Here is a 144,179-nt window from a genome sequence, read left to right as displayed (position 1 = left end):
TCTATTTCTCCTTCCACCCCATGTATCTTCCCCCCATGCATGATTTGTTGGTCTTCAGGTTAAGATGCAAAACTATTTCATCCTCCTAGCCTTTTCCCAGAGGAGGAAAGTAGGGGTAAAAGTGGGAGGGAGAGAATTGATTTGGTGGCTGATGCTGGAAAAGTTCTCATTGTGGATAAATCCAGGAGTTTGAAAAAGTTCTATTTGCTGGACATTGGTCCAATAAGTTGATTTTTCTAATGAGCACACATGTACATGCTCTAAGCATTGAACAAGCACATTTCTATAAATTGAAATTATATACATATCCCACTTCCCACTATTCTTGTCCATTATTTCACTATCTTCCACCCTCTCTCTTTTAAATGCATTTCCCCCCGCCCCCAACCCCTCTTATCTTTCCTCTTCAAAGATCTCAAAACCACTAACTGGCCCACTGTGAATCACTATGTCCCTTTTCTCTATACCTATCCATGCCTCTATTTCCAACCCATACATATTATTTCAAACAACACATTTATTTCCTGTACATGTAGAGTGGTCAGGAAATGCCTCTCCCATGTTCCCCTGACCATCTGAAAATATGGCATAGCCTCTATGTTCTGAGAGTATCATCTCAAAGCCTAGTTTTTCTGCCTGGTTTCTGTCAATGGCTCTTGATAACACAATAGTGATAAGCCTACATGCCAGTAACACAGTTGTATTCTCCAAGAGCTGAATTGATGAGCTGTTAAACATAATTTTGTTAACAAGAAAGGTGTTTTATAGATGAATTATACAGCCATAATTTCTAAAATGCATGATACTTTTTTCAGTACTGCCACAGCACCTGCTGCTAAGCATAAAGATGATTAGCCACAAACTAACCCACTATAGAATTATTATCAGTATATATTTGTGCAATGAAGAACTAATGGGAATTATGCAGATTGCATTTTCTTCCCTGCTGAAGGCAACCAACCTTCACCACCAATAGCAAAATGAAACCAGAGCTCAGCTGTGGAACAATAACACAGGAGTAGATTTTATTTTATTTTCAGATATGTATTGCTTATTTTTTCAAGACTTTAAGACACGTTTCTTTTCCATGTAACTGTGTGACAAGTAGTCCAAGTAACATTTTTTCAAAGCTTAGAAAATTTCCTGTGCAGTTTCATAGCTTGAAATATGTAATAACCTATATGTAGCATCCATTTAACATACATCAAATGAACTTTTAAGAATTCTAACATAACAGTATATAGTGCAAACCAGTAGCAACTGGCTTCCATAATCAGATTAGTAGTGCTGCATTAAATGTAGTAGTGCTGCATTTCTCTGTAGTTAATGCATTAAAGCCTGCTCCCAGACCCACTTTATTGAGTGGAAGTTTCTTCCCTCTTTTAGATTATAGCTACTCTGGGCTGTTCCAGCATATGTTTCAACAAGTCTGAACATCTGAACCTACTGTGCTTTGTTCTGTGACTGACTTTTGATAAAGGAGCCACACAAGGGATGATATTTTGGGGGCAGGGTCTTTCTCTTACTCTGTGCTTGTACAGTGCCTAACACAAAAGGGTTTTGATCTTGGTTGGTCTCTAGCAGCTGCCATAATACAAGTAAATAATAATAATGGTTCATTTGTTATGCCTTTCTGAATATTATTTGATTATTTTAATACATTACAATAAAACTGGTAAGAAATACTCTGTGCCTCAAATTGAAAATATACAGGTACTATAAATATTCACACACACACACACACACACACACACACACACACACACACACACACACAGAGCGAAGAGGTTTCCTGCTGTTTTATGCTAAAGTTGACTGGAATTTCAGATGAATTCTCTCTCTCCATTCCAACCTCCCCCATATATTTTGTTTCAGAATTAAAATCAATAAATAGAAATATCACATGGCAATTTCTTAAGGAAACTGAGTTAAAATATAATATTTTCTATCTACGGTATAAATAGCCACACTAATATAGTTAATTTTTTCTTAAAGAATCCCAGAGGAATTCAGAAAGAAAGAAACATTTTTTATTCACATGAAAAGATATGTAATCACTGCTTTTCTTTTGTACTATAATTGATGCTTCACAAAATACATTTACTTGAGTACCAGTATTTAAGTTTCAGACTGGAAAAACAAATAGAAACAAACAAAAACAAACACAGAGAAACACAAATCTTGAAATTCTCAGTTGATCAGCTTGTTGCATAGCATGGCTATGGTTCACTTGAGTCAAACTAAATGCTTGAATAACTTTTTAATTCTAAAACGCTTCATTCCAGTAATCAGAAGCTTTATACTCATTGTATAGGGCAAGGATATATTATTTAAATATATCCTTAATGAAGGTTGACTCAGGATTCCTTTAAATGGTTTTTTACAAAACAGCATATTTAAAAGTAGCTGAGAATAATTTAGTCTATAGCAGTCAATGCATCAGTTCATTATACTGTATGTTCCTCTTAAATTCTTTAAAATAAAAATATTCTTTAGTTTAGACTAAACTATTTATGTATGTACAAAGGCTAGGGATCCCTTTGCATATTCTGAAAATACAGACCGCTTACTGGAAAGGGAATCAACTGTGCATTTGATTAATTGATTTAGTCATATATTAAAAACTTTTGCTTCTTATCCCATTAAAAGTAACACTAATGAGCAATGGCTGTGACCTTCAAGTGGAAAGCCACATGTGCCTCAACCCCTCAATATTTACCACCCAAATTTAATCTCTATAATGGACACCTTAAAAGGAATCTGATAGAAAATATTAAGAGCCACTCCAAAACTAAAACACTTAAGGAAGATTTTGATTAATGCCTCATGATTAATCAATTGATTAATATAGTTTTCAATACAGATGTTAGGACACTGTCTACTTTAATCAACCATTCTGAAAACAGTGAAGACAAATGATCTATTTTTGTGCCGATTAAAAAAAAAGCCTATTTTAGCAGTTATGTAAATTATAACACAAACCTTAGTTAGCATGCCCAAATTTTCCCTTACAGTAAAGTATTTAAACATTGGAACGGTTAATTAGGTAAGTGTCATCCTCTTTGTAGGACCTTAGTTTAAAACTAAATAATAATAATAGTAATAAAAATCATGCATTCAGCCAAATGTGTGCATTTTACTTTTTAAAGAAATTGTTTTAGAATTATACTATAATCCATATTTAAACACCACTTTTTTTTATTCTGAGACTGTTTCTAATTTGTGATTGTGCTTTCCACCATACTAAAACTGAAATCTTTATTCCAGTCAAAAATAATCACCCTGTAATTACTGTGACAAACTGCCCAAGCTGTATCATTGTGGCCATTTCAACTAATGATATTGTATTAGAATGCCTAGCAATAGACTTCAAATGGAAAATATAATTATGTGCATTAGTTTGTCTAAGCATTTATAAGATCACATATCCATCAGTTATCGGGTCTCATAAAAAAAACCATACATCACTGTCACTGCTAGTTTTGTTATTGGAAATGTGGGCCTTTATGAACTCAGCTTAAGATATGTCTAAAATTTCACTTTTTCTGTAGTCCAGTGAATCCATGCAAGTTGAACTACTATAAAATGAGCAGAATTTTTAGCTGATGACAGAGGAACAAATTCTTTCACAGTCTAACCAAACATGAATTAAATGTTTAAGGGTATTGATTAAGGACTAAGGCCCCAATCTTCCAAACACTGATGTACATGCTTAACTTTATGCACTGTCAACGGGACTACTCACAGGGCATAAAGTTTACTACCTGAGTATGTCTCTGCAGAACAGAGTCCTAAATTCTATCCTACTGTAAACTGGTGCGAGCAAAGGTGAAATTAGGACCAGCCATGTGCACTCTAAGAAGACTGGAATTCTGAGCACATTCTCTCCTTTCAGAAATGAAGATCTGCAGTAGCAACTACTCATGGAGGTACTGGGAAGAGTCTCACTTCCTTATGTATGTGAATCAGAGTTGGTAGAAAAAACAAACATTTTCACAGCACAAGGTTCCTTTTTTGGAAATTCTCAAAATGAAAACTTTAATTTCAGTTCCAAAAATCCAGACACTGAAAAAGGGAAACCAAGATTTTTGGTTTCCAAAATTCTAAATAGTAATATATTCTAAATTCATTTTAAGTCAAAATGAAACAAAAAGTTTTGGTTCATTTCAAAATGTTGATTTGAAAATAAATTTTGATTTTGAATTTTTCTAGTTAAAAAAAAAATCTAATAATTTTGACCAGCTCTGTGTTTTTGTCCCACCAATCACTAGCTACAGATGTATTCTTAACTTTAAGGTAGTGTGGTCTAGCAAACTAAATATGGGACTAGGAAGCCAGGGACTGCTCAATTCCCATCTCTGACATTCCAACTCCCTCAGCTGCCATGGGCCAATCACAACTTGTCTGCCTTTGTTTCCCCATTTACAAAACATGTGTAACACTTATTTGCCTGCCTGCCTGCCAAATTACTGTAGGATAGCGTCTGGATTAGCTAGTTAATAGTTTACAACACTCAAATTGTAAAGGAAGGGTGTTTAGGACACTAGCCTAGGACTTGCGAAATATAGGTTCACAGTTCTCTGCTCTACCACAGACTTTCTCTGTGAGCTTGGGCAAGTCACTTAGGAAATGTTTATGTTGCAATATAAGCCCAGGGTCTGTGGGACTTGAGTCCACAGGCTCAGTGTTCATAAGCCAAGATTTGAGTGCCCATGCTGACCCTAGGTTGAGAATTCCTGGACCTGGATCTCACAATTGTGCTTAAGCATCTGCACTGTACTATGCAGACCCGAGTCAAACTAACCTCTTCCAGGATTCCTAGTGCCCTCTCCAGCTGTAGCTCCTTTAACCTACCTTTTCTGGTGCATTGTAGGAAAACTTAACTGTCCATCCCACAGCATTTTACAGGCCCACCAATATGTCTTGCCAAGTCATCTTGGGTCTACATGCTCCCAGTAACGCAGAGGAGTCACCATTTGAAGAACTTGCCCTGCTTGGGCTTTCACTTCTGTTTCAGAAAACGAGTGGAGCATCTGTGAGATTCTGGTGGACATTTTGGTGGTGTTTTCTGATCTACCAAAGGCACCTGTCAGAGATGGAGTATGATACAGACATGGGAGACTCAGACTGCCTGATGCTACTCATGACTATCAGTATAGCCAATGATGTCCCCCTACCTACACCAGTGCTTCTGGAACAGACTGGTGTGATCACATCGCCATGCAGTGCTGGGATGACCAGCAGTGGCTTCAGAACTTTTGCATGAAACAAGCTAAGTTTTGGAACCTTTATGAGCAGCTTACACCAACCTTCCAGGGTCACAACACACACATGAGGGCAGCCATACTAATCCAGAAGTTGGTAGGTACAACCATCTGGAAGCTGGCTACTTCAGACTGCTACATGTCTATTGCTAACCAGTTCAAAAATCAACTGTCAGTAAAGTACTGGTGGAGGTTTCTGAAGCAATCAGGCATGTGTTTTAGCCAAAGGTGGTGGGCAGAAACAATATCCATGAAGTAACTGCTGGTTTTGAGTGAATGGGGTTTCCAAACTGCACTGGGGCCATTGATGGGTCTGATGTGCTCATAGTTTGCCCTTCTCAAGGAGCATCAGTACATAAACTTCAGGCCCTTGTAGACCATAGAGGCTGATTTATGGATGCCATCATGGGCTGCACTGGAAAAGTTCATGATACCAGAGTATTCCACTGATTAGGAGTCTACCATCATGCAGAGGCCCACCACCATTCCATCAAATGACTATCAATAGAGTAACTGACCCTGTGTTATTCTAGGAGACCGCACATATCCCCTTTTGCCTTTGCTTATGAAACCATACCTGGATCTCAGAGGACCTGGCAAATGAAGGTTTAATTGAACTCTCAGTAGATGTAGAATAGTGGTTAAATGTGTGTTTGGCAGATTAAAATCCCACTGACAATGTCTACAGACCCATATGGATTCCAGTATCATCAATGCTGTCCGTATTATTGTCTCTTGCTATGTTCTTCACAATCTTCATGAATCCAAAAGTGAGCCATTTGACCCTGAATGGAGCTATGACAGTAATGGATTGCTGAACCAGTACACTCAGCCAGAATGTGCACCTGTTGCAGGATGCATACAGACAACAGAAATCAGGGTTGCTTTATGCACCCACATAACAGACTTGCATGGGCAATGGGATAGGGAGAATAGTGCATCTCTGGATGTATTTGTAGAGCACTTTCTACAGTAAATAAAGTACTCGCTGTATGCTAAGAATGGGGGCAGGGGCTTGTAATGAATTGTTAATTGTGGAAAAGATGACTACTTATAAAATGGGGGGATGGGTGTGTGTGTGACATGAATGTGTGTTTTCATTATGGATTGATCTGAATAGATGTATTGAGAAATTGTAATTGGTACAACTTCCCAGGTATGCTTTATATGATGTTTCTCTGTAAAACAGGGATAATAATACTTCCCTACCTCATGGGAATTGTGAGGATAAATATCTTAAAAAGGCACTCAGACACTATGGTGACAGGGAAATAGAAGCAGACCAAGTGCTAAATACATACGTCAATTTTTTTCTGGGGTTTTTTTTTTTTGAAAGTTAGCTTTGTTATGTAAAATATGATACAGTTTATACAAATAGATTTCCAAAAGTTGCAGATTAAACCTAAATAAAAAATAGAATGAAATTACACTAACTTGTTAGCATTTTTTGAATTAAAAAAAATAGAGTGTGAGTACAGTACTATATATTCTATATATACTAAAATATTTAACTTCTGTCCTGAGGAGAAAAGCTTCCGTTCTTTTTAAATATAATGAAACATACAGAAATTAAAAATCTCTTTCAAATATCTGAAGCCCATACAATCCATTTTTTATTAAATTGTCGTGTATTTTTTTAAGTAATTTTTTCTAAGAGATGGAGAAAATTCTCCATTGGAGTCTTTAAATCAAATTTGGAGGTCTTTCTAAAAGCTATTTTTTAGTTCAGCCATAAGTTCCTGGGCTGGATGCCAAAATTACCTGGGTGAAATCTATGGCCTATGCTGTGCAAAATGTCAGACTAGATGATCCCTTCATTTTTTTTTTTAACTATACAGTAAGATTTTTTTTAATGAATTAACAGCTTTTTACAACAACGATAGTTAAGGCTCTGTATTTGTCACAGAGGTTGGGGAAATCACAAATTCCTTGACTTTCCATGACCACCGTGACTTCTGCAGCCATCAGCATGGCTGACCCCAGGGCTGCCCAAGCAACTAACCTCGGGGACAGCTACTCAGGAGGCCCGGGGACAGCTACTCAGGAGGCCCGGGGACTGCTGCTGGAGTGGCCCCGGGACAGGGCCGCAGGGACAACCCGAGTAGCGACCAGTGCAGCTGGCCCCAGGGACATGCCTGAGCAGAGGTTCCGGGGGCAGCTGGAGCAGCAACCCTGGACCAGCGACCCTGGGGCAGCCAGAGCAGCTGCTACTAAGTGACCCCCAGCAGCTGGCCCCAGGGTCCACCTGAGCAGGAACCCCAGGTTCAGCCATACCAGCCACTGCTGGAGCCGCCCCACAGCCAGCCGCTTGGGCAGCCCTGCAGCCAGCAGCACGGATCACTGCTGGAGCAGCCCCACAGCCAGGCACCATCTGAGCAGCAGCCCTGGGGACAGCCACAGCAGGCGAATGGCCTGAGCAGTGGCACTACAAAGGCCCTAGAGAGCAGCGGCACCCTGGAGCCCCCCAGCTACCATTTCATTAGGGGTATTTATAGTAAAGATCATAGGCCACAGGCCATGATTTTTGCTTATTGCCTGTGACCTGTCCATGACTTTTACTAAAAATACTCATGACTAAATCATAGCCTTAACTATAGCATGGGATTAATGTATCCTGAAAAGATAACTATGAACTGCATTACAAGTCTGATCATTTAAGACTACTTTAGCCAATGGACAATGCAGAATTACTTTGAATAGACATAATGTAATTGTCCAAGTTAAAATTTGACTAGAAAGCCCCCCACACTTGCTAAGTGTTCCTAGTGTCCTTTAGTGGCAATGCATGGACAGGACTTCAGTTTTGCAGCTTACCTAAAATACAGCACATCAGTACAACCAGACACCATTCTGGAGCACTAAAATACTACTGACCCTCCACCCCAAAAAGTACACCATGAAATGTTACCAACAAGAAACAGCATGAATTTTCTTATTTCCATTTCTGGCACTTTATACCTATGTCTATGCTTTCAGCTCTACAGTTGAGCAATACTGCTTGCTGTATTTTGGTGCCAGTAAAGATTTAAGCCATCCAAACAAGACTGTGAATTTGAACTGACAGAGAGTAAATTATTTGCATCTGGCATAACTGATGGTTGTGTCAAAACCTTGGCATATAATTCATTGGTAAACATATTCTTATGAATGCCTATTCACTCATGCCTGATTTATCATCAAGGGATATGGCCAGATTCTTGCCAGAACAGGACAAGATATTTTATACCCATCATTTTAAGAATATTCCTCTCTGATAGGGGATTAAGCAAAGCACCAATACTCCTGTTAGGTAATAAAGCAGAACTCAATTTCCTTTTCTTTGATAATACTAAATGTCACACAAAAACATAGCCCTTAGAATGAGGAGCATAGGAGCCTTTTTGTTTTACAAATCTAAATAAAATTAATTTAAGTAAATGGTATAATGAACTAGTAGGAAATTAAAAAGACAAATGGCCGAAAACATGGTTCTAAAATTGTTCTGAATCTGTGTTAGTAATGTACTTTGGTTTTTTATTCTGCCCTCTACATCTAGTTGCTTTACAGTACACCTGTGGTCTAATGACAGTGTCATAATCATATAGGGTTGCTGGCCTTGCTCACCTGGATCTCTCATGCACCCTTATGGAAACACTCCAAAAAGAATCTCCATAAAAACTGACCTTATAGAGACTTCTTACTAGAGATTAACCTTTATCTTCTGACCCTCTCTTTCAGCAAAGAAAGCACATGAGCTTTGTGTTAGTAGAAGCTGGGGGAAATCTTGTTATTCCTGTGGGTTAGATGGTAACTTTGAGAAGGGTGGTACATAGCTGTACCAACATAGCTGAGTAGGGTATGTGATAATCTAGCCCTGTGAAACTAAGTATGTTTGTTAACAGGAAAGTGTCTTCCAATCAGGGGCGGCTCTAGGCACCAGCAAAACAAGCTGGTGCCTAGGGCGGCCAAATCTAGGGGGCGTCCCCGCCCGAGGCGGCAGGCTGCGAGGTGAGGTCCGCCCGGGACCGGGATGACCGGACCTGCGCGACGACGGCGGGCGGAGCGCATCTCGCTCTCTGTCTGACCTCTCGCAGGAGCCACGCGAGCAGCGGCGACCAGCGGGCCCGCCCTCCGGCATGCCGGCGGCCGCTCCGCGCCCGCGCTCCCGCGCCGCCCGCATGCGGCTTTGGGGCGCTAAAAAACCAAGAGCTTCCAATTGAGGTTTTTCTTAGTTATTCATTTTGTGTGCTTCTAAAGAAAATCCAGAAAAATCTAACTTAGAAAATTGTAAGATGTTTGTTTTTCTAGATAAATACTTTATTGAAAATAATTGTTTGCAATGGCTAGGTTTTATGTTATCTGCTGTTGTGTATTCATGTTGTGCATTGCCTTGCTATCTACAGCAGGGAAAATTCTTGCTTGTATCCTCTTAAACTGATTACTTCTCCTTGCTAAGAAAATATTGCCAGATTCTCAGTGTGGTTTTAGACCATCCCACGGGACAACCGACACAGTCTTCGTTGCCCACCAAATTCAAGAAAACCCCCAGGAGCAAAATTAGAACCTGTACATGGCCTTCATCAATTTGATAAAGGTCTTTGACACTAAGGAGTCCAGTGGCACCTTAAAGACTAACAGATATATTTGGGCATAAGCTTTCATGGGTAAAAACCCCACTTCTTCAGATGCATGGAGTGAAAATTACAGATGCAGGTATTAAATAATGACACATGAAGAGAAGGGAGTTGCCTCACAAGTGGAGAACCAGTGTTGCTAGGGCCAATTCGATCAGGGTGGATGTAGTCCACTCCCAATAATAGATGAGGAGGTGTCAATCCCAGGAGAGGTAATGCTGCTTTTGTAATGAGCCAGCCAATCCCAGTCCCTATTCAAGCCCAAATTAATGATGTTAATTTTGCAAATGAATTTTAGTTCTGCTGTTTCTCTTTGAAGTCTGTTTCTGAAGGTTTTTTTTGTTCAAGTATAGCTACTTTTAAATCTGCTATAGAATGCCCAGGGAGATGGAAGTGTTCTCCTACTGGCTTTTGTATGTTACCATTCGTGATGTCCGATTTGTGTCCATTTATTCTCTTAGGCAGGGACTGTCCGATTTGGCCAATATATATGGCAGAGGGGCATTGCTGGCACATGATGGCATATAAAACATTAGTAGACGTGCAGGTGAATGAGCCCTTGACGGTGTGGCTGGGTCCTCTGATGGTGTTGCTAGAGTAGATATGAGGACAAAGTAGGCAACAACGTTTGCTAAAGGGATTGGTTCCTGCGTTAGTGTTTCTATGGTGTGGTGTGTAGTTGCTGGTATTTGCTTCAGGTTGGGGGGCTGTCTATATGGCCTGCCTCCTAAGGTCTGTGAGAGTGAGGGATCGTTTTCCAGGATAGGTTGTAGATCATTGATAATGTGTTTAAGAGGTTTTAGCTGGGTGGGGGCTGTACGTGATGGCCAGTGGTGATCTGTTATTTTCCTTGTTGGGCCTGTCCTGTAGTAGGTGATTTCTGGGTATCCCCATCTCACTCTGTCAATCTGTTAACTGCCTTTAACTCTGTTAATCGCAAAGCCCTGTGGAAGGTGCAGTCCAGATTTGGGTGCCTCCAAAATTTATTAAGGCCCTAAGGCTTCTTCATGTCAAATGGCTGCCCTGGTTGTCTGTAATGGCCTTGAGACAGAACCTTTCATCATCAAAACTGGGCTTAAGCAAGGATGCGTTGTTGCCCCAACCCTGTTCTCCATCAATTTAGCAGTTATTTTGGTCCTTTGAAAGATCACCTCCCCAATGGAGTTGACATTCAATACAGAATGGAAGGGCAGCTCTTTAATCTTCAATGTCTCTGCTAGAAGTCTAAAGTCTTCAGTATGCTGATGACTGTGTCATCCTTGCATACACTGAGAATGACCTGGATTTTCTCGCACAAGCTTACCAAAGCCTAGGACTCTCACTCAATACTGAGAAGACTAAAGTGCTCTATCGACCTGCTTCAGGCCTTGCACATGATCCACCACAAACCACCATTGAGAGTCAGACTTTGGAGACAGTTGATCACTTTTGCTACCTCAGTAGCCACCTTTCTCAAAATGTAAAATTCAACATTGAGATCCAGCACAGGACCCAGTGCTCAAGTGCTTCCTTTGGGAAATGGCTCCAACATGTTTTCACAGACCGTGACCTATGGCATGACACCAAGATCCAGGTCTATAAGACAATTGTTGATCCTACATTTCTCTGTGGATACAAAACCTGGGTGACCTATCAAGAGCACCTCAAGAGTCTGGAGAGGTAACACTAACGATACCTCCGGAAGATCCTTCACATAGTGGCAAGATCGCCACACTAACGCCAGCATCCTCGCTGAAGCCAGTGTCACCAGCACTGAAGCAATGATCCTCATGGACCAACTTCGCTGGGCTGGATGCTATGTGTATATGCCAGACTCTAACCTCCCAAAACAAGTCCTCTACTCTCAGCTCAACCATGGTCAGAGATCCCATGGTGGTCAGAGGAAATGCTACAAAGAGACTGAAAGTGTATCTTAAGAAAACTGATGTGGACATCGCAGGCTGGGAGGAGCAAGCCACCAATCAACCCCAATGGCACCATATCTTCCATCCTCCGCTTGGAGGAGAAGTGCCTTGCCCTCTAAGCTGAAAAGAGAGAGAGGAGGAAAGAAAAAGAAAGAACTTTCTCCCAGCAGGCAGATGGCCTGCCATGAAATGTCTGTACCTACTTAGGGTGGATTTGCAGTTCCAGGATTGGACTTCTGAGTCATCTCAGGACCCATATATAAATCAGTGGTAGAGATCATCCTCGAATCTAGGAATCGCCAATCAATCAATCAATTAATTTTAGATTGGGAAGAGTAATTCATTCTACTTGAGATTCTATTACGAAATTGAGGGTGAATGAAGTCTAGGCCTTCAGTGGCAATCTATAAGAATCTATTGCACAAGCCCAGTAGAGAGTTTGGGGCCGAAGTCTGAATGTGCAACAGGATGTACTATTTCTGTCTTCTCAAACAGAATTAATTTTAATATGGTGATATGCATCCTAGAAAATTTGTTTCATATTTAGAAGTCCAGATGTTTTTGGTCTCTTTCTATGACATTCCCACAATCAGAATAAATTATATCTAGAGACTAATGTAACAGATAGAGATGCTGAATAAATCTCATATAGTTCAAATGATAAAATTAACATGCTGATGATATTTTAATGTTTCAGTATAATCGGGGGGGAATGATCATGCCTCCACCAGTTCCAATATAATTCTGTTCTTTAATCTTTTTTCAAGGAAAAAAATAGAACATTAGAAAGGAATATAAAGAAAATAGAATGTGTTTCAGTCTTAAGGCAAGTTGTTTATGATATATTTGAATTGCTTTGCCCAAAGGTGTTGCGGCAAATCAACTAATACATTGGAGACTTGAGGTCAGAACCAGTGTTTCTTGTAGTACAAGTGTGTCACTTACACACTATAGCTTCTGGTACAGAAGATCCACTGATGCGGAGAATAGTATTAACATATTAGAACCACTCATCATCCATGTGACCTCACATGGGGAGGAGGGAACAAGTCATGCTTGCCTTACACACTATTAATCCCATTGACTTGAAACCTAAGGCAATCAGAATTTGGCCCAAGATGCATGGTGTGCTACAAGGAGATATGCAAATGTGAAAGCTTGAGATGTAATTTTATCGCATGACAAATTAAAGACAAATAATACTAAAGTGAAAAGGAAAAAAAATGAAATAATGGGCCAAAGCTTCTTAGGTAGGCAGAACTTTTCAGTTGGAATTTTCAGAAGGAGCCAAGGGAGATAGACTCCCAATTCCATCTGAATTTCAATGGGAGATGGGTGTCTAACTGCCTTACATAGCTTGGAAATTTCCAGACTTACTAGTTTTAATGGGAGATTTGTCTGAGTAAGGAGTAGTTCCCACTAAGTATTTCAAATGAACCAATGAATACTTTAGCCTAACCAGTGCACTTTGAAGAGACTGATTACAGCACGGATTTCTGTCTCTCTAGAGGTCCAGTTTTAATCTCTTAACTAAGTAAGATTGGGAATCATTTCTATTAAAGCTAGGCACAGTAGAAAGGGAGGGCACACAAAATCTGAATCTCAAATCAAGGAATGTGATAGAATTGTATTGATGGAGAAATACAAGGTAAATACAAGGTAAGGATATACAGTTGTAAACACTATAATAAAGACTGCAATAAAAGACAAGTGAACAACCTTAAGAGACCTGTTCGACCCCAGTTTACTGGCTTATGGACATTTACAATTATTAACCTCGTTGCATTTTTTATTTTCATATTAAATCGACACGACCTATTTACTGTCATTTCCACACCATATTGTACATACTTCTTTGAAAGAGACTTAATAGTTGAATATTGTAACTTTTTTGGTCTGGAAACTAGTGTATAATTGGTCCAATAAAAATGTAATGAGGGCAAAAATTGAGCCTAAGGGAGATAGTCTCAAAATATGTGAAACCCTTCTGCCACTGTTGTAAGTCGCAAGAGCCATATTCAAATGGCTATGAGTCCCTCTCAAAACTAACACACATCACCAGCTAAAATCCACATCCAAAATTTCTGGGATCACTAAATACCTTCCCTGGACACACTTAATGGGCTACAGCTCTTTACTTGCAAGACAAACAAGGTAAACTTTACTGGAGGAAAGGGAACACAGCATAAGCTTGCGAAAACATAAGAAAAGTGTATCTAAATTAATAAGTAAACTTCCCCCCTCAGTAACGTTTGCAGTCATCTGTTTACTTAGCTCCCTACTCACTGATGTGAGCATCAAATAGGCAAATGTCCCTCTACCATCTCATTTCCCCATTCTCCAAACTCCACTCATGGTTTGGTGTCTGGGAGTTATATAGTCCCAGAGTTTGGAAGTGCTCTCAAGCAGGCCTGTCGCTAGTCCTTTGAAAAGTGAAGTCCAGTCCTGAAACTTTGCCACCTAACCCAGATATAGTGATTTCAATTATTTAGTGTCTGTGCACTGACTTGCAAAGCCCTCAGTCTGTGTTGTCTGACCACAAAGTCCTCTGAACAGAGCAGGATCCTGAAGGGGGAGGAACCAGCAGCATGTAGGACCCTTGAGAGAAGTCCTTGCAACCCGGGAACTCCTTGGCACTAGAGAGGAGCCCTTCTCCCCTCTTACTCCTCTCTCAGTTCAGTTCTACTAACCAATTCTGATTCTGTGTACAGTTATGCTGGCTCCCAATGAGGAATTCTGGGTAGAAAGCCTATGCAAATGAAGCTATAGCTGTATTTCCCCTGTTCACCAATAGATAGGAGCAAATAGTTCCTTCCTCTCCAGAGCTTTGGTCCATTTGGAGTACTGGATAAATAGTGTATGCAGATGAAACACCTCTCCAGCCATTCTTCCCCCCTGTTCACCAACAGATAGGCGCAGAGAGCTCCTTACCCCTAGAGCTTCAGGCTACAGAGCTTACATACATAAGAAATGTTATACTGAGATTGGATAATTGAGGGAGTTCAGTTACCTAGTTGAGCGCTGAAGATTTTTTTTTTAACCCCAGGGAGAACAGGGGAGAATTTGCCTTTTGAGGGGCAAAAACACAGCTAGTCATTGTCCATAAGACTGACACTAGCTGTAGGTCTTTCTCTGTGAAAGTGACACAAGCTATCACCTTGTTCTGAAGCCTGCTACAGTAAAAATGTAGCAAAGTCAGTATATAACTGGAAATAACATCTGGATGAATGCAATACTTATTGCTTTGTACCAGGGAGCATAGTTAAGAAACATTAGTCGATTCCTCTAGGAGAAGTGATACTTTGATACATGAAATGGCACCAGTTTTGTGAGATTTTTTACTGTTACTTTTTAAAGAATGAAGAGATGTTTTATAGCTGTAAATCAAGAAAGGACATTTAAAGTTTTACAGAATGAATCCTTTTCCTCCGTGAATCCAGTAACAAATCAGGAACAATGATCACAATATCCCCAAATCATCTCTCCAAGGTAGACGTTCTCACCCAATGTGTGTTGACGAGACTAGAGGCAATGATAATTTGTATATTAGGAAGCTATTTGAGATAGCATATTTTTGAAAGTGCTACCAAAACTGAGTGTTTCATCCTACTTTATCAAGAAAATATTCCACGCAAGCAATTTGAGTATTCCGTGTTCCAAAGGGAACCACGTATGTCTAAAATATATACTAGATGTTAAGGAACATAGGATACTAATGGTGTTAGGGAATGGTTAATGTAGATATTGATAGTGAAATAGTAACCTGCACTTACTCCTGTGAAAAGCTGAGCATCCTGCCATCAGGAGTAAGGGTCCTCGTCTCTTGCCAGCACTAGACCCATAGTAAGCTTATATTGCATAAGCAGCTACATAAAACCCTCAACAACACTGCATTTACATCAGACTAAGGAGAAAATTGAAAGTGGCAAAACAAAACATAAGAAACCCCACAAAAACAAAAATAGACTCAACATTTAAAGACACTGAGTTTTGTCTATATTCTGCAAATTCTACATTTTTTAAAATGTATTCCCATTTTTCAACTGAGCAGAAATAAGCTTGCACATTAAACCTGCATTCTGACATTTCCTAGCTTGCAAGTGCTTGATTTTGCAACTTAAATTTTAATGCAAGTTTTTGTATGCTATATGTGTACATTATAAACATGCACAATATTCCTGAACATAAACATAAGGTACTGAGGAAACACAGAAAACTCAGGTCATTTTGTTTATAAGCCATCTTTTCCAAAGCCCTCTGAGCATATTAAACCCTGATAGCAGTACAACACATTTTAGACAATACAAAAGCACCCTGAGCTGTCAGCATATTTTCAGCAGACTGATCACTGTGAAGACCTCCAGCGTAGTGTGTAGTATTAAGGATCTGCAGTTAGTCAGCTGAAGTTGGGATGAGAGATGCCTTCTATCCAATCTGTGTTATTGAATTTGAAACCCCTCATAGGTTTTTCTGTCAAAGGAGTTGCTTAAAATAGACTGTTATAGGAATGAGTTAAAAAGGAAAGATTGGAAAAAGCCAAAAGGAAAATTAACCTATATCTTCACTGTCTCTTTTAGGTCAATACAACGACAAAAATAAAATAGAGTTTCACATAAAAGTTAAAGATAATAATTGTATTAAATTCTAGCCATAGAATAGCTTTTCTTACACTAGAACATTCCTTAATGTGGATCACATTGCAATGCCAATTCTCTCTCTCTCTCTTTTTTTGGGGGAGGGCAGAGGCTGGTTATAAGTAGGGGGTTCACGACAACTGGAAATGCAACATGGTCATTGTAATAATTTACTACTTCATTCTGTTTCACAGTAAACAGAAACTCTACCAGTACCAGACAAAAATATTTAACATATTTATTCATAATCTAAATTCTAAGTAATTTAAAGCAACATTAGAAACTGTACTTCTAAAAATCCCTACACATTTAAAAAGTAGTAAATTTGAGATTAAGGCCTGAAAAACAAGTTGAATTCTAACTCTTCACTTTCTCTGCAGATCTGTTCTTTCACCTCAGTCAGTGATTCTACCAAACATGCCCATTCCCAACCCCTCTTATTCCTTCTCTTAACCTATAAACCCATTGCACTATTTAGGTCACTTCTGAATTTGTCCCTAGTTGTAACTCACATTCACATTGCAGAGGGTAACTTAGAGTAATCAGTACTCTCAGTTACTTCTGTCAGAAAGTAATTAGTGTAAAAGGGAATTGGAACAGATGATAAATGCTGGAGCTGTGGAGCAGCCAACATGAATTTCACGCATATGCTGTGGAATTGGCCATATGTCTGTAAGTTTTGAGGAAATGTATATGAAATAATATGATACTGAATATGGATCTCTCTGGGGAGCTATTTTATTGCAATAGAAAACTACAGATTTGTTAAAGGTAAGTAAATAACAAGCACATTTTTATTAAGAGTAAGTCAAGCCACCAAAAGAAGCTATTATTGATGTAGAAAGTTTCACGCTCAAAGGAATGATCTGAAGCTCTTCTTCCCTCAAACCTTCATCTTCTTCTAAAATTGAAAGCTTCAGATATCTACCCTTATTTGAACAAAAAGTGGACACCTAATTTTAGATGATCAGTCTGACTTGACAAAAGTTTGGTTCTGGTTAAATCTGACTCTTTTCCATTAAAAAATGGCATTTTAGAATGAGCTCTTTCAAAGTGGGCCTCACGAGGAAGTCCCATCCAGGTTCATTGTTCAAAATGCACCCTAATAAGAAATCTGTTTCTCTCTCACTTTTTTTTAAAAATAAGCTATTATTTTGCTTTCTACTTTTTTTACCTAGGGAATGAGGAAAAGAAAGCCAAGGGGGGGGGGGAAGATATGTCAAATGGAATAGGCAGATGAGAGAAAGATGGGAGAAAGTGTTTTTTGGAAAACGGTGATTTACATTTCAAGTCAAATAGGAAGTAAGTTATATAGTACATGAACTGTAGTGCAGTGCAACAGACAATGAATTAGCAGCAGTCTGGACGGTACACCAAAATACTACAGAACCTTCACAGAAATTACATGTCTCTTCTTGTGCCTTATCTTTATTCATTGTTTTTAAAAGTTTTTTAAATTATTATGGTCAGGAAACCGTTGCTGCAAAATCATCACCATCTTTACTATTGCAGAACCAATGCAGCTACAGAACATGAAGCTGATTCTTATTCTGCTCATGTATCGTTATTGAAACTGTCATATGAGTTTAAATGCCGAATCTTATAGTGACTCTAAAAAGTAGAAAACGCATCTAGAGTTTTGCAAAACTCTAGATGAGTTTACAACATTGGCAATAAAAAAAAAAATCAAGTGACTACTGATTTTGGATGTCCAATCTGAGACACCTTGCAGAGTCTAAAGTCAGGCCCTGCAAGATGTCTCAAGTAGGGCACTAAAAATGGAGAAACCCAAAATTAGTCATTATTGAAAAATTAGGCCATTGTCCTTTGATGTGTACATTGACTGGGAAATCACTTAGAGAAAAAATATGGAAGAACAAAAGTGCTATTCTTACTGAATCAATGTTTAGTGCTTAACCACAATTAGGAACACGTAAAAAGATAAAGGAGATAATACAACATAACACAGCAACTCTGGTTAAGTAAGAAGCTGTGCCTGGATAGAATATAGGCCTGACCATTTAAACACTTACAAATCTGCTTAATTTTACTAACCATAGAATCATAGAATCTCAGGGTTGGAAGGGACCTCAGGAGGTCATCTAGTCCAACCCCCTGCTCAAAGCAGGACCAAACCCAACTAAATCATCCAACTAACATGAGTAGTCCCAATGATTTCAATATTTGAAGAGCCCGTATAAAAAAATTGTCAACAGTAGTCAAGAAATAAATTAAGCAAACCCAAGATATCAGGCATCAAAATGAAATGACTTTGAAAAGAAAATTGTAGGTTTTGCATGAATTCCATACAATTACCTATGCTTATAGAAAAGTTTGGTGTGTCAGGTATTCTAGGATAAAAAATTCATCTTGGTAAGAAAATCATTCTCAAGCCACAAAAATATTTTGCTCATGATGCAAACATTTTATGGAAAAATCTTCCTTTTCTGGAAAAATAGAATAATATTTTTCTCTGATGACAAATCATGAATTTGTGACTCCAAATGGAATTTGTCACATTTGCAGGAAGAATTTTTTCCCCTTCTTCATCAAAATATTATGTATTCATACAGTACCTAGCACAATGTGGCCCAAGCTCAGTTGATGCCTGTACATTCTATTGTAATACAAATAAATAATTCTTAATATAGTTAGATGCATGAGAGAAGAACGCCATCTGACGCCTATCCTAGGAATAATGACTTGCACTCTCAGTATTTCCTAATGAGCACGTGATGCCCACATTGCAAAAACTACCACCACAACTGAAACTCTTGCTGGTGATTTAATAAAAGATGTCTAGGATCCATTAGGGACAGAGAGTTAAAATATATTTTTTCTCTCATAGAGGTGGCTTCTAACAGATAAGGATGTGGAGTATTGTCTGGGTACACCACAAAAAGGACAGGAGACTTGATATGGGTTCTAATCAGGCCACAACTTTATTATATAGATGTCTGGGACTACCCGGCAGATAAAATGTGCAGTGCAGGCAAATCCATGCTTATTCAAATCAATTATCCGGGGCTTCCATGAGCCTCCCATCCAGGTCCCCCAGCCAACCCATGGCTTGGACCTTACCATCCACCAGCCTTGTAAGAGGGTTAAGGTGGGCTATGAGAACAGGGGAGGTTGGCTTTCTGCCATACCAGTCATAGGCGTCCCCAACCCCCCTTCCCCGTTCTGTTCCTTTATCCAGTAACTCATTTTAAGTCCCTTACCAGACCATTTATCTGGTCACTGGCTGCCCTCCCTATAGAGCACCTGCACTGAACATCCACCACAAGGAGGCCCAGCAATTTGCTTGGCTGCCTCCCCGCCCCCCAACCCTACCGAAGGTTAAGCATTATAGAACAAATGCCCTTACCAACTTCATAACCCTGTGCGATCTGGAAGTTTGGCGATTGGTAACCTGTAATACTGCCACATTGTCGCATCAGAAGCACACCCTTTTATTAGCCAGCTCCAGTCTCCAAATCACCACTGCAACTAAAATGGGGAAAAATTCCAAGAAGGTCATGTCACGCATAACCCTGTTTTGTGTCCAGGCGGCGGGTCATTTTTGTGCACACCATCTGCCTTGATAAAACACCCCAAAACATGCACCCCCTGCCGCATCTGAATGGATCTTTAACCCCCTTTGTAAAAACCATTCCTCCCTCCAGAATGATACCCCATTAAATCGACTCCGAAAACTTTCCCACACCCCCAAGTGTTTCTTCATCTCTCTAGTGACTCGTATGTAATGGTTTGGCCTGGCTATGCCAGCTGTTGCTGCTGCCAGCCAGGCACAAAATGCCCATCCTGGGGCAACAACCCTGCAATCAAAGTTCAGGTGCCCCAAAATAGATTGCAGTTCCTGCAGCCTGAGTTTTTTAGCTCCCAGTACTCTCTGGAGCAACCCCAATAGCTCCTGAAGCTTATCCTGAGGGAGCCGAGATACGCCCTCCCTGGTGTCCAGCTCAATGCCCAGGTAGGTCAATGTAGTGGAAGAGCCTTCTGTTTTCTCCTCCACTAGGGGTACCCCCAACTCTTTAGCCAGGTGCTTCTAACCGATAAGGGTGCGGAATATTGGGGAAGTTTGCATTGCTGCCTGCAATAGTATATTTTTAGATGAACTTTGGCCTTTAAACTGATACTCCATCATAATTCTAATTACTAAAATAACTAAAATAATAATTAGTCTTTCCACTTTACTACCCCATCTGTACTTTCCCAACAAATTCTGAATGTGCCTCACTTCTTTTAAAAAGGCAAAATTGTTTATAGGTCAAGGACTTGCACAGTAATCCTAAGCATGACAATACCATATAAATGAATAAATCACAAAAAGCTCGAGACAGCAGGGTTCTAAACTTAGTGTCATAAGTAAGTATTTAATTGATTTGCTAAGGTAGTTATTGTATCTTAATTGGAGACAGTTATTAGGTATATCCAAGATATAAGTTAAAATAATTATGGGTAGGATATCCATTAATAGCACTCTTATTAGCTGATAACAGGACACAATCAATGCATCTGGTTACAAAGACAGATGTTCTGGACCTTTTTCCTCCACTAAATTTATAAAAACTTCAGATTAAAAAAAAACAAAACAGTTTGGGTAACGTGGCCAATCGCATGACCTCTGGAGGGTTATAGGTATGTAATGTGTTCCATCAGTTTAGCAAGTAGCAGCAATTATTTGCTCATAAATAGGTATTTGATAAAATTAATATAATCCATATTTTCAACAATTCTGATTTCAATAATGTCTATAACATATGTTAAAGGGAGTCATGAATTATATCTTTCTTAGAGTCACTGAAATTATCCATACTCTACTGAGTGTTACAGTGACTTACACATCCACTTAATTTTAAATAAAGTATTATTTCAGTTGGAATTCCCACATGATGACAGGCCATATTAAGCCAAAGAGCACAAATAGGCTATATAATTTGAAACTCTCTCCCATACTTGTATATGCTTTAAATTGTGATGCAAACTTGCCTCTGAAATAGTGCACTGGACATAATTCAGTGTCTTCCAAAGTGCTGCAACTCTATCTTTTCTACTCAGCCAGCTTTGCAGCAGCTTTCAACCCATACTAGCAGCCATACTGCTCCTCCACTATGTGTAGCTACAGTTCCTTCCCCAAACTGATCAGACATCCTTCATGTGCTGGAAGACTGCCAGCCAGCCATCTTCTCCTCAGTGCTGCCTTTCTTGCTCATATCTCATTGGCTAAAGTTCCCACCCATAGCCTAAAATGAGCACCAAGAATCACTTCTAATTTAGCAGTCATTTACAGAGACTCTGCTGGGCATTTGAGTTATGAAAGAACATTGTTGCTTTGAAGTTAATCTACACATCTTCATCCACCCCTCTCAATTTGTGAAGGCCCAAATGTGGCATGCAAAGCTCCAAAATGAGAGAAACACAAAATTATTCATTCCTTCACTAAAAGTGACTGTCCATATTTTCAGCTTCATGATTCTTTACACTTGATGTTAATAATATTCAGCAATAAAAGTGAGGCGAGACCAAGTCTCTAAGTAACAGGTATTTTGGGGAATAAATTGAACTATGTATCATACTTGGTACCTGACTTATCCAGGGCCAACAAAGTATACCCCTACAACTGGGGAGTGATCATATTTTTGGCCCATATTAGGAAAGATCTGTTAATTACCTGGGGGGATCTAGCTAGGAGTGGGGGCAGGAGGCAGCCAAGATAACTGTGGAACCTCCTTTTGGCATATGTCCAGAGCAGCCTCTGGCTGCAGAGAGGACACTGTCCCCTGATTAACAGTCGTCACAAGCAGATTTAGGATAAGGCATCCCTTAAGGAACATGGAAAAGAGGTAGTTAGGGCTCCTAATTTCTCCCCCTCCCCCTTACTCCTTATATGAGGGGAGGGCAGTGGAAGGATGGGAAGGGGGTTGCTGATGGCAACCCTCCCAAATAGGTGGAAACAATTAAGGAAAGGATGAAGACTAGCATGGTACCATTTTTTGCCAGGTATTCCCAGGTACGTTAAGCGAATAAAGTTGTGGCCTAATTAATCCACATCCCTTGTGTTATCTTTCTTACTGCATCATGGGTACAAAAAGATACATTTGGAGAGATCTGCTCTCCACAGTGATGTAGCTGTTGTGTAAACAATGAAATATTACAGCAAGGCATGCAAGAATACCCAAGAAAGTTGTCACATCATGCTGGAACCAGTCATTGCAGATGAACACTAAACCAATGACTAATTTCTATGACTTTGTTAATGTTTCTTTATTTTTATCAATTGATTATTATGCAAAAATTCTAGCCAATCAGAGTAGTCTGCAAAACAAACAAACAAACACACACACACACACACACAACACTCCACTAGCCTTCCATCAACATCCCGCATCCCGTCACTGGTTAGTCTGTCATTCAATGAGAAAGTCAGATACTTCCAAACTCTCTCTCACACCCCTGAGAATGTAAAAACAAGTGATATTCTGTCATATGGAGACAAGTACAGTTCAAAGTACCATTATCACTTGTTCTCATGGTGATAATTAATCCCATCATCATTATCATAATGAAAAAGCATGTTCAGAAAATGCTGATTGAAGATTCCAACATAAAATATACAAGTCATTCACTGCCTATCAGCCAAATTGATTCTTACACTTACTGCAGATTAGCAGTGTCTTCCATATTATTTTATACCCCAATCCAAATTTATCTAGTGTTCTTATGTTTCACTTCATGATTTTTTAAAATGTTCTGCTCTACTATGAAGTGTTAGGATTATACTTTTCTTCTTTAATTTGTGATGTATATTTAGCGTTAATCAGAATCTTTGCCTGATTTTGCTTCCACCTCTGCTCCAATCTTGGGGTCCATGATTTACTGCCTAGCTGAAAGGAAGAAGGCTATAGTCAGGCAAGAATGTTAAAATCTGTGAACTGTTACAATTAAAAACAGACATACTTTTCAAAAGTAAAGCAAAACTGCATAAAGCCTTGAAAATGAGGTCCTCACCTCCACTCCGGCCCCTTCACACAAGGGGAAAGGGTTAGAGTGGTGTGAAAGGGCACTAAAGGTCCCCTATCTGGTCATGGGAGAATGCCTCCAGCATAGACACTGCGGAAGACAGCCCTACATGTCACAAGTTCTGGAACAGGGTGTGTGTATGAGGGTTGGGACCAGGGGCTTTAAAGGTGTGTCGGGATAGGGCACTGGCACAGAGTGACAGAAATTCCAGCTGGTGATGTAGTGCATAGGGAAGCTCCTGGAGGCTTCAGTAACTTAGACCCGCAGAGCAGTTATTCAAGGGGCTGCAAAGATGTCTTAAATCCACCTTAGCTCTTGATCCAGCTGCACCTTAAAGAGGCAGCACAGACTCTCACCCCAAATGTTTTTATAGTCAACAGCCCAAACCAAATAAACAGCCCGATCCTATCAAGTGCTGACTGCCCTTAACTCACATCAGCTTCAGAGGGGACTGAGGTTGCTCAGCAGCAAGCAGGCTGCACTCTGCACCACATCATACCGAGCCCTGGAAAGCTTATGCTCAAATAAATTTGTTAGTCTCTAAGATGCCACAAGTACTCGTCGTTCTTTAAACTACAGTAAATTAACACTTCAGAGGGGACCAACGGTAAATTAGGAATAAGTGAACCAGTTTGAAAAACAAAGAAAAGCTGCATGCCCCTAAAACTTTACTCATTGCCAGAACTGAACCAATGTTTTTGCAAGCTGAGCCTTTTGAGGTTCATCCATTATTGATCTATGTCATGGACTTTTGTCCCACAAGTACTGGAAAGAAGTGGGCCTTGTAAATAAGCCTCCCAGTTTATTTGCTGGTTTTTGTTTATTTTTAATTAACACATATATTTATCTGTTTTGGTGGCCCTGCCATTTGAAATAACCTTTAAACAGGTTTGCAGTTCCAACACCCTCTCTGGGAATGCAAAGCTTTTTATGTTTAGTTATCTTGATAGGAGGTGGCTAGAACACTATATATATGCAGATCTGTTTTTACTGATTCACTTTGATCTCAGATAAGGCAAACTGTGTTAATTCCAACCAATGGTTTGGAAAGGTTTTGAGTCTCTCCCCCATTCCCTCTTTCAGATAGAAAAAACTAGAGGAAAGGACAGAGGGAATCTGCAACAAAAAAAACCCAGGAACAGCTTAAGTTCAGGTGAAAGGTTAAGCTAAGATTTAGGTTTTATTGTTCTTCAGTTCATTATAAAGGCAAACCACAGCCCAGAGGTAAGTTTGGACTATATCCAATTATGCATGTACAATAGCTTACAGGATTTAGGGTGACCAGGTGTCTGGTTTTCAACCGGAACACCCAGTCAAAAAGGGACCCTGGCAGCTCTGCGTTAAAAGTTCAGTCGACAGTGCTGCAGAGCTAAGGCAGGGTAGTCCGTACTTCTCCTGGCTCTGTGCTGCGCCCCGGAAGTGGCCAGCAGGTCCAGCTCCTAGGCGGAGAGGAGCAGGAGCGTGCTGCCCCTGCCCCAAGCACCAGCTCTGCACTCCCATTTGGTCAGGAACCGCAGCCAATGGGAGCTGCAGGGGCGTTGCCTGCGGGCGAGAGCACCCACGGAGCCACACGGGGCACAGACCAGAGTCAGGACAGACAGGAAGCCTGCCTCATCCCCCTGCTGCGGCAGTGACTGAGAGCTGCCAGTGGTAAGCCCACGCCCTGACCCCCTGCCTCAGCCCTGAGCCCCTCCCAAACCCATAGCCCCCTCCTACACCCAAAACCACTTATCCCCAGCCCCACCTCAGAGCCTGCACCCCCAGCCCAGATCCCCATACCCCCTCCCACACCCAAGCCCCACCCCAACCTAGAGCCCTCTCCCGCACTCTGAACCCCTCAGTCCGAGCCCCACCCCAGAGTCTGCATCCCCAGATGGAGCCTTCACCCCCTCCTGCCCCCCAACCCCGTGGCCCAGCCCAAAGCCCCGTCCCACACCGTGAACCCCTCTGCCCCACCCCCCCAGCCTAGAGCACCTTCCTGCACCCTAAACCCCTCATCCCCCAGCCCCACCCCAGAGCCCACACCGTCAGCTGGAGCCCTCACCCTCACCCCTCCCCACACCCCACGCACCTGCCCCAGCTTGGAGCCCCCTCCCACACCCTGAACCCTTCATTTTTGGCCTCACCCTGCAGCCCACACCCCCATTTAGAGTCCTCACCCCCTCCCGCACCCCAGCCCAGTGAAAGTGAGTGAGGGTTGGGGAGCAAGAGTCACAAAGGGAGGGAGAATGTAGTGAGCATGGAACAGGGCCTCGGGAAGGGGCGGGGAAGGGGGTGTGACCTCAGGGAAGGGGGTGGGCTAGGGTGTTCGGTTTTATGCGATTAGAAAGTTAGCAATCCTAACAGGAGTCAATCTTGTTTCCTATTTTGTAAGCAGAGTTTTATGCCCACAATTATATGTGGGCACAGTTCATAAAATTAAACACCTAGTTATCTGACTGGGCCACACATACATAAAATATGCACATGAAAATATATCTTTTTAAATATCTCTAAACCAATCCTACAATAGTGTTTTTGTAATATATACAGCATATACTGAAAACATGATAGTGTAGTATAAAGGTTATATAGCATTCATTGGGGATGACCTACATATGGGCTGAATGCAGAAATTAGTGGGTGAAATTCTATAGCCAATGTTATAGAGGAAGTTATACTAGATGATCAGAATGGTCTCTTCTGGCATTAAAATCTCTGTTTTTTTACTCTGAATTCACTTTTGGTTTTTCTGTACATTATATAAAGGGAGACAATTACCATTTCTAATCACATATTCGAAAGTGGCATATGATAAATTGGAAATCACCATAAAGTACACATTACATATTTTAAAGTATCACATATAAAATTTCATAAATTATATTTTCACAAGCACAACTGCATCACCTTTCTATTAAATCCATCTCATCTGGGACTTAGTCTAATGTTCTAAATCCCTGAGCTACTTCAAATAGCCACCTTTATAAAAACTCAGCCTTCCAGGGAAGAGTTTCCTCCTTCCCTCTCCAGATATAGCAATTCCCATAAGTTGGGCAGTGATACCTCTCTAAACCTATAACCAATAACTAATAATAAAACTATAGCCTGATATTACATGTAGCTACGTAACAAAAAAAAATGGACTTTTTCCATTGGTTAAGAAGGAGGAATGGTCTTGTGGTTGAAATGATGGCCTGGGATGGTTCAAGCCATTTGAGTTCTATTCCTTCTTCTGCCATGCAGCTTCTATATCACCCTGAGCAAGTCACTTTATCTCCCTGTACCTTGGTTCCACAGGAGTATTGTATGGATAAATTCATTAGCATTTGCAAGATACTATGGTGATGGAGCCTCTTTCCAAAGGGACTCAGCCTCTAGCATTGGGAAGTCCTTAGATACAGCTCTGTTAAATAATGACATTTTAAATATCCAGAGCAGCTGCTCTCCATGGTCATTTTTGGACATGTTTTACATTTATTGCAGGTTTTTGTTTGTTTTTTCTTTGAGCACAGTTGGCCTAATGGTAAAACTATGGCATCTGTCTTCACTGGCAAAAGTATGTAAGTAATAGCTCCAACAGTTATTCTAAACTCTCTAAAATATTCCTAAAATAGTCTTTGTATAACAGGAGGCATAGATCTGAGTCAGCTATCCAACTTCCTGTGAATGTTTATGGGAGCTGGGTGCATAATTCCATTAGATTCTATTGAAAATCCCAGCCACATGATGGTGATATTTAATCTACAGATTTTACTGACACTTGTTTGCGTTTACCTGTGCCATGATGCCTTGGCCATTCATGAATAATACAATCATCCCAAACTCATGGTGATTAAACCTTTATACCACACCACACCATTATGGAGATAGAAGTCTACGTATATATTACATATATCCAAATGCACACACATACAATATACTTGCACACACAGACCCCAAATTGTCTAAATAGAGAATAATAATATTAATTTAATTATATTCATAGAGAATGGTACTCTCAAAGTTTTTTTATTATTTTTTCTAAACAGTTCATAGGTTAAAGTGTCTATCAAGACCAGGAACTTTGAAAACCACAGAGCACACAAAGCCATAACTTTTAACTAATTTTTGTATGACTAAAATCTTCAGGTTTTTTTCAACTAACTCATCTCATTTCCATGATCATAAAAAACTGTAATATTAAATTATAACAACAGCAATCAAAGTCCTGGGGAGCAAGAGGATTCTCAATTGCAGGCCATGCATCACTCTCAATATCACCGCAGAAGAAGAGACTGAAAAGCACATCAATTCGCATAACTTCCTACCAGTACCCATTGTCTTTTCAGTTCCTAATGATGCTGAAGTGTCTCCATGATTAAAATTTAAAGGCTTCCCAGTAACCAAGTAATTTGCCCAAAACTCCTTATCCAGCACTCACCATGAAGACACTGATTTTAATACACTATTAATCAAGCTCCAGCCAAGTTTACTACTGATACTTTCAATTACACAGGAACTAACTTCATTGTTCTCAGTGTGTCAATGAGAGACCACTTCCCTGATTAGCCATTCACCCTAGAAACAGATGGATAACAGACTTGGGTTGGATACATTTTACAGAAGGGACTATTTGTTGTGAATTATTTGTTGAGAGAAGTAAACAAAATTAGGCATTTCCATTGTGTGATATGAATGATTAATCTGACTTTTGAACCATATAAAATGGTATATCACAAATAACTGATTTTAATATATAAATGTAATGTTGATATTGCATTTAATTAATTAAATGTAAATTAATGCAATGAAGAATTTAACAGACAAGTTGTAAAAATGAACATATGTGCATATGCACACATATACACAAACAAACACATATGCATATACACATAGATGTGTGTGTGTGTGTTAATGATAAAAATCAGGGAGAAAATACTATATTAAGGATTAGCCATCTACTAAATATAGTGCACAATTTAATCTCAGTTCACCAATGCCCAATTCTACCTCATGATTATTGTACAGTACTTCTAACAACAACAGAGTGTATTCTTCAATATTTCCCTGATCCCACAAAAACATACTTGCTTAATTTTAAGCATGTAAATAGTCCCAACGACTTCAGGCCCTCTCATGATCAATGTGAGACATGTACATAAGTGACTGGAGGATCAGTTATCATAAAACGATCCCCAATGCAAGAATTCCAACAGATTGCAAATAGTTATGATTTGTCACACAACATCTGGTCTCCTCTTTCTGCAATAAAATGGACAAATGGGAAAAAACGATACAGGCTGTGAAATGGCTGCTTGATAAAAAAAACAATTAGAGTGGAAGAGACCTAGACCTGGCTATGCTAGAGTAAAGGAATGATACTGGATCTTAAGCCTAGCTTATGATGAGTCATAATTTGGTGTTTGAATTTTCTTTCCATAATCAGTAGCTGAAGCCAGAAGTTTTTAGTCCAGCTACAGCTACTGCTTAGGAAAAGCATAAAGCTAAACAGGTGTGCGAGTCCTGATATGACAAAGGACTCTAATGCTTTTCCTTCCTCCAACAGAGAGAGATTGGCTGCATACAAGTTCCTGAGAGTCAATAAGAGCCTGATAATCTCAAAACCAAGGCTATGTCCACAGGTACATATCATGCCATCCGATCTTATTCAGACAGATGTTGGAGAAATTTTTAAGCAGAATTGTCCAAATTTACTCAAATAGCTATAAGTTAATTTTCATACAGTTGGTTCTCAATATAACTCAAGAAATTATACTTTTAGACCACCTGACAATGAGTTTTTGTTCAACTGGAGAACTTTACACTACCTTCAGTTACATATAAAGTTTTGTTGACAAATGGCCACAGAGAAATCTAAGGCACAGAAATCATTATTTCATCCATGCTGACCGTAAAACCACCTGAGCATTATAAAATTCATGTTTGAATAAAACAGTTAGGAGCCAAATATTATTTAAAATAATTCTGAAATAGTTGGTTAGAACAAATATTCTCTGTCTTACCAGCAAATTTGATAGATTTTATCTTTCTTCTGTAAATCAGTGTTTGTAACGTCATTGGGAGTTACCAGATAGCAAAATGTGTAGGTGACCATGCTAGTTTGGCTTATCTGAGTGTGGAGTAGTTAGTAAGCATTTTCGCCAAGATCTATCAACATTTGCATTTCCTTTTAAAAGATGAACATATTACTGGTCAAGCCTATTCTAACTAAATCTGACTGACTAGCCCCCATTCTTAGGTGTACTTATCTAAATGTTCTATCCACACACACCGCCATTTATTACGTGGTGCCAAATCACTACATGCTATTATTTGCTCAACAATAGGGAGTGAACAGGTGAGTGTGCACTTGGATACCAATTAGTTCCACTCCTCCCCCCAAGAAAGCTGATTGAAGTAATTAGATAATATGGCTGGCAGCTGGGTGAGAAAGAGCCAATTAGCCCATCAGCCCAGAAGGATGCAAGCACACAGGAAGGCAGTGTGGGGAGAGAGGAGCAGGGCAAGCTGAGACCAAACTCACAGAGGCCTCAGGAAAGGGAGGTCCTCTGGTCCTGAGGAGAGAGCCAAAAGCACAGAGGATATTGTAAATAGACTATTGCACGTGGACTGTCATGGTGTTGGTGGAGGGAACTCAAATAAATGTCACTGTGAATGCACAACCAGTGGAATCTGTGCAGTTTCTGCTGAGCAAGAAGGGAAGAGCGAAGGGGCACCCTGTTAATAGTCTCACTCATACAGCTTTAGACATCAAGCCTGTTTTATTGAGACAGTTGGTTAACACATGGAAGCCTTTTATCAGAATTTGGCCAAAAATATGTCACATCGATGAAAATTTCCCCCAAATTCATAGAGGTACAATAAAAAAAAAAAGACTACATATGGTCAGAGGTGGGAGAGTAGATGCCAAAAAATAAGAGTCTCTTCACATTGCACCTGCCTTTGGATTAATCTATGGAGTGGAGTTGAACTCCTGAAGAACATTCATGGATTTCTGTTTGCAAAAGCAAAAGTACTCAAATGTATCAATCAATATCAGAAAGTAAAGCAGCAAAAAACTAGAGCTGTAGTAAGTTGTTCTCACACTGGCAAACAAGCCCTTCCAAGCTTAAGAGCTACTGCTCACAAATTCATGCTTCTCCCGTTGGACTCACTTATTGAGTATAGGTTGTGTAGTTTACATATTAGAATAATATTGTACCTCCTATTTGACTTCTGCAATGATTGTTGGTATCACAATGTAGAAAGGCAGTTGGCTTGGTTATTATACAGTAGAAGAGATAACAAGAACTGGTATAAAGGACACATTAAGAGTGTTCTGCATAGATATGGACTCATACCAAACATTTACTGTACATCCAGATTATCAATTCTCCAAATTTAGGAATATTTGAATATGGAATTTTGGGTTAGCGCATTATAAAGATAGGACCCATTTTTGAAATTTGAAACCATATTCTGATTCCTACTATTTGTCAGCCCCCGCTCCCACCCTGTGCCATGCATTTAGAGCTTTTTTGTTCGAGGTTTTAATTTCAGAACACCTCTAATTCTGTGGTGGGAATGGGTATAGTGAGGTTATCTTTTGTGAACTGCATTACTCCTTCATGAGGCAGTATCAAAGAAACAACACAAGTATTTTTAAGTAACAGTAAATTAAACTCTCCTTAGGCTAGTAAATATGGACAGTTCTTATGAAGCAAAAGAACTTGCTCACGGGGCAGATTTCTCTGAGCTGTCAGAGCTCAACTACAATCCTGGGACAATTTAACTAGGTTCAGGTCAGATAAATATCAACCTGACCCTTTGTCCCATACATCAGCATGTTAATTTTATCATTTGAACTATATGAGATTTATTCAGCATCTCTATCTGTTAGATTATTACTGATTTTGCCCCAGATCCCTAAGTAGCCCCCTCAAGGACTGTACTCACAACCCTGGGTTTAACAGGCCAATGCTCAAACCACTGAACTATCAAACCCAGGATTATAAACACAACATACCATAAAAAGGGTGCTTTCTCTTTTGGTGTTTCTGACCTGACCAAGAGCAAGCAGGACATACTGTGATGCTCATGAGAAAGCTTGTTCTCAAAAGATACCCAGCCCACTTTTGGAGATCCGCAAAGCTTGAATAACATTTAGACAAACATCTTAACTTTTTGGTGTTTATCCAAAACAAGTTTTCCACATTTTTGAGATTTGCGCGTCCCCTGAAATTTTCTCACGAAGTGTAAATTGGCTGTATAAAAAATGCAATATATAAGAGCATTTAAAGTAATCACTAAGATTTAGAGTGAGCTTTTACTTCACTGTGAGTACGTTACCTTGTTGCAAGATTTACAACATTAACCAATTATTTTCTGTCAACTAGCAATTTTTTGGCAGATCCCTTTTGCATGATTCATGAAGGACCAGTAAAAGGCTAATTGTTCAAATTAATTTGCGTAAATGACTAAGCAAGAGATAACAAAATTACATCTGCACTTGTTTGGCAAAGATTCAATAGCAGCGGCCCTGTACTGCCAGCTGCTTCCAGACAACACTCTTGCAGAAATTAAAAGCTACAAATATTAATTAATACACTTTTTTGGTACGTTAATTTGCACTGAAAGGTTCCGGAGTGCAAAACTGCTGAGAAGATGAACCATGATAATTAAAATTAATGGGATGGATACATGTTTTTGCAGCTGAAGTTTTAAAAACCCATGAATGGAACTGGGAACTTGAAACTGACATTCTCATAAATCTCTATGATAATGCAGCTATTAGTATTAGAAGGATTAAGTACTGTGGATCCAGTGTTATCCATCACATGACACATTGTATCCCATCTGTCATTGCAGCAGCTAAGACATGATAGCTGTCCTTGAGGAAGCCATATGAAAAGCTTTGGGAATTCAAGGAATTCTGGTGCTGAGTGTCGGACAACAAAATGAATAGCTCAAACCTCTGACTCTCAAGCAGAAATAATGGCCAGTACTCTGTACTTGTCAGCTTAGTGCTTTAACAAATACTCTAACTATGGTATCTGTATTTAAGTTTAGTTAAGCAGTATGAATTATAGATAGATCAGACAGAATAAAAACAGTCACGTCACAGACTTTATCTTTAAATCATTTCTAACTTTACATGTTTGATTTCACTATAATAGTTTTTACTGATGATCACACTAATCATTTTGCATATTTTTCCTAGGCATTGCTCACCACTCTAGCTCTGCTAGATATTTTGAAATAATGCTCAAGTTTGACACAAAATTACTAATAACAATACTCACATATTCCACAGTGGTGTGTGAGATCTGTCTCTACATTTTGAAGATGGAAATCCCTATGTAAGTGTGAATATTATTAAATGAAAATTACATTTTAGATCTATTGTGTCTTTAACTTTGACTGTTGCCTTAATTTTAAATGTATGAGGTGTTAGCACTTTATTGCCTGTTTAAAAAATATTGTTACATTTCTATCAGACACAAATAGAAAGAATGAAAAATGTGACAGACATTTCTTTCACAGTCTACTAATTAATACATTTCCACATTACAAAATGTATTCTTCATAAGAAATTTTTTTTATGCTAAATAAAAACAAAAACAGTGTTTTTATTTCCATGTTATAACATTGTATGCATTCACATTCAGAATGACTAGATTCAATGGCTGAGACAAACGAAGGGAAAGGGAAAGGTGGATGTAAGGAAGCAAGTAAAGTGCAGAGGAGGTTGAGACTGATGTGAGGATGAGTAGCTTTGTAATACTGTACATGTAAACATCCAGTGTCAGATCCTCAGCTGGTGTAAATCATTGAAATTCCAGGTAATGAGCCTATGCTGATTTACAGCATCAGAAGCCCAGGTTCCCAGAGTATGCAAAATACCAATTTATTTATCACCGCTAGAGGGAGAGTTTTTAAGAAAAGTTATTTCAGAGTTGTGCCTCCAGAAGGAAACCAAAAAATTTATAACTTTATGGTTTGCCAATCACAACTGGAAAAAGATTTCTCAATTTTTTTTACAATTCAGAACGTCATAGTTGAATTCAATCCAGTGAGCTGAACATCTTGCAGTATATACAATTCCAAATTATTTTTTTCTTCTAAAGTATTTGTCAAGTAGTGTCAACCAAGTTTGATGATCAGTAACTAATTTTGTACCCTATTACATAGCATGCCATTTTCCACAGGCTACAGTCTGGGCTATTTCACCATCGTCCCTCTTCTTCAATATCACAGGTTTGTTTACATTTGTTTGTCTTTGATTTTCACAAAAACATCATGGAATATCCCATTTCTAATAACATCACACAAAATCAAGCATACACCCTGACCTCTGGTTCTCAGCATGCGTTTTTCAAACACACACATACCAATGTAACAACCAATGAAGTCAATGGAATTCTTTCCATTGACTTCTGTGGGCACTGGATCAAGCTCATGGAGCACAGTCGTTAACAGTGCAAGCTGGCCTTTTCCTTTCCATCTCCACCAAACAGAAGCTGTTTAATATAATACTCCACTCACAACATAGCAACAAGACCTCAGCATCCCAGGAGATAAAACGTCTTGTAAAATTCTCCTTAGTAGTAATATAGGAAGAATTCATGAGAATCTATTTCTAGATAAATACCCATTTTATATCTATGGATATAAGAACAGCTTTCTGTGCAGAAGTGGGTTTAGATTGCCATATTATTTAACTTTAAAGGATAGTATCTAGCAAACCTTAAAAACAGCCACTCTGTCTCTCTCCTTCTCTGCATCCTGAAGAAATTAGTTTATAGCACATAGTAAATAAAGAGATTTTAGGCAAAACTGCCATATAGGCAGGGCCCTATCAAATTCACAGTCCATTTTGGTCAACTTCACAATCATAGGATTTTAAAAAACATAAATTTCATGCTTTCAGATATTTAAATCTGAAATTTCATGGTGTTGTAATTGTAGGGGTCCTGATCCAAAAAGAGAGCAGTGTGTGTGTGTGTGGGGGGGTGTTGCAAGGCTATTGTAGCAGGGTTGTGGTAGTGCCACCCTTACTTCTGCTCTGCTGCTAACGGCAGTGCTGCCCTCAGAACTGGGTGGCCGGAGAGTGGCAGCTGAAAGCCAGGAGTCCAGCTCTGAAGGCAAAGTGCAGAAATAACGGTGGCATGGTATGGTATTGCCACCCTTGCTTCTGCACTGCTGCTGGCGGGGTGCTGCCTTCAGAACTGGGCACCTGGCCAGCATCTGCCGCTCTCCGGCCACTCAGCTCTGAAGGCAGCACAGAAATAAGGGTTGTAATACCATGACCCCACCCCCCCCAAAATGACCTTGCAACCCCCCCACAACCCTCTTTTAGGTCGAGACCCCCAGTTTGAGAAATGCTGCTCCCCTGTGAAATCTGTTTGGTATAGGGTAAAAGTACACAAAAGACCAGGTATCATGGGAGGAGACCAGATTTCATGGTCCGTGATGCATTTTTCACAGCTGTGAATTTTGTAGGGCCCTATATATATAGGCATGCAACTGCCATATGGAATAAACTGCCAAAAGAGGTTTTGAATAAGCCAGATCAATGAATTAAAAAGAAACCTGAATTAGCTGACAAACCAAGACAAAACAGTGAATTTAGGAGAAGAAAAGGCGGGGGAGGGGGGAGATATAAAGGAAAAAAATGGGTGCATGATAAGGGTACATGATGGGGCAGTTCTTATCCATAGGACTGATTAAAAACATTCTATGAATATGCAACATGTTTTTGGGTTAAAATGAAGAATATTTTGCATTCCCATAGAGTTTTCTACCCAAGGAACTCAAAGTACTTTACAGACATTAATTAGTTAAATCCCATAAAACTCCAGTGAGGAAAATATTACCAGAGCAATTTTACAGATAGGGAAATGGGGCCAGAGAGGCTAAGCAATTTGCCCAACGTCACACAGGGACTCAAATGCAGAAATAAGATTGCCAGGTGTCCAATTTTCGACACTGGTCAGGACCGCTGACTGGGCAATTAAAAGTCCGGTTGGTGGCGTAGCGGGGCTGGTAGGCTCCCTGCCCACACTGTGCAGCTGCTGGGAAGCGGCCGGCATGTCCCTCCGGAGGGAGGGGTGGCCAGGGAGGCTCTGCGTGCTGCTCCTGCCCACAGGCGCTATGCTGAGTGCCGGCTCCACAGCTCCCATTGGCCAGGAACCATGGTCAATGGAAGCTGCAGGGACGGCACCTGCGTGGGGGCGGCACCTGTGGGTGGGGGTGGCACGTAGAGCCTCCCTGGTCACCCCTCCACCTAGAAGCCAGAGGGACATGTCGCTGCTTTCCAGGAGCCACCTGAGGTCAGCACCGCCTGAAGCCTGCAGTCCTACCCTCTGCCCCAGCCCTGAGCCCTCTCCCACACTCTGAACTCTTCAGCCTCAGTCCCACCCCAGAGCCTGTCCTGCCAGCCACAGTCCTTACCCCCTCTCACACCCCAACTCCCTGCCCTAGTCCGGAGCCCCCTCCTGCACCCTGAACCCTCATTTCTGGCCCCACCCTGCAGCCTGCACCCCAGCCCAGAGCCAGTATCCTATAACCCCATGCGTCAGACTGGAGCCCCCTTCCACACACACTGAACCATGCAGGGCCTTGTGGAAGGGGCGGGGTAAGGGTGTACAGTTTTCTGCAATTAGAAAGTTGGCAAACCTGTGCAGAAGCAAGAATAGAACTCAGGTGGTCTCCTGTGCTTTAGACACCTAGTGGCCCACTCTTCCATTGCAAGGTCCACATGCACAGCAACTTCAAGATTAGGTGCTTAATTATTAATTAAATTAACTTCCTTAAGAAGGTAAAGGGACAAGACACTGTTGGTCTATAGGAGAGTACTTAGACTTTTATTTACTGTCCTTTGGCTTTTACTGAAATCCTTTCCTACCCTCCCCTCAAAACAGTTCATCTTCCATCTCAACACTATCATATCCTCTCATTCTGTGCTCAATGGAGAGACTTCAGTTTGCTATAACCTCACAGAAGGACATTTATCTGTGTTTCTCTCATAGCAAAAAGCAATAAGGGTTATAAATGCAGGACCGTGTCTGTGATTCAAATAGCCCATTTCCCTCAATACATTTCTATACCCTGAACTAACCAGGAGCAATAAGAGCATTGGAATTATGAAACATTTCCAGAGGTCTGATGGCAGACAGTATGTAGCTGTCATCTGAAACTAGGGGAATTTGTGCCACAAGGCAGGTATGAAATAGACTACAGTAGTCAGTGACAAATAAGTAATGTACCTAAATATACCCAGTCTATTCAGAGAGCCCTAGGATGCTATAGAGATGCAGAGTGGGTGAATGGACTTGATTCTCAGGAGGGGGCTGTGGTTAAAGGGTCTGTTTCTTTTTAGTTTGTTTTTATTGGCTTCCAAAATGCACACAGACACCAAGCACAAGCTCCCGATTTTAAATTAAAAATCAAAATAGAAAGACGCCCTTTTAAATTAAAGTAAACCATGGGCATTGGGCACACACCCATTTTTCAACAGTTAAATGTTACAGATAGGGACATATGAAGAGAAAAATCTTTTGAACACATTGGACTGAATGAGGTTCTGTGGTGGGATCAGAGTAAACTAGAGTCTGCCCCTCCTAAATAGGGATGGTTGGCATGTATGAGCTAAGTATTGTAAAACATTATTTTAAGCAATGTATTTTTTAGTATTTGTGAAAGGTCATGCCTAGACAATCAGAATTAGAGCTTTAAGACTACATTTTTAAAGATATTTGAGGTGGATGTGCCTTATTATCTTAATGACCCCTTTCCTTACTTTTTCATGCAGACGTCCCCCCATCCTATGCGTTGCTCCTTATACATGGAATGAACTAAAATGTTTTTCCCATTCAAACCACTCAAAAACACCATTCTCACATCATCACCTACAAAAAATAAGTAGCCAGAATAAAGGACTTACTAAGTATAGGGATAGCTCAGTGGTTTGAGCATTGCCCTGCTAAACCTGGGGTTGTGAGCTCAGTCCTTGAGGGGGCCATTTAGGGAACTGGAGTAAAAATCTATCTGGGGATTAGTCCTGCTTTGAGCAGGGAGTTGGACTAGATGATCTCCTGAGGTCCCTTCCAATCCTGATATTCTAAGTATTGTGACTCATCACCCCAAGCACCTGCTTGTATTTTACATCTCTTTCCCTCCCTTCATCTGTTTTCCCCCTTTTTAGATTATGAATTCTGCATCTATCAATATATCTGTACAGTGCCTTACACATTTTGGGTGCTACTATAATATATATAACTATAAAGTTCCAGCTTGACAGCGCTGGAAAATGAAGTACTCTATTTATACACCAAAGCAGATATCTGGATGCCAACAGTTCCAGCTTCCCCAAACAGTGTACATGTTTCAGTCATGTTCCCCATGGCCCCTGCACATGGTCCTTGTAGAAGAAATTAGCTTAGGTTCTGGGATTTATATTTGTGCATCAAACATTCTATTCCCTCATGCCTGGTTTCAGCACAAAAAGAGACCAAGACCTTTTAAATGTGTTGCTAATGATATGTCTCATCAAAGGCTCAACACTTATACTCGTGATGAGCAAAAAGCAGTTGTCTAACCTTGCCACCTATGCCCTTCTTGGGTTCTCCTTTTTAAGGGTCTCTTATGTAAAAACAGTCAAGTGTGTAAATATTTTTAAGTCTATCCATTTAAAAATATTAAAGTACTCAAAAATGCAGAATATATGTTTTTGTGCTCTTATCTCTCAAGAAAACCTTCACTGATTTTTTTTTAATTAAAAAAAATCCCTTTAGGCTGTGAATGCCAAGTTTTAGCCCAGAGGGAATTTTTATTGCAGTTACAAACCCCTAAAAATCAGTGTGTTTTATATATTTTTACGCACACACACACACACACACACACACACACACACACACCCAACCTATTCTGCATTTTTAAACTATATATTAGTACAGAGCCTGATAAACCCTTAACTGTGACACTGGTACTGAGGGCTTCTATAATATCTGATGACAAAATTGACAGATTACTTCTGATGAGGATGTGGAAAGCTTTTTGTTTTTAACCTGACCCTGAAGACATGTCATAACATTTGTAATATCTGCAATAAAATGTCAACCTCACTACTATAAGATTGCTGGAGCTCAGAGTTAAGCATTCAGTTTAGTGCTTCTACAGCTTTCAATTTAAAATAAAAAAGACCCTTAATTTCCTTTTGGACAGTTCAAACCTAGTATAGTCTAATTTATCTTGGCAAATACAAAGTAGTTATAAGCTATGAGAAAAGAAATCTAGGGAATAAAAAGATGGACCAAAATGAAAATATCAAAGGCCTCTACATGAGTCTCAAACATACAGCATGCTAAAAGGAATTTTTGAAAGGATCTTGCAACAAAGATAGAGTCAATGACCACCTCAATAGTTAGTCTGACTTAATTTCAATCTGTTATGATCTAAAATTTTACTATGACCTCCAAGGGTCATGAAGTATTTTAAGATCAGTTCATGAGAGATAAAAATGTCAATAATGTCTCCCATTCCCTGTAGTCAGATGCAGTATTTTGTAGTTGAATCATTCAATTAAGGAAACGGATTATACTGCTCTGGTCTTACTGAACTCCTTATCTTCCTCTTTGTTTAGTCTTGCAGTACCACATTATTAGTCATCAGGACTGTAAAGAGACTAATACTTGCCATTGATGTGTCATCTACTGTTTTGACACACAGATGGTATTTCTAAATGTGTGCAATACAGAATAAAACAGTCCCTCTTTTATTCTTGATAAAATTGTCCCAGCAATAATGTTTGTATATAAATGTGACCGCCATTCACAATTCCTTGGAAGAAAATACTTTCTGGCAATTAACAAGGGTTCATCCTTTCTGTATGTACATCTACTATGCAGTAAAGCTCAGCTTTATTCCCCATGAGACACAATACTTCATCTATTTTTGTAACTTCCTCAGACTTAATATTATTTTATGTTTCAGGACTTCAGTAGTTGCCTTCTTGTAATATTTTAGCTTTTAAGCTGTTTTCTTGCCTCACTGAGCTCACATAAGATACATCTGAAAGCTTTAGTACAAATTTACTTCGAATAAAGTCTTCAATTCATTTTCATGGCACCAAAAAGACAGCTTTAATAACTGCAATGACAAATAAACTGGAAATCATTCCAGGCCTTTTCACTTAACTGACAAGTAGAACACTCTCATAATGAGCCGCAGGTTTTACGTTTTCTCTTTGACCATAATAGCTTCATTTAAGAGCGTCAGACCCTGACACTTCATCATTTATCTACATTATTTCTCATCTTCTTTCAAATAAATTATGGAATACTAGACTGAACACATAAAAACAAAGTGACTTGTTATCTGTAAACAGCAAGATAAATTGTCCAGAAGTTCCTCATTTAGTTCCTTTTTAAATTTAAGGGCAAGTTATTGATTGTACCTTTTTTTCTACTGCAATTTTTTGCATTTTTTTACAGCCATCTTATTTTTGTTGCCAGTGGCCTTTTTGCAGTCATCCAAAGTCTGATGATGGTGCAGAAGGCATAAAATAATTCCATTATCCCAAGGTTGGCCAGTATAGCACAGAGAGGTGGAAAAAAAAATCAAATAAACAGCTTACATAGATATTTCTTTCCATCTGTAAAATTCCTTGTCCATAATACATCTTGTCATACTAGCAAATGTGACACATCCAAAGTAATGAACAGTGGTCTGTAACTGTTTTAGCCTATAGTGAGATAGTAATGATGATATTTACTGTGTGCAGAAGAACACTCCCCACCTCTACTGAAATATATTAATTCTTGTCTGAACCCAGCATTCAACATTCTACTGAGTTCACATTTATTTTATTTTAAAACTGCATTGTTTAAAATCTAATTAGCAGCATTGCAGCATTTACGTTTCAATTACTAATGACAGGTGACACTCAAAAAGATTGGGTTTAATAATGCCTTGTGTTTCTAAAGCTCCAACCATCTGAGACTCTTAGAGCACTTCCCAAACATTAATGAATTAACCCTTTCCAGATCCATGTGAGGAAGATAAATAGTATTACTCCAGTTCTACAGATGGGGAAATTGAGAGACAGAAGAAGTTTAGTCTTGGGTTTGCCCAAGGTCACACAGCCAGCTTATAGCAGAGTTGGGAATTGCAATCAAATACTGGTTAAGATACCGGCATGCGAGTCAGAGTAAGTCACAAGGGTAAAGTAATTCCCAAAATATTCAGAGGATTGTTAGAGTCTTTTCAAAACTATCCTGCCTTAGTTTGCAAAAAAATAGACTAAAAAATCTCAAAAAGAATGGGCCTTGTCATGAGATTCCAGTACATCCTGTTTCCACTTTTTCTTAATGAGGCTTTGATCCCTAAGCCCTTTAGCACCCATCAACCCTTAACAAGGGGGCGGGGCTACTGAGGAAGACCAGGGCGTTAAAAGCCCGCTCCTAAGTGGCCAGAGAAGCTAGCGAACAGGAGACGCTAACAGGGGAGTTTTGTGAGGGGGGCTCTAGATACACTTACCATTCTTTAAACTTAAAGCCCAAAACATGCCCTGATAAAACCAAAACATCAACAAAGGAATGAGCTGCAGGAGTAAAAAGAGAATGCAGGCAGAAGTCCAGCAACAAAATGGGGCCTACCCAGTTTATTGCACCCAATGCAGCATGTATGGTTACATGCCCTATGGGCAGGTGGTGTATGTGTGCATTCGGTGCAAGGAGCTCCTGGCCCTCAGAGAAAGTGTACAGGCTTTGGAAACCAGAGTGGCTGAACTGGAGGAGCTAAGGGAGACAGAGAGGTACATAAATGAGACTTTCTGGGACACAGAAGAATGGTCCTACCCTCAGTCTGACAGTCTCTGTGCTGCTGAGTAGGATGAAAGTCTCAGAGAAGGAGAACATCCAACTGCAGCAGAGGGAAATGATCCCATAGTTGGGATTTTTCTTTTAGATGCTGTCACGGTATCCTCTCACACTGAGGATACCTCTCCAGAGGAGGGAACTCCAGTTATTAGGAAGAGACAGGTAATAGTTATAGGGGATTCGATCATTAGAAACATAGATAGCTAGGATTGCGATGACCAGGAGAACCACATGGTGACTTGTCTGCATGGTGTGAAGGTTGTGGATCTCTCGAAACATCTAGATAGACTTATATGTACTCCTGGGGAAGAGTCGGTGGTCATGGTACCTGTAGGTATCAATGACATAGGGAAGGATAGGAGAGAGGTCCTGGAGGTCAAATTTAGGCTGCTAGGAAAGAGATTGAAGTCCAGGATCTCCATGGTAGCATTCTCTGAAATGCTTCCAGTTCCACATGCAGGGCCAGTTAGACAGGCAGAACTGCAGGGTCTCAATGTGTGGATGAGATGATGGCATAGGGAGGAGGGGTTTAGGTTTATTAGGAACTGGGGTAACTTTTGGGAAAGAGGGAAGTGGCTCCATCCAAACCAACATGGAGCCAGATTGCTGGCACTTAAAATTAAAAAGGTTATAGAGCAGTTTTTAAACTAAGGGCTGGGGGAAATCCAACCGGTGCAGAGGAGCACATGGTTTGGACAGAGACATCCCTTAGGGGATGATCTATTATGGAGATTCTCTACATCCTAGTAAAGAGGAGAGAATGGAAGACGATAAAATACGGGTAGGATCTGATGAGAAACAGTCAAATGAAAAAGAGTCCCATTCAATTACATCACATAATGGCAGACAGCTAAAAAGTAATACGTTTTCAAAGTGTTTATATACAAATGCTGGAAGTCTAAATAGTAAGATGGGTGAACTAGAGTGCCTCGTATTAAATGAATATATTGATATAATAGGCAACACAGAAACTTGGTGGAATGAGGATAATCAATGGGACACAGTAATACCAGGGTATAAAATATATTGGAAGGACAAAACAGGTTGTGCTGGTGGGGGAGTGACACTATATGTGAAAGAATGCATAATCTCAACTATACATATAAAATGATGGGGTCTAAATTAGTTTTTACCACTCAAGAAAGAGATCTTGGAGTCATTGTGGATAGTTCTCTGAAAACATCCATTTAATGTGCAGCGGCAATCAAAAAAGTGAGCAGAACGTTGGGAATCATTAAGAAAGAAATAGAAAATAAGTAGGGCTGTCAAATGATTAAAAATGAATCAATTAATTATGATTAATTGTGCTGTTAATAATAGAAAACTATTTGTATAAATATTTTGGATGTTTTCCACATTTTCAAATATATATTTATTTCAATTACAACACAGAACACAATATCTACAGTGCTCACTTTATATTTGTTTTTGTATTATAAATATTTACATTGTAAAAATAAAATAGTATTTTCAATTCATTTAATACAAGTACTGTAGTGCAATCTCTTTATTGTGAAAACAACTTACAAATGTACAGAAATAATTGCATTCAAAAATAAAACAAGGTAAAACTTCAGAGCCTACAATTCCACTTAGTCCTACTTCTTGTTCAGCCAATTGCTCAGATAAACAAGTTTGTTTACATTTGCAGGAGATAATGCTGCCCGCTTCTTGTTTACAATGTTACCTGAAAGCGAGAACAGGCATTTGCATGGCACTGTTGTAGCCGGCCTTGCAAGATATTTACATGGCAGATGCGCTAAAGATTCATATATATCCCTTCATGCTTCAACCACCATTCCAGAGGACATGCATCCCTGCTGATGATGGGTTCTGCTCGGTAACGATCCAAAGCAGTGCAGACCAACGCATGTTCATCTTCATCATCTGAGTCAGATGCTACCAGCAGAAGGTTGATTTTCTTTTTTGGTGGTTTGGATTCAGTCATTTCCGCATCAGAGTGTTACTCTTTTAAGATCTCTGAAAGCATGCTCCACACCCCAACCCGATCAGATTTTGGAAGGCACTTCACATTCTTAAACCTTGGGTCGAGTGCTGTAGCTATCTTTAGAAATCTCACATTGGTAACTCCTTTGCGTTTTGTCAAATCTGTAGTGAAAGTGTTCTTAAAATGAACAACATGCTGAATAATCATCCAAGACTGCTAGAACGTGAAATATATGGCAGAATGCAGGTAAAACACAGAGCAGGAGACTTACAATTCTCCCCCAAGGAGTTTAGTCACAAATTTAATTAATGCATTGTTTTTTTAATGAGCGTCATCAACATTGAAGTATGTCCTCTGTAACTGTGGCCAAAGCATGAAGGGGCATATGAATGTTTAGCATATCTGGCACGTAAATACCTTGCAATCTCAACTACAAAAATCCCATGTGAACATCTGTTCTCACTTTCAGGTGACATTGTAAATAAGAAGTGGGCAGCATTATCTCCCATAAATGTAAACAAACTTGTTTCTCTGGACGATTGACTGAACAAGAAGTAGGACTGAGTGGACTTGTAGACTCTAAAGTTTTACATTGTTTTGTTTTAACATGCAGTTATGTAACAAAAAAAATCTACATTTGTAAGTTACATTTTCACGATAAAGAGATTGCACTACAGTACTTACATGAGGTGAATTGAAAATTATTATTTCTTTTGTTTAGCATTTTTACAGTGCAAATATTTGTAATAAATAATATAAAGTTAGTACTCCACACTTTGTATTCTGTGTTGCAATGTAAATCAATATATTTTAAAATGTAGAAAAACATCTAAAATATTTAATACATTTCAATTGGTAATCTATTGTTGAACAGTGCAATTAAAACTGTGATTCATCATGATTAATTTTTTTAATTGTGATTAATTTTTTGAGTTAATCACGTGAGTTAACTGTGATTAATCAGCAGTCCTAATAATAAGAATTGGAAAAGGTACGGAGAAGGGCAACAAAAATGATTAGGGGTATGGAACAGACTCTGTGAGAGGAGAAATTTAAAAAGCTGGGACTTTTCAGCTTGGAAAAGAGATGACTTAAGGGGGAATATGATAGAGGTCTATAAAATCATGACTGGTATGAAGAAAGTAAATAAGGAAGTTTTATTTACTCCTTCTCATAACACAAGAACTAGGGGTCACCAAATGAAATTAACAGGCAGCAGGTTTAAAACAAACAAAAGGAAGTATTTTTTCACACATGCACACTTAACCTATGGAACTCCTTGCCAGAGGATGTTGTGAAGGCCAAGACTATAACGGGGTTCAAAAAAGAACTAGATAAATTCATGGAGGATAGGTACATCAATGGCTATTAACCAGGATGGGCAACGATGGTGCCCCTAGCCTCTGTTTGCCAGAAACTGTGAATGGGCAACAGGGGATGGATCACTTGATGATTACCTGTTCTGTTTATTCCCTCTGGGGCACCTGGCATTGGCAACTGTGGGAAGACAGGATACTGGGCTAGATGGACCTTTGGTCTATGGCCCACTATGGCCGTTCTTATGTTCACTGGTTCTGAAAACTGCCTCTCTCAGAGTTTACAGCCACCAGTCCTGGCTGAAACTATAAAGGAAAAAGTTCCAGGAAAATGAAAATTTATGGGAAGAAAATGTAACCCACAAGTAGATTACATAGATTCCTGGGGCTCTGTCTGCTGGCCAGGCCCCAGCTCCAGGCTTTTTCCAGCCCCAAGCAAAAAAAAAAGGCGGGGGGGGGGGGGTAGGGGAGGGGATGGAGTGCTGCCACCAAAGAAAAAAAAGAATCCCACCCCTTGAAAAGGGTTGCCCTTCCCAGGGAGCTCAGGAAATGGGAGAAGCCAGTTTTTGAGACAGTCTGGAGCCAGCCAGGGCAAGGGCAAGACCAATCCCCAACTAAATCATCCCAGCCAGGGCTTTGTCAAGCCTGACCTTAAAAACCTCTAAGGAAGGAGATTCCACCACCTCCCTAAGTAACTCATTCCAGTGCTTCACCACCCTCCTAGTGAAAAAGTTTTTCCTAATATCCAACCTAAACCTCCCCCTCTGCAACTTGAGACCATTACTCCTTGTTCTGTCATCTGCTACCACTGTGAACAGTCCAGATCCATCCTCTTTGGAACCCCCTTTCAGGTAGTTGAAAGCAGCTATCAAATCCCACCTCATTCTTCTCTTCTGCAGACTAAACAATCCTAGTTCCCTCAGCCTTTCCTCATAAGTCATGTGCTCCAGCCCCCTAATCATTTTTCTTGCCCTCCGCTGAACTCTTTCCAATTTTTCCACATCCTTCTTGTAGTGTGGGGCCCAAAACTGGACACAGTACTCCAGATGAGGCCTCACCAATGTCAAATAGAAGGGAATGATCACGTTTCTCAATCTGCTGGCAATGCCCCTACTTATACAGTCCAAATTGCCGTTAGCCTTCTTGGCAACAAGGGCACACTGTCGACTCATATCTAGTTTCTCATCCACCGTAACCTCTAGGTCTTTTCTGCAGAACTGCTGCCTAGCCATTCGGTCCCTAGTCTGTAGCGGTGCATGGGATTTTTCCGTCCTACATGCAGGACTCTGCACTTCTCCTTGTTGAATCTCATCAGGTTTCTTTTGGCCCAATCCTCTAATTTGTCTAGGTCCCTCTGTATCCTATCCCTAACCCTCCAGCGTATCTACCACTCCTCCCAGTTTAGTGTCATCTGCAAACTTGCTGAGAGTGCAGTCCACGCCAGCCTCCAGATCATTAATGAAGATATTGAACAAAACTGGCCCCAGGACTGACCCTTGGGGCACTCCGCTTGATACTGGCTGCCAACTAGACATGGAGCCATTGATCACTACCCACTGAGCCCAATGATCTAGCCAGCTTTCTATCCACTTTATAGTTCATTTATCCAGCCCATACTTCTTTAACTTGCCGGCAAGAATACTTGGAATACTTGGGAGACTGTATCAAAAGGTCTGCTAAAGTCCAGGAATAACACATCTACTGCTTTCCCCTCATCCTCAGACCCAGTTATCTCCTCATAGAAGACAATTAGGTTAGTCAGGAAAGACTTGCCCTTGGTGAATCCATGCTGACTGTTCCTGATCACCTTCCCCTCCTCTAAGTGCTTCAGAATTGATTCCTTGAGGACCTGCTTCATGATTTTTCCAGGGACTGAGGTGAGGCTGACTGGCCTGCACGCATGCAGGGTTCCCCCTGAGAACTGGCCTCTAGGGACCTGAAAGCAAGATCCCTCAGCTGGGTTTTCCTCTCTCCATTGATGACTCCCAGTTTGTAGAGTTTTGCTGGGAAACTTCCCCAGCCAGGCTGAGTTAGCCCTCCAGCTCCCTAGGTGAAACCAGTCACCACATGGTCAGCTCTGTTCTGGCTGCTAGTTCAGGGCTGCTGCCTGCTGTGAGTGTGTCTGGGCGCTGGGCTGGGGACTACAGTTTGGATGTTAGTAAAGTTGTATAATCTGCACTTTGAGCCTTGTACCCCTTTGTGGTGAGGGGAAATCTGGGACCAAAGCAGCCTCACTCCTGCCTGAAGAGGATCCCTGCCAGCAGAGATCAGCCCCTCTGCAGTGACTGAGGAGTCCAGAGTCATCTCTGAACCTGAGGATCATTCATGGAGTTTGTGAGTGCACCATCTTCTAGATAGTCAAGGAACTTGTTTTGGGGACCCCCTACTCCCTGAACTGGGTCCTCAAGCCAGGGAGTGAGGGTTTGGGGATTCTATAACCTGCTGCATATTAAACCTGTGGAGGGACTTACCACCTCCTCCCACATGTGAGTCCTTTGGGCTGTACTGAACCCAGTCAGCCACACTGCTAAACCACTGCAGAGAAGATATCGTGGTCATAGGTCATCAAGGGCCCCAACAAAGTATGTGTATGAACCGGACACTAATCTTACATTTGCTACATCAGGTCATGTGACTGGGGAAAATCATGGGTATTATCAGCATGGGCACCAGTGCCCCTAAAAATAGTGTTTTACCTTGTTATGTTATATTTGTCTCCTGTTTAATATAATTACTGTGCTGAATACACTGTATGTATTTTGTTATTTCTTGGGAGTCTCCAACTATGTGGCAAGTAAGTGGGGGTTACCCTGTGGTTAGAATTTTCCTCCCAAGCTGCCCTGGTGACCCTGCCAGGAAGGAGCAAAGGGGGTGGAGGCACCGCCAAATAAATTCATGGGGAAAAATAAAGAAGATTCACCCTGCTGAGTGGGTGGCAGGATCCAGAAGAACCCAGGCCTGTCCATCAAATCCTGTAAGCAGATTGGCATTGAAGAAAGTTACTGGGTGGAGAGGGGGCACTACAAAAAGTTAATCCTAAAAGATTTTAATAGCAATTTAGGTCACTTATTTTATCAAAAAGTTTGCACATCCTTGTTCTTCATCAGCTCTCCTTGATTATCTCTTCTTGTGTGTGTAGACAGTCATAGCAGAGATCACAGGATATTCAGGAGTTTAATTAGGTCAGTTGGTGCAGGTGGTTCAGGGAGGTGTTTAGCAAGCAGAGCATCGGGATAAGATAGACATAGAGGAAGGCTGAGCAGCAAGACCAGTGTGACAGTGAGGAGCATCTGGACAAGAGCTACACATAGTTTGTAGACAATAAAACCTTTAAACACTTCATGTTGAAACGTAACTGCTTAGCACTTACCAGTTTTGGCATGAACTGCTTAAAGGTTTCAGCTCATGAAGGCACCTGTGCATCAAGCTGACTTCCTCCATGCACTTGCTCCCTTTCTTGATCCACTGAAGTGCGCTGTTCCTCACTCCATGTTCTGCAAACCTGGTAAGCTCTGAAGGAGGGAAGCCCAAGTCTCTGACCTTACAAGGATTGTCAGAGCACAGCTTCTCACTGCAGATCTCAGTAGGTCCACCAGTCACAGATGCCAACACCCTAATGGAACTACAAGATCTGCTTTCCAAGTAACTTTTCTTACAAGCCTTTCTTACCATCTGCCCTTCTCCTGCTGCTGTCACTGAATGGGATGTGAGCATGTAGCCATCTTGAAATTCAATCAAGTTATCTACACAATGCAGGCAGCAATCAAATTGAAGACAAAATAGTAGTTTAAGCTAAGACTTCCATCAGTTGCAATTCTATATACATAAAATTATAATTATATCTCATCTTCAGTGTAATACTTAGAAATGCCATTTGATACAATTGTTTTTATTTGAAAATTTAAATGTAACTAAATTAGAAAAAATAAAGTAGTAAAAGTTAATTGAGAATTATCTACTCCAGAATAACTCTTTCTGGTAAATGGTTTGTGTGGTTATAGAAGGCTGATAAATATAATTGTATTTAGGTAATATCATATTTAATTTACTGTACTTGATTGTTTTATACACCATTTTATAAAGGCCTGGTAAGTGAGCTTTACATTATTGTTTGTATCTTAAAACACACACACACACACTCACATGCAGTGTACAGACAAACAGATTTTGAACAAGGTAGCTTTTAGCAGTTTGTCCCCAGAGATATTAAGGATAAACTGCTTCTGTGTGATCTAAAAATCAGAGGGTTTAGTAATATATACATTGATGGCTCATAGCTAAGTGGCTCCACATAACAGTCAAGTGATCTGGAATATGTGACCTACAGTTTAAGAACTATGACTTCAAACTTAGGGCTAATTGCCAAACCAGTTTGGCAATTAAAACAGAATGAATGACAATAGACTAATGGTCACTTCTGGCAGGGATCCACTCTGGAAAAGGATGAAGTGTCACTATCCACTGAAGATTCAGTTAATGTGATTTAGACAAACAGACATCCTGAAATATGAAAACAAGTCCACCCAACCACTGATTTTGTGGATTAAGATTTATTCTGAATCTCTTCTGTTTATAAGAACAGACATAATTATGTTACTCTCATTTTTAAAAAACAAAAAATGAACACAACACACCTGGTAAGTAACTTAAAAGTTCAAATGCTCTAAAACTGAAATTGGAAAACTGCTCCTTACTCCACTCATGTTCCAGAAGGTCATTTTCAAACTGAGAACCTCAGAGAAGGGAGAAGGAAAGATTATAAGGTTGTTTCTCCCTTTATAATGACCAGCTTCTGCATAGGTAAACTTCCGTTAGTCACACCCACACATAGAAGTCACCCACATAACCCCAGCTGATCAATGGGAAAACAATACTTTAAACTCAGAAAAATCATTACTGAAGGAGGTGGAATCTATGCTCAAATATACAAATAATGGGAAAAATTCTACCCTTGGATATTTATGTGCAACTCCCATCAAAGATGACCATCGAAATGTGTTTGCATCAGAATTTTGATTAAAGGTATTATCCTTAAACCTTTAGCCCCTCGTCAGGGAAAATGAGTAAAATAGTCATATTTATCTATCTATACAGCTAGCCAAGAAAGTCAGCATTTGTATTTAATCTTTTCTAATTATAATCAATTTAAATGTTCAGAGTTGCAGGAAATTATAGGAAGGGTCAGGCAATAATTATTTAAGTAAGTGTTGAGATTCAAAAAGTTATTACAAAAATTGTCAACATGTCAAAATATACAAAGTAAATATCCTTAAATAAAACCTGAATTAGTTCTAAAGCAGCATTTTTCTTACTTTGCCTACCTGAAATTTCAATCATCATTGATGGAAATATTTTTTCCATCAGTTTGTGTGTGTATGGTGAAATCAATGTTTACTGACATTTATGGATAATCTAATTCTTCCAAGCCTATTTATTGTGTATGAACATGTCAGTCAGCAGATTTGTTTAGGGTGATAGACAGCTTGTTTAATCTAAATTATACCCATTTGATAGCTGAACTAAGTCCCTTCTGTCATGAGGAAACTTCTAGATATTTTTGTGACAGTTTGGGGAATCTGTCTGTACAAATTATGAATTCTTTGTGAGATTATGGTCTCTATGTGATTTTACCAAGCTCCCAACTCCATTTTAAATATCCAGGCCCTTTACCTTCTCTATTACTTGCCTCCACATTGGGCTGAAAGGGCAACAAAAGAGGGTTGTTGATTTAAAGTGATGAACCACTGAAATATAATAGCTGAAAACAAAAGACTGGCCCCTGCCCAGGAGAACTGGTTTAGCAGGGCAGAGATTGCCTAGCAATGAATTCATCTGGTAGGGTTCCAGACATCACCTGATGGAGGGACTAGAAGGTTTTAAACAAGCAAAACCTGGAATATTTGCCCTCAGTCTCTGGCCATTTACTGCCACTCAAGCTGCTGCAGGAGCCAGATGAGGCTCCTGAACTGAACACAGATGGACCCTAGGGAATCCCCAGGGAAGGCTGAGCTAGTGAGGGGAATGGCATTTAAGATGTTTTCTACATGAGCCATCTTCTGTGTAATTTTTGTGCTATTAAAGAGTAAAAACTATTTACACTTGCATGCAAAGTCTGTATGTTACACCTATCAAATGGCCCCCTGAAGAGAGAAACCAGAGGCTCATGCCTTTGGGTGGAGTTCTGTGATAGGGTGTGTTTAATCTACAGGGGAATCTGGTGTGTCAGCACTGATTATAGGAGTTAGGCAGCTGGACAGCAGGATTCAGTCTCAGAGGGGGTGCTAGATGGATAGCCTGTGCCTATGGACCCAAGGCTATGGCAGTAGCTGGGCTCCATTCTGGCTCCGGAGGCTTAGAACACCCAGGGACACAGCAGCTGGGTTCCTCTCAGCAGTCTACTCACTGACAATGAGAGGGTGTTCAGCTGAGACCTGTGACAATTTTGTGGAGAAACTGGTTCAGATTTGGGCTCAACAGTTGGAGTCCATGTTAACAAAGAAGGCTCTCAATAGGACAACAGCAAGGTCTTTTTTGTACAGCTTCTACCAGTGTCACTTACTTGAGGTGCCAGAGGGATTGGAAAAACTTCAGGACACAACTTATGCATTCAGATCCATGTCCTTTCTAGCTAGTGAAGGCCAGGTAGGAAATATTGGACCTGTTGTTACAGTACGTTGTCAGTGTCTCCATTAAAGACAGCAGACTATGCTAAAAAGTACACAGTGTATTGTCTTTTACATTATCAATACCTTTTAAATAACATATGTACAAAAGTTTAATACTTTAGAGAAAGATAAATTTCAGACTAATATACAATATTATCATATATATGAAGCCAATACTCTTGCAGGAGAATATACAGTTAAATATAGGAAGCAGGCAATTTAATTTACATTGTCAATTAATATAATATTGTATTGCAGCACCCATAGCAAGCAGAAATTATAATAATTATAAAATGTTTAGGTGACAGACCTACTTAGCATTACATTGCTATAAAGTATTTGTTTGGAGTCAATAGCATATATCTATGGTTGGACCCAACAGTAAATAGCCCACACAGAAATAGATAATGTCATCTAGCCATTATACTGCGACTCTTGCGATATTTGGTGCTTTCCTTGAAGCGCACAAATAAAAATATCAATTTATTATCTTTAAACATCTTATTTTAAGTCCATCTTATGATTTTTTTAATACTTGGGGTTGTAAATATTGTGAGCCCCCCCAAAAGGCTGCATTCAGCCTCTGAGAGGACATGTCTGTCCGGACAGCAGGCACTAGATGCAATCATTTCCAGGTATCAGCAGATATGTAAGCTGTTGGAGGCCTGGTGGTATCCTATGCTCCTTTTGGGTCAATAAGTGCCATTAGATGCATTAGTTCATTCTCTCCACACACAGGCACAAAGGAAAAGCTAGCTTACTATTCTGCCTGCTGCATGGAGATACTATGAATGGGCTCCCCCAAAATAATGAGATTTAAAATAAAACACAATATTTGGTCTTGATATTTGCATTGGTTTTTTGAGCCCTTATGGTTTATGTTTTCCAGCTTTTCTCCACAAGTAAAAGGACTAGAAACTTACTCAAAATAAAAAAGGCAAAATTGACATGTAAGGACATAACTCAGAAGCTGGAGATTTTAAGCAAAGTGCCAGTTACCATGAAATTTGTGATAAAAATTGCAACTGTTAAAGGGGGGGGGGAGAGAAGAGACTCTGCCCCCCCATGAAGCAGAATACTGCACTGTATCTGTTCATTTTAAAATACTTTTTCTTCATCACCTTTTTTTTAATCGTGGCTCTTAGTGTCTCTCTATATTTGTTTTTCCACTCAGCCTGCTCTCTACTCCAATTTCACTTTATTTTTTTCATTAGATTTTTCCCATGTCCCATTTTTCATATTTGTACCTAAGCAGAATACAAACCAAACACCAAAATTCCAACAGAACTTACATAACTACAAGACAGGAGGAGGCAGCATTAGTTTGACAACGTGAACTAGAATTTACCAACAATCCCCTTTACTTGGAATGACCTGATCTGCTATGAATTGGCAGGAACAATCTGTTGATTCTAGAACAACTGGCAGATCAGCATATACCGTCCCTCCAACTCTCCCCACATCTACTCCAGCATGGTCTGAAAATTATCTCTGATGCATATATAAAGTTGGAAAGATTTAGGTCATCAAATTAGAAGTAAAGGTCATTAATGCTGGATTCCACAGGGCTTTTTTGTTAAGGCTTCTTAGTTTTAGTTTATTTATAAATGATCAGAGGCTTGTAAAGTAACTTTTTCCCTTTTATGCCAGTGGCACTGTAATTTGTATTCATGGTATTTCCATAGGAGAAATCAATTCAGAATTACAATTTGCTGCATTATAAGAAGAAATGAGCTGGGCTGAAATTCTGCACATGAGCCACTAGCAGGTTCTACAGCATCGAAGTATCTGAAATTAATTCAGCCAACACTGATACCTAAAAACATGAAGGTGATTTGTTTGCTACATTGACTGAATACTGTCAGCCACACAACCCTCTTGGTCAAAGTACTGTAACGAGGAAGAAGAAAGAAGGTATGCAGACCGTTCATGAGCTGTACCTCCTAAAATGCTGCTCTCATTTGGTGTGGTGAACTCACAACTCTTTAGCCTGTATCTTTTTTACTTTATTTTTAAAGGTCTTTAGAAGGAAAGATATGCACATCTACAATTTTACCTTAATATAGCTTACAGAACTAAACCACTTCTAAAAATCCCCCTCACAATCATTATTACCTTCTTCTGAGACAAGTATATTGTATTTTAATCTAGATCTAGAAAAGTCAATTTTCCAATTTTAAACATGTTATGTATTCATTTTTAGCACCAGACTGACTTTAGGCACTTCACAGAATTAAAGCTAATATTTAATACAAGAATATAAAACATTATAGAATAAAGAACAAAAACTGAAGATGGACAGAGAACATTAGGAAAACTATTTCAGCAGGTCTTGCACCAGCCAACATTCCCAAATGTGTAGCCTTTCAATTCAGTGCACAAACACCAGCTTGTAACACCACCCAACTTCAAGTAGTACCACTGAAGGCACAGCATAATCACCAAGTGCATCATAATTACAGAAACATCTGTTCAAGATGTTTTGATGTATTGTGAAAATTCCTGGTGTACAATAGCCTGAAAAAAGTTTACATTTCTTATCTATAGCAGATTGATTATTATTTATTATTATTTCAAGTAAAATTAGTTTTCATTAAAGGTACTTGATTGACAGCCCCAGAGACTCAACGCCTCCATTTATTATCCACAAAACAAATACCGCAATGACAACAGCAATGCAAGCTTTTTGCATTGCCCCACTAATAAGCTTCAACCATGTTATGGAAGAAACTTAATTTAGGGAGAAGTTGATTCTCCATGTTCACTCAGTGCTTTGCTTCTGGGCTGATAGCACTTGCTAACAAGTAGTTCCATACAGGGGCGGCTCTAGACATTTCGCCACCCCAAGCACAGCGGCATGCCACGGGGGGCGCTCTGCCGGTCGCCGGGAGGGCGGCAGGTGGCTCCGGTGGACCTCCCGCAGGCATGCCTGCGGAGGGTCCACTGGTTCCGCAGTCTGCTGGTCCCATGGCTTTGGCTGGTCCCACTGGAGCCGCGGGACCAGCGGACCCTCCGCAGGCACGCCTGCGGCTTTGGCTGGTCCCACTGGAGCCGCGGGACCAGCGGACCGTGGAACCAGTGGACCCTCAGTCGGCACGCCTGCGGGAGGTCCACCGGAGCCGCGGGACCAGTGGACCTCAGAATCAGTGGACCCTCCACAGGCACGCCTGCGGGAGGTCCACCGGAGCCACCAGCCACCCTCCCGGCGACCGGCAGAGCGCCCCCTGTGGCATGCCACCCCAAGCACGTACTTGGCATGCTGGGGCCTGGAGCTGCCCCTGGTTCCATAGGAGTCACCCCATAGGGGCTGCATTTGAACTGGTAACTAGAGATGAAATACTTCTGAACCATCTAGTCCCTCAAACACATCTACAGTAGCTTGCAAGTATGCAATTTGTGGCTGTACATTTTGCAGCATTAACAGTCTTGTAGGTTTTCCCTTCCCCTATTGTTAAAATCTACTTCAGTTTTTCAGTATGTTTGACTATGTTGCTGTCTCCTTTCTTCAAAACCTGTAAGTGACAAAGCTTCCCTAGTTAGGCTCAAGGAAAGATAATGCATTTGTGATTGACCCAGGTAAGACAAAGTATGGAGACTATGATTATAGCAGTTGTCCAGACCCAACCATAAAGAGTCTCAAGCTCTAGTGTAGACATAGCCTATGTTGGTATAACTTATGTCACTCAGGGGTGTGAATAAACCACGGCCCTAAGGACATAAGCACCGGTGTGGTCAGCATTATGTTGGCGGCAGAGCTTCTCCCGCCGACATAGCTACTGGCTCTCGCGGAGGTAATTTTATTATGCTGATGGGAGAGCTCTCTCCCATCGGCATGGAGCATCTTCACCAGACATGCTGCAGAAACTGCAGTACTGTATGTGTAAACAAGCCCCCCCGATCCAAAATCCCAGAGGAGATATTAGATAGTATTGAAGAAGAAATTGCAACACACATTCTGATCCTGCCAATCAGGGAAAGGAATCTGGAGACTAAGTGATGGCTGATATCACAGAAAAGGAGAAACATCTGATTGGGTTCGGAGGAGAAGAAGTAGTGGATGAAAGGGAAGGGAATGAAAAGGAATATCTACAAAGCTAAACTGATTTGAACTAGATCCCTAGATCTCACTAACTATAAAGATACTAAAATCCAAATGCTAATTTTAAACCAAAAAATCCCCTACCTGTAAACTAATTACCTGCCACTGTACATCCCAAGAGCAGTTCAAAATATAATTGGCTGAGCTGGTGACATCTTACACTCAACTTGATGGAATTTCTCTGTTTAGTTATTTGCCTGTAATGCAATAATTTTTGAATGCTATATCTGATCAATTCCAAAATTTCAGGGCATTAGTGGGCATGGTTCCAGGCATCAGTTGGCAGAACCCTATTGGTATTGGTGAAAATCAGAAAACCAGAAGAGGACAATGAAGGTGGGGGACGCAGCCACTGGCATCTCGCTAGTAGAGCCAGAAGCTTAAACCACCTCTGTAATTGTCTATAGATCAAAGAACTAGTTGATGGCAGACATTAACACTTTGCAGGTAACAATATTCTTCATTGTAGCTCTACCCAGCATACCACCACCACTATAGTTTAAAAATGTTGATATCCTGAAAGAGGAAAAAAGGAGAAAGAAGGAAAATAGTTGTAAAAGAGAAGGGAGGAATGAGGGCACAGAGTCCCTGGTATACGGGGAAAATGGGGGATACTGGCCTGGGAGGGAAGAGGGGAACAGGGAGCATGGGATGGAGAATTGGGGACCTGGTATTGGATGGAATGGGAACATGGGAGAAGAAGAGGCATGGAGGAAGTGGGGAATGGGAGTGCACAGCTCTTGGAATGGGGAGAGGATGGAGACCCTGGCATGGAGGGAAGAGGGCACACAAAACTGCCGGTATGGTCACAGGGTAGGACAGGGATGGGAGGGTGCCACGCAGGGAGCTTTTTGGGGGAAGGGAAAAATGCAAGAAACTCTTGGTGTGTGAAATGAGGTTGGCCTACAGAAGCAACAGCGTGTGACTACAGCAGTTGTCTCCAACCAACACAGTGGTGTACACATGGCACTTATGTTGGTGTAACTTACGTTGCTTGGGGGGGTGGTTATTCACACCCCTGAGCAACGTAATTTATGCCCACATAAGTTGTAGCATAGAAATGGCCTAAGGCAGTGGGGGCAAACTACGGCCCGTGGGCCACATCCGGCCCACAGGACCGTCCTGCCCGGCCCCCAAGTTCCTGGCCCACCTCCCCCGCAGCCTCAGCTCGCTCACTTCACCACCAGCACAATGCTCTGGGTGGCAGGGCTGTGAGCTATTGGGGCAGTGTAGCTGCAGAGTCCGGCCTGACCTGGTATCTGTGCTGCATGGTGGCGGCAGTGGTGGCAGCGTGGCCCAGCTCCAGCTGGGCAGTGCGGTTCCAGCACCAGCAGCCACTGGTGTTCCAGGCAGCGTGGTAAGGGGGCAGGAAGCAGGGGGGGCTAGATAGAGGGCAGGGTAGTTCAGGGTGATGGTCAGGGGGCGGGGGTGTGAATAGGGGTTGGGATGGTTGGGGGGGAACAGGGGGTTGAATGCGGGCAGGGGTCCCGGGGGGCAGTCAGGAAGGAGGGGGGTTGGATGGGGTGGCACGGGGCAGGCAGGGGTTCCGGGGGAAGTCAGGGGACAGAGAAAAGGGGTGGTTGAATGGGGTAGGGGTCCTGGGGTGGGCCATCAGGAATGAGAGGAGGGGTTGGATGGGGCAGCAGGGGTCCAGGGGCAGTCAGGGATGGGGGGTGGGGGCGTTGGATGGGGCAGGAATCCCCAGGAGGAGGGGGCAGATAGGAGCGGGGGCTGGGCCACAACCCCCTTCCCTAACCGTCCCTGCATACAATTTACGAAACCCGATGCAGTGCTCAGGCCAAAAAGTTTGCCCGCCTCTGGCCTAAGGTCTCTGTTGTACCAGTTAGTAGCCTTCATTACTCTTTTACTCTGAGGCCACTGACATCTTAAAAACACCAAACCAACCACAGGGTCAGATTCTAAATAGCATTCCTCTAAAACCTAGAAGGGCTATGAAGTCATAAAAAGGAAATTAAGTCCTCGTGGGACTTCCTAATGCCTAGCAATAATAGCTGTACAGCTGTTACAAGCATGTTAAATCCAACTTCCCCATGTCCTGGAGCCCAGGCTTCACTGCTAGTTACTATGTACACAGGCAAACAGAAAGCAAATCTCTGGTCAGCACCACCAAGGAGAAAAGCTATGTCAGGGGAGGTACTGCCTTTCCCATTACATGAGCATAGGAGTGCGGTGCATTGAGGACTGTGTTGCAATTGCAGGCTGTCACTTAAGAGTGGAGAGACTTCTGAGTCCTGCTTTTAGGCTACAAGGATCTGTAGCAAAGTGTGCATGAAGAGTCAGTTTTCATATAACTGGCTTACAGCAAGATGCGGTGAGAGTTGTGCCTCTCTGCCTTAAGCAGCAGCGTGTTTTCCCTCTCTTTTTTTTGAGTTCTTGTGTGCTATTGTTCTGAATTCTGAGAAATAAAGTAATGTTACATTGCAAGCTTCAGAAAGAGTGTTAATGTTTTTATCTACTTCGCTGGTTGTATGTCATGAAACATAACTGGGAGGAAGGGGATAGATTTTCTTGTCTGAGTGCAGTCAGAGAGCAGATAGAGCCAGGTGGGTCACAATATGCAGACACATTTGATAGCTTGGAGCTGGAGCTGTCAGCAAGGGAAGATGAGCCAATCAGGGCTGAAGAACTCTGCCACCAAGGCCAAACAAGTGGAAGGGGAACAGCATGGAACCCTGAGATATCCCAATCCCTTACCAACCAAGAAACAGAGAATTGTTTTTAACCTCCCATTCCTGGGGGTCCTCTGTGTTCTCTGCAGCAGTTGTGTTAGGATACTGCAATCCAAAGGCTGCATTAACCTCCATGAATTTTCTGCATGGCAGAGAAGTGGAAAGAATCTCTGGAGGGGAAGTCAGGAGAGGCAGGGTGAGGAATGTATTTATATTTACTCCATATCACTTTCAGTTACTTTTTTGATCCCAGGTAGGTAGCTGCCACAGAGTCCCCTCTTTGTACCTCTTCCAAACAGGCCTATTGTCCTTTGGATTATTATGAGCTCAACTCTTGATTATTATACTAGGTCTGAGGAGGCTGAGCCATGCAAAGGAGGTGGTGGGGCACACCACTACAATGTAGTTTGTTGGAGGCGGAGGCATTATGTCACTGAAAGGCACAATACCAGCTGAGCACTGGGGAGAGGAGGTGCATAATTCACAGCAAATCTTAGTGCATAACTTTAAAGTGAAGCAATTATCCCCTCTTCTCCCAGTGCCATCAATCATCATATGGAGGGAGTGAGAATATAGCCCCACCCATACACACTTTCCTCTGAGGCTAAGCAGCCCTGTCCCTTGGCACAGCACAGTGCTGGGTGTCAGAGGATGGATGCTCCTGAATGTATGTGTGGATGAAAATAGGGTTAAGGGCTTTCTATGCCCTCAGTCCTTCCTACTACATCTACTCAAAGTAGGCATAATTTGAACCCTACATCACAATCCAAGTTCTAAAATCTCTCTCCAAAACTGTACTGCTTATCTGTATTTTGAGGTTGCTTTACCACAGAAGTTCAGAGAAGATGAATCTGTAATATTTCCAAATCAGAGATATGATAATATGGTTTACACATCAGCTTTCAAACACTGCTGTTTTTTAATTTGCAAACATACAAAAATTAGTTTTGAACTGCTGCTGTTGGAGTATACAACATTATCCCATATAAAGCAATTGGATTATGTGCCTCTTCAGGATAAAAAGTGTTTCATTTTACACATAAATTTATCTATGATATGATGCCAACCTATTTTTCTGAACACTTGAGATTGGTCAGTACCCAATCCAGGAAAGACAGACAGAGTGATTTAAGGATAATTTTTAGTAACACGGACACAAAAATTCTAATTTTAAGAAAAGAATTGAAGGGTAATTTAGTTACATTAAAGGAAGACACAGTAACAAAATATTAAGTCAACTCACAATTGCACTCATTGTTACTCAGATTGTGTTATGCATTGTGTCTGTAATGTGACAGATATAGAAATGAATATTATATTGATTATGTAAGGTCTGCTGTAAATTTGTTGTTCCCCTGGGAGAATAATGCTGCTGTAGGGCTTTAGAATTATTTTGGGAATGCACAGTATTTGAAATAAAACAGTAAACCTAATCTCACAAAAGATACTGATCCTTTTATTTTGTGACACTGTGTTAGTTGCCCTAGACATCAAAATGAGGTAGTGAGAAATAAAGTAATCAAGTCATGATGAGCACAAGAAGCTATGCATGCATTACTTTCTTATTCTCCTTTAAAACTGACACATTTCTCCTGCCTCTTGTGTTTTTAAACTGTAAAGGATTCCTATGTATCCCAGAGACAAAGGATAGTCTGTAAAATCTGTCTTCTGAAGTGATGAGTTAAAGAACACTGCAGGAGTACTTGCCAAATCATACCACCATTATTAATTCAAGCATGATGAAATTGTTCATTTTAACTATAATCATGTAATTCATCAAAATACTACTAGAGCATATCATTCTGTACTATTACACTGATATAGCACCTTATTGCACCTTCACTGAAAGCAGGAAATGTATTTTTGATGCTAATCTACTGAAAAGCAATTCAGTTTGGGATTTTGGAAGTACTATCAAGTTAAAATAAAAGGAAATTTCAACCATATTTTCTTGTACTTGTATGTTGTTATTATGTATTTGGGGGATTCTCTCTGAAATTAAAAAAAAAACCAAAACACTGCAAACTGAAATGGTGTATTTATTCTGTGTCAAAGGGGGGTAAAATTGGATTATGAGTACACAATGTATGTGAATGGCATAAACCTTTGATACAAGTTTTACTTTCTTCCTCTGCTCACCTTTAAAAAAGCTAGAGGCCAGAATTTGTATGCCACAGGACCTCTCAGAAAAGTACAACAACAAACAAGTACTTGTAAAAGCTGAATTTTGTGACAAATCTCAGAATGGTAAATGGAATAGCAGCAGCAGCCGCAGTCTATGCTCAGTCAGAAATAAGAATTCTCATCTCATGGGCACAAGTTGTGATTGTCCTCTCGCTCTGCCTATCTGTCTCTCTCTCTCTCTCTCTCTGTTGCTCATCACACACTTTTGTGAACAAGTTGAAATTACAGAAATAGAATGAAATGTGAAATTAAATAAAACCCCACTAAGTACAGGCCTTGCTGGTTCTTTCAGCAAATTAGCTAGTGTGCCTTTGGCACACAGCTTGCTGGTGCTGCAGCTGTGGATATTGCTGAGTGACGCACCTAGATAATTTCCAAAGAACAAAAAGTCGTTAATTGTCCACATCAGGAAAGCTACATTATTACAAGTAGAAAAGAAAAAAGTTATCCATTCTTTCTCTCTAGCAAAATCAAAGAAAGCAAGACTAATGTATGCTAGAGAAATAAAGGGCTACATTTGGGAAAGCTGTCAATAAGCATTAGTCCCTTCCTCCCTCACAAAAAAAGTGGGCATCCTCCCATTGTGACTAGTAACCAGCATTTGTGCACGTGCATAGAGTAAATAGGAATGCAATGGGTGCTCAAGCACCTCATTTGTGTGCACAAATATCCATTACATGTGCATTTTAGCATGTGCAAATTAGACATCAACCTTCAAAACTGGACTACGGTCAGCAGTGAAAGGTTTTGTACATGGTGCCTAATCTTAAGGTAAACCAAAATACGTTACCCGTAGGAAAGGAATCAAATTCAAATATAGCACAGACAGTGGGGACATGAGCTTGAGGCTTGTGCATACAGTACATTACAATGAGTTGGAGGACCAGGGTTAGGAGGGCAGCTGAAGAGGAGAAAAATCATTTCTAGATTGTCCCTCTCTAGTCTACTAATACAATAAAGCTACAATGCTTCATCCTGTTTCAACCACTCCATTCCACATTGGCACAACAGATATATCAAAACAGATTCAACACTTCCTGCTCAGAATGAGAACAGAGAACAATACAGTGATCACAATATACTGAAAGAAAAGGCTACCTGGCTACCATTATTGAAGAAATCAAGGCACATAACCAAGTTTTGCACACACACTTCATTTATATGCTAGCAATCTATTTCAAGGGTTTCATATTGTGTTTAGATTCAACTGCTAAGCGAAATTTAGAATTTCTGTCCTGTAGAAAATTTGAACATTTCAACATTTATCTCCCTCCCACATCAAGACAAAACTTAGATATTTTGAATTTTTTTTTTTTGCAGAATAGAAATGTCAAAACACACAGTTGTGAGGTTGGGGTTAACACAGAGGATCCAAAGGCAACAGCGTAAGCTACCAAAGGAGCAGGTGCCCCAGAGCACAAACACAGAGATGGTGTGCAAGACAACTCAGCAGTAAGTGCAGTGATTCTGAGGGTTATTCAGGAGACCAACTCAGTAGTGGACTGCAGACTGTTTGATTTTTCAGTTTGGTGGCCAAGCTGAAAAAAAAATATTTTGGGTCAAACAAAACGTGTGTCTTCACAGAAGGAGGAGAGAATGTCCTCATAGGAGCAAGAGATGAACCTGTCCAAGTGCAGTCCCAGACTCTGGGACTTCACTAACCACTGGCAAACCTTGAATTAGGTTCAGCAGAGGGAAAAGTGCCGTGTTAAAGGCACACTCATTCACCAGACTGTCAGGTAGGGAAAAATGAGGTGAAGGACTGCGGCCGAAGATAATGTAGGTATTTTATTTATTTGTATAAATATATTGTTGATTTATAGTTGCTGTGCTTTCTCAAATCTTCTCCTTAATCAAGTTTTCCTTGTATTATACACAGACTCAGTGCTTGTGAAAACGGAACGCCTATAGGCGTAAGGCATTTGACTTGGTACCACATGACATTTTCATTAAAAACCTAGAACAATATAAAATTAGCATGGCACACAATAATTGGATTAAAAGCTGGGTCCCAAAGGGATCAATCCTTTGCCCTACACTATTAAAAAATTTTATCAGTGACCTAAAAGAAGAGAAAACCATCACTGATAAATTTTGCAGATAACAAAAATTAGGGAAATGGTAAATAATGAAGATAGCCTCACTGACTTGGATCACTTAGTAAACTGGTCACAAGTAAACAATATGCATTTTAACTGTTGGAAGCAGGGCTGGCTCCAGGGTTTTTGCCGCCCCAAGCGGCAAAAAAAAAAAGAAAGAAAAAAAAAAAGAGATCACGATCTGCGGCAGCTCTACTGCCGCCGCTTCAGTCTTTGGTGGTAATTCAGCGGCAGGTCCTTCGCTCCGAGAGTGACCGAGGGACCCGCCACTGAATTGCTGCCGAAGAGCCCAACGTGCCGCCCCTCTCTGTTGGCCACCCCAAGCACCTGCTTGCTGGGCTGGTGCCTGGAGCCGGCCCTGGTTGGAAGACAGGATACTGTACTAGATGGCCCATTAGTCTCACCCAGTATGGCCGTTCTTATGAGAAGTTACTTACCTTGGGCAGTAACTGGAGTTCTTAGAGATGTGTGTCCCTGAGGGTGCTCCATTTCAGGTGCGACTGTGGCCTGTGCCTTTTATCAGAGATTTTTGGTAGCAGTGCCTCTTTGGCCCATGCATGCACTACTCCTGGGGGAATTCTGCATCACTACGCATGCAAAATGACTTGTGACGGGGAAACGAAGGGAACCCACAACAGTGGTCACGCACCCCTCACTGGCAGCACAAGGAGGTTGGTTCAGCTGCCCAGAGCAGCCAGTAAAGACATAAATTATCATTGGGTGGTGGCCAGGGCTTGGCAGTCATGCGTGTTGAGTGAGAAACAGACACTCTGTCCCTCTCACTTGCTATTGCATCATGCTCAGCATGGAGAAGCAGGGCTTCAGGGTATTTCTGAGGAGGTAGGTGTGGGGCAGGGTCTGTCCTTTCAGGCAGAGCAGAATGTAGCAGCCTGCCTGCTTAGTGAATTGTTCCCATTGTGTTTGTGAAATCCCCCAAGAGTATAAAACAGGTGTCGAAGTTTTAAGGCTCTTTTACATTGTCAGAGTGGTGTAAAGGACAGTATGACCTTATAAATGCTTATGGTGCTTTAGTGTTTGGAACTGGTCTAAATATTTGGACTGAAAAAAATTCTTATCAAAAAGTGCTCTGTAACTGTTTGCTACTGACTTTTCTGGTCAGTAGCCAATATAAATTGTGAGTTATTCCCCAGCCCTCATTTGCTCTTCAGTTGCCTATGATGTAACACCGAGCATATGGCTGCATATATTTGTTGACTAATAGCTAGAAATAAACAGTCAAACCTAGCTACATTACCATTAGGCAAGGAGGTTGGGAGATTTCCTCCAATGCTCACCACTCCCATTCTCCATCCATTGTATTATAGTTTAAATAAATTACCGAAATAATTGAAACCAGAGTGATTCTATTGCATCATTTTGACAAATAAAATATGCAGAATTTTGCAGAATTTTAAAATATTGTGTGCAGAATTTTTAATTTTCTGGTGCAGAATTCCCTCAGGAGTAATGCACACTCCCTGTACTTCATGCCAAAGCTATAGGGGGCTATATGGGTGAATCACCCTCCGTTCCTTCCTCACAGCAAAGACCCATAAGGAAGACTCCAAAGCAGAGAGGAAGGAGGGTAGGTAGTGGATCACCCACAGGGGGACACATCTCAAAGCACAAGCCGAGTAACTGCTCCTTCTTCAAACAGTGTCCCTGAGGCTGATCTTCTTCAAGGAACTCCTGAGCAGTATCCCCATTGAGGAGGTGGGAGGTTCAGAGTAGAGTCCAATACAGAAGAGAGAACTGCAGTGCCTACAGCAGGTAGGCTGCAGGTACCAACGTTCAGTGATTAGAAAGAAGTATGAACAGATGACCAAGTTGCTGCTCTACAAATGTCTGTAATTGGTACATCCTTAAGTAAGGCTATAGACATAAATAGTGGTCTTGTGGAATGTGCTATCACTCTTGAAGGAGGCTGAACATGATTTCTGTCATAACAAAACTTTATACAACTGGAGAGATCCATTTTGAGAACCTCTGTTTCAAAATTACCAAACCTTTGTTTCTGTCTGCAATGGATACAAATAGTCTAGGTGATCTTCTAAATTGTTTGTTGCTATCTAGGTAGAAGGCTAGTGCCCCCTATTTTGGGTATAGAATATGGCTTCTTGACTAGTCCGTTGCAGTTTTGGGGGGAAAACTGGGAATTGAATGGTTTGGTTATAAAATTATGAGGACACCTTAGGTATAAAACTTGCAAGTTCCCATAGCAACTTCTCTCTGATGAATGCCCTAAATGGGGGGTCTGCTATTAAAGGCCCCAATTCTCCCACCCTTCAGATTGCTAACAGGAAGGCTGTCTTCATTGAGAAATCTAATAAAGAACACATAGCTACTGGCTCAAAAGGCTGTTTCATAAGGCAATTAAGTACTAGGTTCAAGTCCCAGCTTGGAATAGGGTCTCTTATTTGTGGGGAGATAGTCACTAAACCTCTTAGGAATCTTGCTGTAGTTGGTTGATAGAAGAGTGAAAAGCTGTTATTGCTGCTAAGTGAACCCTAATGGAATTAATAAAAAGGCCTGATGTTGTCAGTTCCAGTAGATAATCCAATACCCTAAGAAGAAGAGAGTGAGTTTGGGGAATTATGACAACTGTCACATCAAAAGTAATATTTCCATTTCTGGAGGTAAGTATTTTGTGTAGATTCTTCTGTACTATTTAATAAGACATATAATATCTCTGATTCACAGGATATTTATATTCTTTAGAACCATCAAGGAACCATGCTTGGAGACTTAGAAGATGTAGGTTGGGGTGAAGTGTTTGACTGCCATCCTGGGTAGTGGTAGAAAGTGTAGACAAGCATTTTTGATGGCTCTCTCAATTCCAAAAGATTGATGTGGAGAAGCTGCTCTTGTAGTGACCATTTCCCCTGTACCTTCTGAAATCCTAGATGTGCCCTCCAACCCAAAAGTGAATCATCTGATGTTATCACTATGGTAGTAATACTCTGAAAGAGTGGAACAGCGCTGCAGGATTTGGCCAGGTCCTTCCACCAAGTGAGTGAGTGTAGAACCCATTGGGGAACAGACAGTAAGCCACCTAAACTGCTTAGTTTGTAAATGGTTCAAAGCTATCCCTATAAGTCTCGGAGGTGTAATCTGGCATGCTGCACTACAAAGATGCAAGCTAACACGTGTCCCAGTATTTGAATACAATCTCTTATGCAAATGTCAAATAAGGATACCTCTTGAAGTGATGCCACTGAGGCTCCTTGTGCCCTTGTAGAGTGAGTCCTTACCTGCGGGGAGTGGGGAGCTATGCCAACTGATATCAGAGTAGAATACAGCCAGATATTCACTTAGAGATCCTCTGAGAGAATGTAATTTGTCCACGTAACTTGCTGATTTGTTTTGTTCTCTTCTCTGAGAGCAAAATGCCAATGCTAGCATTACATCAAGGGAATTAAGTCTCCTATCCTTGCCAAAGGTATGGGGCTTTGGAAAAATCCCCACAGATAAGTGAATTGGCTGATTTACATTAAATTCCAAAACTATCTTAGGAGTTAATTTTGGATGTAGTTGTAATGAGACACTGTCCTTATGGAATATTATGTATGGTGGTTGAACCATTAGTGCCCCGACTTCACCTACCCTTCTGGCCGAGGTAATGGCAACTACGAAGGCAATCTCCATTGACAGTTAAGATATGGAATATATAACCAGAAGTTCAAATGGTAAGTTAATGTGTTCTGGAAGTACTAAGTTAAGATCCCAGTAAGGAGTTGGTTTCTTTACTGGTGCAAAGGTTCTGATCAGACCTTTCAAGAATCTGGCTGTTACTGGGTGAGTAAAGATCGAGTAACTGACCAATGGCAAGATGACATGTGTGGACTACTCCCATGCAAGCCCATAGTGAACTAAAGTAAAGACTCATTGTCAAGAGAGTCCGAAGATAATCTAAAATAAAGGGAATATCTGATGCCTCTGAGACATGATTTTGCTGGACCAGTGAGAGAAACATTTCCACTTGCCCAGGTCACATTTTCTGGTGGAGTCCTTTCTGCTATTTTGAAGAATGTACATCTTCAGAGTGGGAATGTTCTAGGCTTGATGCCCATCCGAATACCAAGCCGTGAGATGAAGCTCTTCACGGTTGGGGAGCTTGACTCTGCCATTATACTGGATCAGGAGATCGGAAAGGGTCGGATGCTGATCGGTGAATGGGATGACATTTGTAGGAGACTTGGGAACCAGAATTACCTGGACTATTTGAGGGCAATGAGGATGTGGGAAAAGAGTGCTAGACAGCCCTAAAAGGCTATGTGAGAATTGGGTGGAGATGGCATCAGTAGTGGTTCATAACTTTCAAGTTTCCCATCAAAAGTATATTTTGGCAGGGGTGAGGTTGGGTTGATGTGAAAGGTGCAGGGTATCATGGCTTTTCCACCCTCTGTCTTAGAAGGCAGTTCATAGGACTGCTGATGGTAAAACAATTGAAGCATAGGCCGCTTGTAAGGATGTTTGTGGTATTTCCTCTTTGTAGCTGGTGTATATATACCCAGCGAGTGGAGGGTTGCCCTGGAGTCCTTTAGTGAGTGAAGACTCATCAGTCTTTTTGTTGAAAAGGTTGGTCTCGTTGAAGGGCACATCCTCCACACTGTTCTGGACCTCCCTGGGAAAACCCAAAGAATGGTACCATTGATGTTGATGCATCTGCTGCACTGACATCAGCCTGTAGCAAAATTCTGGCCACCAGCATGTCTTCATCAATAAGAGCCTGAAATTGAGCCTAGTCTTGCTGAGGTAATTTGCCCTTAAAATCTAAGAACTTAAAATAATTCAGAAAGTCATAGTTAGCCAAAAGCACATGATTATTTGATATTTTGAACTGGAGACTAGCAAATGTAAATACTTCCCTGCCCAAAGGGTCCAGATGCTTGGCTTCTTTATGAGAGGGGGTGGCTCTTTGATGTTGTTGCCTAGATCTTTCAGTGGCAGCCTGAACAACTGAGGAGTTTGATGCAAGGTGGGTGAATAGAAACTCCACTCCCATACATGGGAGAAAATAATACTTCTCAGCCCTCTTGGGGGGTAGTGCCGCATGTTGCCAGTATATGCCATATAGCTCTTGCTGATTCCAGTATGGCTTCATTCATTGGGAGTGCTATCTACCTGGACCCTGTGGGTTGCAGGATGTCTAGGAGATTGTATTGTATATCCTGGATCTCCTCTAGGGAAATTTAGAGTTCCTCCATCAGCCTGCATAGCAGCTCTTTAAACTGCTTGTGGTCATCCAGAGGGGAGGGCGAAGCTGGAGCAATCATCTCATCAAGAGACGAGGAGGATACCCTTGCCAGTACTGGTGGAACCAGCAGATCTGGCTCATAGTCTTCCTCTTCTATAGGGTCAGGATGGGAGATGGACATATGCCATAGCCCATATCCCGTGGTGGGGTCAAAATCTCTCTGGTGAGAGATGGTTCCAATGACATGAGGGATTGCAGATCTGGGAGAACAAAATATGTCCTCTGAATGGTCTCTCTCTTCATTCTCTTTGAAGTGCATGGGGTTCTCTCTGCCCATACCAACAGAGCTGATATAGGGAGGCTCTGGTTTGGTGGATCTGTATGGGGTTGTGGCGATACCTCTGGCCTGGGGACTCATAGGCTTTTTCCATACAGTGTTTTTTATGCTGGAATCCCTGCATCTGCCAGGTATAGCTAGGGAAGGAGTGATAAATACTGCACGGGGAAGAGATATGTACTTCCCTAAGGCAGTAAAGGCAGCTCTGGTGGTCATCACTGACCGAGAAGGAGCGGAGAGAAGAAACAGTTCTTAAAGCTAGATTTTCTCTGTGCAGTCTAATTTCCATATCGAGAGCCAGAGTAGTTCCCTGTGATGGGGAATCTAACTATACCAGGGGTAGGCAAACTCTGGCATGCGTGCCAAAGGCGGCACATGAGCTGATTTTCAGTGGCACTGCCCGGGTCCTGGCCACCAGTTCCGGGGGCTCTGCATTTTTATTTAATTTTAAATGAAGCTTCTTAAACATTTTAAAAACCTTATTTACTTTACATACAACAATAGTTTAATTATATATTATAGACTTATAGAAAGAGACCTTCTAAAAATGTTAAAATGTATTACTGGCACGCGAAACCTTAAATCAGAGTGAATAAATGAAGACTCGGCACACCACTTCTGAAAGATTGCCGACCCCTGAACTATACTATTCTAACTATTTACACTGGCTATACTAAACATAAAACTAACTATTTACAAAGTTTTAAGACAAGGCTGAAGAGAAAGGAAACACTCTGGACATGGGAGGATCTGACTCAGGCCACATGGCAGTAAGAAGGAACTGGAGAGGCAGTTGGCACACTCTGCTGCCCTTTATACACTTGGTGTGGAGCATAAGGAGAGCAGGTGCACACGTACAGACCAATGGGCATTGCTGGAATTCTCTGGTCCCAGTTGCATGGTGCATACCCACAGTGGAATGCATATAGGGACCAGCACTCAAAGAAGAAACAGTAGCTCCAAGAGGCGTAAACTGCTCTCTTCATCTTAACTTTGAAATGTGCTGCCACTCCAAGGATGCTTGCTGTTTGGAAGCGTATACTTAAACCCCCAAGCCAAAAATAAATATGCTACATGTAGTCAAGATGAATAGCAAACATAATCAGATCGCTATAAAAGAAGCAAAGATGAATAAAGATTAAAACTAGAATTGTGAAAAATATTTTGCATCATAAGATTAAATCTACAACTGTATATTTTTGCTTTTTAAGAAGGGGGTGGTATCGGTAGTGACAGTTCACAAAATTTGTTTCTAATGCAACACAAAGTTTTAATTTTTCATGTACACAAAACTTCATTAAGAATTTAGCCTGAGCTCTAGGTCCACTCTGCAAGCTTAAAGAGAGGTTCAGACAAGAATCTTCAAAAAATCTAGTTTGCAGCAAAAAAAATGTTTTGCTCTGCTACTGAGGCAGGACAACTGAGCAAGATGAAGTTAACTTACAGAACAAAAAAAACCCTTCTGTTCTGACTTTGATTATTATTTATCCTTTATACAGTGGTAGTACCCAGATCAGTACCTTATTATACCAGGCTCTGTACAAATCTAAAAGTAATTGACAGATTCTGCCCAAAACAGCTTGCAACCCAACTTTCTTACTATAAAGAGGATAGCTAACCACTTGATTCAGCATTTACCTTAATGGATTAGGTGATGATACACATCTTAAAAATTCTAAAGATGAGTCGGAACCAAAACCTTGGATCTGAACACCCCAACAGTTTGTATCCAAATTTTGCAGTTTAGTTCTCTCTCTAACCCAACCCACAGTGTCAGTTTGCTTTGCTTTGCTTTTTCTTCTTTTCCTCTTAAATCTGGTTCTACCAGAAAAGGTGGACTGGTGATGGATTCTCCCATTGCTTCAATGGATGAGTGTTTAGCTAGTATTGACTTAAGTTCAGAGTTTATTTGTCAGATCAACAAACACTATATGCATGTCCTCATTTTGTTCATGAGACTTTGCTGATATTTGTTGGACTGCAGAAGTTGTGTCCATGGTGCCCCAGCTAGCACGAAACCCCCACTGTGACTCTGGATACACCAAGTCCAGAAGGTGAGAAATGAGCCTGTTGCAGAGAAATTGTGCAAGGATCTTCCCCAGCAGTGAGATTCCACAATGATTGTCACAGCTAGAGATGCTTTCCTTCCTTTTGCATAGATGGACTACAACCACATCCTTATAATCCTGGGGCATGGCACCCTGTTCCCATATAGTCTTGAAAATGCTGGTGAGTATCCTGACCAGGTGTGCAGCTCCACATTGTACACTTCAGGTGGAATGCCCTGGAGGCCTCGAGACTTGCCCATAGAGAGCTGCTGAATGGCCTCTGTAACCTCTTCTAAAGAAAGATCCACAGACACCTTCTCCAAGACAGGACGCTGCAGGAATGGTTTTGTCATACATAGTGGATTGACAGTTCAGGAGACTGTCAAAGTGCTCTGCCCAGAAAGAGAGAATATAGCTGTGAGCAGCCAGTTACCATCTACTGTGAGGACAGAGGCTGTAGCATTGGATTTTTGGCCATAAACAGCATGGAGACTTTGTAGAAGGCTTTCATGTCATGCTTGTCAACTGCCTCCTGCAGTTTTGCAGCCTTCTGCTCCCACCAGTGATTCTTCGTTAGCCTTAATCAGGTTGGTGGCCTGATGATATTTGGCTTTCTTCATTGCTGATTTCTTGTCCAAGATGTTGGACTTGTGTGTAGTGTGCATGGTTTACAGTAGCGAGTCTATCTCAGGATCATTTGCGTTGAACCAGAAACTAATTACTACACGCTGGTAGCTATTAAGTCTCTCTTTAACAATATTACAATGTGTCTTTTATAGTATTGTTTTATTTTCACTGTAATTGTCTTTGGTGCATCCCCTCATAAAAACAAATCTCTCCTTTTTCCCCAGCTCTCAAAAATGTCCCCAAATATAGAAAATGATTAAAGCAGAAGCAAACTATTTGCTGCTTCTTTAAGAAATCTCTTGCTATTCTCTAGCTACAAATACTGTCAGACTTTTCACACACTTTTTAAAAAGGTTATTTTTAGTATATTTCTTCAGATTCTTAGCTTACCTCTTTCCATTTTCCCAGATTGCCCACAAAGTGAGAGATTTGCCAGCTGGCAATTTAGAGAGAGGAACCACCATGGGAAGTGGTTACAAAGGTCAGTCCTGCTTTCCTGAAATATGTTAATATAAGTGGTCGCCAATAAATATCATCTCTGAACGAAGCTGTTTAATTCTGCATCATGTAACATATTAAGGCAGAAGGAAGCCATACCACCTACCCTAGGGCTCATTCCTGCAAGAATGAGCACTGTGGCCCCAATCCAGCAAAGCACTCAAAGCACATGATTAACTTTAAGTATGTTACTAGTTTTAATAGAACTGTTAACAGAGTTACTGTGCTGGCAGGCTCTGTGAGTGAGGTATTTCTATAGACAACTCCTCCCAGATGGGAAGGACCTCAGAAAAAATTGAAATGTGTGTGTTTCCTCTCTCTGGGAGAGAGTGAAACTGTACCAGCAGCAGGAGTGGAGCTTTCTTTGTACTCTCATCTGGGAATAAATAGATATACTGTTAAACTCAATTTGTGCCAATATCATAATTCCAGGAATGCTGCATGGGTGTGCCATGGCTAATCCACCAATAATGAGGCTATGAGGTAAAGTAACAGGATTATTCACATGCTTAAAGTTTAGCATGCAGGGCCAGAGTACTCAGCACTTTTGAGGTTCAAGTGTCTAGTATGCTAAGGCATGTGCTTAACTTTAAGCACATCAATGATTTGTTGCACCAAGGTCTTAACTATGGACCATATTGCACACTGATATAGGCTCATGCAAGTCCTACTAATGTAAAAAGAAAACTGCAAACGAGCAGCTGAGGGCAGAATTTGGGCCCATGTGGCTAACATATACATTGCAATCCTTTGTTAGGTCACTGCAGTATGTGTCTGAGATTGAAGCTGGGGCAGCTATACACAAGAGAAAGGTGAAGTGATTGCATTTCAGTAAAGAAACCTTGATAAATTAACTTCAATTTATTACCATCTGATTTATTGTGCTAACCAGCTGTGTTAATTTTGCATACCTCTTAACGTGTATGTCCAGGTAAAAGCTACAGAAAATTAACAAGCATGAAATATGGACTTATACCCTAGAAAGGTAGTTCACATAAAATGGTAAATGTTCATCAGTCTTCTGAATGAAGGACAGTATAAAAACAACTCTATAATCTCCACACCATTTCAACGGTGCTCTATACAGGCGCAAAGGGCTGCCTAAAAGCACCTAATTGGAGGATCAAGGCCTACTCTGGGTCACAATGCAACCCTGTCTTGTTAATGTTAAAATAATGACATTTAGCCATTTTCTAAACTTTTTCACTTTGTTCTGTTACTGAAACAATCTAACTTTAACCGAAATATAAGTTTACAAGAGAATTTTATATAACAAAATATTGTAAACTTCATTTATTTAATAAAAATTCCTTCAATTTGAAATCAAAACTGATCATCATCCATTTGAATTCTAACTACCTAATTTTGGCTCACATTGCCGATAACACATAGCAAATGTAATTTGTCATCATAAATTTATTATTATTTAATCATATGAAAGTTTTGGTTTATCTTGAGCAAATATTTATAGTACTTTTAATACACAGGAGCCATTCTTGACAGAAATGATGAAACAGATTTATCACTCTTGACAAATTATATTGCAAAATGTCCTCTCATGACTGCCCACAATAGAAACAACAACATATTCAACAGGAATGTCACCTGTGATTCTCCTTTTTTTAACCTTTTACTGTGGAAGACTAAAATCTCTTTCCATAGAGACCATATAGTACTTAGTATGTGAGTTGGTTATAAGAGTAATTGTATGAATGAATGAAACCTGTAGCCCCTTAAATCAAACTAAGTAGTGTTTTATTAAAGTGCCTAGCAAATCAATCTAAATCCAAGGATAATAAAGCTCTAATCAGGTGGTAGAAAAAATAATAGGTTGTCATGCATGAGGAAAAATAGGCAATCATGGAATGTTTTCTTTAATTAGGTGGTGTAAAATGGAAGGACTGAGCAGGAACTGGCAAGACATTCATCATGAGCAAGGTGGGAAATTATTTTGATTCCTGAGGGAGGAAAACTGAGTGTGATACACTAAGATTTGACCGGACAGAAAATTAAAGCTTCTTTACTATGCGTGTCACTTACTTTTGATGACTTATTGACAGGTATGGAGTTTTGAAGCAGAATATATCCAGCCATTTCTCTAGTTTAAAAGTCCCATTTTACTAACTCTATATCTGACTTACTTTTCACTGTCAATATTGTATGTTAGATTCTATTTACATCTTCCACATGGATAGAGTTGATGTTCGTCTCTACAGAATTTTAGCTGGTAATAAACTAGGAATTGATTAAGGCCTGCATTTTCTAATTTAAATTAAATGGTTAATTAATATTAATCTCAGATTATTAGTATGCTGCCATGTATTACAGTTACTTTACAACTTATAACCATCAGAAGACATTAATGTATTTTTCAGAGTTAAGGGGAAAATAATCCAGAAATTAGGAAATAATAAAATTATCTTATAAGTTTACAACAGTTTATGAGCCAGTCAATGCTGAATTTTGCTTAACAACTTTATTGTGGAAAGTCAGACAATACAAAATATGTTAAAGTATTTTTAAAGGTTTTTTTTGCCAAAAATTCTATTGTTTATATTTTTGACTTTCATATTTTGTGAAAATTCTAACTGGGGTTATTCGAGCACATTGCATCTTCATAGATTCTGCATTCAGTTTCAGTTGGTCAGTACTCCTCACTACTGGTCCTAAATTGTTGCGTAGTCTTAGGGTACGTCTTCACTACCCGCCATATCGGCGGGTAGCAATCGATTTCTCGGAGTTCGATATATCGTGTCTCATCTAGACGCGATATATCGAACTCCGAACGCGCTCCAGTCAACTCCGGAACTCCACCGCCGTTAGTCGACAGGGGAGCCGCGGACGTCGATCCCGTGCCGTGAGGACGGGTAAGTAATTCGAACTAAGGTACTTCGACTTCAGCTACGCTATTCGCGTAGCTGAAGTTGCGTACCTTAGATCGAACCCCCCACCCCAGTGTAGACCAGGCCTTAGTGTACAATGCTAAACAGCTGCTGTATTCTTTCTCAGAAGTGATTATATTTCAGTATTGGGTTAAGTGATCTTTTCTATCTCAGTCAAGACATTGTAAGGGTAAATTAGTTAATGTTTGTAAAATGCTTTGAAATCCTCATATTACACATGCTAGAGGAGTAATTATTGCTCACCAGTGGTCTATCAGGACAGGATATCTTTATTCTCACTTCTGCCTCCTCTCTATGATGCTCACGCATGCCATAGATCAGGGGTTGGCAACCTTTCAGAAGTGGTGTGCCGAGTCTTCATTTATTCACTCTGATTTAAGGTTTCGTGTGCCAGTAATACATTTTAACGTTTTTAGAAGGTCTCTTTCTATAGGTCTATAATATATAACTAAACTATTGTTGTATGTAAAGTAAATAAGGTTTTTAAAATGTTTAAGAAGCTTAATTCAAAATTAAATTAAAATGCAGAGCCCCCCGGACCGGTGGCCAGGACCCGGGCAGTGAGTGCCACTGAAAATCAGCTCACGTGCCACCTTCATGCCATAGGTTGACTACCCCTGCCCATAGAAACATAGGCAATTAGGAATCTGGGTATATTTTCTTATAATATATGCAGAACAGAGAAATGACAAATATTGGACAGAAAGTTTCTGAAAGTTTTCATTAGCAATCTCGATATTCTGCAGAAACAATTGATTTTGTGCAGAAAGATAATATTATGTTGATTCACTCTGTAGTTATTGTATCTGAGCATCTGCTAATAACTCTATTCACAGTTTTCTCTGTGTGAGAGATTTTTCAGGAAAAATAAAAGTGGCTTTCTGAAATTATTTTTATTTACATGATTTGGATAATGCATGTAGAAAAACATAATTTGCTAATATTAACTGACTTGACAGTTGGACTAGCATTCATATTTTTCATGTGATGGCTGGCTAGCTGAATGTGCTAGAAGAATGTGCAAGGGTCTACTTAGTTTAGAGGGTCACAGAGCCAAGCAGAAGAGTTCCTTCTACCTCTACTCCATCAGTCATAAAGAACAAACCTACAAATCACTTGTCAACAACTTTGAACTACCTTGTTTCAGGTGGTTTCCTCTCTGTCTATTATTTTTGCTAAAAGACCCATGAAAATTAAATACAGACCCTGTCAATGCTTGAGTGACCTAGTGCTCCATCATAACAGCAATGTAATAGCAATAAATCATTTCAACTTTAATCTATTGTTATTGATGAATGTACAATTATTTGTCATCTAATATGCTGAAAATGATGACCAAAGAAATAGATCAACTTTTTTTCTTCTTCCAACTACGGCATTGATGGATTGTATCCCTAAGCTGTTATTACACTTATAATGTACTCTTCTGCAATGACAGCACAGCTAGTTTTTTAATCATTCCATAGTAATCAACTTAAGACAACATAGCAAGACTCATAACTCATGTTCTTTTCATTTTTGGCAGTGATGGGAAATGAAAATGTTTTTATTCTTTTGAAATAATTCTTACCTGACTAGGCTGAAGATTGCTTTAAAATTGTAAATAAATGGTTGTTTATTGAGCTGGAACTGAAAAGTGACATATTAAAATGCCTGCTTCTGAAGAAAAAAATAATTTAGGCCTGAGTGGAGTTAGAGTTGGTAAAAAAATACTTGGTTTTTCTTTTAACTGGTTCACTGCTAACTAAAATCTATACTAATGTACTTCATGCTGAAAAAGAACAAGAAATGCCTCTATCAGCACAGTCAAGAGCTGCTGGGGTGCCTTTATAGATAGGCTTCTTAAGGTGGTCAGGGTGAAATCTTCAAGAACTCCTCAGTGATTTAAAAGCTTAAGTCCCGTTTATAAAAGTGACGTGGGATTTAGGCTCCTGAGGGCCAATGGCTTTTCAACTTTGAAAATGGGACTTTGGCATACTTGTATATTTTACCCTAAGAATCTGAAACATGACATATTGTGGGTTTGCTATTGGGTTTTACTTGCCCATCATTTTCAGTTAATAAAAAGCCGAAAAATATGGCTTGGATGACAAAACCTGAGGTAGCATCCAATTTATTTGTTAATGTTTTTCGAGGATGTGTCACACAGGCTCTACTACTGAGTTAACTGACCGTTTTCAGTCTCACTTCCAACTTTGACCTTTTCGAGGTGACAACTGACCTACACTTTGCTTATGATTGTGGATCCAGTTCTGTTCTTATCTGTTGTTATTAATGCTCACCTATTCTAAATCAGAATTCTGACTCCCTGGCTGCTTCTCTTTTGATATGTTATGAGATATCAATATCTTCCCCTCATCCCTACAGACCTGCATCCCTCATCCTATTTTATTTTACATTTGAGATATCTAATTGCTACCTTCAATCTTCACTTCTTTGTGAATGATACCCAATTCTATATCTCTTCAACACAGTCTCTGGTCCCTCTGTAGTCCATCTATCTGCCTCCCCTGACTGTGTCAGCTTCTCGATAAACAATTTCCATTGCTGAATAATGTTCAGAGACTGACATCCAATTTATCTTTATAAGCTCTTTCCCCATTTGACTACCCTAAAAGATTTATAGAATTTAAGGTCAGAAGTGACCATAATGATCATCTAATCTAAACTCCCACATTACAGAGATCATGGAATTTCACCAAGTGATTCCGGCATCAAGCACACAACTTCTGGTTGAGCTAGAGTAGAGATTTTGGAAAAGCATTCAATTTTGTTTTAAAAACTTCAAGTGATGAAGAAGTTACTACATCCCAAGGTAATGCTTAATTCAAAGCTCAGTTTCATCCTCTAGATCAAAAATTGGGAATCAATCTTGACATTGTTTCTTCACAAAAGGTCCCTTGACTATGACAACTTATCCCTGTACTGTCTGCTTACCCACCCCTTGAATATTTCCAGAATTTACCTTTCTGACCTCACCTTGACTTTTCATCTGCTGCTAATTTTATTCAGATCATAAATAGAAAACTTGCCAGGTTAAAATTCATATATTTATTTTAAATCATTTTCCAGTGCAACTAATACTATTTTAGATAATGAAACAGAAAGATTTGTTCAACCTAAGCTTTCAGAGATGACTTCCCATTTTGTGAATTCCCAATGTGAGACACCTTCAAGAAGCCTGATATTCAGAAACTTCAGAGTAGCCATTCCTTTGAAAATCAGGCCAACTTACCATGTCTGACAGAGGACACCCAAAAATTGAGGAAGCCAAAAGTCATGGATCAGTTTTGAAAACATAGGCCTTGAAATCTAATTTGCTTTTCACTATTTCTACTGTTCACTTCTTGAACCAACTACAAGCCAGTAAACCTAACTTCAGTATCAGGCAAACTGATTGAACCTATAGTAAAAAATAGAATTATCAGACACAAAGATGAACACAATATGTTGGGGAAGAGATAACACAGCGTTTGTAAAGGGGAATCATGCCTCACCAAACTATTAGAATTCTTTCAGGAGGTCAAACATATGGATATAGTGGACTTGGACTTGCAGAAAGCCTTTGACATGGTCCCTCACCAAAGGCTCTAAAGCAAAGTAGACAGTCATGGGATAAGAGCGGGAGATATTCTCATGGATCAGTAACTGGGTAAATGATAGGAAGCAAAGGGTAGGCATAAATGGTCAGTTTTCACAATGGAGAGAGGTAAACAGGGGTATCATGGGGTGGAGAGTGAAGGAGCAGGAGCAGGGAACCATGACCACAGTACTTTGTGCTATACCTGATCTCTGCGCCCCAGGACCCTCAGAATAATAATTAGGTAGCTGGCTGCTTTAGACTACAGAGAACATAAAAGGTGGCTTAAAGCCATCTTCATCCCCTGCCCCTCAATTCCTGTCCCAAGTGCAAGAAGATCCATGTTCAGATTTGATTGTTATCCTAATTTGGCTGTGAATCAAGCCTAAAGTATGGCACAGTTCTTTAAAAAAAAAAAGGCATGAAGAAAACACTTAAAGGTGTTCATAAATGGAACTTCATACAAAGCACAAATCTACAATCAGCCCTTTCCATCCTTCTCTCATAAATACCAAATTTGCCATAAGAATGTTGAGATACCATGTTCTTGAGATGTTGCTGGCATGTTGAAGGATGCATCCAGTCCTTGTATTGCCATTTATACAGCAGTGACAACTAAGAATCACAGACATGCAGTTAATCATTTATTTGTATTTATTATTTAAATTTATAAAAATATTGTTACAATTAACAGGCATTCATCTCATGTTCTGGCACCCTGACAAAAATTAAAGATCAACAAACTCAAATTACTACTCCATAAAAAATAATACTGTTCTATCAAAAGTAAATGCTAATCTCAGTGTTTCAATGGTAAATAAAAATCACCCCTAACAGCATGACCAGCATGTATGAGTTCTGGCAGAACAAAGAAAGAAGTGAGGTCCATAGACAAGGAGCCTTCTTGAAAAATGCCATCAACAAGTTCCTTTCCATTTATTGCAAGTGAGTTCTAGCTTGAGTGCTTCTGCTGATCACAACTATGGCAGAGTGGCATGAGAAGAAAAACTGGTCCTTCAATAAGTAGGTTCCAAATTACTGAGGGCTTTGAAAGTTATATCCAGTATCTTGACTTTCACCCAGAAATTCTCCAGTGAATAGTGTAACTCCCAGAGAACTGAAAGATGTGCTCTATGCATGACACTCAACTTAGTAAGTGGGTGACTGCATTCTGCAATAGCAAGGCAAACACTACAGTAGCCCAATTTTAAGAGGACTAAGGCAAGGATACTTGTAGCAAAGTCCACATTTGAAAAAAAATACTTAAACTGGCCACATCAAACCAAAGGAAAATTCTGGCTAGGCCCCTTATTTGCACATCCAATAGGAGGGCTTGAGTCTAACCAAAGCCATAAATTGCAAATGTAGATGCACTCCTTCAATGAAAGGTGAATGGATACTAATAGAACACTTGCCAACTCTTATAGCTACTTCTCCCAATTTACTAATATTGTCTCTGTGTTGAGATTCAACCAGCTCACGCTAATTTCTGCTCCAGTTTCTAGCAGAGAGACGTACTGAATATCATCCACATACTGATAACATTTCACCTTAGTGAACTCCTTAAACCCTTATGTACATGTTGAACTGGTGGGGACAAGACAAAAAGGAATCAGTGGCACTTCACACAGGAGAGACCTTAGTCATGAGGAACGATTGTCCATAATTACCAATTGGATTCTCTTTGTCTGAAAGGAGCACAGCCACTCAAACAATTCCACTCTGTCTGCTTATCAATAGTATCAAAGGTATATAATAGATGTAATATAATCAGCGTGGACCCTTATTCTTATCCATTGCTGAGATGGGGTTTTCAGCTACCACCATCAGTGTAATTTCAGTCACATATTCAGCTCTCAATCCAGACTAACTAAAGTCCAGCAAATTGGACATTCCTTGGTGATGCCTGAGCTTCTTTATCTACAGCTTCTCAACAACCTTCCCGGGAATTGCAAGTTCAGGGGGTCAGCATCTGGTGAGATCGTCTAGTGATTGTTTTTTGAGTAGAGCTCTTACCAGTAATTCCGTGAGAACACTTGGACTCGTACCCTCACCATAGGGACACTGTGACAATCTCAAATCATACTGGGTACAATGGGAAGATTGTCAAAAGTATCTAAGTCACTGAGACTCATGCCTCTAAATTTTTTTGAAAATCTCCCTAATATCCCCCACACTGAGCTTAACTTCCAGAAAGACAAGGATCCAGCTCAGAAGAGGTCCCGACCCCTAATACTTCCAGGACATGAAGAAGCAACACTGGCTGAAACAATCCAAGATGACTGTGTTTGGCCCCTCTGGATAGTCATAGATACCAAGGCCAGAAGGGAGCATCTAGTCTAACCTCCTGTGTAAAATAAGCCTTTGAACATCTCCAAAGTAATTCCAAGAGCATATCTTTTAGAAAAAATATCCAATTTTGATTTTAAAATTGGCTGTGAGGGACAACCCACCATTATCCTTGATAAATTGTTCCAATGGTTATTTACTCTCACAGTTAAAAAATGAAATCTTATTTCCAGTCTGAATTTGGTTAGCTTCAGCTTCATGTTATACCTTTCTGCGCTAGATTGAAGAGTCCATTATTAAATATTTGTTCCCCCTGTAGGGACAGTAATCAAGTTATGTCTTCACCTTCTTTTTGCTAAACTAAATAGAATGTACTCCTTGAGTCTATTGCTATATGGCAGGTTTTCTAATCCCTTAATCATTCTCGTGGCTCTTCTCTGAGCCCTCGTCAATTTGTCATCATCATTTTCCTGAGTTGTGGACACCAGAGCTGGATGCATTATTCCAGTGCAAAATACAGATGTAAAATAACTTATCTACTCCTCCTCAAAATTCCCCTATTTAAAAGCATTAGCTCTTTTGGCCACAATGACACACTGGTAGCTCATTTCAGCTGTTTATACATCTCAACCCCAAAATCTTTTTCAAAGTCTCTATTTCCCAGGATATAGTCTCCCATTCTATAAGTATGGCTACATTCTTTGTTCCTAGATGTATACATCTACATATAGCCATATCAAAATGAATATTGTTTGCTTGCACCCACTTTATCGAATGATCCAGATCACTATATAGATCAGTGGCCTGTCCTCTTTATATTTTACCACTCCCCAAGTTTTTGTGTTATCTGCAAACTATCAGTGATTATTTTATGTTTTCTTCCATGGATAAAAATTTAAACAGAGTAGCGTCAAGAATAGATCCCTGTGGGACCCTGCTAGAAACACACCCACAAGATGATTAGCCATTTACAATTACATCTTGAGACTTATCAGTTAGCCAGCTTTTAATCCATTTAATATGTGCCATGTTGATTTTATATCATTCTATTTTTTGTGGTGGTATGAAACATTAACATGAATGAATGAAACATTAACACTATTACCTTTATCAACCAAAATTATAATCTCATCAAAAAAAGATATAAGTAGTTTGACAGGATCTATTTTCCATGAAACCATGTTGATTGTCATCAGGGGCAGCTCCAGGCCCCAGCATGCCTAGTGCGGACCTCCCGCAGGCGTGCCTGTGGGAGGTCCTCCAAAGCCGCGGGACCAGCTGACCCTCCGCAGGCTAGCCGCCAAAGGCACCCTGCCTGCCGTGCTTGGGGTGGCAAAATGCCTAGAGCCGCCCCTGATTGTCATTAATTAACATCCTTTAATTCTTTATTAATCAAGACCCTTATCAGCTGCTCCATTATCTTGTCCAGGATCTACATCGAACTGATAGGCCTTTAATTATCTGGGTCATCCCATTTACCTTATTAAATATTGGCACAACTTTAGCTTTCTTACTGTCTTCTGGGACTTCCCCAGTGTTCCAAGTCTTATTGAAAATCAGTTTTAACAGTCTAGCGAGTTCCGCAGCCAGTTCTTTTAAGGATCTTGATGCAAGTTATCTGAACCTGTTGATTTACAATCTAACTTTAATAGCTGCTCTTTAACATCCTCCTAAGATACTAGTGATGGGAAAGAGTGTTATCTTCATCATATGATGAGACATCATCTGTTCTCTTTTTCCAAATACAGAACAGAAATTCTGCTACCTGGGATGGAGTCCCTCACAGCTCAAAGCCTTCATATCCACAAATTAACCTAAATTCCTTAACAGCAAGAAACATTGTATTCTGCAGGTAGGTGGTGGGAGCTTGGACTATGAAGACTATTCGCCATCTGGAGCAGTTCAGCTTCTTTTGACCTTGCAGACAGCATGGTGGAAGTAAAACATTCTTTCTGTTTGCAGGACCAAAACCAATACAGCTCATTCTGGCTCAGTAACCAGATCAGCATGAGCTGAGAAGAAATCTAGGAGAAGGTGTGGCTGGGCTTTTTGTAGCTAATTTCAAGAAAAGAAGGTCAGTCACTGAAATAGGAATCTTCTGATCTGCAAGGTAACCCATCCGCAGTAGCCAATATAACCCTCATCAATACAATAAATAACTCACTCCTGCCATAACTAATAATCTGTCATCATTTATGAAAAAAAGTCTCTCTGTGGGAAAATTATATTTTAATGTAAGTATCATTTATACATGCAGATTCTTTGCTATCCCTTCCTGCAGACATTTCATTAAAACATAGTACATACGTACAAATGCATGAGTTAACTTGTACATGGTGTGACACGGTGTGCCTGGGGAAGCCCTCACTAGAAATTCCAAGGTCAGGGCAGGCTGCAAAAGGGAGAGTAGATACTCCCAAGGCTGGTGGGTAACACTGGAGTTAAACTCCCCAACCAGTCACAAACTGTGTTTCTGATCCCCCATACTGGTTATCAAGAAATAAAAAAGGAATCACACAGCCCCCTTTATTGCATTCCAGTTCTCTGGCTCCCAATCAGCACCTAGGTTCAGTACAGTGAGAAGTTATTTAAAAAACTCTGCTCACATATGCAAAATGTTCTTCTGCCCCCAAAGGGTCAGCCACATTAGCAGGGCAGTATAGGTTTGGATCTTACCCAAAATACCATGATGCCCGTTTTAGTATCTAAACTGAAGGTTTGTTATAAAGAAACAAGAAAAAAACAAAAAGAGAGATGTTTAATGGTAAAACGGTCACATACATACAAAGTCTTCAAAGTCCATATATCAGCTTCCTAGCAGTATTGGTGTGTTTGCTGGCTTAAAAGTCCCTCTGGAATACATCCACAGCTTGGATGGGTCATTCAGTCCTTTGTTCAGAGCTTCAGTTTGTAGCAAAGTTCCTTCAGAGATAAGAAGCAAGACTGAAGACCAATTGGAGAAGATGCAGCTGCCTTTTATAGTCTTTTGCCATGCAGCCTGTGCTTCCTTTGTTTCAAACACAAGCTGCCCAACACATGGCTTGAAAGCCTTAGGGTATGTCTTCACTAACAACATTAAAACACTGCCGCATCAGCGCTTTAACTCGGCTGTGTATTCGCGGCATCAGCACTGGAAGAGCTCCCGGCACTGTAAAAAAACCCACCCCCACGAGGGAGTAGCTGCACTGTCTACAGTGCCACTTTACAGTGCTGAAACTTGCAGTGCTCGGTGGGGGGAGAGTTCACACCCCTGAGCGAGAAAGTTGCAGCTCTGTAAAGTGGCAGTGTAGACAAGGCCTTGGAGTTTTGTCCATAGGCATGCTCCTGCATGCCTTGCTGAGTCATAAGGTGTATCTGCCTTCTCTCAATGGGTCAGTTGTATAGCTGATGGTCCTTAATGGACCATCAAGCTGGCTAGGCAGAGCTGATGCCCAAACTGCCTGGGGGTGTCACCCAGAAGCATAGTCCAAGTTTGAAATACAGACATACATACATATCTATAACTCGTAATACAGAACTGATACAAACATATAAATGAAATTATCATATTTGGCAAATCATAACGTTTTTGTAGATCTCTTACCTGGCATACCTGGTACAACTAATTGCAATTTTACAATATTAATATTCATAATATCCTCAAGTGTCTCCCAGATTCCATACAGTGTCACATATGGTATATGTACAATACTAGGAATAACAATTACATTGATCTAAATTACTCCCTGAGAAAAACATGGTGAAATATTATGGCGATAACATACCATAACATACTCCACAGGCCACAAGAAAGGATTGACAATACTATGAGAGGCAGCATGGTAAAAGACCTCACCCTGAAGATCCCTGATGCAGCAGAGCCTGTCCACATACTTCATTTCATGCGTAGCTTATTCAGTATTGCACCTGTGATTCATGAAGAGTTTCACAGTGGAAAGGTTTAAAACAGTAACTTTTATGAAAAAGATCAAAGTGCTTTAAGTTACTCGTGCTAAGACATCATGGCTTTTAATAAATCACCATCTCGAGCTGCATTGTCAAATGTTAAGGTAATTAGGATCAAGCTTGGTCAATAGTTGGATGGGAGACCTCCAAATATGTTCACAGAGTACTGTAAGAAGTGGTGTTGGAGATTCAGGAGTAGCACTCTTCCCTTTTATACATTATTGAATCAGTGATCTGGTATGATGGTGGCTTTTTTATTTGTTTTTTGAATGAGACATCAAATCCAAGCCTTGAGCACTTGCAATCATAAATGATCCTATGGCACCATTTGCAAGAATAGGATGTCTGAATTATATCCCACCTTGAAAACTACATTCTGATTATCTAAGGGCCTGATCCAAATCTCACTGAAGTCAATAGGAGTCGTTATATTGAATTCAATGGGCTTTGGATGGGCCTGAAAAGTTAACTTGCAGTTTGACTTGATAAAGATATTCTTCTTCTCTTCCAATTCCAACAATTCTTTTGTGCAGAGCCACCCTTCACATTTTGGTGTGAGCACGTGAAAGCATTTTTGCTTCCCCTTGCCCCTCACATGTTTTAACAACTTCTGAACACTGATGACAGCACCACATACAAAGCCAGCCTGGGGAATTTAGGGAGACTCCTATAAACTTAAATGACTGATTTAGTATATAGTGTATGTGTGTGGAATTGCAGGGAAGGTCACCACCCTGAAAGTCACCAACAGCTTCACACTGCAGAAGAATCAGGGACCAATTGCTGGTGCTGGGCCATTGAACAACAATATTTTTAGAAGGTTACAGAGGACAACTCTCCAAAGAAACTGGAATCTCTATGCCACCATGACTCCATTCACCAAAGCTTTTCTGTTGAATTTTAGCTCTTACATAGCACTTTAAAAACATTCATCTTCATAACTTCACAGTGGGATAATAGAGCTGCTCAAAAGAGCCACAAAATCTCACTCAATATTTGTCATCCTTGAGCAAAATGATGATCAAATCTAGAAGATAAGTATTGTTACCCTCCATATTACAGACGAGGACAACAAAGTATGCGGGTTAAATGAGTGTCCCAAAGCAAGAGGTTTATAGAGCCAGAACTATAATGCAAATGTTCCTTATTTTAAGACATGTGCTTAGCTCACTAGACCATGCTGCCTATTCCAATACTGACAATACTTTATTGTGGCCTGTGGAGTATGTTATGGCATGTATTGCATTTATGTCTTATAGTATGTTTTAGGTAGAAGGTCTGAGGGAGATAAAAATGTGTGGATGGAAGTGAAATATTTGTTTGAGATCTAAGGATGCTGAGAGCCAATTGGGTTGCTCGTAGACACTCCAGAATATTTGTTCAAAGTTAAATGTTTCTGCATTGGCTTCAAAGAACAGCTACCATCCTTATCAGGCAATGCCTGCTCCTGGGGAGAAAGTCATGGAAACAAGGGTCCAGAGGAAAGGGGTCCCTGAGGTAAAATTTCCAACTGAGACGCCTAGTGGTAGCAGCAGGTTATCTGAGAGAGAGTCACAGGGAATCTGGGGTCATGCCATGGCCACAGCCCACTCTGGCTGTGCTAGAGAGGAGCTGATCCATTTTACATAGTTGGCTGGGAGGGAACTTGGAGCAGCCCTAACCACCATCAATGCTTACAAACAGCTGCAAATTGGTCTAGGGTCCTCCAACAGCAGAGAGGTCTATGGCCATCAGTATCCTCGACCCTAATGGCCAGTGCCTAACATCATAACTTGAGGAAAAATCAATATGTTCCAACTCGAGCAATTAGTTTACATGTTCCTCTCCCCCAGAGGTGTGGGTGCAGGAGGAACATCCCCTGATATCACATTGTGCAATATCAACATATTTTCAATTTCAGAATGAAAACGAAAAAATTGAAATTTCCCAAAAAACAAAATTCTGAACAAAGATTTATATCAGATTGATTGGAAATATATACTGCTTTGATAAAATTGAAATGTTTTGTTCAGATTTTGAGCTTTATATTATTTTATTATCTTTTATTATAAAAAATTTTAAAAATTAAAAGTGATATCAAAACAGAAAGTCAAACTATTCTGTTCCAAAAAGGTTGTTTCAACCTTACTAAAAGAAAGTTTCAATTTTTTTCCTTCTCTAAAGAAAATTTTATAGAAATGAACATTTCCCTATTTTGCTTTTGGCAAACTGGTAACTCCGATGGGCTGTATTTCACACCTTAAATCTCTTAACTAAACATTTCTCTCTCTCTACAGTGGGGACAATTCGCAAAGGGAAATTTCATTACACTTTCTAGAGATGCCAAATATGCTTGAAAACATATATTTTCCATATAACACTTAAGAACCCAGAATGTATTTCAAAGTCACATAATACTGCATTTGCTGTGTTTTGCAACAAGCTACATTTAAAGTTTGGGTACATCATAGTTGAAATGCATTTCAAATATTTCTGTTTCTATCTTTGAAGCGAGTCACTTCATATTTCTCTGCCTCTGTTTCCCTGGCCATCCTTTCTCTATATTTTCTATTAAGACCGTAAATTCTTTGGAGCAGGCACTGTGTTACTGTGGGTTTGTACAGTGTCAAGCATAAGGGCCTCTGGTCTCACTTGGGGCCTCCCTAGGTAATAATGTAATAAAAATAATAATAATTTGTGGATATATATGTGCCATTCCTTAACCACTGAGATTATCACTCCCTACTTATCTGTTTCTCATCTGTATAAAAAGTTACCCTAAAATGCATACCCCTATAATACTAGAGTACCATATATTATAGTCTATACATATACATATTTTTATAAAGGAGTATTAGTCCTTTAATTTCGTTTTAAACAATATTTTTACATTGCTTGACATAGAAAGAACAGCAGCAATACACAAATACTTGCACACAGGTACACATACTAGGTCACAGTTCCTGAAATTCTGCAGTACCTCAGCTATTGCACAGTGGTTCACTGGTAACAATTTCCCCTTAATGTAGTCATGTGTCATTTGGAGATACGATATGCAGTCTGCTTAAAGTCCCTTTTATATACTCATTTAATGGAATATTCATAAAAAAATAGAATTATCATCCCAGGGTCTAGAGAGAACAACAGTTTATGTTCCTTAAAAGGTTGTTTGTTTTGCACTTCTCTCCTGTCCTTCACCTGTTGCAAACGCTGGTAGCATGTTACAATTGCATCAGTTGCACTGGACATTGATTAACAGTTATTTATCAAAGCACATCATCAAGAAATTGAATGAAAAACTCATTAACTCATTACCAAGGGGAACAGCTGACTCTGAAAATTAAAAATATCAAATAGACCTTTATCAGGAGTATACACAGAATCTACAGAGGGAATCTGCCTTTTGTTATTAAGCTACTGGGTAGCTTTAACTGTGGCTTTTCCATGGGGAAAGGATGACAAATTATTAACATACACTGGGATCATAAAAAAAAAGAGTCAGCACCTCAAAATAAAGGACTGAACATATTCACCAAACATACACTGAGCCCTATTTACTTTGCTGCATTATTTGTTTGCGGAACTATGCACGTTGCTACAAATTTGCCTAATGCTCCCGGCTACAGCTATCATTATCAGTTATCTATAAGGGTAATCATTTTTCTTAAAATCATGACCCATTTGATATCTTAAAAACAGCAACATTAATTTTAATTTGTCACATTGTAGGGTATAAATTGACTAAATGTTAATAGCATTCTTCTGGAGTAATCAGTTCTACATGATTAACCTAAAAATTGCCAAAATGTTGTTTACTGTTCATTTGTATCTGAAGAAAAAGAGGCATGATGAGTCAGAGAGAGCTGGATTAATTTACTTTCTGATCTGTATTAAAACGTGCCACAATGATTCATAATCATTTTACTTGATATTTATCCTGACAAAACAACTTAATTTTGAGAGCTGCTCAGAGTAAAATAATGCTGCGCTAAGGGCATCACTGGTCTTTTTTGTTCTTATGATTTGTTTTAATGTAAACATACCTAGTTTTCTGTCTTATATTAATTTAGGCTAAAAATAAAGGTTACTTGTTGTAGTGTTAACTTGGGGTGGGGGGAATAATATAAAAAGTGTAGGTTATGGTCTTTACTACCATCTAGTGGACCTAAGTAGTTACAGCAAGGTGAAATTATATCGAAGAATAGAAACCAAGAATGGGAAAATACCTCCTTACTTCACAGGGATCCTGTGAAGCTTGATTCATTAATGACCCAGGTGTTTATACTATAGCACTGAGGGGTCATGTAAGTATCTATCATAGGGATAAAGAAAGTGCAGTCCTTCCAGTCATAGAGAAAGCTAGATTAACCCTAGTCAGATTAATAAAAAATAAATAAAAATAGTGATTTGCAAGTACAGCAGGCCATATATTTTTTCTTTTCTGAACCTGGCAGAGATAGGAATAAATTAATATGAAGTCATCCATGACACTCCAGTGTTCTCTGTAGGCTCTATGCATTCTTCCAATTGTTAGCACAGAGGGAACAAATAAGTAGGGAATTTAGAAAGCAAAGTGTCCTAAATCATCATAAGCAGCAGAACCAACATGGCACATTCCTCTTTTTCCCCCCAAACACTCCAGAAACCTCTTCTCACCTACTCTATGCCACTGTATCTGCAGAGTCATGTGAAGGAAAGGGGAGCCAACCATAGGCCAACCTCACTATTTGGAGTTCCTTTCTCTATAGATTTCTGATTCGAAGTGCATGTTAAAAGCAGCAGTAATTTCTGAAAACTCCTGTCTACCGCTTGGATCACACAGCAGCAGTAAATAAGTGGTATTGGATGGGAGCCACGCTCCCAGCAGAGTCAGAAAGGCAGGCCTTCCATGTGAATGTCTTTCAGAATTTCAGTTGTATTCCCTGGCTTTGCAACTGTAGCGAGCAAGCTACTTTCCCGCAAATTCAGAGCTCAAACTCAGAGTTTTGTGGGATCTTAGCTTCTCTTATGGTGGATTTTGCTATGGAAACACACTCTGTGATCCACCAGGAAGTCCTGGTTTTATTTTTTCAACAATTGTTTCTTGCCCCCAACCAAATTTTCTTTGGAACATTTTGCCTTTGTTGTGGAAGCTACATCGGTCTATATCTTCTACATCCTACAAAATGAGAAATGACTGCCTAGGAAGGAGTACTGTGGAAAGGGATCTGGGGGTCATAATGGACCACAAACTAAATATGAGTCAAGTATAACGCTGTTGGGGGAAAAAAAAGGCAGCGAACATCATTCTAGGATGTATTAGCAGGAGTGTTATAGACAAGACACGAGAAGTAATTCTTCTGCTCTCCTCCATGCTGATTAGGCCTCAGCTGGAGTATTGTGTCCAGTTCTGGGTGACACATTACAGGAAGGATGTGGACAAATTGGAGAGAGTCCAGAGAAGAGCAACAAAAATTATTCAAGGTCTAGAAAACATGACCTATGAAGGAAGATTGAAAAAATTGGGTTTGTTTAGGCTACAAAAGAAAAGACTGAGAGGGGACATGATAATAATTTCCAAGTATGTAACAGGTTGTTACAAGGAGGAGGGAGAAAAATGTTTTTCTTAACCTCTGAAGATAGGACAAGAAGCAATGGGCTTAAATTGCAGCAAGGGAGGTTTAGTTTGGACATTAGGAAAACCTTCCTAACTGTCAGGGTGGTTAAGCACTGGAATAAATTGCCTGGGGAGGTTGTGAAGTCCCCATCATTGGAGATTTTTAAGAGCAGGTTAGACAAACACCTGTCAGGAATGGTCTAGATTACACTTAGTCCTCCCACAAGGGTAGGGGACTTGGCTAGATGACCCCTCAAGGTCCCTTCCAGTTCTGAGATTCTATGATTTTACTGTCAGCCATTTCTGTTGAGTGGACTCCTAAGGGATTGTGTGTGTTCATTTCTTTTCCTTCTGAATAATTCTAGTGGCTTTAAATTGTATTTTACAATTTGGGGATGGTTTAAGGATGTTCCTAAATAACAATCTGAGGGAACTTAAATTCAAATTATGCCAGACAAAGTTGCATCCACAATATTTTGGTCCTCATTTTGTATTTGTTTCTCTCCCAAACAGACAAATACAGAGTGTGGCATAGGACTGGGACTCAGTCCCAGGGTTGTAATACTCACTCTATCACTAACTCACTCTGTAACCTTTGACAAATCACAAATTCTCTGTGCTTCTGTTTGCCCATCCATGAAACAGGTATAGTATTTACCCACAATGCATGAAGTGTATGATCAATGTGCCAGATCCTTTGCTGGTATTAATTTGTATAGCTGTGTTGATTACAATATATCCCAATTTACATCAACTAATGACCTAGCCGAATGTTTGCAAAGCACTCGGAGATCCTCAAATGATAGGATTTATGTGTGCGTGAAGATGGTGGTGATTTCTTTTTACATATACGAGCTATATCTTTGTCACATTTACAATAATTAACAAAACATCACAAATACCATATATATACCTCCCTTTCTTTAAGCAGTAAATCTAATCCCATTAGTGACTACAAAGGAATACTGAGATATACCAATGTTCTCCCTACTCCCACCTCATCACTTGTTTGGGGAAGAAAATATCATCTACATCTTTGCAACCCCACACTCTCAAATCCAGAAACTTTCCTAATGCAGGCTTCTAAGTTACTAATAAAGCGTCTTTTGTGAATGTTCATGGTTTTATTTTAAACTCTGGCCTTTTTTTAAGGGGCAAAAAAAGGCAGAGAGAGAGCCCCAAGCAGCTTCTCTCATTGATACCCAGTAGTAAGTACTGTGTCCTTCCTGGAGGGACCTTTGATTTTGCACCTGATTAAATAGTAACCAAGGGTTAGAGTCATGCTCTTGGGGATTCACTGATTTGGTTGACTGACTGAAAATTTCCACAGGGTGGAGTGCAATTTACTTGTGTGCCCCAATTAGCAGTGCTAATTGGGGCACAAAATCTGTGTAAAATTGGGCCCTATTTTTTTAATTCAGCCACAATTCAGGGCATGGCAAGCAGCCAATGAAACAGAGGAGGATTTTTATTTTTTATTTTTTGAGTATGTGTGCAAGTCCTTTTCTTCCATTACTTACACACACTCAGGCGTGGTCTTTAAATGGTATAAAACATTTAAATGGTAAATGGTATTTAAGGTAATATTTTTTAAAAAACTCTTCAGCATTAAAAACTGTGATTAAAACTAGAATTGTTAGCTGAATACATGAATTGCATCACATATTTGGGTATGAGATTCTATACTTCATTCCTTAAACTGTGTCAGAGCCATCAGAGTTACTAACAGCTGTGCTACTTAGAGGTAGAAAAATATTTCATTCTTCTGAGTTATATGACACCTACCAGGGTATACTCTAGGCAAATCTTTAGATTACATGATTGTTTATTCCGGTATATCTTGTCATGTACTTGAGTCGGTATTAGATGCTCTTTAGGAGCCCGTGGACAGCTATTTTAGCTGCATTTTTGTTAAGTATCCAAAAGGGCTAAATTACAGGCGGGAAAACCCTGCAACACAGCATTTCAGCAATACTAAATCTGAAATTTTTTACTAACATTAGGGTTTATGCATTTTTAAACAATACAGCATGTTCAACTAGAAGATTATTTTTATAACATGCATTCAATTACTTGCACTCATGTGCAGTTACTTCAGTTGCATACCAGATATCACAGGCAGTAAATAAATGGTAGTAAATACGTATTTTCTGCAGCATTATTTGGGCATCTGCATGCACAAATGGCCATGCAGATGCTTGATTGCCATAAGCATGCACTAATATTTGTTTTGGATCCACAATTGTGGTTAACAGCTTGGGTAAATGCAGACATGAAATTACATGTGTATTTTTGCACACACAAATGAGATCTCCTTTTTAGTTGACTAGATAACCAGTAGGTCTTTTCCACATCTAATTTTATTGATATTACAAATAAAATTCTATATTGGAATGCAGATGTATATTTATTCAAAAAGGACAGCCTATAGAATGAGATGCTTTGGTTTTTTTATTATGCCATTTGGCAATGTTGCATACCTCTTATGATTAAAAAACACTCAGTTACAGAAGCTGAAGTTAATTTTATGATGAAATTATTATTACCATAAAAGAACAATTATATCATTCCTATTAGCTTCTAGCCTAAGTCACCTTACATATTTAATTCAAGCTACTGAAAATGCAGTTTTAACACAGGGCCGTTCCACATAAATAAGCACTGAAGAATCTTAGAACCATAAAAACTTATGTCTGAAAGCAGTACCCACAAATTGCACAAATTCTATTCTGTTCTATTTGTATTTGTATTCCATGACCATCACTGTGGCCTTGGAAAACCTGTGACAACAGCACATCACAAGCTGCAGGATGGAAAGCACTTTAGCCTGTTGGCAAACCCATATAATGAGATTGTCATGCCAGCAAGTCACTTGATTAGAAGACTGGAGTGGCAGTCAGTGCACCTACTAATGGTGCTTGCATTTTCATGGTCCTTGCTGTCTCAACACCTCTAGAGATGCAGTGCCTGCTACCATGCTGATACTGACTCATACATACATATACACACATAATTGGAGATATACCCATCTCCTAGAACTGGAAGGGATCTTGAAAAGTCATTGAATCCAGCCCGCTGCCTTCACTAGCAGGACCAAGTAGTGATTTTTGCCCCAGATCCCTAAGTGGCCCCCTCAAGGATTGAACTCACAACCCTGGGTTTAGCAGGCCAATGCTCAAACCACTGAGCTATCTCTCCCCCCACCCCTCAGAAGGATGAATGCCAGTTTGCTTGTCACCAAAGGAAATTATACATGTTATACAGAAGGAAATAAGACATGCAACTTATTGACCAGCCATGTAAATGTGACAACTCAATCAGCTGCCCATTCAACCTCATCTTGCAAGATGTGAAGCAGAAGTACAGATGTACATTTGGGAAGTTTACCCAGCCTTCACTCTGTCCCCATTCACTACCTGTACATTCTTTCCCAGGTCCTTTCAAAATTCTTTAAAGAAACCAAACCAAAACCCTTGATCTAAGCACTCTCAACTTTGAGAATGGTCACATCTAGATCCAAATTTGGCAGTTTGATATGGACTGGTCTTTTCAAAAGGCCTAAATGATCTTAGCAACCAACTCATATAGACTTAGGGGTTGGGTTCCTGACTCTCATTTAGACTCCCTTAAAAGCTCAGCTCTCTTTTTTTGGTATCTTAACATTTCCTCATTGTGTTTCTCCCCATTCTCTTCAGTGGTAGCTGCTTAGCTACATACCAGCCCCAAAATTTCCAAAGGATTGCACCTCCACTCCCCATATTACCTCTTTTCCTGTTCTCTTTTGCTGTTCTCTTAATTACCACTCTCCATTCCCTCACTAATTTATGTAGTGTTTATAATGGCTGTGAGAAACAAACAGGCAAGTCAGCTAACATGAATGCTGCAGCCAATTCATTCTTCTTCTCCTTAACAGAGATTGTGAGTTAGCTGCAAAGCCACACTTGCATGAACTTCAATTGGACTACATATGTGCTTCAATTTAAGCACATGCTTTGCTATATTGGGGCCTACAGTATTATTGTTCTATAAAATTCAAGAGTTTGGAAGTATTGAATTAACAGTATAGATTTTTAATTATATTCTGTCCATAAGTGACCAAAGGAATGTATCAGGCTACTTTAAACAAAAAAGTGGGTAAAGCTAGTAAAACCACAAAGTCCCAACTATTTTATTTTATTTTATTGTATGTTTGCCATTGAGACAGATAATCTCAAAGGGGGAAAAGTTATCTAAAAAGGGAGACAATGGAGATGGAAATAAAAGATATTTACGAATTTTGGCTACTCTTGGGTAGTAAATCACGTGGAACAGTAAGAACTTTGTAAAAGTAATTCATGTGGGGAAGAAGGTTCATCTTAATGATGTTTAACTTGAGAAAAGAGCTATATGTTGTGTATGTCATTCCAGTTGTGTATGTCTTTTCTAAACTGAGTGGCTAAAGAGCGATAATGTAAATTAAAAGGTGCAAAGAACTTTTAGCTACACAGACTCCACAGTATTGAAAAGTCAAGTGAAAGCACATGAAGAAGGGCAACTGGATGGAATTTTCCAAAACACTTAAGTGATTTAGGAGCATAAGCACTATGGGGGAGGGCAAGAAATCAGTTAAACTTGTGCTCCCAAGTCACTTAAGGTTTTTTTGAAAAATCCCACCCACGGTCAGTAAGAGGCTAAAACAGAGTATTTTTAAATCAATTGGGAAACCAGCAAATTCTCCAAAAATATTACTCTGTTTCAACATATTGGACAGGAACACAATGGGGCTAATTATTGAAAGAAAGATGGCATCATAAAATGCAATATCCCTGACTTCAGACTGGTAATACAGTTTCTGAGACAAATTCTCTGAGCAAGAGGTTCCAGTCAACATCATTTTGAGGACTCACCATATTTCAGTTTTATAACTACCTTTGTCCCCTGGATGCTCCAAATAAACTATGTTCTCCTTCACAGCAATGAAAGGCTCCATGTAGGAGTGAAACAAAATTTCTTATGCCAGTCACACTCCCCAAAAGTGTAATCAACATGACAGAGCTAATCAATGACAATACTGTTGAGATTGTTGAACAGGCACTTCCACAGAGATCATTCCAGGTTTATAAAGAATTCTGGGTTGCAAATAATTCATTACCCCTCTTATTAACTAATTAGATATTAACAGAGAACTGCTGATTAGAATGTACCAATATCATACCATATATTTTCTCTCTTGACTTTGTCACTGAGGTCACCATGCAACCCCAAACAGAAAAGGATAGAGGGGAGACAGTGTATGGATACTGCTATATAAAGAAGCCTTTCATTAACCTTGCTGACCCACCATAATTTCAAATGTCAGAAGCTAATCAAGGACTCACTGACATCATCAATGGATGGGGAGAAGAGATCTCCTGTGGGACTAATCTTTGCTTACAGGATGAAATATATATTTATACCACCAGGAGGTTACTTCTATTCTGCAAGTAAGTAACGCGTTGTTGTCTTTTTAAAAAAAATACTGTTGAAATACATGTTTCTACTGGTGAAGTGAATGATTTATTTTACCAATAAAAATGTTTGTTTACATGACAGATATATGACTGTATTATTAGTCAAAAGGACAGTCAGTCCTTAGTAGTCCCCTCATGTAGAATTTTCAGAACTTGCCCAGCTGTGATGTTTGATCACTAATTCAGAAAAACAAAATGTAAGTTACAATCTTCTTCCTGATAATTTTAATTGTAAGGTTATTTCTAACTCTCATGGTTTCAATCACAAGAGAAAATGGGCATTTAAATGTTGATGTTACAGCTCACTGGTGGTGGAACCTTACATTTCCTTTAGCACCTGTATCCCGAAAGATCCCCAAATGTTTTACAAACAATATCAGTCTCTTTAGCCAGAAATGACATACAGCCAGCTCCTGGGAGGAATATAGCAACTGCTTTCACAGTGTACAGTTATGCCACATAGTTTAGAAGAGGATCCCTATCCAAGTAAAACTGCACATAGGCAGAGTATAATTATAAGGGCTAGAATTTGGCCAGGATAGTCAGGTAAATATACCTCAACTTGAAAAAGGTGTTATGGGCACTTCCAACAGCATTGTACTCTCGACACCTTGTTGGGGTTTCCGTTTAGAAGGAAGAGTGAATCAATATCACTGATCCCTGTAGTACCCGGAACCCTGTTTGACATATGATGTAATGAGATCACAGCCCAGAGTGTTATAGCTGCAGGGATATTTCCAGCATATGGTGTGCAGGGAGTTAGCTACATAACTCATCAATATTGATAGAAGGCACATGGAAATATCACCATGTGTCAGGATTACTATACCCATCTACAGCCTACAATGGAAAGTAAAGGGAGATGTTTTGTATAAACTTCTCATGGAAATATATTTTATTAATATAAGTAGTCAACTTATTTTTGCAGCCTTTCTGAAGTATATTGTAACTGTATTTGTTTAACAAGAACTCTGGTTATTTGGACAGACAAAATGAAAAACCCTCTCCAACTGTGCTAATGATATATATCACCTCTTTCTGAGAATATAAACATTTGTTTTCACTTATTATGGTATCCTCAAGACTAATTCGGGACTCTGTTACTCATGCATGAAGCAATCACTCTAACAAACTAAAATAAAACAAGTAATGCATGTCATCAATATCCTAAGAGCTGATGTATTTTCTCTGTATGGGCCTGATTTTGCAGAAAGCTGAACACCCTGCCACTCCTAGAGAGAAATGAGGTGAAACACCTTTACCAAACATGCTATCATAAATGAAACACAAAACATGTCAAAAGCATTAAAAAGAACTGCACATCACAATGTTGCACATAAAGAGATAAATATGTAAATAAATCCAATATGGATCACTAATGTATCACCATCAACAGTTTCAACAAAGACATTTTTAATATTTCCGATTAACTGAAATGTATCCAAATTGTCACCAATTTAGACAAAGATACAAACGATATGCAGCCTGGCCATGATCAAAATGTAGAAAACTCTGAGTACATTGTACCCCTTCACACTAGGGCAGGGTAGATAAAATGATTTTTTCAGTTCTGTGGTTGAAACCAAAAAAAGAAATTCAGTTTTGGTCGACCTCAAAACAACCCCACCCCAAAGTGAGGAACAAAAAAAGTTTGTTTGGGTCAAAGTATTTTGCTTTGTTTTGGGGTGGGTTTTTACTTAATTTTAGTTACATCTTGCTAAATTTAAAAAAAAGAAAAGAAAAAAAAAGGGAAATGTCAAAATTCCATTTTGGTGCTTATTTGAGAACTAAATAAGTTTGTCCACTGCATTGGGAACTAGGGTTTGTAATGAGCAGATGTATCTAGTTACTTTGAAAAAGAAGGTGAGCTTCCACTCAGAGAATTTGTACAAGGTTTGCAAGGACAGATCTGGAATGGCCTAGTAAGCCTCAGGAAAGGAGGCTACAATCATAAATTTATGCAACTCCTGCCTCATGGTGGTTGACGTAAGCAAGGATAATCACTAAGGATGCCCCAAATCATTGAACTAAACAAGAGGAGGAAATCCTTAGGGTGATAGGGAAAACACTGATAAAATGCTAATGCCCATAATTCTTCTAACAGTAGAAGTTTATTTAGGGAACACTAAGCATTAATGTATAGTAAGACACATTTAGATTTGTTTTGCCTTTATATGAACATTTTTCTTTTATTTTCCTATGTAATTAGGTATTATATATAGTTCCTATTTTCATTTAGAATAGTTATAACTGTTAATAATTCTATTCATTTATACTCTAGGCTTCTGTACTCTCCAAGGGGTGGAGAGAATTGAGCAACTCGACTGACCCACAAATACCATACTATTGTTACATTTTAAATGGAGAGGTGATCAAGGCAGCCTTTAGCCCACAGTATTTTCTATGGAAAAAATAGGGTCTTGGATCAGTTTAAAGAAATTCAATTTACCATCTAGCGTAGCGCTTATTATGGTTGGGTTTGGGATTAGAAGGAGTTGGCTATAAAATAACCAAACATCCTTTTGAATTTCTATGAATTACAACAGATTAGGAAAATGGCAGAACAACATAGTGTTAAGTTTAGAAATGCCATTGCCCTCCATTTACCATCATAGATAACACATTCATTTAACATGGTAGTCAAACTCAAGAGCTAAAAATATTTCTTAGCAAAATATCACCATCAAAGGTATTCCAATGAGGTCAGATTTTCAAAAACACCTAAATGATTTAAAAGCCTACATCCCATTTTCAAAAGAGACTTTGGTATTAGGAACCTAAGTCCCATTGACTTTCAATGAAACCATGGCTCCTAAGAGCCAAACTCTTTTTTGAAAATGGGACTCAGGCTCTTCTGAAAATTTTACCCACAATGTGTAAACAGATTCAAAATATAATAATGAAATTATTATGAAATTGGATGCTGATATTTCTTTGCAGAGTCCTAGTAGTTATTTACTATTATAGTAAAATCTGACTCTAAACCCCTTGCTGTTTAAAGACATCTAGAAATGCCCAAGTCATCAACATGCAGTTAAATTTCACTGATTTAATCTTTCCTTTAATTGGCTTGGTTTATAACTATTTTAGGGCAAATTTAATCCTTTTCTCCTCAGCCACAGAGTGACCTGTAACTAGGAAAAAACTGATGTCATTCTGCCATGCAGAAAATGGAGCCAGGATTTCTGGAGCCTATGCAGAGAGCATCCAAGCTCTACTGTATGCCATGCAGCCCATATTTAGGGAAGCTCTCTGCATGTCACTCCTCAGCAGGGATATGCGTCTAAATCGTCAAGTCTAACAGCCTTGTACCACACTCATATGGAGAAGGTATACAGGCAGCACAGAGAGTTCCTTCAGTCCTGAGGTGGAACCTGCTGAGAGGGGTTATGTATCCATTTAAAGTATTCAAGAGATTTACAGTACAATTTTATATGACTTCTAAACAATTTGCTGGTCTTGGAGTGACTAGTTAAGGGAGGAATAAAATTTGCTCACATGTGTACACAGTCGCCCATTAGTCCATTGCATTATTTCTGAGATTGTGTGTTCTTTTCCACATAGAAAGGATGAACCTCAGAGAACTTAGAAACAATTCTCTTCTCATCTATTCCTAGTTCTGCTGAAGTTTATCTCCAAGAATTGCTGCTTCAAGCTCAAACTGTAGAAGATCCTGGTCCCAGTTTTGTGGGATTTTTTTTTTAATTTTTATTTTCTTGGTATTATAGTTAAACAAATTAAACTGTTTCTGTCAGGAAACTGTGCTCTGAGTCTTGTGCTAAAAAAATCATTATCAGAAGCAAAGTCTAAATTTCAAACACTTAGGGATGTCAGTGGATCTCCAATTTCACAATGAACTGAAGATTTGAGTCTAAAATGTGAGTGTTAGTCAGTGATATTGTGAGCCAGTAGTTGCTCCAAGTCTATGGTAATGCTGGCACTGATTTTCACTTATAATTGTTTCCTGCTTAAACAGCCCCATGGAGAGAGACTCTCACATCCCTTCATTACACACAACTTATCATGGCATTAAATTTGCTTAAATTGTCCTCTAGTGCTGCCATACTGCTGACCCGCAAGTCTGTAAACAAATACATTTGTTCTCTATATATTTATAGTTTGTCTTCTAAACTGTGAGAAAATGAGCCTAGAATCTTTGTATTTTAATTGTATCATCAAAGCCTGTTGAGAATACGATAAAGTAACCAGAAGTTAAATTATCAATAAGAGTCATTTATTTTGCATTTTTATTTTAAAGAATACTTATGAGAATTGTGATAAATTAGCAATGACAAACTACTTCTTGCAGGCTGATTTTGTGTGGAGAGTTTAATTAAACACTGCAGCTGTTTATCTCTATGGTGATTAAATTTTCATATGTAAATTACATGTATTAAGATCAAGATACTTATGTAAATGTCACTTGCCTTAATGTTTTGTGTTACTGTTATTAACATCTAACCATCAGCTTGTAATCTTCTTGTATTGCATTCTATTGGCATGCACTACATGACTAAAGTAAGTAGATTTAGATCTTAATAACAAACAATTTTTTAAAAAAACTACAGCATAGTGTGTAATTGAGATGCAAATAGATAATAGCTGAAAATAAACTGCCAAATAGGAGCTGTTGTATATTTCAGAATCTCATTGGTTAAAGCTCCATCTATGACACACCACCCTCCTGCCTGCAAACAAATATTTCAGTAGAACGTACCCAAGTTCCAGATTGTTCAATTCACAGGGTCAAATGGGATCTTAGATGCATGTGTTATACTGCCATAGAAATCAATACAAGTACAAGCTACACATTCTGGGATCAACAATTCTCTCATATCAGGGATCAAATACTTCACTTAGACTATCCATTTACCTTGCATCAATTCAGGATATAGTTTTGACAGAAGTCTACAGAAACTCTGTTAGCTCCTGGTTTAATCTTGCCTTGACTACTTTCAATTCCTGTAATCCCTAAACCAAGGGTCGGCAACCTTTCAAAAGTGGTGTGCCGAGTCTTCATTTATTCACTCTAATTTAAGGTTTTGCGTGCCAGTAATACATTTTAACATTTTTAGAAGGTCTCTTTCTATGTCTATAATATATAACTAACTATTGTTGTATGTAAAGTAAATAAGGTTTTTAACATGTTTAAGAAGCTTCATTTAAAATTAAACTACAATGCAAAGCCCCCCGGACTGGTATCTAGGACCCGGACAGTGGGAGTGCCACTGAAAAGCAGCTCGCGTGCCAGAGGTTGCCTACCCCTTCCCTAAACCCCCCTATAGACCAAAATATGCCATCATAGTATTATATGGAATGTATTTTCTGTACCTTAATGTGATCTATCTATGCTAATCAGAAAATGTCTTCTTCAAATTAGAATGTTTTCCCTACACACACCACTTAAGATTACAAATCTGGTTGAGCAATTAAAAGAATAAGAACAATGATTTCACCTTTTGCAATTTTATCTAAATCTTCCAATGTTTTGTCTTTTTTCTTAAAGCCCCAACTCCTGGAGTTGTAAGAATCTGTTTTCATTTTGAAAAAAGCAAATTACTAACCCCGTGTCAGAGAAAACCTGGAAAATGTGACCCAAGTAAAATCTAAATGCTCAGAAAGCAAATAAAAGGATCTCCAAATTAAGATTTTTTTTCAAAAATCACCTCAGGATTTTTAAAACCATCTCATGATTCCTGAAAACCTGACTCATGATTTTGATCACTTGAGGTTGGCAATAATGTCACAGTGAATTACTTTTCCTGGTATGTTCAGAGGTAAGTCCTGGAATATAGTTATATTTCTGATACAAGAACTCTCTAGACAAAGGAAAATAATAAATGTAGATTTCAACCAAAGCATTCCTAGATAGAGAAAACAAAACACAAGCTCTATTCTTATCTACCCCCAACAGTGAGCAAATAAATCAGAAGTATTCCTTTAGAAACACCAATTACCCTGAAACTCTGGATTTTACAACTGGACAGAGAATGGGAAAAATACTGAAATTTGTCAAACTTTCTTGATAAGCCTACTGGGTTTCCACATCTGTCCTCCACTTCCTCCCACCACCACTATTACTTTTATAAGAGGATGAGGATGCTTTGACAGTCAAAGCAAGCAGTTATCTGAAGAGTAGAGGGATACCTCTTTGGAAGATCTGCCATCAGTGGAAGTTACTAGAGAGAGGGCAAGAATCTACTATGAAAATATAAAACTCTAATATGGGATACGCTTTTCATTAAGTCACTTGTTTTTGGAGTCTACTTTGATATGCTCAGATGGTAGTGAAGCAAAATTAGAATTTTGTGAAATGAGATTAAGAAACCAAATTAAAGAAGTACATCATCGATTTACAGAGAATGAGATTAAAACCTTGTAAGATTAAATGAATTTTGAAATGTATAAGATCAGAAACTTATTTGTTTTTTTATCATAGAAAGAAGCCTTTTTTACACTTATATATAACCATGAGGGAAGTACACTGTTCTCCAAAGATCCAGCATCATTTCAGAAATCATCTCCAAGGGCAGAAGAAATCCTTTAAAGATACCCCAAAAAACTTCATGGATCCTCTGGTAGGTATATTTAAGGCGATAAACATTGTCAAGGGGTTCCAATTAGTTCAGTAACTTTCTTACTAAAGATGGACGGCTGAGATTTGAAGAACGAACAGTTGCCTTACTTGACAGAGTAAGAAAAAATACTAGTTCTGATCTGTAATTGGTAACTATTCCTCGATATCAATAACTCTGTCCAGTAATGGTTTTACTTAATAGGTGTCACCCGCCCTTTTAAGATGCAAAACGGGGCTTTTCTCAGCCACTCTGACATGTAAATTCACTTCTACCTCCATTTTACCTTAAGATCTTGAACTATGCCCCAACATAGTGGAATTAATCCAGTTAAGTCTTTCAAAACTTCTTGTCCAAAAGTAAAAACGTAAAATGTGGCTCCCTCAAACCCAGTTTGTAACTATAGCATCTGGAGGGGCTTCGTGGAGAATGCTTATTCAGGGCAAACTGCAAGGAATAGGGCAGACAATCCCCAAAACTGATGGTTTATTCTATAATTAGATTTCATCAAGCCAGTAACCAAACAGCTTCTGTAATACTTTACTGGTTACCAAGAAAACAAAATGCAGTCCCCATTAAGCAATCCAGACTTTGGCTCCCACTCAGACAGCCAAGTCTAATATAGTGAGGGTTACTAAAAATCTTATTTACCATATATAAAGTTCTACCAATCCCACAAGATCAGACACATTACCCACCAGGACAATGAATATGTCAGATCTTGCCCAAATACAGGCTTACAGCCAGTCCTTATTAACTAAATCTCTAAGATTGATTAATAATAAAATAATAATAAAAAATAATAATAATAATAATAATAATAATGAAGAGAGTTGCTACAGTTAAAAGATCAATCTACATACAGATATGAATAAAGTTCTTTGGTCAGTTTCATAGCAAAGATGTTGAGACTGCTGATTTGTAAAAATAATTCTAGAATCAGTTTAAAAGGTTATAGTCCAATAGGCAGTCCATGTGCAGAGTTTGTTCAAACTCTTCCATGAGAATTGCAGGGTTAATCCAGAATAGACCTGGAGACCTCAACCTTGTGCCCTTGGATTTTCCCTGTAAACGTTTAAGCAGATCTGAGATAGCAAGAATCAGGCCCAAAACTTTCTTTATAGCTTGAAGACAGTTGTGGTCACAGCAGGCTCTCTTCGGCTGAACACAGGGGCGGCTCTAGGAATTGCGCCGCCCCAAGCAGGGCGGCACGCCGCGGGGGGCACTCTGGCGGTCGCCGGTCACGCAGCTCCGGTGGACCTCTTGCAGATGTGCCTGCGGAGGGTCCGCTGGTCCCGCGGCTCCAGTGGACCTCCCGCAGGCACGCCTGTGGATGCTCCACCGAAGCCGCGGGACCAGCGGACCCTCCGCAGGCATGCCTGCGGGAGGTCCACCAGAGCCGCCTGCCGCCCTCCTGCGGCACGCCGCCCCAAGCACGCGCTTGGTGCGCTGGGGTCTGGAGCCGGCCCTGGCTGAACAATAGGTATAGAATACTGTTGCTTTGAAGCTAATCTCAGTTTCCTAGGCATACGCAAGTAGCTAGTTGAATTCATTAGCATGAGGCAATTAACCATTCAAACAGATTGCCATAGTTTTACTATGTGAGGTTAGAAATTTCAAAGAGAAATGAAGCCTATTATATTATCCCACAAGTCCCATCTAAATAAAAATATCCCCTTTTGATCTATGAATCAATCAAATACAGTAATGAAACAACAGACAGGAGCAGAAGTTTAGTATCTACAAGTTAATTTGAACACATTGTTAAACTTCTAACAAGACATAGGTAAACACAGACAAATACAGTTCGTATCTATTCTTAATTCTCTAACAATACAAGCCTACATATCCAGGATTCTAGTACTTACCATGGCTTTGAAACCTACAAGGAATAGCCTTGTTTACCATTTCAATATTCTTCTAATATGTCCTAAAGGATTGCCTTCAGGTCACCTAGCCTGCTGGTTGCTTAACACTCTCTGGCTCAGCGTCACACAGTCTCACATTAAATGTCAGAAAATGGTTATTCCAGCCATGCCTTACTGCCTCTTCTTGATCCTTACCAGAGCCCCCCGGCATTCTGCTATATCTAGAAGCCCCTGCTAATCCTTCATAGGTTCCTTTTGTTTCGCTAGACTAAATGCAGGTGCTTAGGCCCTTAGTGAAAGCCTAGCTAGGGGAAGGAGAGCACCTGTTTCCATCCAGACCTCCTTAATCTGCTGGGCTGCATAAAAGGGCACATATATTTGGGTAACAGCCAAATTTCTGGGTGTATATATTTGGGTAATTTCTGCAAGAAATTTGGTAGACTAAAAAAGTGTGTGTCAGAGAATTAGGAAGTCAACTATATTCCACAAGGTGATTCATAAATATTTACTACTTTACATCATCCCATAAAGGCATGATACAAGCAGCAAGCAAGCTTCAGCTGCATTGCCTGTCAAGATCTGACAATGTTTTTACTGCCATCATAAACCTTTTTGTCTGGACCACCTCAAAGAAGAGTTATGCGAAGAGCAAAGCAAATCTCACTTTTGAAAGGAAGTGTATACAGCCAATGTAAATGTTTGTTTCCACTATCATTCTTTTCTACAGAAAAGTCACTACAGCAGAAAAAGACTTCCAACTTCTATAGCTAACCACATCTCTCTTAGCAGATTAGTCCATTGTTGAACTGACATCTATTTTTATAAAGTTCTGTATGCTATAATAGTTATTCTAAAATCTTTGGCATACTGTTTCTGTAGGTACTCTTCTCAACATTCGATGTCATTTCTTGGCAGTTTTGCTGTCATTTATTTAAAACAACCTTGGGTAATTAAGTGCAATTTGCAATATGACACCATTAATGAAAACTAATTGTGATAGTGGTTTCACAGTGTGGAACGCAAGGCCTGATCCTGAGCAACCTCTACGTGGACTTCCGTGAAAGTGGAGGCCATTCCGACACCTCGCAGGGAGATGTTGAGACCACAAGCTCATTTCATGTAGCCACCTATACAGACATCTGATTCACTTCAATGGGACTCTTTGGGGAGTCAGCTCAGTATACATAAGGATGTCAGAGTCTGGTCCTCTCTGGGTAAATTGATACATCCTATGAGGCTTCTTTTAAGTGTTTGCATAATCTCAATTTATTGCTATAACCACCACCATGATATAAAAACTGGACTATGGTATCATAAAATGACAGAAACAAGAAGAACAGGCTAATTGTAAGGGGAAAAGCTTGTACTTCCACAAACAAACTGCAGTAATCGTCAATAATCAGAGAAAGTAAGAATTACTTAATGTTTTATGCGGATTTTGTAAATTACTGCATTACCCTAAAGATTGCCTGAAAGTCTCAGTGGCTCTTTAACACAGATAGATAATGATAAAGTTCACCAGCAGACATTTTTCTTCAAAAGGAAAGCCTTATTGCTCTGTGTTTAAGTTTAGTTTACCATAAAACTCCTTTTATTCATCACCTTGCTGTCTACTGGAAATACAACCCTAAGTAATATCCATAGCTAGTTTACTTAGCAGTAGATCCAGTACAATTACAGGAGTTAATTAAAATTATTAAAATAACAAAACACAATGCCATTTATATTATATATCTAAATTTAATAGCAGAACCCAACAGTGCATCTGATTCATGAATTATGTTGTATTATTTTAATGCCTTTTCTGGCTTACCAAATTAAATACTGATGGATTGTCCTCTCAGGATGGGTTGGTGGATTGCATTATATTTATATGGATCCTAAAAATGAAACTATAGCGCAGAACTATAAACAACTTGTCGCATTGAACAGTAAAATAACTTGCTGTTCATTCTTCCTGCTGGTTTCATACTCACTGAATAAAATCTTGAAAGTGCAGTTCCACTGCAAAAAGCAACTAAGCAGGCACAGTTCCACCTCTTATCAAAGATTTTGTGTCAAATCCGCTTTTGGCCCTGATCCTGTAAGCTGATCCATGTGGGATCAGAGAGGATCAGTCCACATGGAGTTCTCATTGCAAAATTAGAGCCTTAGTTTACAAGCATCAAGAGGTTTCTCCTCTGCCTCTAGAAGTGCTTGTGTAACCCCCCAAAGACTCTTTTGGTTGTAATATGTGTATCTGAGGCATATATTGATCTTTAGTATCTTTATCGCTGCTGATCATTTATGAGAATGTGAAGTCCTGTGCTTACTTTTGATACCAGATTCAGTTCTGCCGGACTTGGAATTAGAAGAAATATTTTTAAGCTTGTAAATTGAGTAGATTTTATTGGGAGTTAATTAAAGAAATATGGAAATCCACAAAGGCATTTTTGCAGTTACTTTTAGGAACAGAATGGCACTTTAAGGGCAAAATGTTTGATTATATTTTCCTATTTTGAATCAATTTTATCACCATAAAACTTTCAAAATCAGCTCTCCTACTCAATCACTGACAACATGAGCATACCAAGTTTACTGGTATAACTAAAACAAGCAGCGTGATATGCAGACTTTTGAACAAGTGGCATAGACTGAATAAGCAAAAAGACATACCCTTTAAAGATCGCCAAACCACCCCTTTCAAATGACAACTTTCAGAACCATATAACCATCACAATTCTTCTATTTTTCTCTCCATGTTCAGAGCTCTCAGACATCAACATGTATAAGGAGTTCTACATTTATAAGGAGATAATATCAGAATAGGTAATCCACCTTGCAGATCTGAAAATATAACAGTCCTCTTAAAATTGGAAACAAAAAAAATTAAACAAAAACTTCAGCATCCAAAGTCAGTTATCTATCAGGAAAAAAAAAAATAAAAAAGTGACCTATGCTGGCCAAAAATTAGATTTCAGTTCACTTTTCTGTGCATTACATTATGGTTAGAGCTAGACCAATATTTCCAGATGAATAGTCTCTTTGCTGAAAAAATTAAGTCTCAGGTCAACCAAAACTTCTCAAATTCACCAATTAATTTTGGCCAAAAATAAAAATAAATAAAAATTTCAGACTAAATTCACAAAGGGACTCAAACAAAACTACTGGAAGTGGTGGTTCCCCCTTATACCTTATAACCTTGTGATTAGAGAATTCTCCTGGTGGAAATCCCCACACTTCTGGATTCAGAGCAGTGTCTTCCAAATTGCAGGAGAATGCCCTAACCACTGGAGTATAGGGTATTCTGGTGTAGGTCTCTCCTATTGAAGTGGTCACATTTTGTATAAATAATTGAATATTCACCCACTAGAATGACTCATCAGTAATTATGCAGCGAATTCGTGTATGCTACAGGCACAAGCACCTGACATCAGAATGAGTCAATAGAAAGCTCTTCATCCCTATGCTGGGTCTTAGAATCTGATATCCTGTGACAAGGACAGAGTTAATGAGGTTTAATATCATTTTATTCAAGAATATAATATAGATTTTAAATTTTCTACCCACTTCTCCACAAGCAACTTACAAACATTTTACATATGAAAATGCCAAATCCACAAATATTAGGATCTGACATATAACAAAACCATATCTTAAGGCTTATTCTTTTGTCACCTTGGGTCAATTTCTTGGCCACATAGCATAAAAATACATGGCATCCAATATAGTTACTGTGTCTCATATGTGCACCAGAGGACAGAATTTGCCCTCTTTTTCTCACTTCTCCTGCAACAAATACAAAACTATAGAGACTAGACTGTTCCTAGACCCTTCTCTTGTAAAAGTTGCCTTTCCCCCAATATTTTCTTTTGGGGTCCTGTTATTACCTGAGAATTTTTACTAATTAAATAATTTCACACCATATTGTCCATGGTTAACATAAAACTGAACTTTACTAATTTGGTCTCCATATGTCTAGTACCAGTCTTTCTTGCTCTATCACCCATCTACAAATAGATATAGTATGTGACCTCTTCTTCTCTCTTCTAAAACTCATGGTAGTCTCCAAGGCTATCACAAGTCAAAGAAGCCAAGTTCAGATTATTAGTAACCACTTGGCTAACTTATAAGTTGATTTCATTATGCACTTTTTTGAATGCAGCCAAACCGGACAGTCTCTATGCAAAAGAATAAATGGACACAAATCAGACATCAAGAATTGTAACATTCAATTGCTACAGATATAGTGTATATAGTTCTAATTCCTGAAATATTATAATTATACAGAACTTTTTGTACATAAAACAAATAATATTAGAGTAGAGAGGACATCCTGGCTTCACTGAAGTGAGTGGCATTTGGCTATTGCTATCATCCAGTGCCTAATCTTGCTTCAATTCACTTGGAGCAGATATGGATCAAAGAAATGAAATGTGCTTTGTTTTAGTCTTTAGGAGAGCACTTCAATCTCCCTGGACACTCAATAAGAGACTTAAACATAGCAATTCTTCAACAAAAAAACTTCAAAAACAGACTTTAATGAGAAACTGCAGAACTGGAATTAATTTGCAAACTGGACACCATCAAATTAGACCTGAATAAAGACTGGGACTGGATGGATTACTACAAAAAGTAATTTCCCCTTTGCTGATACTCACACCTTCTTGTCAACTGTTGGGAATGGTCAACATCCACCTTGATTGCATTGGCCTCATTAGCACTACAAAGGTAATTTTCCCTCTGTTAATATTCACCCCTTCTTGTCAACTGTTGAGAATAGACCACTTCCACCCTAATTGAATTGGCCTTGTTAGCACTGGCCCCTCCCCCTCCAGTTGGTAAGGCAATTCCCATCTTTTCATGTGCTGTAATATATTCAGTCCATGCATCTGATAAAGTGAGTTTTAGTCCATGAAAGCTTATCCCCAAATAAATTTGTTAGTCTCTAAGGTGCCACAAGGACTCCTCGCTGTTTTTGCTGATACAGACTAACATGGCTACCACCAGGGCCGCCCAGAGGATTCCGGGGCTCCAGGGTCTTGGGCGGCGGTGGCCCCCGCTTCGGCGGTAAGTCGGCGGCGGGGGGTCCTTCCATTCCGGGACTCGCCGCCAATGTGCCCCAAAGACCCACAGTGGGGACCCCCCCGCCGCCGAATTACCGCCGAAGCGGGACCCGCCGCTGAAGTGCAGCCCCGCGGGTCTTCGGGGCACTTCGGCGGCGGGTCTCGGAACGGAAGGACCCCGCCCCCGCCGCCAAATTGCCGCCGAAGATCCGACTGCACTCCGGCGGCGGGTCCCGCTTCGGCAGTAATTCGGCAGTGGGGGGGGTCCTTCTGTCCCGGAGAGGAAGGACCCCCCAGCCAGCGAAGACCGGGAGCGAAGAAGCTCCGGGGGCCCGGGCCGGGCCCCGCGAGAGTTTTCCAGGCCCCCGGAGCAAGTGAAGGACCCTGCTCCAGGGCCCCAAAAAATTCTCGTGGGGGCCCCTGCTGGGCCCGGGGCCTGGGGCAAATTGCCCCACTTGCTCCCCCCTCCCCCCGGGCGGCCTTGGCTACCACTCTGAAACCAGCAAAAAACAATCAGCCCTGTTCCAACTTGCACTGAAGAAAGCAGGATTGGGTCCTGTTATCTACAAATCTGTGGTAAACATGACAATTCTGCCTTGATCTTGAAGCCCTTTCTCCCCATTTAACATTTCTAAATATATTTTCTAGGATGCAGTGACGTATTTTGAGGGATTGCGTTTGCTTGTTCATATTTAGCACTTTATCTGTAGCTTTTCAATCCTCTCTTTAATCTTAATCACTGTTCTAAACCTGTATAGATGCTCCATGGCTTTGTCTTTACTACAAATGTTTGTCATGTTAAAATATGACTGAGGAGCGGAGTTACTAACACGATGCTGACTATGACTTTGCACTCAGTATAGACAAGCACAAGTCATGTTTCAACATTGTATCTGCTAGTCATATTAGGGCCAGCACACATACATATGTTATAGGCAACACATGTAATGATACCTGTAGTTAAGGTTGCCCAACACTTCCCATGGCAAGACACTGCTTTCAACTGCGTATAACTTTGGCTGATGTTTTCTATAGTGGGTGTCTGTCTCAGGCTGAATTTATTTCATTGAATTTATTTTAGTGAAAGTTAAGCAGTTTAGCTGCTTCCAAGACAAGATATGGGGAAATTGTTGCTTTGCTTGTGTCAAATTTTTTGACAATAAAATGTTCTAGTACCACCACATTGTGGCACAAGGTATTTCAATTTGGCTGGGGATTACTCTGGCCACAGAGGTGTGCTTTTTTATGTTCCTTGGAAAATTTAAACAAATTTAAGTTATATGACTGAAGAATTGCAGTTTACACATGCTAAGAAGAGATTTGTCAGAGTTCAGCAGATAAATTCTCCAAAGATACTATTTGCACTGACCATGCTCCAACCAGCTCTGCAGGGGCTGAGCAGAGCTTTCCCAGCAATTGTTCTTCCCAGTAGATGGGGGACACTGTGGCAACAGGCACAGAGATTGAGAGCAAGAAGCCTGTCTCTCCTATGATGTCAGTGCTCCCGCCCCGCCAATGCCCAGGCAAGTATGGAGGAGGAGGAGTCTGAATAATGTAGAGAGATGAAGAGAAAGGAGCACATAGGGTCACCAAGGACACTGGCTGATGTGTGTGGAAGAAGCCAGTGTGAAGAGGAGCAGAGAGGAAGTGAGAAGGAGCCAGGGTGGATGGATGAGAGCAGAGGGGATCAGAGACAGGGGTAGAATGGCCTCAAACCACTAGAGGTCATTCCCTGCAGAACGTAGTATTGAATCCAGAAATCATGAGTCTCTGCATTCTGTGCTGAGAGCAAAGAGCTGTGAAAACTGATTAGAAATTGTGTCTTATCCCTCTCTAGTAGCTAGCCCACATAGAGGATAACAGTCTATTACTGCTACCAGTAACTCTGATACCTCAAGTGGTAGCAGTGTGTGCTGTGGATCTAAAGATCTGAACCCTGTTGATGACCCAAATTTGGGGTCAATCTGCTTTTACATGATGTAATTTCTTTTTAAAGTGAAAAATCAGAATTTCTATTATGGAAAAATTAGTATGTGATCATGTCATTAAGAACTATATCATAATGCACATGCCCACTGCATTTCCAAATTTCTGAGTGTTTGACTTTGTAACATTAATATTCTTTTAATGTAGGTTTTGCATGTGTATATATGCAATATACAAATAGATCAAGAGGTATAGTTATATCTACAGTATTGTAAAATAATTTTAAGCATCACTGCACGATGAGCATTTTTGTTGTGCTGACCACAATGATGTCTAAGTGTTTAAAACCTAGCAATATTTAAAGGTGGTTTAATTGATTCTTTTCAATGTTCTTTACACCTTGCTGTTACATTGCCCATGCACCTAGCTATATCAGGTATCCTGACAAAATTCTTTTCTAGTCTGTCTTGACCAGTGTTCCCCCTAGGTTGTGTGTTTGTGCAGTCTGCTGGCAGGCACTGTATGCAGTTCTGTCACTTCCATATAGCAGAGCTTCTGTCTACCAAGCTCTGCGGCTACCCCTTCACCCAGCAGCTTCTGTTTTCCCCAAATCTGTTGTGACCAGAATTCCCCTTCTTCCCAGCACTTTGCAGAGGAGAAAGTGAGGGGCTGCAGGTATTCCCCTTCCTTTGGACACTGCTATAACCACTGTTTTGGCAGACATCAGAGGGGAAGATGATTTAGGGTCTTCCTTTCTCCTGCTTTTCACACTCCTTCCTTCTGTCTCTCCCCCCATTTCTTTCCCCTTTTCTTGTTTTAATCTCTTTCCACACACAGTGATGATGAGGGAGCCTGTGTGTGGGATGGGGAGAGGGAGTTATAACCACTGTGGGGAGCTGGAGAGCAACTGAATGAAGGAAAGAAGACGACTAAATAAGAGAGACTATCAAAAAAAGGCGAGAGAGAGTATGTAATGTTCATTGGTCTGTAATTGTCAGGATACCTCTAGAACTGTCTCTAGAGATAAGTAGGCCATTTACAATCCTCCCATTTTTCAGCACAGAGAAGCTGATTTCAATGAGATTGCTTATTTTTCTCAGCTACTTCAAACTTTGAATTCTGTAAGCATTCTTGGCTCAATACCATCTAGTCCTACGGATTATTGCTCTTCAGTTCCAAAAGCTCTTCTTTTGACAACTGTATCTGATCGAATGTTCTCACAGTAAGGTATCTCCGCCACTTAATCCTCTGGGGGTAAAGATTGACAAAAAGAAGTTTTTTTGTTTCCCTGAAATGTCCTTATACTCCTTAATTGCTCCCTATCTTGTTAGCCTAAGAGACTCCCCAATTCTCCCTGCCTCTGATGTACTTAAAGAAGTACTTGTTATATGGTTTTATGCTTTCCTGTTTCTCTCTCAACCTAACTTCTACGTGATATGTTATCTTCCATCATGTATGCTTCTTTTTCTTTAGCTAGATTGCCATATCTTTCAGGATACCTGTTTGGCCTGAATAACCTCTTGAAAATTTCCACTGAATATTTTATTTACCCCCAACTCTTGCCATACTATTTTCTTTCTATTCTATATAGGTTTTTATACTGCAATCATAACTATCTGACTGCCTCCCAGGAGTGCATTAAGCAACATCACTATACATCTGTTACATATTTGTTCTCTCATTCTCTCCCCATAGAGAGAAGTTTGTGAAGTCGAGTCTCTTCTTTGAGTAATGTGTCTTTGTTCATTTTTTAATATAAATATCCTCTTGCTATGTTTTTGTTAGAGAAAAAGACCAAAGAAATGTGCCTTGAATTTGTAGAAGAAAATGGCGAGGTTTGTGGTGGTTTTTAGTTCCTGGGGGATTTCATTTCACAGTTTCAGACCATCCCTGGAGAAAATTCAATCTCCTGCACAGCCGAGATTTACTCTTATTGTTGAGCGTTCCATTGAACCAGAGGAGCATAGCTGTCAACCACTACCTTAGTGTCAGAGATTTAGCCAATTGTTTAGATATCCTAGGCCCAGATCATGAAGATAAGGGCTGAGTCCTTAAACTTGATTTGAGAGCCACTGGTTTACAATGGCTCCAGTGGTTCCATGGAGCCGGGCCCATGCTCAGAAGGGGCCCTGGCCTGCTCCTCTTGCACTATACCCCGAGACCCTGCTGGCTCCCCCCCGCCCACCACTTGCTCCTCTCGGCCTGCCTGCCAGCTGGCCAAGGGCTCCTCTCTGCCCCCTGGTCCCACCCCCTGTTCCTCTCAGCCCCCTGGCCAGACCCCAGTGCACCTCCGGCTCTGGACAGTCTCTGCTTCCCACCACCTGTGAGGCTCCACTTGTCTCCCCGGAGCTGAGCTGCCTGGGACTGGTGCAGAAGCCTGGCCAGTCTCAGCCAGGGATGTGTGTGGGAGACAGTGTGGGGGGCTGGGCTGGGCCCCTACAGAAAAGTGAATTTTGAGGGAGCCCAGCCGGGCAGGCCCTGGCTTGGCTGATCGTGCCACTCCTGAGGGGCCAGAGTGATTCCCAGCCCTGGTACCAGCCCAGGCTGCACTGCCGGCTCAGCTGGGCAAACAGTCGCCTCCCAGCAGAGCCGGTGAGTTCGACTGGGTCTGTGAGAGTGCTGGGCTGTGAAGGGGCGGGGAGGATCTGTGTGTGTTGGGGCACTAGTGAGTGGGGGTTCTGGGGGAGGTGCTGGGCAGTTGTGGTGGGGCTGTGGGTAGGGGTGGTTTTGTGCAGGGCACTGTGCATTTGTGGGTGGGTCTGGGGGGGGCCTCTGGCCATAGTGAGTTGGGGGGGTGTCTGTGTGGTGTGGCATGGGCCTACCCCTGCAGGGAAGGGACACGCTGGCAGCACTGGGCTGGGTGGAGCGGAGCCACCCCAGCTATGCCATGCCCCATTGCCCCGGCTGGCCCCTCGCTCCAGGGACTGACCTCCCTGCACCATGCTCCATTACCTCCATGGGGGCCCACAAATATGTTTGGCACTGGGCCCACAAAAGGTTAATCTGGCCCTGCCCATTGTACAGAGTAGCAGAGATGTGTGACACAGTTTTAGTAGTCTGTGTTGCTGAGCAGACACGCTGCAGTGTTCTGCACCTAGGACAATCTAATTTGACCAGAAGGCTTTGTGCTCAGGTATATTGCATTGCTGTATTCTAGCCGAGGGATGACGAAGGCATGAATAACTGAGGCAAGATCTTCGTCCACCAGAATGGGATAAAGTTTCCTAGCCAAGTAGAGATAATAGAAAGTGTTACTCATGCATGCTGCTATGTGGGAGCTCAATATCTGCAAGAGTACTCCTAGACTATGGACTGAATTGATTAATTGTGGATGAGAACCTTCAACCAACAGGGACTGCACCATATCTACAAGCTCTTTAAAATACTTTCCTCTGCCCACCAGTATCACCTCTGTCTTGATCAGGTTCAGCTTCAGCCACCTGTCCTTCATCCAAGAGCTGATCTCATCCAAATACTGGGCTATCCTGATGGTAGTAGAGTGGTCATATGTGGTAAAAGATAGGTAGAACTGTGTATTATTTGTATATTACTGGCACTTGAGTCCATGATGTCTGACCAGTTCATCTAGCCTTGTATGTAGATGCTGAAACATACCAGAGAGAAAATTGATCCATGTGGAACTTCACAAGTGAGTGGTCTTTGCTCTTTAGGGGTATGCAAAGCTTCTTTGACTCCATTATGATTGCTAAAATAGCCTCCGTGTTAAGGTTCTGAGGATTTTAATTTCCTCATTTTTGACTTTAGGTTATTTTTGAATAGCTTCAGTGTTATCTTTATAATCCCCCTTTCAATAAATTTTAGTGTCACAAGGTTAGTTTTGATACAAACACTCCACAATGATACTGAACTTAGTTTGTGTTCACTATGAAGTATGTTCAATTCAGATGGCCATTCTAAATTTCCAGAAGTACTGCTGTATTGTAGTGAAAATAACTGAACTGTACTAATATTTGTCCACAGCTAACATAAGACAGTGTCTGAGACATCATAATAAATCTACCAATTCGAAAGTTAAACAGAGTTGCCTTAATGCTGGATTCTTTTTCAGCTGTTGGCTAGCAAGTTTTAAGAAGATGTAAAATATAACAAGCTATAATTTTACCACAAATTGGCTGGTCTACTGAATTATTCCTTGAAGGGCTCATAAACTTGAGTTTCTCAGTTAGTAGCATAACAAAATGTTGTCTAATCCTGTGAAAGCAACAGACACCATTCACACTTCTTACCCAATAGTATGGTGGGGTTGTCACTATGCACTTTACCACTTTTGAGATATGAGAAAAATTTTACACTAGGGGGAACCTGCATATGAGATTTTTCAAAAGCACTCACTGTTAGCTCAAGGGAGCTACTAGTGATGTCAGTATGAGTTTTATTACTGACTTCAGCAGGAGCAGAGTTAGGCAAGACTGAACACACTTGAAAACAACACTTAAGGTAAGCACTTAAGCGGTACAGATGGGTGAATAATGGATTTTTAAGTTTGCTGGCAATTATGAAAAGTTTTTAAAAGTCATTTCAGGTTGAACTGAAAAGGCAACTTTACAAAATTTTTGGTGAATTGAAAAGCTGATAAAAGTTATTTTGTTCAAGCTTAAATAAAACATTATTTTGATTTCAAGCATTTTAATTTTTTTTAAATAAAATTAAAGGTCAGTTCAAAACAAAAAGTGATATCAAATTAAAAAAAATTATATGTTTCATTTCAAGAAAGTCAGAGCAAACCACTGATTTTTTTGGAATTTTTTTTTGTTTTTTCCCCAACAGAAATAATTTGGCAAAATCAACATGAATTTGTAAAATCCTTTTTTGGCACAAAATCTGCATTTTTCACCCAATAAGGTGGTGGTCAAATATTTCACCCAGGTCTATAGCACTCGTGCGTAAACTTAGTCATGTGCTTAAGTGCTGACCTGAATTTGGATGCTTTCCTGAATTTCAGAAAAAAAAAAGTGTGAAAATATTTTCAGCACATTTGTCAGCGCTTTGTTTCTTAGAACAGTGGCCCACAAACTATGTGTAAGGGATCTGTGAAAGACTTACGCTGAAAAATGATCCAAAAGAATTCAACAGATAATAGGGGTCTGCACTGGGGACTGCACTGCCATTCAAAAATTTTCAGGGGTCCACAAATGAAAAAAGGTTGAGAACCGCTGTCATAGAATCATAGAATCATAGACTATCAAGGTTGGAAGGGACCTCAGGAGGTCATCTAGTCCAACCCCCTGCTCAAAGCAGGACCAATCCCCAACTAAATCATCCCAGCCAGGGCTTTATCAAGCCTGACCTTAAAAACCTCTAAGGAAGGAGATTCCACCACCTCCCTAGGTAACCCATTCCAGTGCTTCACCACCCTCCTAGTGAAAAAGTTATTCCTAATATCCAACCTAAACCTCCCCCACAGCAACTTTAGACCATTACTCCTTGTTCTGTCATCTGGTACCACTGAGAACAGTCTAGATCCATCCTCTTTGGAACCCCCTTTCAGGCAGCTGAAAGCAACTATCAAATCCCCCCTCATTCTTCTCTTCTGCAAACTAAACAATCCCAGTTCCCTCAGCCTCTCCCCATAAGTCATGTGTTCCAGCCCCCTCATATAAAATAACAAAATGACTAGCTTTTGTGAAAGTAAAGGACTTCTAGTATTAATCAGAGTCAGATGTATTGCAAGCTTCCCCATACAGCTGTCAGTGTATGTTATTCCTGATCAGTAGCACCTTACCCTATTTTAATTAATCAGCTAATTATTCAAAGATTTTAATAAATATTTTAAATGACAAATAGATGCTTAGTTCATAAATAACACTTCACAGTGTCACATTACCAACCTTAGGTGCCCAGCTATCAGAATCACAGTAGTTCATTTCTTTACATGAACACTCAATCTTTTCTCTGATATTTTTGTTTCAGTAAAACAGATACGACGACAGACACTTTGACCCACAGTTACCGATCAAGAGGTGAATCATGTATTTTAAAAGACTGATCATTCAGGCTTCACAGCTGATGATTCATTGATCTCCAAGGAGCTCCCCTCAATCCCATCACATAGGAGATCTAATGGTCAAGAAAAATGCAACTTCCAAAAAGGAAGATTATCCAACAAAAACTGGGAATTAAGGTGTGGAAAGAATTCATGCCAAACTCTTTCAGCTAGCAGGACCCTGAGACAATCAACTGTGGTAGTGGGGTGTTGAGAAAAAATCATGTAAATGCTAGTAGCTTGTGAAGCAAAATTCTGTTTCTCTTGGTCTTCCTGTTCCTATGCCACACAATTATTAAAAGTAAAGAAGCAAATGCAGGAGCGGCGCCAGAGTTTCTGGTGCCCTAGGCAGAATTCGGGGGGCGGCATTTTGTGCGCTCCCCACGGGGTGCACGGGAGCTTCCGGTTCCAGTCCCATCGCACCACCAAAGAAGGACCCTCCGCCAAAATGCCACAGGCGACAGCGGCAGTCATTGAGCTGCTCAATTGCCTGCCGCTGTTTTCCGCGGCACGTCGGCAGAAGGTCCTTCTTCGGCGGCACGACGGGAGCGGAACTGGAAGCTCCCGTGCACCCCATGGGGAGCGCACAAAATGCTGCCCCCCGAATCCTGGCACCCTAGGCGACCGCCAGCCCTGAGCAAATGATATCATTTATTGATCATCAGAATTGTCAAAGCTACTTTTACATTAGATTACTAAAGCAGTAATATTTAATTTGGTGGAATAGGGAATTTGAGAAAGCAAGACCTAGCCACATTACTGCTATGCTTAGTATCTTGGAACAGTAAATATGAGTTGATATTACTTATACAATAGTGTACTTTGAGCGTGAATGTGTACTACAAGAATACATTAACATGCTACTGTTTATTGTTATATTGCAAGGATGTTACAACATGCAAGCAAGGAAAAAAAGAGATAAAGTGGGATGTTTGATCTGTGTTTGCATGTCAATACTGTCGGAGAAAAACAGAGTTCTTACTCTTTTTTTGGGTGCAGCAAAGTCAGATACTTTATTATTTTTAGCAATTGCGTGGAGAGAGAGAGCTAAACAGGTCTCTCCCTGACAAACAATTACAGCAAGCATTTATACTTTTTTGTTACAAACAATAATGTGCAACAGCTGCATTTTGTTTATACATAGGTCTTCCAAGTTTACTGTTATTTTATGGAAATGAAAGGGTCTAAACTTTTGAGGAGTGTGGGGAGGAAGAGATTTTGGAAACTGAATTCCTTTCTTAGCACTTTGCACACAAAGTAGAAGAAAGAAGCATGAAGAAATCTTTGGCATTAGCAATAAGATAATACTTTTACAGTACTAATAAAAGGATCTCTACTTATAGCTCTCAGTGTGTGGAAATTTTTGTCATGCAGTGTCATGTTGCTGAAGAGCATGCTTGGCATCATCCAGTAAATACAGTGGATATTGAGAACAATTGATCACTGTCCTATTTTATGATGGCCCATTACATATTTGAAGACCCTTATCAGGTTCCTCACTAAGTTTTCTTTTTTCAGTACTAAACATGCCCAGGTGTTTGTTTTTGTTTGTTTGTTTTTAGCCTTGTCTCATAGGTCAGGTTTTCTAAACCTTTTATCATTTTTGTCACTCTCCAATTTTTTCAAGTCTTTCCTGAAGTGCGGCACCCAGCATTGGCCACAATCCTGCAGCTGAGGCCTCACCAGTCCTGCAGCTGAGGCCTCACTCAAACAGAGTCAAGCAATTACTTCCTGTGTCTTGTATATGACACTCCTGTTAATACAGCCCATAAGGATATTAGCCTTTTTTTCCACAACTGTATCACTGTGTGCTAGATGAAAACATGGCAGAGGAAAAGGTGGAATGTTGACAAACGTTGCTCTGCATAACTATAGTAGATCAGAATTTGCTAGGTTGAGTATTTATAGTGGTATATTTAATATGTATTCACAATCACACCCAAAGTCAGATTAATGATGCAAGTAAAATAATTCAAATATCCTATAGAATAAATACTGGTGGTGTATTATTAGCTAAGCATTCACGGTCCAATAATATTTTAAGGCAAATTTAATTTTAAACACTATGTAACTTCTGATCAGAAGTGTACAGAAGCACATATTTTTAATGAGGTTTATGCCACACTTTGTTTATTCTAGAGTACCTTCATTGGCTTCTAGTAATTCATTCCAGAAAGCAAACAGTGTCCATGATGAAAAGAGATGAACTAAAGCTTTAGCTATGATTAACAAGGCTATACAGCTGTGTTTGTTATGGAACTGCTCTGCCTATTTTTTTACCTACGTATTCTAGAAGCACAGTATGTATTAGGATATGGGGAATTAGTGGGCTGTGGGTAGTAATAGTCTCTTAAATAGAAAAAAGCACACATTATGACCATGAAAAATGAGCTGACATAATTTATTTCCCTTGGTGTGTTATATATATAAATATATATCATTGTCCTCAACCTGAAGCAGGAAAATTCTTAAAGACAGGTAAAATGTCCACTGAAATCAATGGAGAAGGCAGTATCTTTAGTTGAGATTATAAAGAAAAAATTAAATATTTCTGAGTCCAAAAATTGTAAATCTCATAGGCAGACTTCAAGAGTGTCATTGAAGGATAAAAAACTAAAATTGTCATATAGTAAAGGTGCAATGTGCATCCCCAAAAGCAGTGTTTCTATTTTAAACAATTCAATGGAATGACAGACCAAAAATGTACAGCCATTTATTTTAGTTCATTTTCATCATGATACTGTAGTTGACTAACCTTCTGTGCTGAGGTTACTGCTTTTCATTAGGACCACAGATATTCCTGAAGCACTATATTAATAGCATGCTATTTTCTACTGAAAATGATCTAAGGTCCAGAAGACATATATAGAACCTCAGGAGTAGTTTACATTAGACTAAAAAGCTTTTGTTGAAATGCTTAGCATTGTTTACCCTTGATGTACCCTAGATCTTTGTATAATACTTTCAATATTTTATTTATGTTTTTGTTGCCTGGCTAAATTACTCCCATGTACCTTGAAAACCACTAAACCAATAACAATTCTGAACATTCAGTCTCCTAGTAGTGAAGCCTCCCAGCAGCTTAATTTAGTGCAGTCATGTGCTGTGTTTTAATGGAAACTTTATGGACAGGTTTTCCTCTGCCTGTCAGGAACGAATGGTAGGTGGCATGGTCTGAATCTGCAAACACTCTAATCAACAGCAGAAATAAAAAAAGCACAATGTTTCATATGCAGAAATGTGGCTCATTCTCCCATCCTTCCAAATAGCAGAAGGAATAGTCCCTCTAAAATGTTTTGTTTGAACAAAATTAATTGTGATTATGATGATGCAATAACAAAAATAATTACTTTCCCTCTGTGTTTGTATTTTATGGAAACCAAGAGAGAAGTCTTATGTATTGTTACCACATGAGGGTGCTATCTCCTTAAAAATCTACGTGCTTAGAAAATGACAAAATCAAATCTGGGATAACCGGCAGTTTCTGGTCCAGCATCGTACACACACCGCAAAGCCCACTCAGATAGTCAGAAAAGATACATGGACACATAGGTAGGAACTGCAAGGGTGGCTTTGGAGGGATGAAATCCACATCATGGAAAAAGAGCAATTTGCTGTATTCCCAATTAGGTTTAGTGAACTCAAAGAAAGCTGGAAGCAGATAATCGCAGCTGTTTGATGATGCACGGCCAAACAGTGAGTATGAGACAAAGCTAATAGCAACAGTGATAATACACACAGAAAAAAAAAAGGGAAGGATATAAAGGACAGAATAATTCATAAATAATGAATTAGGGCAGATGTAATTATTTTTTTAATCTAGATGTGGGAGAGATGTACAAGAACCACTGATGGATGCTTGGCCAGAGTCCAAGTCAAAGGCCATATCCAACCAACACCCATTTTGCAGAAATCCCATTGTCTTTGAGAAGAGATTCACACATGTAAACAGTGGTGCACTACAGTCCAAAATCTTCTCCCAAGCATGAATTGAGCCCACTGTTCAGCCTCTCTGTGGTTAATTCAAAGAAAATAGTTGCCTGCTATTGCTGTTATGTTATGGCTTTAGTCCTTAAGCTCTTGTGGTAGAGGTCTGTGCTGCTGAAGGGCCTGTGTTTAAACCCTGGTGCTGGCTCAAAATGGGGGTCACTACATGAAAGTCTTTAAAAAAAATAATAAAAAATATAAAAAATTGGTCAACTCAGGGGTTTTTTGGCGCAGAGTCACAGCTCTTTAAGGGCTGACATGTCCAGGGACATCCCCGCCCAATTCCTACCCATAACCTCTCCTACATAATCCTTCCAAGGTTTCTTGCTAAGCCCAGTAGCTATTGGGACAGGATTTTGGAAGCTGTATGGATACTGATACAGTCCAGTCCAGTCATGATTAATAAACCTCAATATATAGTCTTAGCACCTTGTTTCAGAGAGCTCCTGGCTACTAGGGACGGGACACCTGGAAGAAGAGTGGCTCCCTCCAAAAAAGAGCAGACAACTCAGCTCCAGTCTGTCATATCAGGTTTCAATTCATTCTTACTTGTGTATGGAAACCCAAGAGGAGGGAATGCAATTTTTGTTTGGTCATAAACTGTATTCCAATAAATGCCGGGTCAGCCTCAAGTCAGCCGGCTGGTAGACAGCTTGTGGTAACCCTAGAACTGCTGTTGGCTCCCTGTATAGAAATGCTTCTTACAACTGATGAATGACCTGCCATCTTCCAAAACAATCAAAGAATTATAGTTTCCCCCTGACCACAAAGGTCAGTGATATATTTAGATTTTCAGATTTATCTTTGCAAGTAGAGGGGCTAAAAACATGCTTTAAAAAAAGAAAAATTAAAAAGAAAGAATGTCAATTATCTTCTATAGAGATCCCCAGAATGAAGGGAAGCCCATCAGCTTTGTCATACCCCAAACACCTGCTTTACCTTTAGAAGGATGTGGGTAGCAACCATGTAATACCCTACACACCAGTAAACAAATTCAGATTTCATTTGAATGATAGCACTGAATTATTTAGTGCTTTTAACAAAATTGTTGCTTTTAAGCTTTAGTTGTATTTAAGCAGAAATTGCCCAATTACTACAGTACTGCCCTAATCTCAGCATACTTCCCCTCACACCAAAATGAAGATGTCACTCTTCCATATTTCATTATTAAGTAAACAGTAAAAGGACAAGTTATTTTTGTGTTTAATCTACCATTTCACGACAAAGTATGTATACGTACAAAAAATTACATTAAAAGGTTGCGAAGTCAAGCACTGAAAAGTTTCAAATTGCCAGAATCCAAGTTGCCAGTGAAACCTTAATTCTGCCTCATTCATCTAGTTTGTGTGCTGAATGAGGCAAGAGCCTATGGAAACAGTAGTATGTGATTATGTAATTAAAGACTATCATAGTATGTACTCATAAAGGGGACAAATTAAGGTTGCTTGGACAACCTTAATTTTGGTATTTCTTAACTTGCTAGTGCTTCACTTTGCTATCAGAAAAAAATATATATGAAAATAGTGTTATTTAACATAACTGACTATTATGTAAAAGAAAATTATATTATGAAATGTAACGACCCTCAATCACATATTATCAGCAGGATTTAAACTTGCCTTCACAACCACAGCCTGAACTCCAACCACTTGAGCTACAGGACTAACTACATTACAGAGTCATAATATTGAAGGCCAGAAGGGACCATCAATCATCTAGTCTGACCTCCTATATATCACAGGCCACCAGCAACACCCAGCACCCCCACAGTAAAGCCAACAACTGACATTATACCAAAGTATTACAGCCCTCCAAAGATTAAATTATTGCATACCACAGGCAGGACAGAGGGATGAAAGTGAACCAATGCCTGAGGCCCCTGAAATGATAGGAAATTGATTAAGTCAGATATACCCAGATGAACCTGGCAAGCAACCCAAACATCATGCTACAGAAGATGGCAAAAAAAGCCCATGGGCACTGCCAGTTTGACCTGCGGGAAAATTCCTTCCCAAACACACACAAACACACACACACCGCGATCATTTAGACCCTAAGCATATGAGCAAATACCAGCCAACCAAGCACCCGAAAGACTGGTCTATACCATCTCAGAGCACTGGCCCTCACCATCCAGTGTCTCATCTCTAACTGTGACCTTCTCCAGTGATTCAGAGGAAGGAGACAAAAAGAAATCTAGATTACACTGGGGTGGGAGGGATCCTCTGCAGGTGACTGGCTGAAGCCATGAAGCATGTGGATTTCAGGAACATCTGACAAGACAAGACAGAAGGGAGACTCAGGGCTGCCAAGCCCTGCCTCCCACTTTCACAAACAATCCCATCTACAATCCCACTCATACATTTGTCCAGCTTTCTCTTAAAACTAATTAAGTTGTTTCTTTTCCCTCAACTCCTCTTGGGAGACTGTTCCAGAATCTCACTCTTCTTATGGCTAGAAACATTCTTCTAATTTACAGCCTGAATTTGCTCATGGCCAATTTATACCCATTCTGTGCAAACATTGTTCTTTAGCTTCTTAAATAACAGTTCACCATACGTGGCATTTACCTCCTGACACATATTTAGAGAGAGCAATTACATCCCCTCTCCATCTTCATTTTGCTAAGCTAAACACACCATGCTTCTTTAGTCTAGTATCATAAGAGAGGCTCTCCATTCTTCTGAGCATGCTAGTAGCTCTTCTCTGCACCTTTTCCAGATTGAATTAATCTTTCCCAAAATTTTACACTATTTTTGAGCAAAAACATCAAAAAATATTTTAGCAAAAAAAAATCGATTACATTTTTTCTGCCAACAATTGATAGTGGAATTAAAAATCTTGAAAAAATTGCTTTTAATGCCATTGCCTCATAGAATGGCATTAATATGTCTCTCTCTACTGGAAATGCCTTGCCTGATACAGCCTAGGATCACATTTGCCTTATTCGAGGTACATCACATCAGTGGCTCATAGTCATCCTGTGATTGACTAACACATGCCTCTCCTCTCCTGTCACTTGCATGCTTCCAACTGATTAGCCCCACAGTTTAGAGCAGTAATTCTTATAAGTGCATGACCTGGCACTTTGTAGTTTTAATATTCATCCCTCTGCTGTTACTTGAGTCTTCAAGATCATCCAGTTCTTCCTGTATAATATTCCAATCATCCTTAGTATTGGTGATGCCTTCCAACTTTGTATCATTAGCGAATTCTATTACCACACTCTTACTTTTTGTGCCAAGGTCATTAATAAAAATATTGAGTAAGATTGGTCCCAAGACTTATCCTTGAGAAAATCCAATAGTAACTTTCCTCCAGCACTACCATTCACCTTTCAGCATAAGCTGTTACATTCACCCCTATAGCCAGTTCCTTACCCGCTTTATGATTTTTACTAATCCCCTCTATTGTCTATAATTTAACTAATAATTTTGAACCTGGTTGTGCATCTAAAGCTTTACTGAAGTCCATGTATATTAGATAAACTGCATTTCCCTTATCTAAAAATCAGGTTAGTCTGGCATGATCTACCTTTGGAAACCCATTCTGCATTACATCCCTTTTTCCATCTACCTCCATGAATGTAATTATTTTTTCCTTCACAATTTGTTGTAAAGCCTTGCATATTATTGGGATCAGATTAACAGGTCCAATTCCCTGGATCACTTTCGCCCCCCCCCCTTTCTTAAACACAGGTACAACATTGGCTATTCTCCAACCATATGGTGCAACCCATGAATAGATAGATTTATTCAAAATCCTTATTACCAGAGTAGCTATCTTGTGCCAGTTCTTTCAGTATTCTGGGATAGAAACCATTCAGTCCCCCGCTCCCAATTTAAGCAGATTAAGCTCTACATTTTTCTTCCACTTCAAAGGTGGTCCTTTCCAGTCCTATATACTCATTTCAATCAGCCATCCTGCCTTCATGACCACGCCCTATATTAGCATCCCTAATGGAAACTGAAGCAAAGTATTCATTTGGTTTCGGGGCCATACCTAGATTATCTTTTATCACCTCCCCATGCACAGTGGCCCAATATCATCCATATTTATTCTCTTTTTATTTATATAATTTAAAAAAAAATTTTAATTTCCTTGGCAAGATCTAATTGAGCTGGACATTTAGCAGTCTTTCACAGTCAGGGACTTGGCGCTTCTTCCTCGAGGGCTGTCCCAGCTGTAAGGCTTGTGGTAAATCTCCCCTTATGCACAGAAGCATAGCTGCATCCTGCTTCTTTGCCAATCAGGCCTGAACTGAGCCACGTTATCTCCTTTTCTTCCCCCTCCAGGCCTGGCTCTGACTGCAGGTACAGCAGGACAGGGCTGACTGGGCCCATAGGCTCGCTTTAACACCATCTTTGCTGGCTTAAGGTTTCTTTGCTTCATCACAGTTGGTTATAAAGAAAAGATACTTTGGAAAAATACATGTAAATGAAATATGTATTTTGCCCAGATTCTTCTGGAAACATTAAAGGAGGAAGATATTCCTTCCAATTTAAGAGCTAATCTGCATACATTACTTGATATCAACTACACATACCCTCATGTGACTCAGGGACGGCACTTCCATTAGGTGACCCTAGGCGGTCGCCTAGGGCGCCAGGATTCGAGGGGTGGCATTTTGTGTGCTCCCCATGGTAGCTTCCAGTTTCGCTCCCATCGCACCGCCAAAGAAGGACCTTCTGCCGACGTGCCGCGGAAAACAGCGGCAGACAATTGAGCAGCTCAATGACTGCCACTGTCACCTGCGGAATTTTGGCAGAGGGTTCCTTCTTCGGCGGCGCAATGGGAGTGGAACCGGAAGCTCCCGCGTGCCCCGTGGGGAGCGCACAAAATGCCGCCCCCCGAATTCTGCCTAGGGCACCAGAAACTCTGGCGCCACTCCTGCATGTGACCTGCAAACACTAAGACAGAATAAGAAGGCATAACTTTCTCGACCTAAAGTTAAGCCATTGGCCTTTTTCGGTTCACCTAAAATCTATCCTCAGCATAAACTTATCACACTAACAAAACAGACCCTATTTGTGCCTTCCTACTTGCTGTTACAGCTTTAATAACTTCCATTGTTATTTCTATACACGTGCTTAAAAAAAACAAATACCAACTAATTGAAGACAACAAAAGCAACTTAACAACAAAGACATCAGAATAATAAAATATATGGAGACAGTACTTCAGCTACTGAATGGTGAGCCAGTGGCCAGTCCTCCCAAAACAGAGAAAGGAGAAGATCTAGATGTCCAACTAGGACTTATTACCAAAATAGAAATAGAGCGAGGAGTCAATCAGTTAAAAAATGGAAAGGCACTGGGTCTGGATAACATTCCAACACAGGTTTCTAAGGCCGACTTGAAGAACACAGTAGACATTTTGACAGGTCTGTTACGAATGATATGGGAAGAATTAAAAATACCAAACAAGTGGAAAAGGAATCACACAGCAATTCTGCCAAAGACCTTAGTCACTGTCAAAACTGAAAGGAATTAAACTGCTGTCTACCCCCAAGTAAAGTATTAACCTGTATTACTATCCTCTGTGTCTGTCCACTTGCTCCCCATCTGCTAGTGCATCAAATTTACACTTCTTGTCGCTGTCTTTCAAAGCTCTACCTAACTCTGCCTACTTCCTTGTCAAGCTTTACATCATCCCTACCTCATTCTCTCTGATCTACCAATCTCCCCAGCCTTGCCTGCCTGTTTGCCAGTTTTTAATCCAATCACTAGACATGGTACAAGCTCCCTTATCTCATCTCCAAGTCCCCTGCCATGTCCACATCCAAGTCACTCTCAACTGTTATTCAGCTGTTCACAATCAAGTTGAGATACATACATTATATATCTAAATTGCATATATATTGTATATAGTTCATCTTCCCTAACCTCTAGATCTCTGTTCTTATAGTGAGAGCTCCTCGGACAGCAGGAACATCTTCAGTGGTTGAAATGTTCACAACGCACAGCGAACATCAAAAATAATACTGCACACGGACAATAGCCACTCTCTAAGCATTCATTTGTTAGAGAATGATGTGGTGTGGAATTAATTTACTTGTATTTTACATGCTGTACATCAGTGCTTAACCCTTTGAAAACTGGTTAACTCATTGTCTAACATGAAGATACAACTGTCGTCACTATCACATGCTGCTTTTGTTTATTTTGCCCTTGTAGAGCATAGAATTTAATCCTTGAGTAAAGTATGAGTGAAAAACCGTACTCTATTTCATACACGTATGTAATATCAAAAATTACTTAGTGGATACTTCCATTCATCTACGTTTGCCTGGCAATAAATCAAGCTGTCCACAAAATTTTCTATTAACAATTACACATGCATGATTGCAACTATGGCTTCACCCACACACTCTTCACCCAGTGTTGCATAGTGCAAAATTAGTCACATATATATGCATGAGTTTTAAAACATATGATAGAATGCTTTCACTGTATGATTGAAATTAATGATTAAAAAGAAACCAGTTAGGATAATCTTATCTAATCCATGCTCCTGCCAGGGCAGGACTGTACTCTGAAGTTTATTTTTTTAGTACTTTGCCCTGTCTTGTTTAAACTGTCTTAGTCTAACTAATCTCACTGTCAGAAATCTTTTCCTAATTTCATCTTGTTACTGCTGTTGTACCTTCCCCATCCCTCCAGCCCACCAGGCCTTAGACATTTAGGCCCTAATTTTCAGAAAGATGTGCCTAACATTAGGGTCCTAGGCCCATATCTGGGTGCCTATTTTCAAAACTACTGAGTACTCAGTAGCTCCCACTGAAATCCAAGTTCAGCACATTTGATGTTCAGACCAGTAGTTTGGGAGCCTAAATATAGATTTAGGAGCCAGACTTTAGGCATACATTTTTTAATACCCTGACCTAACATAAGACTTTTATATAATTAAAACATCCATAGTTATGAGAGATCAGGAGAAAAATAGGAATATACAAAAAACCCTCATGCACTATTGCCACCCCAAGCTTTAAAAAAAAATTAAAAAAAAAACCCTACAACAACAACTGAGCACACAGAAAAAAAATCATAAGAGTGGCTTAAAAATTATGAAGTTGTAAAAAAATAATAAGTATGAGGTTCTTTTTACTTCTCTTTCAGTTTTTGAACCATTGGGGTACACTAAAGAGATGTTTTTAACCTTCTTTCTGTGTGAGGAGTAGATTTTTTTTTCCTAAATGAAAATGATGAAATTCTCACAAAATAATATAAATCCAGAAGCAAGGGATTATTCAACACACACACACACACACACACACACACACACACACACACACACACACACAGAGATTTGGCAATGCTACTCATGTTTCATGGCTTAAGCCAACCATTAACTCAGAAGGTTATAAGAAACTTCTCCTATAATCAGGCTATTCAATAACTGTCAACTAAAAAGTTTATTGAACAATCTGGTAGTGGCCTCTCTGAGAAGATCTGATCATGACTGAATTAAATGTGAGCCTTGTTATGCATTTCATTGGGCACAGGACAAGAGCCAAAGTCAGAATACTTGACTAGCTAGACTCCTGGTTTGATCCATCACTGTTACTATTTTCAAATAATTTTCTATTGAAGCATATTGTTCAGTTAACTAGTCCATTGTAGGAATAGATGCTATAGTTTATCATTTTAAATATATGTATGTTTGTTATTTCATCTATTAAAATTGAGAGGAGGCAAGACCATCATGGAAAAAAGCACATTTCAAATACAGAACATTATTTTGATCTGATTTTAAGTAAGGAAAATTACAAAATTTGTGGTATCCTTTTTTAGCAGTTGTGCCAAATTTTACAATGATACCTACGAGTAAATGAGACACCACAGTGTTGTTGTAACAAGAGTGTGAGCACTTAAGTGCCATCAGCAAAAGGATTTGTTGACATTCCCTGACAGTTATTTCAGGGATAAATCAAAACTGAGTGCTTCCATAATAATAATAAAAATTAAAAACTCAAACTCCTCAAATTGTACTGAAGACAGAATAATTCTGCTTACTTTACAGTTTCCATGGGCTAGCAGAATTTACACAGATTTAACATCAATCCACCAGAAACCAAAATACTACATAGGGAAATAAATAGTAACAAAATTTGAAAGATATGAAGTATTGCAGTCCAAAAGAAAATGTAATTACAGCCAGTGATTTCATATCCAATTCTTAATAAAAAGTTATATCTTGGGATTTCTGCATATTTGATATAGAAAATATTTCAGCCTGCATTCTGAAAAGCTGCATTTCAATCTAAATAAACTTTTTTTTAGTTCTACTCAGACACTACACAGGAAAAAATGGTGTGGGGCCAAGTTATCTGCTTGTGTAAACTGGCACACTCCATTGCTTTTAGTGAGGCCCTGCCAGTATATACGGGCAAAGAATTTGGCTCATAGATCTTAATCCACAATATAAACAAGTCAGTTGACAGAAATGCTAAAATTTCTAAGGCATTTTTTGCAAGATATGTAAGGAAATTGGATATTAGCTTGTTTCACATGACACTGAGTGGGGAAGAGAGAATCTGAAGATTCAGTAATATGCATAATAAAGTAACTATTTAAAATGGAAATAATAATATGCATGATAAAATGGCTCAGTAAGTAGTAAGTCCTAAAACATGAAAGCAAATCATGAATTTGTCCTGCAATCACACAGTACAGTGAAATTTGAAGAACATCTCTTCTATAGAGTCAGTGCGGTCCAGGGAATAGGTCAAAAGAGTCAGAAAACATGAGTTCTATTCTTAATTCTGCTCTCATCCTACTGTGTGACCTTGGGCAAGTCCCTTCATCTCTCTCTCTCTCTCTCTGTCTTCTCTACCTAGATGGTGAGATCATTGTTTTTGAACAGTGCTATGCACAATAGGCACTACTGTAAGATCAGTAAATAATAAGCCCTTATCTTAAGCATCTCTTAAAGTATCCCCAAGGTTTTCAGTATATTATTGCTTGACCTTCAGTTAAAAGTTACTTCTATTACACAACCAATTTCTGTTGGTCCTGTAGGCGATCACTTAAGACATTTAGGTTTATTTTATGGCTTCAATTAATTTCCCTCAGAATATATTGATTAAAACATTAAAAAAACAAAACCCCAAAACACAGATGCCACGAATCACACATTTCTAATTCAATTCATTTAGTACGTCAAAAAGCAATCTTTTCCCAGTAATTTCAATATATCAAATGTCACAGAAAGGCCGAGTGACAGATTGCTGGGTTTCATTCAGAACAGTCAGCCTACTAAAATGTGTTCACTGTTAGGATTTCGTTCTACAATGTACTCTACAATATTTAGTTGTGTAGGCATCCTCTGCAATCATATTTTTTTTCCTTTTACATTCCACAGAAACAAGCTGAAATAACAAATTGGGCTCCAGCATATGCCATGGGTGGATTACACATGTGCTATGACACATGGATTTTATACTCCGGTCCAGATTTTACACTCTCCATGCAAAGTTCAAGGATATTGAGATTCTGATTACGAGTTCAGATTCCTTTCTAGGTTCAAAATACCTGACAACAAATTAGACTGCTGCCATACTGAGAATGCACCCTATCATGCTGACCAATGTTTTCTCATTGTCCTCCTCCATTGGATGTCTTTTGTCATAGACTATAAGCTCTTTGGGGGTAGGAAACATCATTTTGTTCTGTCTGTGCAGCATATAGCACTATGGAGTCCAGGGTCCATGACCAGGGCTGCTAGGTGCTATAATAGTACTAATAATTAATAATAAGCAACTGTATTGGCAACAAGTTACCAGCCTTGAGAATGGTACCAGTGATATGTTCTATAATTTTTAGAACACCTACTCTTTAAACTAACCTATTAAGTACCTAATTGATATTATTCTTTTTGATGTATACTGTGCACATATGTTGTCTCCTCTGTGTAGCCAATTATTTCATTTTATCATCCATTTATCATTGTGTTATTTGGTGTTATGGTCAACTCAGATGCTATTTAATACATATAATCAATGTATGCAAAATAGATTTAAACTGTAGGATTATAGATGTATAAGATTGCCAAGTATTTAGGAGTGATGAATGTGTATTTGGTATATAAGTAAAGCATGGCTGGAATGCAAGGCCTATGAGCTGAGGCCTGTAAGATTTTAGTTAAGCCATACTAGGCTGTAGACTGGGGTGGGCAAACTATGGCCCGCGGGCCCCATCCAGCCCACCAGCCATTTTAATCCAGCCCTTCAGCTCCCACTGGGGATCCGGATCTGGGGCTTGTCCCACTCTGGCACTCCAGCTGGGGAGCAGGGTTTGGGGCTGCACCATGCGGCTCCCAGAAGCAGCGGCATATCCTCACTCTGGTTCCTATGTGTGGGGTAGCCAGGAGATCCCATTCCGCATGCTGCCCCCACCCCAAGTGCCAACCAGCAGCTCCCATTACCCGGGAATTGTGGCCAATGGGAGCTGCAGGAGTGGCGCCTGTAGATGGGGCAGTGCACAGCAGAGCTGCCTGGCCACACCTCTGCGTAGGAGCCAGAGAAGGTCATGCCGCTGCTTGCGGCAGCCACTTGAGGTAAGCGCTGCCCAGAGCCTGCACCCCTGAGCAACACTCTCCCACGCCCCAACCTCCTACCACAGCCTTCCCACACCCTGAACTCCTCATTTCTGGCCTCACCCCAGAGCCCGCACCCCCAGCCGGAGCCCTCACCCCCTGCCACACCCCAACCCCAATTGTGTGAGCATTCATGGCCCGCCATACAATTTCCATACCCAGATGTGGCCCGAGGGCCAAAAAGTTTGCCCACTCTGCTGTAGACTTAAGAATGCTTGACATGAGTGGGTGACCTAGGAATAACCCTAGGTCAGTAAGGTTACAAGATAACTCTAAAAGATGCGCCCATAGGTGATGTTATGGAAAGACTGATCTACTGCAGCCTATGTACTGTCCAAAATCACAAGACATCTGATTGTAACATAATAGAATATCCTGCTCTGACTGCAGGTTACCATGGACACATGTTGTGTATAGATACTAATGAGAATAAGGGAAGCTAAGAAACAACCTCTGAAAAACTGAGCACACCAGTATTTATGGGGTGTGGAAATACAGATAAGGAAAACAGGATTGAAACCCTCTTGCATGTGTATAAGGTGTTAGGCCTGGTCAGAATAATATAAAACAGATTCCCTGGTGGAGTAGAAGTGGAAAGACCCCAAGGGGAGACCCATCAGAAACCCCATCAGGAACCACCTGTCTATCAATGATAGTCTGTTGACAGATGCATCAGAGCCTAGCATTTCTTTGAGGATGTAAGTATGTCTACAGTCTTAGTCATTGAACTGTAGGATTTATATATGCATGGGTAATTGTAATTTTATTTATTGCTTTAATAAAACTAGTAATACAGATAAGACTTTGTACTTGTGATTGTGTCTGTGGTCACTATCCTTGGTCTTTGTGAGTTACTGGAGTCTCCAAATTTGAGAAAAACACCAGAATTGATTTTCACTCGGTTAAGCTTTAAACTGTAGCAACAGGAGCAGAACTCTGTTTAATACAAAAATCACTAAATTCAATTTAAATAAAAAAAGGCTACATTTAAATAAAAAACTGCTGCACAGTTCATGATTTTACTACCTCCATTTGGTGTTTCATGAGAATTTACTTTTCCTACTCCCAGCATATAGATTCAGCATTGTTATAGTTGCTGAATTCCAGGCATAAGAGTGGGTGAACTATCTGAATAGATAAGCTTTTCAATTGTCAGACAGCAATTGACTGAAATTGGGGGAAAGTTATTATGCTGTCAAGTCTTTGATATGTCATTGGTTGAGAAAAACTGTTTCTATTCGTTGTCTCCCATGCCTACCAGATATTCATTGAAGGCAGCTCCTTACCAGAATGACATTTGATGCCCATTATTGATGTAAATGGTAACCTTTATATTCCTGAACAATACACTAACAATTCTTACTGTAAAAGTTATGTATGTACTGCACCTGCTGTTCTGAACAGTTTATTCCCATAGCGACAACAAACACTCAGATATGCCCCTGGGGTCATACATATTCAGCTATACACACACTAATAATTTTAATTTTATAAAGCACCTGCATGGAATTTAACAAATAAAACTGACCTTTCCCTTTATCAAGGACACACCAATCTAATGTAAACATAACACTGAAGGGGATAACAAGCAAAAATGAGTAAGTGATAGCAAAGGACAATCATAAGATCTGGTGTTTTAAAAAAAAAAACAAGTTACTTTGGTATTAAAAACTTTAAAAAAGTAAATATTAAAATATGGGAGAATGTGAAAGGCAAGGTGCATGCCAATCACTTGTCTCAACACTAACTATATGCTAGAATCTATGGAGACCAGCGGATGCCAAATTATGTCCCTTAAAACTCTACTTGCCATGTGTCCGTGTTTTAGCCTTTACTGGCAGCAGTGCTACAATGTCTTGTCTATCACAGTCTGTCAGCATGGCCTGGTGACACAATGGGACTTAAATTACTTAAGCATCAAGTAATTGTCCAGCCCTGGGAGCAGCCCATACAGGGGAAGAGGAAGTCCTGTTGCTCCCCAGCCTGGTCAGAACTAGCAGTTGGAGCCTGGTGCATGGTAGGAGCCCCCGACCAGGGCATGCCCAGCCCGGCCGTTCCCCAGCTTCAGGCCCAGTGCTTGACAGTTAAATGGGCCTTGGGCTGGCTGTGAGGTGGGTGAGAGGGGGAACCATGGCCCTGCCCCCCTCAAAAGCGATGACTCCCCCCCCATATCATACCACCCTCACTTCTGCGCTGCTGCCCATGGCCGCACTGCCTTCACAGCTAGGTGCCTGGCCAACAGCCACAATTTTCCATCTGCCCAGCTCTAGTGCAAAAGTAAGGGTGGCAATACTGTCACCCCCCTACAATAGCCAGATTTGACAGGGGAGATGAGATTTCACAGCCCGTGATGCATTTTTCATGGCAGTGAATTTGATAGGCCCTACTTATATAATAAAAACTCAGATGCATTTTGGACATCAGTTGCTTACTGTTGAATGTTTACCACGTAAGCATGACAACATCACCATGGGAGGATTGTTAATTCCCCGTGAAGCAGAAGTAGTAAGAGCCGATTACATTTTAAGTAATGAACAGTCTGATTTTATTCACATGTATGTCCTTTGGGAAACAGAACCAGGGGATGGGGGGAAATAGAAAAAAATATTAAATATTAAATATTCAAATTAAATTAATTTTCACAGCACCTAAGTCCCTTGGGAGCTTAATTCCCTTAAGATGCATGAAGAATTGTTTCTAAACAGAATATTTTCCAAGAGATGCAGCAGCTTTAAGTCCATATTCAATATTTTGCAGCTCTTTTCTGTGGGTATAAAGAACTGAAGTTCTAAGTTTATGAAAACCTATTGTTCATTAAACAAACCTGAAGGGGGAAGTATAAATTAAAAGTGTTATATATTCAGTGTCATCAAATCAGCTAAAAACACGTTTTGTACCACTCCATGAAATAAACTCTTTTTATAGTACCCTTTCTGTAAACATTGTCTCGTGTACATAACAAAATTAATCACACAAGTAACACCAGCTCTGGAGCCAATAGCTAACAAAAAGTTCCATAGAAACAGTAAGATAAAATTCCAAACAGTAGGATACCCATCTTTCCATTTATGAGAAATAGATACACTTTCAGCCTGTAGAGCAGAAAAAGTGTTGTATGTAATCAATCAATGAGGAGTGGGGGGCTGGAGGAGGGACAATGTTTTGCAAAGGGAGACTGCCACTGGGGCAGAAACTGGAAACAGTTTCTCTCAGTCTTCCTGCCCTCGTAGCGTAATCTTTCAATGAGCATTATAAGCCTCTCCTCCATGCAGCATTGGCAGCTGCACTGTAGAGCAGACAGGAGACTAGTGTTCAGATGTATCAGGAAGTGGTTTACTCATACAAGTTGGTCAACATGGAAGCACATTGAAACTGGAGCCCATGTGGCTGCATTGGGAAAACATAAATAGGTAGTTGGCATTCATCCAGGTTGACTCCTGGGCAGTGGAAGCTAGACCAAGAGCCAGACAGTCCATCTTTAAGTTAGAGGGGCTCTGTGGGGTAGCTTGTGGAGAACTAAGATGATTTGTGCACTATAACAACACTAACCTCCATCCGCATGGGCAGTGACATGTCTGAGTCAACAATTCAGCCCCATGCTGTTAACTCTACGAGGACTCCTAGGATCCTTGACACAAGCTACAGCACAACTAATATGAGTAAGGAACTTCTGTGTTGGGATCCATAGCATTTTAAGGTCATGAGATAGAGAACACACAATATTAAACACAAGCAAAACTTCTAATATGTTTCAGTTCACTTGCTAAATGCTATAAGGTGAGCCACTCTGTAATAAATGTATAGGGAAAGCCTAACATCTCCTACTTTCCAGATCACCATACTCCATGCAGGGAAAGAACAGAGTCCTCACTGGGGCAGCAAAATTTAGGTGGAAGCTCACCTGACAACCCTGGAGTTTTACATCAGTTGATCTCAAACAGCTGATAGTGGAACATAAAAAGCAACACAACAAACAAGTTCTACACCATGGACTTTTAATACTGGAGGAACATTTTTGAACTACTGCATTGTTTGAGTAGGGGCAAAGCAAACCTTTCCAATCAGGGAAATGGTTCTTTTTCATTGTAAGGAAACTGGGATTCCCCCCCCCCCACACCTACTGAAGTTTATGTAAAAGCGTATCAGGCAGATTAGCCTACAAAGAAATGTAAAACAACCCAGTTTCTGGCTGTTGCAGCAGGAACTTATTGACTTTCATCAAAAGAAACAGATAGCAATAGGGAGCCAAACAAACAATCTTAGGACCAAGGAGACATGTGTCCACGTTACCATGATTAAGTTTAAGGAAACTCCCTGACATGCTCTAATTGGTATCCAATGGGCACAGAGCCTATGGCACTTGTCTCAGTAGGAATATACATATGAATTTAAGAACAATAATAATCTAGTTCATTATAACACTGAAGAATTTGTTTGCCCAGCGTAATGTGTATCTACTAAGAAGCATGGGCTCAAGATCAAACCACATCACCACATTAAATGGCAATAAAGATCAAAAGTAAAGTGACTGATAGACACAAAATGAGACATACTGAGAAAATAAATTTAATGCAAAACCAAAAAGTCCCACAGGGCACTCAGAGAGGTGAAATAATATTCTATAATTACTTCACACAAATATCTATCCTCGGAAATTAAATTAAGTAAATTCAGGACTATTCGAGTCAGTCTGTAACTTTCACAAGTAAGTTTTTGGAAGCCCTTTGGACAGGGGGGTCTTAAATAAGACTGAGAAATGATATAGCCATGGTTCAGCAACAAACTTTCCTGTTTTTTTTTCCCTTCCCTAAACATAACCCACCAAAAAAGACAATGAGATATTATATATCTGCTTTTTTGTCCTATTAAGCCCTGATCTTTGAAACCTTTGCACAAAGGGAACTTTGTACACTTGAATAGCATCATTGACTTCAATAGGATTGCTAATGTGCATAAGTTTATTTACATGTTCGCTAGATCAGAGCAAGGGATGTGTCTTATTCTGTGTCTGTGAAACGCCTAGCCCATTTTGGACCCTACGAGTGGAGAAACGTAATTTTAGATACACAGAGAACTATTTAAGCTAACTGAGAGTATTTAGAAACTTTATAAATACCAAAATATTCTTCATATCTAACACTAAGCAAGGCTACATATATCACTGATCTATTTGAGTAAAGTGGGACCCTCACCAAATACTGGAATCTCTTTTTTTTGGGGGGGGGGGTTCTTTGAAAACATTTGATTGCTAAAGTGACTAATTTTTTAAAAGTGGATAAACTGAGTATTGCTATTCTTTTAACATTCACAGCAACTAGCGGATAGACAAGGCTTGTAGATATAATATTGCATATACTACTGTGCCAGGCAGCTCAATTCTATAACGGTATCAACAAATAGATAATAGAGAAAAGTAAAAAGGATCATAAAGCGCCTGGAGGGACAGACTTACGAGAACTATAAACCTACAGCTTGAATAAGTGACTGAAGTGAGAGAGGGTGTTTGCAGTGTTGTACATATATTACCTCACCTGCCTTGCCTCTCAAAAGAGATATGGTGGTTATTTATGAATTATCTAATAAGACTAAACACCAAGGAGAGGGTGGTCAAGGGTATACCTTTCTCTATCATAGACAGATAAAAGTAACACATTTTTGATGCAAACAAACAAAACCTTTTGAATTTTATCATCACTGCATAGGAATTTTAGCACTGCTCTATCACATGACTGATTTATAAATCCCAACATTAAATATCACCTAAATAATTCAGTGTATAACTCCTACATGTACATTTTAATTTGAACTTCTAATTTATGAAAATATGTTTAGGTTTCTATATCTTTCCTGCCCACAGTTCTATACCGTGGTGTTATCTAAATAATAAATTAGACTCCGATTGTACCCTCCAGAACAATACATGGAGAAGTCCCTCCACATCTGTCTCTGGCCTAATGTGCCCCTAACCCTGCCATCCTGGGACTTACAGAGGACACCGTGCAGGTCAGGGAACATGCACGTGGGAAAGGGGTCCTAGGGACACACACTGTCCCTCCTCAAACCCTGCAGGGAAGCTTCAGCAAAGTTAATGATTCATGGATGTGCTGATTTTCCTGTAAGCACTTATATGCTAGGGGACCCATTAAACAGAGAGCCATTTGCCAGGGAGGACAGAGCCTTTGTACCATTCACCTTATCCCTCTACATAGCTCAATTAATGTGGGTTCTGGTTGTTGAATCCCCTGTTAACTCAAACCCCTTACCTGAAACAACTTCAGAAATCTTTTCAAGGGGAATCCTGCAGTTCTCCCTCCCTCCAGGTTGTTTTTCTGAAGGATAGGGTATGTTGGCTTCCATAGTTAACTTTAAACAATGATTTATTCAGTTCAAATTCTATAACAGCATCTTGTTGCATTCCATGCATGATCCAGATGAGAGGAATTCTATGTTTGAAAATTAACTCTTTGCAGCAGGAGAACCTATTCATGTAACCACTTAATTGCAGGTGGCAGATCTGCAGAGAAAACACTCAAAATAAAGATTTTAAAATCACCTTGTGGTGGTTAACATTTACAGTCTGGTTTTCAGCAGAGAAAAAAATGTAATAATTTCAAAGAGTGTACATTTATAAATCATCAGAGAAGCAAGTTTTTCAGCAAGGATTTCTCTCATATGTTGCATTTAATGTATCCACAGTCAGTTCTCTCAGTATCCTTTATTCACTGAGTTTATGAAATAAGAACTCTTCGGACAATAAAAACAAAAATTCCCCTTTTGGTAATACTTCATGAGTACTTCTACACATAACAGGGGAAAGACAAATCAAGGACTGGAGAAGGTCTGATCAGATTTCTAACATGAAAAACTAGAACAATCATCACAAGGGATAGAGGAAGGGCATGGAAGTGGTGGGTTTAATGGGGGTACATGGAACGGTGAAGAGTGCCCTGTCCTCCCTCTTCACCTGCTTACTTAGAAATGCTAGTCCTCTTTCATCATCATCCTCTGAATTTGACTTTGCATATGGGAAAAGGCTTGTTTGAAAACTGAGGAGTCAGGGCTCACAGAGACCCTCAGATGTTGTGTGGGGGAAGGGCCTGGGTAGGATGGCAACATGTAACACACGCGTGGAGGAAAATGTGTAGGGCCCTACCAAATTTCACAGCCATGAAAAACGTGTCACAGACCATGAAATCTGGTCTTTTATATGCTCTTTTACCCTACACTATACTGATTTCACGGGGGAGACCAGAGTTTCTCAAATTGGGAGTCCTGACCCAAAAGGGAGTTGCAGGGGGCCATAAGATTATCTTAGGGCGGTCATGGTATTGTCACCCTTCTGCACTGCCTTCAGAGCTGAGCAGCCATAGAGCAGCAGGTGTTGGCTGGGCGCCCAGCTCTGAAGGCACTGCCCCATCAGCAGCAGCATAGAAGTAAGGTGGCAATGCCATAGCATGCCATCCTTACTTCTGCGCTGCTGCCTTCAGAGCTGGGTGGCTGGAGAGTGGGTGGCCAGATGGCAGCATTTCCTTCCAGTAACCAGTTTAAAGGGGTTACAAAACATCAACAGGGACAGGTCCTGAATAGAACACATTCTCTCTATGCAGGGCCATATGGTCTATAAAGATATGAATGCCTATATTTTCTGTTCACTGTAACTGATACTTATCCTTTTTCTGACTTTATTTTCCATAACAATCCAGACTGACTTGCCCAAACATGATGAAAGAATGGTAAAAATATTAATGAGGAGGGGAAATTATAACAATCTATGCATCAACTGTCACATATAAATCCATAGCTTTAGATAATATTAGGCCATGCCTACACTAGCACTTATGTAGGCAAAATTTTGTCGCTCAGAGTTATGAAAACACCCCCTTCTCCCAAGTGACATAAGTTTTGCCGGCATAAGCGCTCGTGTGCACAGCTCTATGTCGGTGGGAGAGGCTCTTCCACCAACATAGCTACTGCTGCTCATTGAGCTGGTTTTATGATGTCAATGGGAGAGCTTTTTTCCATCAGCATAACATGGCTTGAGTGCTCTGGCAGTGCCACAGCTGTAGCAGTACAGCTGTGCCACTGTACTCTTGGAAGCATAGACCCATTGCCTTAGAGATGGTGCATTCTCCATGATCAGACATCATGTCTAGTCTGAGTAGAGAAGTTAAGAGACAAGACCATGTTCAATATCAGACCTTGATTATAATTTTCCAGAAGTGGGACAGCCCCATAAAATATACCATCATGCATCCTCTTATGACTGCATATCTTTCAGCATGGACCGAATACACATACTGTACAGCAACTGTTCAGTTAACTTGCTCCTCTATATTACAGCTCCAGTACCAGTGTTCTATCGAAGGAGTGTGTGGTCCCTCAGGCATCTCTCTTATATCCAACACTACTCAGTATTGTAATTAACAAGTTGAAGAGGTGAGCAGAGACTTTGATAATAAAATGTACAGACAAGATAAAGCTGCAAGGGATTGTAAAAACCTCGTAGGACAGGATTAAACTACAGCACAATCTTGAGAAAATGGAGAAATGGACTGAAATCAATGAAATTAGAAAAAATAAAGACAAATGAAAAGTGGATCATATAGGAAGGATTAATCAAATTCACAAATACAGAATCAGGGAATATGGCTAGAAAGTAGTACAGCAGAGAAGGATCTTGGTCGTAGGGGATGACAGTTTAAAGAGTCTATTATTTGTATTACTGTAGCACATAGGAGCCTTAGACATGGACCAGACCCCATTGTTCTAGGTGCTGTACAAAGAAACACAGCAGGTACTTGTATAGGCTCTCAACTCTATAGTCTCTGAGTGACTCACTGTAAGGGTCCATCAGTTCCCAGGCAGCCCCTTCACCCTGGCTGCCACTAGGGAGCTCACTCAGAATTACTCAAAGTGAGGGGTTAGCAGCGCTCTGAACCCTCCCAGAAGTAATGCCCATAAGATCCTAACTGCAGAACTTGGTTGGAGTGAGGTGGTCAGAGCCAGGGTCCATTAGGTCAGACCATCCATGTCCTGGTCATAACAGCTTGCTCGGACCCCCTAATCCACTGGATGGACAGGCTCTGTCAGGCATGGATCCAGCAGAGCTCCTCTTGCTCTTTGGGGTCAGGGCCAGGTGCAACCCATTAGGCGACCTAGGCGGTCGCCTAGGGATCTAGAATTTGGGGGGCGGCATTTTGGGGCCTTCAGCGGCAACCGCCCCAGCCGGATCTTCGGCCGTCCTGGTCGGCGGCGGCATTCAGGCAGAGGGAGCTGGGGCAGGGGGGCGCGGGGAGGGCTGCCTGCAGCAAGTAAGGAGGTGGCACAGCATGCAGGGGAACCGCTCCCCGCCCCAGCTCACTTCTGCTCCACCTCCTCCCCTGAGCACGCCGCCTCGCTCTGCTTCTCTCCCTCCCAGGCTTGCGGCGCCAATCAGCTGTTTGGCGCTGCAAGCCTGGGCAGCGGGAGAAGTGGAGCGGCGACGGCGTGCTCAGGGAGGAGGCGGAGCAGAGGTGAGCTGGGGCAGGGAGCTGCCACACAGCTCCATGGACTGGGGGGGGTGGCGTGCCATAGGCCGTAGTGGGAGAGCAGCTGGGGGGGGCGCTTCGGGGGGTAGGGAGGTGCCACCGGGGGGGCGCCTTAGGGCAGAGGGGGGGCAGAGAGCTGCCACAGGGCTGGGGGGGGGCGCAAGGTGGACGATTCACCTAGGGCACGAAACATCCTTGCACCGACCCTGCTTGGGGTACTGGCATCACAGCACCCCAACCTTCTGGCAGACAACCAAGTGACGCAGGCACAGACTACACAGTTTGTCACTGAAAACCAGACATTGCAGGAGCAAGCGTTCCAACTTTGCATTGAGAATGCTGTGCTTCGGACCCAACCAGCTCCCGTCATCCCCCTGCCAAAATGCTTTAACAGGGATCAAAGGTTTTGAGGTTTCATGAATCAAAGCCACCTCCAGTTCTTGTCACCCACAGACATACTCCTCCAGTGTAGCCAGGGTAAGCCTATAGTCAGCCTCCTGACTGGGGAATCATAGAATTGAACGACTGGAAGAGGTCATCTAGTCCAGTCCCCTGCATTCAAGGCTGGTCTAAATATTATCTAGACCATTCCTGACAGGTGTTTGTCTAACCTGCTCTTAAAAGCCTCCAATGACAGAGATTCCAAAACCTCTCTTCTTCAGACTAAACAAACCCAGTTTTTTCAGTCTTCTCTCATGTTTTCCAGACCTATTTTTGTTGCTCTTCTCTGGATTTTCTCCAATCTGTCCACATCTTTCCCAAGAAGTACTGAACAGGGCCTGCTTTTTGCTTGAGACTCACAGTCCAGTGTTATCTAACGGGATCACCTCCAAGCAAGAAGTATCAACCATCTTTGATTATCCTAATGGTGCCCACAGAACAAAAGCTGCCCTGTTTAAGCTTCAGCAAGGTCAAGGTACAATACCTCCTATGCAGCACATTTCGGCCTGGAATTAAGTGGAACCAGTTCTGCTGGGGCCTACAAGAAGAAATAAAGGATGAGCTGACCCACTTCAAGACCCCAGCAGACCTGGATGTTTTTATTGATTTCACCATCCAGATCGACAATTGATGGCGGGAATAGCAGGAGGAGAAAAGTGGAATGATACAGCCATGTCCCCCATTATTGAACCCACCCCAGCAAGGAGAGCTGACACAGGAAGACATGGTCTGCCGGCAACTCACACCTGAAGAAAAGGAGTAACATTGACATTTCAACCTGTGTTTTTACTGTGGGGAGCTGCCATCTCTGGCTGCCCCACACAAAGCCCAGCCTGAAAGGAGCTGGGGATTGAGCCAGCCAAAGCCCAGTAAAAGGGACCAGCCTTGGTGCCCTGTTAGGCTGACCAGACAGCAAGTGAGAAAAATCAGAACAGGGGGTGGGGAGTAATAGGAGGCTATATAAGAAAAAGCCCCAAATATCGGGACTGTTCCTATAAAATCAGGACATCTGGTCACCCTATGCCCTGTCAAAGTGTACGCCCAAGTCCCAAACACAGTCCAGACTGGAATGCATGCCAATTCCCAGAAAGCAACACCACACCCACACGTTCTAGACAAGTTACATGTACCTGGTCATCCCCAACAAATTCTCTCACACTGGGCATTTCATCACCTCAAGTGCCGCAGTTAACTTCATCGATGTGGTGTAGACCAAATCCTGCAGATTCCCCTACAGCCAAAATCCACAGAAACCATTCGCTGGGAGGCCACCATCCAAGGCTATCAGGAGACATTGAAATTCAATGTCTCCCAGAATCAAAGGAAAGTGTGGGGAGCGGCTATCTCCTGGTTGGTCTCCATAGTCCATAGATCCAGTGGCAGGAACTGAAAGTTGGCTTCCCCTAAGAGTTCTTCCAGCAGCACTGCTGGACCGCAAGGGGTGGGAAGCACCTTGCATAAAACTGACCATTCCTTGTTGCAAACTTATCCAATAAACTTTTTTCATCCAGCCTCAAAAGTGGCTATTTGTATATAGTACAGCTTTTCCAGTTCCTTAAACAAAGGTGAATTAACACAAGACAATTTGGAATTAGTATCTGCTGTGCTTTTGACCTGCAACACACAATTTTGAAATCACCAGGGAATTGTAAGCACTCAGGAAGCAGACTGGTCAGGGGAGAAGACAGAGCACTTTTATCCACTGCAAAAGCAGCCAAGCTCTGACGAAGTCTTCTCAGACTTCTGGAAACATTTAATTTACTCACAAGGAGCATGTTCAAGGGTTTAACAGATTATCATAGTCACCCCACATTAATATTACATCCCCTCATTAGCATAAGTATTCCCATACTAGTCAAATGATACCCCTCCTTACATGCTCCATGCAATAGATGAACATTTAGACCAGGACTAGGAGAAGAGTAACAGTTGTCCAGGAAGCAGACACTGTATCTTCATAAACAAGTCTTTACTCTATATAAAAACCTGTGGTAGATAGATATTGTCATGGCAACTCAAGTTGTCTTGAAGTGTTAGTTTTGTTGTCTTTTCTTAAATTAATTTAAAAGTGATATTTACATTATTTCATTCCTATATCATACCCTTCTGGACAGTAACAGCCTCTCATAGAGGTGAACTATATTAAGCCAGGTCCAGATGACCTTTGCTCAGTAATTTTGTCTAGCTTACTATCTCATATCAATCATGTATTTCGTACATAATTTATTCCAAGTCTTTCTGATTATAACTTCCCCACCCACTTCTGCCTCACTCACTCATCAGACCAGTTTCCACACATCCAAAAGTCTTTGAACTCCTTTTCAAGTAGCTTGAGAAATCACAATATCAGTCCGTGAAATAGTGCATGAATAAGACATTTCCTGCTTCAGATATACCTCTGAGTGCATGATGCAAGTGACTTTCAAGAACTATTTGAAAAGTGCTCACTGATCGTCTGAATTTTCACATCAATCCTGAAATGGCATTTTAAATCACTCTGTTTTCATAAATGCTCCTAGAGAATTTTAAAAGCAGATTTGTCAGTTTCAAGAGCTTTCCTTTTAATTACAAGTCTTTAAAATTTGGTTTTCACCTTTCTGCATCAGCTAGGAACTGTATAAAAATCCCACACATGCTCTTACATGTCTGTTATACATTCACTAGGCTATACCAATGCTACTTCAAAGAAGATATTTGTCCACTCATGTCCACACACATTGGAGTGGTGAATTCTGTGTACATTTCAATTAATTGTCAAACTCCCTCGGTATTCTGCAGCTTTGAAACTATGACCAGTGAGATTCTGCTAGATGTTAATAACTATCTCCTGCAGTGCAAATAAACAACAATGTAAAAGCTACTAGCTAATCAATCAGATACAAAGAAGTTTAATTAGTATCCAGCGATTACTCACTGATAAGTGAAGAGTGGTAGTGTTCTCCAGTGGTTAGAGCAGGCATCATGACTCAAGATTTCTGGTTCTGTTCCTGCCTCCCTCACTGACTCGCTGTATTTTCCCTTCCAAGGATCACACAGTAAGATCTAGCAAAAAGAAGGGAAAGCGAAATCAAAGATGACACCAAGGCTGCAAGCCTGATGAATTCAAAAAACAGTGCAACTGAGGAAGGTTTTGGGAGGAATGAGAAACTCATCTTTTGCCACATTGATTTTAAGCTGGCAGTAGGATATTCAGAACGAGCTATCAGAGAGATGATCTAAGATGAAAAGGCACAAGGTCCAACCGTAAGAGTGACATCAACTCTGTTATTCATGTTATTCCAAGTAGTACACTGCAAGGAAAGGGAACTCCAACTTCATGGAGAGGAAAGCATGGTGCTATCCAGGTTCCCCCTTACTTTTGGTAGCATGGATCCCTGAGGTACCATCATGCCATTGGTCACCTCCACATGAACTTGTGCCACATTCCACCAAAGACAGCATTT

At 40.2% G+C, this 144,179-nt stretch overlaps 1 long non-coding RNA gene across 2 annotated transcripts; it reads right to left on the bottom strand.

Annotated features, from left to right (window-relative positions):
* Nucleotides 1–23,146: 23,146 nt before the first annotated feature.
* On the bottom strand, nt 23,147–143,711 carry LOC120374343. 2 transcript variants are annotated; one of them, XR_005586021.1, is made up of 3 exons: nt 143,651–143,711; nt 82,540–82,680; nt 23,147–23,298 (listed from the first exon to the last, which is right to left on the bottom strand). It is a non-coding gene; the product is annotated as an uncharacterized LOC120374343 (long non-coding RNA). The 2 variants fall into 2 exon arrangements; XR_005586020.1 differs by lacking the exon at nt 23,147–23,298 and having other exon boundaries at nt 82,497–82,680.
* Between the last annotated feature and the right edge of the window lie 468 nt (nt 143,712–144,179).

The sequence above is a fragment of the Mauremys reevesii genome, linkage group 11 (assembly GCF_016161935.1).
Source record: "Mauremys reevesii isolate NIE-2019 linkage group 11, ASM1616193v1, whole genome shotgun sequence".
In the NCBI taxonomy this organism is placed as follows: domain Eukaryota; kingdom Metazoa; phylum Chordata; order Testudines; family Geoemydidae; genus Mauremys; species Mauremys reevesii.
This window is presented reverse-complemented; position numbering and strand designations above follow the sequence as displayed.